This window comes from Halichoerus grypus, chromosome 10, assembly GCF_964656455.1.
Source record: "Halichoerus grypus chromosome 10, mHalGry1.hap1.1, whole genome shotgun sequence".
In the NCBI taxonomy this organism is placed as follows: Eukaryota; Metazoa; Chordata; class Mammalia; order Carnivora; family Phocidae; genus Halichoerus; species Halichoerus grypus.
The window spans coordinates 7520584-7642479 of record NC_135721.1 but is presented as its reverse complement, the minus strand read 5'-3'; the positions used below and the strand labels follow the sequence as shown (position 1 = coordinate 7642479).

Here is a 121896-nt window from a genome sequence, read left to right as displayed (position 1 = left end):
CAGAGCATGTGCTGTCCTGCTCCCTTGCTGATCAAATGGGGGCAGGGTGGGACGGGCGGGGAGGGAGGCAGGCAGAAGCCTGAGAGTCAAACCTGCCAGGGACGGTCACCTTTTATTTCCACGAGTATTTCTTGGCACGAGTGGGGCAGATATTGAAGAGCAGGCTGCACAAGATTTATAGACACAGGGACACGAGAGGGGCCGAGTTTACCGACAGCAACTGGCCCTGCTGAGTCTACCTTGACCCGAGGGTCCTGAGCAACCCGGGGGCTCTCACAGGCCAACACAAAACTCGGAGAATTCCATTTATTTGATCATTTTTAATACAGGAAATGCCAGACCAATCAACAAGGAGGACAGACCTTACACAGATGCCTGCGTTCACTACATGGACGGGACGGTCTCCACGGCACTGGGCACGCATGCATTTCCTTGGAAACGGGCAGATCGAGAGAGCGCATAAATACCACAAAATAACCGGGCTCGGGGGCGGATCACAGGCCACGGGGGAAACCACGCTTCACAGGCAACGGAGTCATGAAATACGGGACCTACACGGCACATTTCACTTCACCAGAGGCATAATTTATACATGAAAAGGAAGGAGGCCACGGTATCTATACGTGCAAGCAGCTTTGGTCAGAGAAAACCACGAGCGAGGTGGAGCCATGCACGGGGAGGGCTTGCCCGTCTACTCTCCCTCCAGTCTCGTCCCCACCTTGCCCACGGTCACCTGCCGTCACAACATACAACAGCTGGCCTTGTCTCCATCTTAGAAGCCCCATCCATGTCCTCAGCGGTGTTCTCGGGGCTCCCTGGGGCGGGGGGACGCCCCGGGAGCCAGAACTGTGAGGCCTGTGTGGAAACACCTCCCCGGGGGAGGGGCGCCCTGGGGGGGCCGGGTGGGGGCAGGAGGAGGCCAGGTGGAGGAGGGAGGCACAGCCACCGGGCCGGGCAGGTGCCGCGTGTCGCCTGGGCCCCGGCCGAGAGCAGGAATGGTGGAGGAGGCATCCACCTGTGCAAGCAAAGCTTAGACGGCGAGACGAGCCCGTGTTTCTCTGCCGCTGTCAGGACGCCCGGCCCCTCAGAACTGACTGGCACTGCTGGGGTCACACTGCAACAAGCGGACGATGGAGGGGTCGCTCTTGGCACCTTTAATGAATTCCTCCAGCGACAGTTTGCCTGTGCACGGGAGAGAGGAGAGGCGGGGCTCAGCCAGTGCTCCGCGGTCTTCGTGCGTCCAGAGGTCCCGTCCCTGTCGGGGGACACCCCCTTTGCTCTAAGTCTCGCACCTTCCCGAAGCTGGACCAAAGTGAGGCTCCACTCACTCTGCACACATTTCTGGAAAAATCCCTTTTCGCTTTCACGGCTCATGGCAAAGCATCGGGCAACTTAAAGGACACACCCCCCGTACGACGGGCTGTGGCTTGTGGGACAATGTAAATCCTTTTAGAAGCCACCCCAGGCTTTAGGTAACAAAGCTGTGACCCCATTACTGCTAGGGCCAAGAGTAGGAAAGCGGGTTTGAAAACTGAAGTGAGTTCCGGGGGAGCTGATGTTGGGGACACCCACGGGCCCTCCTCGGCGGTCCCTCTCCCAGGACCCCCCACCCCCGACAGGGAAGGACCTAGGTTTGAAGCTGGCTCTGTTCTGGCGGGCTCATGCCTTGGGGGAGTCTGCAGCTGTGAAGCCGTGGTGACATTGACCCCGCGGGACGGCAGTAAACAGGCTAAGGAGCTCGTGGCCTGCGCCACGCCACCACGGGCCACGCTGCCACGTGCAAGCTACCAATCTTCCACGGCTCAGGATCTTCAGCCGCAGCCTGGCCTGGAGGACGCGCCCAGCGGGCTGCTACCAGGGAGCCAGGAGAGGGATCCAGAGGCCCCCAGGCAGAGACCTCCGCCAGCCCACTGCCAGGGAGGGACACCCCCTCCTCCCGGCCCCCAGCAGGGGGCAGGTGGGCTGGCCCCAGCGGAGACTAAACAACACCGGGGCTCAAGGATGGTCTGGGAAGCAACCCCTTCAAAGGAGGAGAAATTCTCCGGGACCCTCTGCTTACACAGAGGGGCTACTGGGCTTTGCTTCTCTCCTATGGTTGGTGGCGACTTTTACCCGCCACTCCCCCGACTCTGACCACTCAGATCGAGAAGCTTCTGAAAGCACAGCCCCCTCCTCCTGGCAGACAGCGGGGCAGGTGAGGGGCCGACGGGGGGCAAGAGGGGCCCTGGGGGTTCTGGTCTGGGTCTGTCCGGCAGCGGTCAGCGTGTTCCTGGCAGTCGGCCAGTCTCCCATCATACGTACAGCCAGGAGGGGTGTGAACAGGAGAGGTTTGTGCTGGAGGAAACCCGCCAGGTACTCCCGACCCCTGGATGGAGGGGGCAGGGAAGGTGAGACAAAGTGCAGGGCCCTGCCCACTCCTGAGCAGCCCCCTCAAGAGGGGGTGCCCCTGAGCACCCCTGCCTTCACCCTCATCTCTCCAACATCGACCCTCCCTTCCCTCCCCGAGGCCCGGGGACAGATGCACACTGGGGCTCACAGAGGTGCCCTGCCCCACTGGGCACAGACTCAGGTTCCCCGACAAGCTGGGAAGACACGGCCCTGCTGGCCCTCCAAAGGGACGGGGTCGTGCAGGCTCAGGCAGGGGAGAGGGGTCGAGAGCGCAGCGCCCAGGACTCTGTGCTCACAGCTTTCTGGGCATGGTCTCATTGAATCCTCACAACCACATGAGCCTGAATTTGTGACACCCGTTTCACAGAGGAGGAAACCAAGGCTGAGGAGAGCCAAGACTCGGTGCAGGTCCGTCGGAACCCGAAACCTGCGCCCTGCTACCCTGGAGGGTGAAGGACAAGTTTTAAGTCAGCCCAAGGGCAATGCCAGGCACAAGGCTGTCTGATTTTACACGCGACCGTGTTTGGGAAACTGCTCCCGTGCTGTCTGGTGCGTCCAATGTACCTTCAGCCGCCGGTGCTCACACAGTAAACCCCATCCCTGGGCTGGCTCGGTCCTTAAACTCATTTGCCAAAAGCACTTCAGAGTTTACAGAGCATTTCCTCCTGCATTAGCTTATTTTTCGTCTCCAGCACAACCCAGGGGGTATTTCCTTTTCTATTCTAAATGTCCCATTTCTTTATTGTTCAAAAGCAAATCAGACCTGACTCTGGGACTGCACCTGACAAAGCCGGCAGGAGGCCTGGACCCACCAGGTCGTGGCTGCTTGCTCTTACGTGGATCCTGCAGAGCCTCACTGAGAAGGCGCCCCAACAGAGCCCCCGGGGGCCACTGGGGAGCCTGCTGTCTCAGGATGACAGCAAGGGCCCCACCATCCAGGACCCTTGATCCTTACCTTCCCCCCAACCCAAACAGGGCCCAGGTGCCATCAGCACCCCTGCCTCCCCCTCCCTGAGACACATCCATGAGGCTGACAGTCTCCCCTGCTTAAGAAGCAAGGACACTAGGGCTCAGGGGAGACAGGGTATGTCCTGAGGACAGAGTCAAGGTCTCCCTGACTCTGAATCCTGCCTCTTCCCTCAGGACAGCTGTCCTGGCTGCACAAATCCAGAGGGGAGCTGGGGGAGGCCTGAGGAGCTGCTGAGGGAAAGGGAAGTGTTCCAAACATACCTCTGCTCTCAGTAGCCCTGCGCGCGCACACACACACACACACACACACACTCTCCTTACCGTCATTGTTGGTGTCCATCTGCCTGAAGATCTTGTCCGTTCGTTTCTCTGGAGTGGACTCATCCTCGGGCATTTTCATCACAGAGGACACCATTTTGTATATAGCCTGCAAAGAGACACGTAGAAGCATGTGCTCAGAGATTCTGGGATGTTCCTGAGCAGATGGGGCAGGTGTGAGCTTCCACCCAGGTCACAGCAAGGCATGAAGAGGTCGAGATGCGAGCAGCCTTCAAGACCCTTCCTCAGCTTTCTAGAGGAACATTTCTAGAATGTTCCACGGTGGCTATCACAGATGGCACACTGGGCAAAGGCAGCCAGACCAATTTACGTAAAGCTCAAGAGCAGGCAAAACACCACCACAGTGACAGCGCTGAGACTGGGGGCTGTCTGGGGTGGCAGGCGGCATAGTGCCCGGGAAGGAACTTGAGGGAGCCTTCTGGGGGGCTGGGAATGTCTGTAACTCACCGAGGGTGGTGGTGGTCATACAGGGATATATGTACCTGATCCACCACACTGCACACAGCTGTGAGCATTTTACTCTGTGACTGTTAGACCTCCCTTTAGAACAAGAAAGATTTTGTCCCTGAAACCCACAGGGAGAACCACATCACAAGCCCCAGAAAGGACCGGCAGATAGCACAGGTCTCTCTAGGATGGAGAACCTCTTCAGAGCACCTCACAGCACAGGCAGTGTGCGTCTCCCTGGGACAGGACATCCTCTTGGGACTGGGCCACGCAGCACATCCAAGTGCAGAGCCAAAGGCAGCAGCGGCCCCTCCAAGGTCTTGACAGACTTCGGAAGTACCTAAAACACCATTCCATGCCAGGTGAGAATCCCACCCGGCAGGCTGAGAGGCCATGGGGAAGGGTCTCAGGGTCTGGGAACAGGTGTGGGCGCCTAGCAGCCAGATCCCATTTGGACAGGTATGGCGCCCACCCCTACCCCGTACATGCTGTTTTGAAGAATCCCACTGGCGTGTCCCAGTTTTGGCCAGGCCGGTCTTCTCAGCCAGTGATAGGCATGCCCGTTTGCGAAAGGGGCGACAGGAAGGTAGGATTCCAGGGAGACAGAATTCTTATTTCTATCACCTCTTATAGCTAAGAACCAGAAGTGACAATTGAACCACAGAGGTCCCCAAACCCGTGTTGATTTATTCTGTGTGAGAACCACCTATTAGGGAAATGGGCTGGTCACTCCTCGGGCCATCTGCAGCTGGTTTAGGAGTTCATGGGTTTGAAGCTCTTTGCTCAAGACTTAGCTCCTGAGCCGAGACGTGCCTTACATGTAGACAACGCCTCTTCTGAGGAATCCTAGAACCGAATCCCCCAGGCTCCAGGAGTAGGGGCACTGGGGGGCACCAGGGAGCAGGTCTGGGGTTCTTTACTCTCTCACAAACCCAGGCACCCAGTGAAGTGAAGAAAACTTGGTTTCTTTCTGGAAATCAGCCTCACCTGCCAGAGCTGTTGATAGGCATGAAGGTGAGAAAAAAGGTCTCACGAAGAGGTGGTCCTTCCGTGTCAGACCTTATTATTCCACGACCACTAATATTTCAGTTTTCCTTTACCACGGCATGCTCCTGGGGACGTGACATGCCGTGTGTCGCATTCTCAAATACGGGGACTCGAGAAGGTCTTAGTAGGTGCCTTCTGCAAGAATCAAGGGACCTCTCCATTATCATTTTCAGCTCTGTAAATTCTTAGGACATCACCTCTCTGAGCCTCGGAATTTGTGAAATGCAGAGAAGGAACCGCCCCTCGCCCCCCCCCCCACAGGGTTGTGAAGAACAAAACAGATCAAAGCCCTTAGCCCAGGCCTGATCCAGAAACACGGGTCTTCGCATTCCTACGGCGAGGACCCTCCAGGGCAGGTGACAGGCGGTCACTTTCACAAGCGGTGGCCGGGGAGTGGCTGGCGTCAGCGGGGACCGGGGTGCGGGGCCCTACCTGCACGATCTCCAGCATCTCGCTGCGGCTGATGTAGCCGTTGCCGTCCAGGTCGTACATGCTGAAGGCCCACTTGAGCTTCTGCTCCAGCTTGCCCCGGGACGTGACGCTCAGCGCGATGATGAACTCCCGGAAGTCGATGGTGCCGTCCCCGTTGGTGTCGAAGGTGCGGAAGACGTGCTCGGCGAACTTGGACGCGTCGCCGTAGGGGAAGAAGTTGGCATAGATCTTCTTGAACTCGTCCACGGTCAGGTGGCCGGTGGGGCAGTCCTTGAGGAAGCCCTTGTACCACTCCTGCAGCTCGTGGTCCGTGAACTCCGTGTTCTCACGCAGGTCCTGCAGCACCTCGGGCCGCAGCTTGCTGTTCTGCTTGCCCATCGCGGCGGCCGGTCACACCTGCAGGACGGGGGCGTCAGGGGGGGCGTGGCCGGAGAGACCGCCACCGGGCCCGGGACGGCTCAGCCCGCCTAGGACGCCCTGCGGGAAGGGGGACCGCTCGTGGGCACACTCTGACTTTGAGAGTGTGGAAATGGGGGGGGATGCAACTGCAGTCAGTGGAATGAGGTGTCCACCGGGGCTGTACAAGACTTGAGGATTCATCCTCACGCTCCTGAGCCTCACGCGCTCCAGGCAGAGTCCCTGCTGTGCTGAGTGCACCCCTGACCCTGTGGTTCGTAGGCACCTCATTCTGTTTTCAGAACAGGTGTCCAGAAACTTTGAAGGAGTCCCCTCTCTACAGGGCCTCTGAGAAACTCCCCGGGGCCAGGGCGTAGGGGTGGGGTGGCCCTAGAGTTAGCACCGGGCGGCCCACGATGTCTCGAATGTGACCAGTAAAATACCGCAGAACCTGCTCCCCACGGCAGGTCCCCGCACAGCCCGGACAGAGGAGCGATCCGCAGTGACGTCACTGCTAGACAGTAACCCAGCTGTCACCTCCCCTCCTCGTCTCCTGGCCCAGCTCTGACAGTAACATGATAGTCGTCGTCTTCTAAGCACACAGAAGACGAGACAACCAAAGTGAAATGTCCCCTGCCCCAGTCCCCAGGTGCCCACTTTGAACTGCTTCTGTATTTATAAACTCTGAACAGTACGCACTGCATCCCCATTAGGAAAGATAACAGATACAGCCCATCTCTTCTCCCTGGCACGTCCTCCTTTGCCCCCTCCTGGGTTTTATTAGCTTTATAATACATATCCCTGTTTTTACTTGTTATCCTTATGGCTTTTTTTTTTTTTTTAAGATTTTATTTATTTATTTGAGAGAGAGAGAGAGAGAGTGAGCATCCGCAAGCGGGGAGGGAGGGACAGAGGGAGTGAATCTCAAGCCAACTCCCCGCTGAGTGCAGAGCCTGACGTGGGGCTCGATCTCACGACCCTGAGATCATGACCTGCGCTGAAATCAAGAGTCAGACGCTTAACTGACTGAGACACACAGGCGCCCTTTTATGACTTTAAATTATATAAAGTTCCTTTCCTGACTTCTACGGAGGGCAGCCTGGCCATGTCTTTCAAAATTGCAAACGCCCAGTTCTCCCATTTGGAGGAGTAGCTAAAGATACTCCAGCTGTGCAAACCGAGAAGCAGTAACCAGGATGTACTTTCAAGTGAAAAGGGAAAGTGTAGAGCAGCACAAAGAGTCTGCTACCATTCGTGAAAAAGAGAGAAAACAATGTATATGTGCGTGTCTCTGTGTCTGGAAGGTCCTATTTGGACATGGCGTTGCCCAGAGAGAGGTGGCTGATGGACAAGGTTCGAACGGGGAGTTTTTACTGTAAATCCTTTGGCAACTTTAAAATGTTGAACTCTGTGCATGTATTTTCATAGAGGGAGCATCTGGGAGGCTCAGTCGTTAAGCATCTGCCTTCAGCTCAGGTCGTGATCCCAGGGTCCCTGCTCAGCGGGGAGTCTGCTTCTCCATCTCCGTCTGCCCCTCCCCCTGCTCATGCACTCACTCACACTCTCTCTCAAATAAATAAAATCTTTAAAGATAAATAAATAAATAATAAACAAAAATAAAAATAGCCCAACCTCTATTTCTTGATCAAGCAACTTTATTCTTGGTTCCCTCTCCATAAGATCAAGCCATGGATCCCCCCGCCTTCCTTCCTTATCAGCTTCTGTTGCGAGAACCACTCTTTTCACAGTGTCAGGGTTTACAATCTCTACTTTCTGCCCTTACCTATAGGCTGATCTTAAAATGTGGAAGCCAGCAAATGTCTAAGGACTGGGACAGCTGTCCTTGCGCACCCGAGGTCACCAGGAACCTGCGAGGACACACATGATCTCCATTCCACAGGAGCTGAGAGGTCACAGGAGGTCCAGGCCACCATGTACAGATCGGGGAACCCCACGCCTCCACCAGCCAGCTCTCTGACCCCCCCTGGGACTTGGGGTGGCACGCTCTGGGAGGCCCAAAAAAGTCCTGGCGTTCACACGTCGCTGATTCAACTTCTGGTCCCTTCAGAAACTCAGTTCATTAATAAGAGTTTTCTTTTTTTTATGACCATTTTGATTTCTACGTGAAAAATAAAGGTGAATGTGAAAATCAGTGTCTGATGGAAGAGGAAAAACAACCAAGGTGCAGATCAGACCTCTGTCCTGTGGAAAAAAGCTCCAGGCCAGATTTGGAGGTGTGGCTGCCTCTTGATTCTGCATTTTCTGCCATGCTCTCGGGGCCCCACCCAGACCAGCTCCCGGGTCCTTCTAGGTGTCCCCTTGGCAGACCTGATGGTGGGGCACTGGGATGGCTCCATGCCCAGACAGCCCCGCTGGGCGGGCAGGGCCATGTGCCCCAGGACTAGGGTGGTGCTGGGCGCCCAGGACAGCCCAGCATGGCAGGTCTGTCTCCTCAGGCACACTCAGGTTATGGTTGAACTGTGACCTCCCAACCAAAAAAAGATGCTGAGGTTTTAACCCCTAATGCCTGTGAACAGGACATTATTTGGAACTGGGGACTCTGAAAATGATCAAGTTAGGATGAGGTTACTGGGGTGTCCTTACAAAAAGAGGACATTTGGAAATAGTACAGAAGGAAGACATGTGAAGAGGTGGGGAGAAGACAGAGCCATCTACCAGCCAAGGAACACGGGAGGCCTCCAGAAGCTAGAATAGATGCTTCCCTACATCCCTCAGACGACCCTGCCCACACCTCCAGGACTGCGAGGGAAAACATTCCTGCTGTTTAAGCCGCCCGGTCTGTGGTACCTTGTTAGGGCAGCCGAGTACGACAGATCCCAGGGCTCAGCACCATAGCCAGAGCACCTTGCCCACCAAACCCAAGGACAGGAGCTGAGGGCACGGGGAGAAGCCACGTGGGTGTTGCCAGGGCCTTAGGCCAGGTGCCCATCCTTCTCTGCCCGTCCATCTGTCCATCCACAGGCTCTCCCACCCGAACTCCAAGGTGGGGACCAGATCCAGGCAGCCTCGGGCATGACCCCAAGACCCGCCCCCTGAGGCTGATTCCCCCACTGAGGCACCTCCTGCCCATGCCAGCCTCCTGAGGGCATGTTCTTGCGCGCACACGTCTACACCCACAGGGGGAGCAAGGAGTCCAGGAGGCCCCTGGTGCTGGGTGGGCCCCCCAAAGGTGACCCTGCAGAAGCCACTGATCGGGCAAGCCAGGTGGCAGAGAGAGCCCTCGGAGCTCAGGGCTACGGATGCCCTCCGCTCTCTCTGTCCCCAGGGAACTCTCCTCCGCCCCAACTCCCATGTGCTTTCTCTGCTCCCGTGAGGATCCCTCTATTAACCTGCTAGTCGCACCCCTGCTTCTGTCTGCTCTCTTTAAACAGCCTCCCGGCCTCCTCCAGGTCCTATCACGTAGGACTTTTGAACTGCAAATTTTGGACTGCAAAAGGTCAGCTGAGGGCGCCTGGGTGGCTCAGTCGTTAGGCGTCTGCCTTCGGCTCAGGTCATGATCCCAGGGTCCTGGGATCGAGTCCCACATCAGGCTCCCTCCTTGAAGGGAAGCCTGCTTCTTCCTCTCCCACTCCCCCTGCTTGTGTTCCCTCTCTCGCTATCTCTGTCTCTGTCAAATAAATAAATAAAATCTTAAAAAAAAAAAAAAAAAGGTCAGCTGACCCGGCAGGTGGCCCGAGACCCCCCCCCCCACGTGGGGTGACTCGCTGTGTGGCTTCTTGCCGGCAGACCCACCTCTGTGTCTGCAGAGCACTGGGCAGCACCCGCCCCGGGGCTCCCGGATGAGACCTAGGACAGCCTGAAGACTGAGCACTTCCAGGTCCGAGGCGCCTGGGCTTGAAACAGACTCATTTTCCAACCCTTTAATCAGTTTAGTTGCTCTCAAAGCCTTGATATTTGCCATGCTCCTCTCGAACTGTGGGCGTGTCCTAGCCAGCGTCCGGAGGGGGCAGAACACCCTCAGTTAGTCTGAGGTCTCTCCCGCGGGACCTCCCCGCCGAGGCTTCAAGGGCAGCAGAGCCACGCACGCAGTGGGCCCGAGCCTCGGATGCTACCTTCCGCACCTGCTCCTCCTCGTTCTTCACTTCGTCCGGACCTGGCGCTGTTCCCACCAGCAGCGTGTGTCCCCGTGTCCTCAAAGGGGGCGCGTCATACTGCACGGGGCACAGTGGGAGGGGCTCAGAGTGAGCAGGGCGGGCCAGCTGCCATTCTGGACTGAACCAGGGCCCCCAAATTCACCTCGGAATGTGACTCGATTTGGAGACGGGGCCTTTAAGAGGTAATTAAGGCAAAATAAGGTCACTGAAGTGGGTCCTAATTCAATGTGGCAGGTGCCTTACAGGACACAGAGGGCTGGGGCACCTGGGTGGCTCAGTCGGTTAAGCGGCTGCCTTCAGCTCAGGTCATGATCCCTGGGTCCTGGGATCGAGCCCCACGTCGGGCTCCCTGCTCAGCGGGGAGTCTGCCTCTCCCTCTGCTCATTCTCTCTCACTCTCTATCTCAAATAAATTTTTAAAAAAATCTTAAAAAAGAAAAAAGACACAGACGGAAGGCTACATGAGGTCACAGCAAGAAGACAGCCGTCTGCGAGCCAAGGAGAGGCCTCAGAAGGGACCAAACCTGCGACACCTTGATCTTAGACTTCTGGCCTCCGGAATTGTGAGAAAATAAATTCCTGTTTTTGAAGCTGCCCGGTCTGTGTTCCTTGGTTACGACAGCCCTGGGACGCTGACTCGGCTGCCCCTGGACAGTGACCCGATCAGCAAGTGCCATTAGTGTCTGTGGGGGGCCAGGCACCCGGAGGTCCCCACAGCCTCCCTCCCGACCCGCCACAGGCTCTGGGGGCACAGGCAGCACTGGGCCCGGGGCTGTCTGGCCCACATCCTGCTGCAGGCAGCCGGGGGGAGGCCGGTCCACGGGAGGGCCACGTGGTCACGAACAGCACCTTCCCCAGGCCATCTTGGATCATTAATGGCACATCCTTTACCCTGATTGGCATCCTATCTCCTTCACCATGGAAACAAGCGGCTTTCTGTCAAGTTCTAGGCTCTGAGGGCTCAGGATTTAGAATCCACTCCCCTCACTGAAGACCAAATCACCGCTCAGAATGCTGCTATCGGTTTGCCTCAGAATGTATCTGTGATTTATGTTCTTTCAGGTGCCACAGAAATTCCAAACCCCCAACACCTCCTCTGCCTGAGAGAACACATGTTTATGGAAAGGACAGTACCAGATTAGGGAGAGGGACCAGTACGGTCAACCCAAAGCTGGAAGGTCACAGGCAGAGGGCTCGGCGGTGTGCCCGGGTTTGCCAGCTCCTTTCCACGTGTGTCCCTGAAGCTGACCCGCAAGACTGAGATTCCCCCCTCCCAGCCCCTCCTTCTCAAAGTGCTTCCAAGTCGGGGGTGGAGGGCATTCCTGGGAGGGCTGTGTGCGGTGAGAGGGCCTCCTTCCCAGACTAGGGTCCCTTCCTGGTCTGACAGTCTAAGATCCCTGGGTCTGGAGGTCCCAGGCTGAAGATTCCCGTGTCTATATTCGAGGTGGGGGAGTCTCTCATCACAAGCAGCGACCCCTCCCAAGAAAGGCAAAGGAGTCCGGGAAGGGGGTACAGCATTCCCTGGAATATTCCGGAAATGTGTGGTCTACAAGTCTGTGTGCCTCACCACACCCGCACTGTGTCCTGAGTCTTGATGCTTGCCCGCACGTGTCCCCAAGCCGGTGCTCTGCTCCCCAAAAGCCCAAACCCAGAAGTGCAGGCACCCTTGCCCTCAGCACGTTCTCAGGGCCTGGCGCCAGGCTGGGCTCACAGTGGTTATGCATCTACTCGAGTCCATCGGGCCCTCTGAATGCCTAGGGATGCACCTCCTGGTTCTCAGTGCTCTGGGCTGCTTACGACACAGGTGCCTACGGATGGGGGTGGTGCTCCAGGGAGGAATCATTCATTCCCACAGGGGTGGGGGGACTAGGCAGTCTGCCTAGGAAGACAGCATGTGGAATCAAAACTGAACGATAGGGCGCCTGGGTGGCTCAGTTGGTTAAGCGACTGCCTTCGGCTCAGGTCATGATCCTGGAGTCCCTGGATCGAGTCCCGCATCGGGCTCCCTGCTCGGCAGGGAGTCTGCTTCTCCCTCTGACCCTCCCCCCTCTCATGTGCTTGCTCTCTCTCATTCTCTCTCTCTCAAATAAATAAATAAAAAATCTTTAAAAAAAAAAAAAACTGAACGATAAGGAGGACTTTAAAAGCCACTGGAGGTCGGGGCGCCTGGGCGGCTCCATTGGTTAAGCGTCCAACTCGATTTCAGCTCAGGTCTTGATCTCAGGGTTGTGAGTTCAAGCCCCACACTGGACTCCACCCTGGGCACGGAGCCTACTAAAACAAACAAAACAAAAACAAAAACCAAAAAGCCACTGGAGGTCGACCCCCACACGCCACTTCTAGGCAGATTCCAGGTGCTGGGAAGATGGGGGTCACGCTTGGCCAGGTTGGGAGGGTGCAATGTTATCTCCATTTAGAGACAAATGAGGTTTCCGTGGGGCACGTGCTTGTCTGCAACCTTCCCCGGGGCCCCTTCATTGCCCAGGTCCATGGGCAGTGATGGAGGCCACCACATTGCTCCCAGCTGGTATCCCCCCCCACCATGAAGTGGGGCCCGTGAAGACGAAATATAGCCCCTCATGCACTGCCAGTCCCTTCCTGGGCCAGCTCACATGTGCTTACCAAAGACACAAACGAAACAGTTAATACAGAGAGCCTCATTTTAGCTCTCTCCTGGAGGCTCTCAGCCCAAAGCACGCCTCTCAGGGACCCGGGACGATGGAATGCTGCATGCACAGTGACCCCTCTGTTACTAATTAAGCCAAGGAACCATTATTGACGACTGGCTGGCTGGGAAGATGGATGATAACAAGCCAGCCTTTCTGCAAAGACAAAGCAACCACCCCCGTTTCTCAGCAGAAATGGCCCCCCAGCCCCGGCGCCCAGGCACACACCCATCCTTCATCTGTAGACCAGAAAATCTTACTCTCCTCTCCGCTGACAGATGGGGTGAAGAATGGGCGTGCCAGGAAGGGTCATCAATTCGGGATCAGAGCCACCTCTCACTTGGCTTGAAAAGCTTCATGACCAAGCAGGGCTCGGATCAGACAGGCAACAGCCTTCTGAATGCATCAAAATCACATTTTAATTCCCAGTAATGGCAGAATGGGGAGACAGTTAATGTAGCGCTTACATCCATCCATCTCTCTGGCTCTCGGTTACTCCATTGTTCTAAATTGTTCACAAAAAAAAAGGGGGCAAACATGTAGCTGGGAGCGCTATGAAAATATTCAACCCAAAGTAGGCATCACCTGCAAATTAAAGCCTTTTTAATGGCACAGTTATACCAACTGCTCGGTGAGGCTCCGGGGAACCAAGTACCGAATGTGTCATTAATCACAGCTCCACACCGGCTGATGGCATGGGTTGACATTTCAGTGATTGCTTTAAAATGCTTTCATCAGGTTGGATCTCCACAGCTCGCTGGGCCAAGCCGACTTACAAACACTCGGAGGGAAAACGATGGGAAAGACGGGAGGAAGCAAGTCCTTATGAAAGGCCCCAGCTCAGGATGAGGCTGAAGGGGCATCCGCAGTGAATCTGAACTTCAAGGGACCAGACGGCTCTTTTGGCGACGAGCACTTATTCTGTCTGGGCTCGAACAGGAAAGTCGGGGCCGAAGGGACCAGCAGAAAACAGGCACTTTGTGCTGTTCCTCGTGCAGCACAAGACCCGAGCCGTTCTTTCTCCTGGTGACCCACTGAACAAATGGACAAATGCTGAGAATTTGTCCTTCTTTTCTCCAAGGAAGTGGGTGAGAGGCAAGCTGCAGGCAGCCTGGGCTTCTAGTGCAGCTGCTCTGAGGAGGGGTCAGTCCTGTCCCAGGGGGTCTGTGACACCTTCCAGAACCCCAGGAGGAACAGCACGCTTGGGGCGGCTCAGGCTGCAACACGGCTGGGCGGACGCTAGAGGGCGCAGGCAGGCTGACTCCTGGGGACCCGGCTGGAGACCCCGCCTTCCCGGCCCCGCCCCCCGCCACGCCTCCTCCACGTCGCGGGTGCCTCAGTTTCTCTGTCTATAAACTAGATTTGTCCAAGTCAGTAATCACCAGCCACATGTGGCGATTGAGCACATAAAATGTGGCCCGTCTGAATTCATATATGTGCCCCAAGAATAAACTACACACTGGCTTTTGAGGACTTACCACATAAAAATAATGTAAAATATCTCATGATGATTTTGCTATCCTGATTACATGTGGGATGACTAGTGACACCGTTTGCGATATCGTGGGTTAAATGAATCATGTTGGTGACACTATCTCATCTGTTTCATTTTACCTTCTTAATGTGGCTACTAGAAAAGCTACAATGACGTATGAACACGGTCGATATTCTATTTCTACTGGCTGCTCAGCCCTCGGTAGATCCTTGGGACACTGCAGATCTGGGGCTACCAAAAAGGGACTCTTGGAGCTCATCAGCACCCTATTTACAGGCCCATTGCTAACTGCGACCCAGCTGGGGGAGGCGCTCTTTATTTCTCTCCTCGGTGCCCAGGAATGAAAGATCATGGCATTTACATGAGTCCACAAGTTTCTATTTCCAGCAGCTTCAAGAACTTCCCTAGAGGCCAGCAGCAATGATGGCCCAGGTCAGGAGGGTAGAAAGTGTTCTCGAGGGAGAACAGCCGAAGCCCGAGCGAGATCTGGGGACAGAGGCGGTCCATGGCAGGCCCCTCTGGAGCCGATAGTGACAGGGTGTGCCCAGATCCAAACTCAGCTTGCTGACTTCCAGGAACCTGTTTTCAGAGGGCTTCCTGAAAACCTGCTGCATCCAGTTTTACCAGCTGGATGGGCTCCAGGCCAGCGACCTTTGGTTGAGAAATCCCACTGAAAACCCTCTCAACTTCTGCACCCATCCCCAGCAGCTTAAATCCTCATGACTCCCCAAAAGCTTAAAAAAATAAAAGGAGGGAGGGAGGGAGCGAGAGAGGGAGTTGGCCGAAACAGAACTCCCCTCCCTGTCTTGAGCTTTCCTCCACTCAGCACAGGTTGAAATGCCCTCAATGAGGCTGGGAGAAAGGAAAAGGTGGAGAAAAGGAGAGAGAAACCCTGAAGAGACCGCTCTTTCCCTCGAAGAAGCTGCTAATGCAATAGGAGGGAGAACTGTGCATGGCTCTCCCCACACACCTCATGCCTCTGAAAACACTGGTTCATCCATGTGGCTGCTCGCCTCGGCTGCCCAGCAAACTTCTACTCAACCTCCAAAGCCCAACTCACAAGTTACCTCTTCAGAGATGCACGTCGCAGCCCCCAACAATTACTCTTCCTTTTGCATCCCGATACCAATTTTTAACCTATTTCTATTATGACCTCAGCTTTTACAACATCATTTACTTGTATTTTTCCCTCAGACTGTGAGCTTATTGAGGAAAGGGAATACCTCATTCATGCCAAAGCATGTTCTAGCCTCAAGGCCTTTGCATTTGCTGTTCCCTCCACCTGGTCTCAAGGTGCATTCCCTCAACGTTCATGTCTTTGCTTGAGGCTTCTTGGGGGTGCCTCCTCCACGGAACCCATCTCAAATAGCATCGGCCCTCACGCCTAGTCCCCCATCCTGCCCCCTTGTCATAGGGTTCCCTACTACTTGGCACCATATTGTTACATTTATTGTCTCTGTCTCCTTTTGTTCACACTGTACCCCCACACTGCCCAGAACAGGGCTTGGCACACCATGGGTGCTCAGTAAATCTCTCTGATTTATGGCTGTGTGTTCCAAGGGCCTAGCACAGTGCCTGAATGGATGAGTAGATGGAGGAGTGAATGGGTTTCTTCTAGGACCCTCTTGCTTCAACATTCTGTGACTTCTCAGGAAGGAACATCATGGATCAGGATGGTAAAGCGCTTTCTTGCCCAGATTTGAAGCTCTAAGAAGGGACATTCTGTAATCCAGACTTGGTATTTTGGAAAAAGCTCCATTTGCTGGCCCAGAAACAGCCATAGCAGAGCAGGGGGCCTGCCTGGGGCATGTCAGACCCCGGGGTCCAATCACCAAACCCATGCCATCTCCTCCCTCCCTCCATGAACCCGCCCCCAGCTAGGTGGTTCTCGGCCAGGGTCCTCACTGCCCCCCTCCAGCTGGGATCTTTCACCCAGAGCAACTTCGCGGCTCTTGGAGTCTCCTAGGGAGGAGCACCCGGAGCTGCTTGCCCAGTGGAGGAAGGTAGCTTACTGGAATGGACATAAATGAGCCTCTGGGGAGAAAAGCCAGAGAGGAGAGGAAGAGAAAATGCCCAGTAGAATGATCCTCCCCCTTGTAGAATCTGCTAACACAACAGGAAGAGAACTCTAGGCAGGATTCAAAACAAGACCACAGGATTTTTTCTTAACACCAAAACTGCTGCGTAGGACCACCCATATGTGAGTTCCAGATTCTGGGGCTTCCGGTGGGAGTTCATCCCTGTCAGGCTGGAGTGGGCAACTGGAAGTTTCTGAATTTGCACCCTTGTGCCAGCAAACATTTCCAACAGTTCCATTTCCCTCTGTGCCAGTGTGGGAACAGCTGGATGAACAACAAAGACCCTCCGCAGGTACCTGGAGTCCCCTTTCCCCAAGCACGCCCCTGAGCCACAGGGTACTGTGCACCGTGAGGCTTACTTAAGAGGGACCGGGAGAGCGGGAGCAGAGCTAGCCTGTCCCCGAACAATGGTCATGAGGTCTGATCGGTGAGGTCTGAGCCAGGCTTAAAGGCTCCTGGGAGTCCTCCAGGTGGGCGGATGAAGGAAAGAGCGTGTGCCGGGGCGAGGGGGCCGGGAGAGAGTCCACCCTAGGGCACAGAGGCTGCGACATTCCCAGTGAGCATGACTGTGGAACAATGCAACATTGAGGAGAGGGTCCAGGACAGAAACAAGAGGGGACTGGAGAAGGCGAGGCTGGCCATGTCCCCTCACCATCCCCGGCAAAGGCCCAAGCCCTGTGAAGCACTCGGAATGAGACAACCAGCTGAGGTCTCAGACTTTATCACTGTTTGATCATCCACCCCTGGGAATCACCCTACATCGCCCTTGCAGGGATCCGGAGCCCACCAGGGCTAACTGCTCTTTCAACGGAAATCTAAGAGGCCCCAGTAGACCAGTCCATGGGGACTGAAGGCAGGAGCCAGTCTGAGATTTCAGAAGCCCCCTCCCCCATAGATCTGACCGGGCTTCAGTCCGCCCTGGGGGCACAGAGCTGGTGGAGGGCCCCCACCCGGCTCAGCTGCACGTATTATGTGTGGAGACGTGGGAGAGCAGCCCCCACACAGCTGCGTAAATGCCTCCAGGCTACCCGTGTCCGGCCGCAGAATGACTCCAGCACCGGCCAAGCCTGCGTGGGACAGATCCGCACGGCACGTGACAGAGCGAGTCCCCGATCTCGCGCTGATGCTCCTGGCCAGGATGTGAACCCCAGTCCTTCCACCCCCCGCAGGAGGGAAGCCCATCCTCGCCAGTAGTGCCTACACACCCTGGCCAGTGGGGCGCCTCTTGGGAGGCGGAGGGCGCACCGAGCCAGGCCCTGAGGTGCGGTGGTTCCCAGGCTCGGGGCCTCAGATCAGCGTCTGCTCGCTCCTCCGTCGTGGGACCAGAACGGCCGCTCGGTGGCAGCTGTGCACGGAAGGGGCCACACGGGGTAGCAGGTGCGCGGAAAATGGCCGGCCCGGCTCTTCCCGGGCTCCCCCGCCTCGCCTTATGGTCTTGGCTGTCTCATAACTTCTCTGGGCCTCGGCTTCCCGAACTGTAAATGGGAATAACAGTCCACGCCTGCTGATGTGACCGTGGAGCCATGCGGATAAAGGGAAATGAAGGGCGTAAAAGGACTGACGAATTTAAAACATCAGACTAATACCTGGAGGTAACATCACAGCTTTTAGGATAAAAGAAATGTGTGATGCACTTAATGAGCTTAATTGCAGTATCAAGCAGAGCCAGGCTGGAGGCTGAGGCTGGAGGCTGAGGCTGAGGCTGAAGCTAAGGCTGAGACTGGAGGCTGAGGCTGAGACTGGAGGCTGAAGCTGAGGCTGAGGCTGAGACTGGAGGCTGAGGCTGAGACTGGAGGCTGAGGCTGAGACTGAGACTGGCTGAGGCTGAGGTTGGAAGCTGAGGCTGAGGCTGAGAGGCTGAGGCTGAGACTGAGGCTGAGACTGGAGGCTGAGACTGAGACTGGAGGCTGAGGCTGGAAGCTGAGGCTGAGGCTGAGGCTGAGACTGAGACTGGAGGCTGAGGCTGAGACTGGAGGCTGAGGCTGAGGCTGGAGGCTGAGGCTGAGGCTGGAGGCTGAGACTGGAGGCTGAGGCTGAGGCTGGAGGCTGAGGCTGAGACTGGAGGCTGAAGCTGAGGCTGAGGCTGAGACTGGAGGCTGAGGCTGAGACTGGAGGCTGAGGCTGAGACTGAGACTGGCTGAGGCTGAGGCTGGAAGCTGAGGCTGAGGCTGAGAGGCTGAGGCTGAGACTGAGGCTGAGACTGGAGGCTGAGACTGAGACTGGAGGCTGAGGCTGGAAGCTGAGGCTGAGGCTGAGACTGAGACTGGAGGCTGAGGCTGAGACTGGAGGCTGAGGCTGAGGCTGGAGGCTGAGGCTGAGGCTGGAGGCTGAGACTGGAGGCTGAGGCTGAGGCTGGAGGCTGAGGCTGAGGCTGAGGCCGGCTAGAGCCTGTGGGCTGCCTGCACTTTTGCAGACACTTCTTGCCCACATGCCCAGCACAGAGCGTGAAAACCTGGGATCCCAGTGACCCAGGCACATCCAGTGCGTGTCAGTCAGTGAAACTCTAACTCCTGTTCTTCAGAGAAAATGAGAAAAACGGACAGAAGAAAAGGGCAGTCCTCCGGTGGCCGAGCAGAGCCTCCAGCCCGCTCACGCTGCCTGAGGTGCCAGTCCAGCAAAGCCGCCCGAGGCTCCGTGGGCACTGCTCGGCTCCTGCTGGCCATGGGACACTGTGACCCCCACCCCGGGTGGGGAGAGAGGAGGGGGAACCCCTCAGGGAGCGGGAGGGCTCTTCTCTAAGGGCATGATGTCTCCTGGGGAGTCTATCAGGTCCACTTAAACAGGTACACGTAGAGCCGGTTTCTGCACAGGACAGATCCCCGGAAGGACAGGGAGTTTCGCAGATACTGAAGGAGAGGTCTGGAATTTGCCCAGGGCGACCCCCAGCATTCCGAGGCGGCTGGGCTGCTGGGATCTGTGCAGGACGGGGGGCATGCACACACACAAACACCCCACGTCCTACCACACCACACACACCACTTGTATATATCACACATGCATACACCGCTGACTGTCCGAACGCCTCCATCTGTCCCCTGGCTCCTGGTGGAAGAGAACCCAGGCCTGGCTGGGCAGAGGTGGGGGTTGCTGCCAGGACAAAGACCTTTCCAACACATCAGTGCATGGGAGGGCTAGGATTTCACCCTGGGAATGTTCTTATCTTAGAGAAAATAGCATGGGCCATGTTTACCATTCATTCACTCATTCATCCCATGGCTATCTTGACCCTCACTAAACCTGCACAGATTCCTTATGCACCAGGACCTGAGGCTGTAAAAAGGGAACCACTGCGGGCCCGACATGATGAAGAACACACTGGAGCCTCTGCTGGGGCAGGTGGGGACAGGCCTCCAGAGCTGCCATCTGGGAAACCATTCTCCCAGTGGAGAAGGGTTAAACGTGGCATTCGAGGAGAAGTCCTCAGTGTTGGCAGAGGTGTGGGTGAAAGCGTGAAATAGCACAGTGTGGCTGCAGAAACCCTGGCACAGGGCACATGGCTGAGGGGTGGGCAGGGCTAGCCTTGGGACTTTATCCTGGGGGTGCTGGGAGAACGCCACCAGCACGTACCCAGCCCCCGCTACACAGCCCTGGGCCTGTTACCTCTTGAGGCACCTTCATGAGCAATGATTGGGCCAGCAATACAACAGTACTGAGCTGTACAGGACAATATGGAACAAATGGATAGATTAACAAATGTAGGGTGTGAGGAGGAGGGGCAGCTAGGGCACAGAAGAAAAAATACCATCAAATCCTAGGCATTCAGACTCATTAGTCAAAGGGTAGTTCAAATGTGTCAAGTCAAAGTCAAAAAAAATACCTAAAAAGGTGCCTCTGAGTTCTTTCTCAGGTAAAGGGTAAGGGCTGGACTGGCAGCTCTGTGAGGTAGATGAGTAGGCATGTGTAGTGAGGAGAGAAGTTAGCGGCTATTAGCACAGCTGTCATTCCCAACCTCAGAACAGAGTGGGGGGCCCGGGAAGTTCGGTGCCTCAAAGGGCTGCTTTCTTCATCCGTGAATTATGACTTTGGACTAGTGGACCCTGAAGCATGTATGAGCCCCGTGGAGGCTTCTACGGCACCTGACAAGTTCACTCCCTTGGCTGGAATGTATGTCCCTCTCGCCAGGATCTTTTTTTTTTAAAGATTTGATTTATTTATTTGAGAGATAGAGGGAGAGTGAGAGTGAGAGTGAGAAGCAGACTCCCCGCTGAGCAGGGAGCCCGATGCGGGGCTCAATCCCAGGACCCTGGGATCATGACCTGAGCTGAAGGCAGACGCTTAACCGACTGAGCCACCCAGGCGCCCCGCCCCAGGATCCATTCGCAGACCCATTCGCTTAGCTCTTCTCCTAGTAGATGGTGGAAAGCTACATTTCTGCCAGGCTCCTGCTTGAGTGACGCCTCAATTCACAACTCATGGGCCCCAAACGAACCGCTACCAAACTTTGAATTCACGTGCCCCAAATGAATGAGGTCTGGCCACATTCTAAGTCAGATACCTCGGATAGAAACTGTCTGTAAGAAATGTCATTACAGATACCAGATTTCAAAGATGTTTTCAAGACACTCATGGCCCGCTGGGGGTTTGTGGGCGCCGACAAGTGGCTCTGTCCCCAGGAAGGTCCACCCCACGAGGTGCGGCCCATGGCAGAGCTCTTGGGGGCCCGGCTGCCGCCAAAGGCCGGTGTGTAGCTTGCTCATGGCTCAGCTCCCTAATCCAGAAATTTTTTTCTTGTTTTTTTTTTATACTTGGAAGGAAACTTCCAGTGAATCATCTCATATGCTATTTGATTCATGTTTAATGTCTTTGGGAAGAAATAAAAACAGTAAGTCATTCTCAACACAAACGGCATCAGCCCGGCTAAAACGCTAGGCGCCCGAACGGGGATGCGCCATCTGCCCTCGGGGACCATAGCAGCTGCGGTCCTAGCTTGTCATTAGGGAGCGTGTTTATAATCCAGAGGGCAGACAGCTCATAAAAGCTGCTCTTTGCCCTTTTTACTTTTAAATCACAACACCAGGAGCCATAGATTCCACAGGGAGAGCGGAGACCGATGCGCAAACTCGCGCACAGTGTCGATCCACACACATTAACTGAGCTCGTACTGAGTGAAAAACAGCGTGCTAAGTGCTGGGGACACACAGAAGGACGGGAGGCCTCGGACTGCTTACAGTCCAGGTGGGGAAACAAGGCATGAATCCCTTCCTTCTTCTCTACGCCGAGGGAGCTCCTCTGCTAGCCAGGCACCCAGCTCCAGGGCTGGGGGCATAAGGGGGAGCGAAGGAAGGCGGCGTTCCAGGAGGAACGGACAGACTAGCTTTCAGGCTGGGGCCCACATCCTTTCCTGACTTTTTTCCCCAAGGACACAGAGCTGAGTTCCATTCACCCAGAGAGCAGCTGGGAGTAAGCCTGTAACCAATTAGCACCATGCCTGAAACACGGTAAGGCTGCAGCACTTGGCACTTGGTAAGAAGAAGGAAGTCAGGGAGGGAGGGAGGAAAGGTGGGGCTGACGACCCCCAGCTCCTCTATAGGCCCAGCCTTTGCGCAGTGAACTTGACCCGGCCCCGCGGAGCCCCTCTTGCTGGTGCTCCAGGTCTCTGAATTTCCCACCCGAGACTTTCCAACCGGGTCTTAAACTTCAGGGAAAGAGCCAGTCTCCTGGAGACCCTAGGAGGCCCCAGGTGCAGCGACCAGAGCAAACCTTCGTGAAGTATGCTCCCGGAGAGGACTTTTTAGCCATAAACCTGCACGTACGGTCTGATAGGTCCAAGAAGAGTCAAGGGGTCCACAGGACAGAAAACGTGAAATCCGGGCTGACCCGGAAATCTGGGCTTTGGGAAGTGAGAAGGATCAGTGCAGGCCACCCTGAGGGGCCTGTGTCATGGCAGGGGAGGGTCTGCGTGGACGCAGACCTGGGAGGGGGCCCCGGCCCAGGCGCCAACAAGCAGCAAGATCTTGGGCTTGATCATTCATTCGTTCATTCGTTGGATGCGGAGCTTCCATCTGTGTCCCGCCCTTTCGGCGCCGAGCAAGGGCTGACCGGCAGTTAAAGCACCTTCCTCCCCAACATGACACAGAAACCTACCCGGAGTGGACGCTCACGGACGCTGAGGGCAGTGATTCCCTTGCCTGGGGCTGGCAGTCCTGATTGGGGCCAGGACAACAGTCCTTCCGTGGATTCCCCAGCGGGTGAGAATGCCAAGCCGAGCTGTGCATGCCCATGGTGCGCGTGCACGGTGCCCACAATGCTTGCCGTGCAGGATCTGCCCCTGTGGTTGAGGCCTGAAGGAGACGCCCACAGGAAGCGATACTGCAAAGTCATCCCAAGTCACTATTAAAAATAACCCTCAACTTACAACACAGGAAGGATTTCCCCTTTCCAATGCCCTGCCTCAAAACTGGCGCCGTTTCTACTTCGCAGGCCACTTCAGAGCGGCCCGTGGACGGCTCCCTGGGACCTGCAGACGAGCAACACTTCCACGGGCTGCAAGTCCGGCGTCATGCTCTCCTATCCACTTCTGCAAAACCCCAAATCTCCATGCCCCTGTTCACCTAACATCTCCCAGCAGAACTGTGGCTAGACAAATCTCTGTAAGCAACAATTATGAGATTTTTGAGGAGGGGGTCACTATTTAAAGGACTGAGGAGGCGCCTTGTATGGTTTGATTTTGGCAGCCCTGAGATACCGCGGTATCACCCATATTCCTCATCGGGTTAGCGCTGCAGGTGTCCTGCCCCCGTGTATGACCTACACCCCCCCCCCCATCCCACCTGCCTGGCCATCTATCCCTGCACTTGCCCATCCCCATGCAGTGACAGTGATCTTGCTGCTCCTTAATGACTCGGGCGTACATCTGCCACAAGCCCTTTGCACTGGCTGTTCCTCAGATATAAAATTGCTCCCTCCCCTCCTTCAGGTCTTTCCTCAACACGCTTCCCAGCGAGGCCTTCCCTAGTACTATATGCAAGGAAACCCCAACACAAATTCTTTATTCTCCTGTCCTACTTGATTTTTTCTCTATATTTTATTGAGTTCATTGTCTCTCTCCCCCCAGAACTAGAATGCAAGGCCCCGGGGCCAGGCTTTATTCTGGTTTGTTCTCTATTGGAAGCCCAGAGCCTAGACGCTTCCTGGCACAGAGTGTGTGATCAATAAGTATCTGCTAAGTAAACAAACGCAGGGTTGCTGGGGGGAAGGCTGGAACCCATGGCCTCACACCCAGGGGCTTCTCCAGTACCTGGGAGCAAAGAGAAGGGGTCCTCCCATTTGCCATCCCCTGACCTAGGACCTCCACGGCTAAGGATACCAATGTGCCAGAAGTACCATCTGAGTTCCTTATCTCTTGGTGGTAGTGGTGGGGGTGGGGGTTAGCAGGCATTTGCTGTGGGCACCGGAACCCTGGGCTGGGAAGAGACACTCCTCGGCCCCCTTTGGGCCCCTGTGCCTGCTCCAGCATCCTGACATCTAGCTACGAGCCTCAGCAGGACCTGACCTGGCCACGAGCCTCCCCCAACCCCAACCCCGCCTCTAGTTGGGATGCGTGTACACGTACACCTCGGTTTTATTGTGCTTTGCTTTCTTACACCTCGCAGATAATGCTTTTTTTTTCTAAAGATTTTATTTATTGTCAGAGAGAGAGAGAGCACAAGCTGGGGGGGCAGCAGGCAGAGGGAGAAGGAGACTCCCCACTTGTGAGCAAGGAGCCCGATGTGGGACTCTGGGATCATGACCTGAGCCCAAGGCAGACGCTTAACTGACTGAGCCTCCCAGGTGCTCCATGGATAATGCATGGTTTACAGACTGAAGGTTTGTGGAAACTGTGTATCACGTACGTCTGTCAGTGGCATTGACCAAGAGCATTTGCTGACTTCGCGTCTCTGTGTCACATTTTGGTAATTCTTGCAATATTTCAAACAACTTCATTATGATTATATTTGTTACGGTGATTCTCTGATCAGGGATGATGAATCACTGAAAGCCCAGATGATGATTAGCATTTTTTAGCAATGAAGTAATTTTAAATGAAGGTACGTGCATTGTTTTTTTTTTTTTTTTGACATAATGCTATTTCACACTTAATAGACTACAGTATAGTATAAATATAACTTTTATATGCACTGGGAAACCAAACCATTCACTGACTCACTTTACTGGGACACTCGCCTTACGGCTGTGGTCCGGACCGGAGGCTGCAGCGTCTCTGAGCTGTGCCTACACGCAGACAAGGTCCAGGTGACACACGGCCCCATTTGCTCGTTTCCCAGCTCCCAAAGAGCTGGCGGAAGGAGATCGAACTAGTGAAAGCCGCACTTTCCACGCTCATCTATCCCCTGAGGCAGAGGCAAGCCCGGGAGCACTTTCACAAAGGTGAAGAGGACAGATGAGAGAAGGAAGGACATCCAAGCAAGAGATGGGGGGACCCCCCATACCCAAGGGATGCAGGCTCCCTGGGGGGGCAGGGAGCAGGGAGACGTACTGTGCTATCTGGGGGCTCTGCTGGGGGTCTGTTGGTCTGACCTGTGGGCACACACTCACATCTGCTGGGGGTACTCACATGAAACCAGCAGCTTGGCCTCTGCCCTCCCCAGGCTTGCAGCCCCCTCAGCCTCCTCAGGCCCCTCAGACCCCTCAGACCCCCTCAGGGCTATAGTGCTGGGCACCCAGCAACCCTAGGGTGGTTTATTAAGGTGGAAATTAAGGCAGGTTTTGGGTGCAAATCGTAGCCTCACAGCTGAGCCTTAAAGGTGATTCCTTCTGGGTGGAAGGTGAGAACTACACGCTTGGAGGGCCTAGAAAAGTCCAGACTTTCTGCGAGGGCTCTGAGGCGGGCTCTCCTGGGCTGGGCCTGACCCTGCAGGGCTGAGCCCCCAGTGGCCCTTCCCTGATGCTGCCTCATCCCGCCAGGTGGCCGCTGGCCACAGACCCCACACCCTGGCCTCGACGGGGGCTCACAGTACTGGGGTGGGCCGGGCAGAGCAGGGCAGGGCCGATGACTAATGACAGTCACTGTAATAATTACCAGAAGCCGGGTAGGGGGAGGAAGAGGAAGAAGGGCTGTAGGGCAGCTGAGGCTTCCCCACACCTCTACTCTTGCAACCACCCCAAGAGGGAGACGTGACTGACCCTCTTACAGATGAGGCGGGGAGGCTGTTAAGTGGGCCCAGCGGGATCCAGACTGCACAAACCCAAGGGCAGAGGCCTTTCTCCCACTCACCACCTCCTTCCTCACTTGGGAACAGAACCGAACCCTGAGCTCAGCAGGAGCGACAGACAGCAAAACAGAGGCGGGCCGGGTCCCGGGCCCCCCAGCGGGGGGGTTTGTTCAGTGCTCAGTCAGCACTTCCTGGTGGGGGAGCCACCTGGTGGCAAGAGAGCCCTACGGAGTGCCTCTAGAGGACAGAGGACAGGCAATGGGCTCAGCCCCGGGGTCAGGAAGGTTTTGAGAAAGGACGCCACCCCTGAGCTCAGCTGTATGGGATGGACAGGAGTGGGCCAAGAAAGGGGACAGTGGTCTAAGCAGAGGCGCCACTGAGCAAAGGCCTGGGGGCTGGGTGGCACTTTCGAACATTGCAGGCCCTCTGCTATCGCTAGAGCTTCCCCGGAACCCAAGCAGGCAGTGGGGAGAGACGGGGCCGGGAGGGTGCTGGATTCAAACAGACCAAGGGCTGGTAGGTCATGTTAATTTCTGTGGACTTGACCTCTTCCCTGAGAGGAAAGCAGCTGGCTCCAGGTTTGGGGGCCAGGCCTGGTGAGGGCCTCGCCACGCTGGAGGGCAGGAGGGGATGGGGCTGTGAGTGAGAAAGGGCGGTCAGTCTCTAGGGGAGGCAGGAAGGGCAGCAAAGCGGAGGGGCTGGGAGAAGTCCCGAGGAGCCAGAGAAAAGTCTGGGAGGACAGGGGTGGGGCCAGAGAAGAGGACGTTTGAACCCAAGGTTTCCGAGGCCCCAGGGAGGCCTGGGGGAGAAGGGAGGTGGGGGTGGGGAGGCTCAGCCCTGGGGCCCTGGGAAGGGAGCTCTTCCCCTCTGTGGGTAGGAGGTGGGCAGGGCCTGGGAGATAGAAGCTTTCAGGAATCCCAAGTCAAAGTACCCCAGGCCAAATGACCTACCAGAAAGACCTGGCCGGCTTCAGGCGGGAACCGAGATGATCATGGGACCTGGGTGGGTTCTTTGCATCCCAGAGTCTCAGTTTCCCGACCACTTCATGGGTGTGCCAGGCAGGCTGTCCCCAACTCCTGATCTCTTCCCACTGAGCTGGGTGAAATCCTCACATGCCAGCCACAGGCAGGACCCCACAGAGTGGCAGAACCCCCACCCCACCCACAGGTCCTCCCCTGCTTCCAGGCCCCTCTGGCCTCCCAAAGTGACTTACCCAAGGCCAAGTGGAGGTGGAGACAGTCAGGACCAGAAGCTCCGGGGGCAGGTTCCACAACCTTGTCGGGGCTGCTAGACCATGCCCTGGGAGAGAGGAACAACAGGTCACTTAGGGTGCGTACACCCCGGCCCAGAGCCCACTGCCTTTCTGGTTGCTTCTGTGTGCCTACTGGGGGGACCACAGCTTTTGTGAGCCCCACACGGAGTACAGGAAAGCCCTGGCTCCTGGGCCCAGGCAAGCCACCGAGCATATGGACCTGCTGCCCCGGGAGGGAGGAAAGCCCGCCGCAGTACTGATGGGAGAGGTCTCCCGGGGAGACCCAGGCCTCCCTGTGGGTGAGGGCACCAGCTATCATATGCTGGAGCAAAAGCCACACGGGCCAGTGGCCTCCGACCTCTTCAGTCCGCACACCCAGGACTTGGGCATTGGCAGCATCACTGAGTCACCGTGGTCTGTCCCAACGCTCTGACCCACAGGGTCACCATATAGGCCCCGGGATTGTGCACACCACGACCTGGCACAGGACGGGCTCACAGGGGCTCCCGCAGCCAAGCTCCCACCCCTGCACGCAGAAACAGCCAGAAGGCATCACCGACCTCGAGCCCCACGGCTCACAGTCATACGGTCGGTCACTATGAGAAGAGAAGTCCACACGTCGTGGGCATCCTGGGTGCCCCGACCACTCCCCCACCCCACCTTCAACCGTCACACCACCAGCTTCGGGCACATTCCACACACCCTGCATGGCTGGCGGATGGCTGACCTCCTCCTTCACCCCTTTCTGTGAGCGGGCTGCACCCTGTATGTGGTGTGTAGTTGTAACGTTCTCAGGGTTACCGTCCCTAGGCTGCGGGGCTGTGCTAAGAGCTTTCTGTGCGTTTATTCGCACTAGCCAATTCAATCCTCCATCAACCTTATGAGGTAGGCATAATGACTAACCCTGGTTTCCAGGTGGGGAAACTGAGGCTTAGAGAAGCTAACTACTCGCTCAAGGGCATGTGTCTTCCAAGTGGCAGAGCCAGAATGGAGCCCAGATCACAGCCCGGGGTACCCGCCTTCCCCTCTGGCTGGCTCCTGCTCAACCCCCAGTCCCCTGTCATGCGTCTCTTCACCTGAGACCCCATTTTTCTTCCTAATCTAAACACACTTCCCAGCTATTTGCTCCTAACGCGGGTTATCTCCTGCAATGATCACGGTTTATACGCACTCACTGGAGTGGTCCTGAGGACGGGAGCCAAGAAGCTCATTCACCCCAGAAAATACGGCCCCTGGACAGTGCAGGTGCTGGCGGGGCTCCCCTCGCGCCTTGGCTCGAGGGGCTGTATCTCCTCCAATTGCCTCTGAGCTCGGGGAGGGCGGGGGGGGGCCTGTCTCTGCTTCTGTGCGGCTGGGATGCAACGGCGCTCACTAAGTAATCAGCGGTGGACCATGAAGGCCCCCAAAGGCATCGCATGGACGTTCCCGGAAGCAGAGTGCACTTGGCTCAGAGTGAAAATTCCATCCGTTTCACCAATATGGAACTTCTATGCCGATTACGTTATTTAAACTCACTGCTGGGATCTAAGACCTTGAAAGAAAAGCCGTACATCTTCCCACCAGAAATTCTCACTGGAAGGTCACTGAGCTTTTAGACAGCACTGTACACACACACACACACACACACACACACACACACAAACACACACGTGTCTATAGACACACATATATATGTATATATGGGTATTTAAGATTTTATGTATATATTTTTTCATTATATAATGTATATTTTTAAAAAACAGACTTTTTTTAAAGATTTTATTTATTCATTTAAGAGAGAGAGAACACATGTGCACAAGCAGGGGGAGAGGCAGAGGGAGAGGGAGAAGCAGGCTCCCCGCTGAGCAAGGAGCCCGATGCGGGGCTCGATCCCAGGACCTGGAGATCGTGACCTGAGCCGAAGGCAGATGCCCAACCATCTGAGCCACCCAGGCGCCCCTAGACTTTATTCTGAGAGCAGTTTAATGCTCACAGCACACTTGAGCAGCCTTCCCCATGATCAACCAAAGACAGGCACATTTATTACAGTTGATGAACCTACATCGACAGACATCATCACCCCAAATCCATAGTTTGCATTAAGGCTCACTCTTGGTGGTGTACCTTCTGTGCATCTGGACAAGAGTATGATGATGTATGTCCACCGTGACAGTATCATACAGAGAAGTTTTACTGCCCTAAAAGTCCTCTGCGCTCCCCTTGTCCCATATATTTTAAAGGCACTTTAAGTCCATGATCTTAGCTGAGCCATCTCGCAGCTCCGTAAGCCCTGCTTTGACACTCAGGGAACTCAGGCCCAGATAGGGTCAAGGGCCCTCCCCAAGGTCGCCTTTGCAAAACCCAGTAACAGAGCCAGCAGCAGAATGTGCTAGACGCATGTGTCCAGTGGTAATTTTATCATCCATCCTATCAGCCCATCCTAACCCCCAGTTTACAGAGGGGCAAACATACTTGGGGACACTTGCCATGGTCACACGTGGCTAAGTGGGATGCCAAAAAATGCAAATTCCTAAACCCATTCCTGCTCTCTCCATCAATTACAGGAGCTTCCAGGAGGCTGTGGGAATGCAGTAAGCAAGCAGCCCCTTGGGTCAGGGGGGCTCTGACCCAGAGCAGGTGCTCCCCCAGCCCTCAGCCCTCTCAGGGAGACCTGCCCCCAGGACCCACTCAGCCACCACACTGCATGATTCATGCCGCTGGAGCGAGCTTGGATGAAGGTCAGTTGGCTGCCTGCTACAAAGGCCCTACCACTTGCAGCCTCCCGGGGGCAGCCCTCAACAATCAGTGTTCAGTGACCAGCTCAGGGCCCTGAGTGCCCGGTGAGAACACTTCCAGTCCACACAGACACCTTCCTCCACAGCTCTTCCTGTCCCACTGAGACACACACCAGCTCGTATGCGGCAAGTACTGAGTGGCAGAAGCAGACCGGGTGTGCCCCTGTCGCTAAGTGGCCCTGTGACTTGGGCACACGCTGTCATCTCTGTCATTCTCTTCCCCCACCCTTGACAAAGCCCGTGGGCTGCGTCCCCTCAGAGACGGGGCCGGCTCTGCCATCAGGCTTCCTCGCCGAAGGAGGGTCCATCATCCCAGAGGCCTTGGAGGCTCTGGCTCCCCAGCTGCCTGGGGACACTCCATTAACTCAAATTGCACATTTCCTCCTGGCTCTATCGCTGAGCCACAGGGGCTCCCCGGCCGCCAGCTTTCCTGTGACAGATAAAGATTACAGTCATTGCTCAAGACTGAATCAAGCAGCAGAAGTCATTATGCAGAAATAATTATGTTGAGTTATGTCTGGTGGCTCCTGATTTCTGTCTAGCAATTATCTTGCAAATGGTCTGCCTTTTCCTCTCCAGAAGAGCTAACTGCGGAGGCCTGGTGATTCAAACAGACATATGGGGCGCAACCCCACTGCTCCAAACCCCTGCCGGTGGGGAGAGGGCATCAGCATCCTACGGGAAGGTTCTCTGTGAGGCTCTTTTGCTAAGCACTTGGGAGAGACGAAGACATGGAAGACAAAAGCCCCGGAAGGTGCTCACTCACAACTCAGCCACATGTACCCCTGTACTGGACCCTCCTTCAAAGCTTGCTTCACACATCACTTGCTCCATGGGGCCCTTCCTGACACTCCAACTTCCCCAGCCCCTTGCTCATATCAGGCATAAGATACCTCTTTCTCTTAGGTTTGGGGTCTCTGGGGAGTGACTTGGGCAATGACCAGGTCTGACCTATTTTTATACTAGCACAAAGCAGGGCCTCAGGAGAGCAGGGAGGACAGCAGGGAGGACAGCAGAGAGGGCTGTGTGGCCAGACTGCCTACGCTCAAATCCCAGCTCTACTATTGCCTGGCTGTGTGGCCCTGACCCATTGTTCAACTTCTCTCCACCTCAGTGTCTAGGTATGTAAAATGGAGACAATAACTGCCCTACCTAGTTCATCAAGTTCTTGTAAAAACTAAATGAGCTAATGCACAAAAAGGTGCTTGGCACACAGGAAGAGCTCAATAAATGTCAACAATGACTGAAAGAGCAGAAAGAACATGCTTATAAGAATCTAAGACAGTAGAAAGGCACAAACTACCAAACCTTACTCAAGAAAAATAGACAATCTGAAATAAAGAAGGAGACGATCTGAAATGCCTATAACAAGGCAATAGATAGAATTAGCAAGCAAAATATTACTCATACACAAAAAAGCCCAGACCCAGATGGCTCCACTGCTGAATTCTACAAACATCTAAAGAATCAATACCCATTTTCATAAATTCTTCCCAAAAAAACAGAAGAGGAGGGAACACTTCCCAGCTTGTCCTATACGGCCAGTACTACCCTGATACCAAACCAGAGAGACTTCAGAGAGAGGATATAGACCAGTGTCATTATAACAGACATGGATGCAAAAACAAACAAACAAAAAAATCAACAAAATACTAGCATACCAAATCCAGCAACGTAAAGAATAGAAAGAATTACACACCACGACCAAGTGGGATTTATCTCAGGAATGCAAGGTTGGTTTACCATCCGAAAATCCATTCATGTAGTATATCATATCAATAAAAATAAAAAGCAAAAATCACATGCTTATCTCAATTGATGCAGAAAAAGTACTCGACAAAATCCAACACTTTCATAATAAAAACACTAAATAATCTAGGAGTAGAAGGGAATTTCTTCAACCTGACAAAGCTAACATCCTACTTAATGGTGAAAGACTAGATGCTTTCTACCTCAGATGAGGAATGAGACAAGGATGCCCGCTCTCACCACTTCTATCCAACAACATACTAGAGGTTCTAGCCAGGCCAATAAGGCAAGAAAAAGAAGTACAGGATTAGAAAAGAAGAAGTAAAACGATCTCTATTTGCAGATGACATTATCTTATATATAGAAAATTCTAAAGATTCCACTAAAAAAAAAAAAAACCAAAAAAAACTAACAGTTCAGCAAGGTTGCAAGATATAAGATCAATATGCAAAGATCAATTTTATTTCTATATACTTGCAATGAAAAATCCAAAAATGAAATTGAGAAAACAATTCCATTAGCAATAGCATCAAAAAGAATAGAATAGGAATGGATTTCACAGAAGAAGTGCAAAACTTATACTTTGAAACTATAAAATATTGTTGGAAAAAAAGAAGATCTAAATAATTGGGAAAATAGCCCATGTTCATGAATCAGAAGACTTAACATTATCAAGAAGGCAATACACCCCAAATTAATCTACAGATTCAATACATTCCCCTATCAAATTCCAGCTTACTTCTTTGCAGAAATTGACAAGATTCTAAAGTTTATATGGAATTGTGAGGACCCAGGACAGCCAGAACAATCCCGAAGAAGGAGAACAACATAGGACTCACACGTCTCAATTTCAAAACTTACTACAAAGCAATAATAATCAAGACAGCATGGTATTGGCCCAAGGACAGATATATAGATCAATGAAATAGAATTGAAAATCCATAATTAAACCCACACATCTTTGGTCAACTGATTTTGAACAAATGTGCCAAGACTAGCAGATCGGGAAAGAATATCTGGTAGACAAATGGTGCTGGGATGACTGCATAGCCACATGGAAAAGAATGAAGCTGGACCCTCACCTCACACCATATAAAAAATTAACTCAAAATGGATCAGAGAACTACATGTAAGAGCTAAAATTATAAAACTCTTAGGAAAAAAAAAACATAAATCTTCATAACCTTGGATCTGGCAAAGGATTCTTAGATATGACACCGGAAGGCCAAATAAATTGGAATTCATCAAGATTTAAGACTTATGCTTCAAGAGGACATAGACAAGAAAATGAAAAGACAACTCACAAAAATGGGTGAAAATATTTGCAAATCATATAACTGATAAAGGACTTGTATCTAGAATATATAAAGAACTCTTACAATTAACAGAAAGACTTATAACCCAATTAAAGCATGGGCAAAGGATGTGAATAGACATTCCTCTAAGAAGACATACAAAGATCAATAAAACACATGAAAGGATGCTCAACATCATTAGTTATTAGAGAGAAACAAATCAAAAGCACATTGAGATACCACTTCACACCCGCTAAGATTTCTAGAATCGAAAAATCAGATCAATACAAGCGTTGACAAGGATTTGGAAAGATCAGAACTCTCATACATTGCTGTTGGGAATTTAATGGTGCAGCTGCTTTGGAAAACAGTCTGGCAGTTCCTCAAATGATTAAACATATATATAGTTACAATGTAACCCAGAAACTCGGCTCCTGGGTAGATACCTAAGAGATGTGAAAACGCATGGCCACCCAAAGACTCATACACAGTGTTCACAGCAGCACTGTCCATAATAACCAAAAGGTGGAAACAACTCAAATGTCCATCAACAGATGAATGAGAACAAAACGTGGTATATTCATACGGTGGAATATTAATTAGCCCTAAAAAGAAATGAAATACCGACATATGTTACAACATAGAAGAACCTTGAAAAGATCACACTAAGTGAAGAAACCAGACACAGAAGGATAAATATGACATGATCCCATTATATAAAATGTCCAGAATAAGAAATCTATAGAGACAGTAAAAAGATTCATGGTTTCTTAGGGCCGGGGGATGGGGAGATAGAAGGTGACAGCTAAAGGGTATGGGGTTTCCTTTCAGGGTGATGGTAATATTTTAGAATTGACTGTAGGGATGGTTGCACGTACTTGTAAGTGTACTAAAACCCACTGCATTGTGTACTTTATTTATTTTTATTTATTTATTTTAAAGATTTTATTTATTTGTGCATCCTGTACTTTAAATGGGTGAATTATATGGCATGTGAGTTACGTCTCAACAAAGCTGTTGAAAAAGAAAAAAAGGACTCTAAGTCAAGGTCTTTGGACACAAGGGCAAAGAGCAGGCTCACAGGAGCAGGGAGGCAAAGTGCAGGGCTTCCCACCAGAGCCTGGCAGCCTCGAATGTGGGGACATGGCCCCTAGGAACGTGCTGCAGACCTGCCCCGGAGAGCCCCCCACCACAGACACAGTACACACTCCACACACATGCTGTCCGTGTGCGCAACATGTGTGTTAGGTGCAGGAACAAAAGCCCCACTTCTGAGGAGCCCACAGCCAGTGGGGTACGCTCAGGTGTGTGCCAGATGTCCGGGGTGGGCCCACAGACACAAGCTCGCTGGATCTCTCTGCAGTCAAGGGCGTGATCCAATGCACTGCAGGGAGCGGGGGGGGGGCAGTCCCTCAGGATACACACTCAGAGAGGGAGGTGCCACTGAACACTCCACTCAGCTCCTGAAATGGCCCAGGCAGCCCCCCCGCCCCAGGGCACCGTGGGCGCCACCTAAGGAGTTACCGTTCTGGGGGCCTTTCTGGGGCCAGTTCCTGGACCCAGGCAAGGAAGGACGCAGTTCCCACTGTCCTTGCTGGCCAGTCCTGAGGAAAACAGCTAGAAAAGCGTTTTCCTTCCATGCCCAATGAGCCTCCTCACACCCACAGACTTCCCGCCCTGCCTGGGATCTGCAGAAAACCGAACGGCCTCTCCTGCTGGTTCACACCAGGGGCGGATGTGTGCTCAAAAGCTGACAAATTATTTTAATATATCCTGAAATCTAACTTAATTAGAGAGCAAAGTCCCCAAGGGAGGAAAATATAGTGGGGTCTGAAGTCCAGATGGATGGGTTTTGGATTATGACTATGTCTGCGCTGACTGCAGTTTTAGGAATGACTAATTCCACCGCGGTCCCCAGGTATTAGGGCAGATGCTTACTGAATACTTTCACGCAGACATTTCCCACAACAGCCACTTGGGAGAGGCATTTTCCTCCACTGCTCAGTTCAAGAACCGAGAGGGGCTGCGTGCCCTCCAGAGGGTAAGACCACCCAGGCCGCAAGTCTCACAGAGGGGAGCAGGGCTGGAAAAGATGCCCAGAGTGACAATGAAGGAAACCCTGAGCATGGCACAGCCATGCACGTGGCCCAGCACCAGCTCCCTGGTCACCTGGACCACCGCGTGGTGGCCGATGGCACCCCTGACTTCCAGCGAGTGTGCCCACTGTTTGATGGTAGCCCCCACGGCCGTTCCAGGGGTTTGCGATCTTGTCACAAAACCAAAGGAGTCTACCTCGGACCGCTCCGAGAAACTGTTCCGAGTATTTACCAAACATGACCACACACCCCCATACACTAGGAACTCGACTTCTTGCTTTGTTCCCAACAGCAAGATTGGCACGTGTCCACCGAAAAGCAGGATTTGTAATGGCCCCCGCTGGAAAGTCCCCAAGTCCATCTGCAACAGACTGATGAATGAACTGCGGTGTGTTCAGACGACAGAGGACCACAAGCCATCAGAATGAACCTCAGTGACACAACACAGATGAATCTCCAGACAGAGCACTGCGTGAAGTGGCCAGACACAAAATACTTCATGCTGGAGGATTCCATTTACAAAAGGAATAAAAGCGGGCGCAGTGAACGCGTGGTGATGGAAATCAGGACCGGCTACGCTCGGTGGGGGCAACGATTAGAAAGTCGTGACGGGGCTTCTGGGTGCAGGTTACACGTCTTCTCTTGTGAAAATACGCACTTTAAGGCACACAAGTTAAACTTCAGTGAAAAGCCAAGCAGAAAGCGAAGCACCCACGGTCATCCCTGCATCCGTCCCTGGCCCACCCTGGGCAGGGCTGGCGGCTTCCCAGCACTCCCCTACCTGGCTGAGGCCAGAGCCCAGGGCTGTCTTCCACTGGGAAGAGAGCAGGCCAGTTCAGCCCTGACCTCCCCAAGGCTGCTAACCTCTCCGCACCCCAACTTCCTCACCTGAGCACGGCTGTCACATCTGTCGGGGGAGGCTCCCAGGGATGTGAATTTTCAGGAAGTAAGGGCCCTGTGTAACCAGCACCCAGCCTGCAAGCCCCGCATCAGCCATCCGCTTGCTAGACTGAAATTTATGAGGAGCTACTCTGTGCCAGGCACTGGGGATTCCTGGGTATTGTCAAGCACCCTGCCTGCAAAGGGCTGACTTTCCAGTAACAAGACATAAATGGGGGGGGGCAAGAAAAATGGGTGAAAGGGGTCAAAAGGTAAAAAAAAAAAAAATTAACACACACAGATTGCACTTGAATACCCATAAAGTACTGCCATGATGGTCATGGGTGGGGGGAAGGGAAATCGCTCAGACTACCACCTCGGATTGCAAGGGAAGTATCTCCCCTCTTTACAATAAATAATAATTTATGCCACCTGTCAGCGAGCACCAGCAATAAGGAGTGTCTCAGAACCAAGGCTCAGAGGCGAGGGGTTGTGTGTGATCATTTGCAAAGACAGAGATTCTCAGAGATCTGGAAGGAAAAGGAGGACCGGCAAAGTGAAGGGCTGGGGTAGCTCTCGGGGGCGCTCCTGCCAGGGCAAACTCCCAGGGTCACATTTCCAACCTAGGGGAGTTCAGCAGCCACACACGCTCTTTCTTCTAAGAGCCTCTGTCTTCCCTTCCCCCCACCAATGACAGGTCTCTCTCCAGTTTGTCCAGCGCAACAGGGGAACCGGTCAACACCCCCCCACTCCTCCTGTCGCCACCCAGACCTTTAGCGCATGTTCTAAGACTTGCCCCCCCCCACTCCCCCCACCGCCAGCCCCGCTAGCACAACAGAAAAAGGAACCAGGAAAATGGCATTTGGATGGTGTGCCCCCCGCCCCCTTGCATCCATTTCCTCTTATAATAATCCTCAGTGTCTCTTAAGGGTCCACACCACCCGCATTCCCAACTCACCGGACCCAAAGGGGGCTCCCTCACTTCCCCCCCCCAAAGACGGGGCTCTCTCCCATTGTGCTCCATCCCGACACCACGAATGACTGGACATCCTGCCCCATCAGCCACAGCAGGTGGGCTTGCAGACAGCACACGGGCTCGGAGAACAAGGGGAGCACAGCGGTGGAGGTCCCTGAGTCGGCAGTGTCCCCACCCAGTCCACCCTGGACTCCTCAGTGTTGTGAAATATTAAATTCCCTTGTTTGCTTTAACCCACTTGAGACCGTTTTTTCCATCGCTTTCAAAAGAGTCCGAACTGATGCAAGATGCCTTATATTCTTCAGAAGGTAGATACGACTGCATCTCATCTTCCTCCAGGCTTCACTGTTCTGCTGAAGGACATTTAAGTGTTGACATGTCTTCATCTTCCTGCTCTCATTTACAAAAAATATTCCCAAAAATGTCTTCCAAGGAAAATTAGTTTGAGGTGTTGCGCCTCACGGGATGTAAAAGGTAAGAGATGCTCCACGGTCATGTAAATGTGCAAATTACTTCCTGCCACAAAGTTAAATTGGTTTCTTTATTGCAGGACTTCTCAGACCCTTTAATGTATGACTGGTTTGTTTGTTTTTAAAGATTTTATTTATTTATTTGTCAGAGAGAGAGAGAGAGAGCACAAGCAGGGGGGAATAGCAGGCAGGAAGAAGCAGTCTCCCCGCTGAGCAAGGAGCCCCGACTCGGGACTCGATCCCAAGACCCTGGGATCATGACCCGAGCCGAAGGCAGACGCTTAACCGACTGAGCCACCCAGGTGTCCCTGACCAGTTTATTTTACTTCAATCTTTGTGACTAAGATTTATGTGCTCAATTTTTAAGGGGGTGTAACGGCATGCCTGACTCCCTGCCGTGTGTTTGGCTGTGGAAATCTTATTTTCATGGAGTAACTATAGGACAAAATGACATGAAATACATTTCAGAAAATGGATCCAGCTGGAATTCCAGATTTTTTCTATTCCAAACTGCTTAGCCTTTAGGGATCTTTTGATTTTCCCACCTGAGCCTTTTGGTTAAAAAAAAAAAAAATTTTTTTTTTTTTTTTTTTAATTTTAAGCACAGTTGTGGCAGAAGAATTTTGAAAACCAGAGAGTGCTACTAAAATACCAGGCACTGGGGAAGGGATTCTAAGAGTCCCTGGACTGAGGGGCAGCAAGGAAGTGAGGTCTCTTCACAAGCTGCCATTTTCTTGAGCCATAAAATTCAACTTTGTTGACTCTCAACTCTCCAGGAAAGAAAGGAAAATGGCTCAATGCCCACTAACGGGATTCTTGGAACCTCCTGCGTCCCGGCCGCTGCCGCCCCCACCCCCACAGCCCCCCGAGGCCACCGACCCCTGGACCAGAGGCCAGAGAAAGGCCACTCTGGTGTTCTTCTCGGGCCGTGTCAGAGAAAGAAAAAAGCGAGCGTTTGCCAACATCACAACAGTGAGGCGGCTGCAGGGGAGACACGAGTGGGGCCCCGGGAGGTGGAGAGCAAGAAACCCAAACCTGATCCACGGTTTCTATCTGGGGGCCCGTTCTGCCCACAGACACGTCGCTGTCTGCTGTGTATCCACCGGAGAACAAGCCTCGCGCATCTCAAGGCCTGGGCTGCAGGGACCCGGGCCAGCAGCCGGGCGTCCCTCCACCCTGTAGGGCCACCTCGTGTGCCCTGTACATGGACCTCCGTCTGTGAGTTCACTTGGAGGGAAAAGGTTCAGCTGCAAAGAAGAAGAAGAGAGAAGCCGCGTGTGTGGTCCAGCCCCTTCATTCTGCAGTTGAGCAAGAAGGGTCTCGCCCGAGAGCACAGAGCAGGGACGAGCGGGCCCAAACTCCGGGAGGGACGCAGGCACTTGGGTTTGCTGGGCACATGCAGACTCCAGGTGCCCCGTGGGCCGGGCCACAGGCCTCTCCCTTAAACGTCCTGAGAGTTTTGTCAATCATGATGTCGGAGGAGAGCAAAGGTTTGGGCCAGGCCGTCAAGACCGCCCTGTCCCGTGAAAGCCCGTGGTGCAGGGGAGACAGGAATTCCACAGCGGGCGAATGGCAGCCACGGGTCCACGCGCATGAGCCCAGCCGGGGCGGGCACGGCAGTCAGTCCCACTTCAGGCACGAGGCCACCGAGGCCCAGACAAGTTCAGGGTCTTGCCTGGAGCCACAGGGCCAGGAAGAGGAGGGGAGCGTGGGCTCCGGACTCCAGCTCAGGGAAGCGGGCTGAGGCCATGCCACGGCCACAGGAGGTTACCTGGTGTCCGACCGGTGTTGCCCACTCAAGGCGGCCGCTCCTTCCAGGAGGAGTCTAATCCCAGACTTGAGGTGGGAGCTGCCTCTGGCCAGTCGGCCTGCCACTCTGCCAGGCATTCCTCCATGCACTCACCCAGTGGCCACGCGGGCGCAGAGAGCTCACAGCCCCCGTGCGTGGCTCATACCCCTTGTTGCAGGTGCTGTGGGCTGAGGGGAAGAGGGCATGTCATTCTAAGCAGGATCCCCCAAGGAAGGTGTCACCAGGTGACAGGGGGCCAAGCCTTGCAGCATGGGTACGCCCTGGCTCTCTGCTCTCTAGATGCAGGCCCCAATGGGGAGAGGGGGCGTGAGGGGCATCCTTACTGCACCTGCCATCCCAAAGACCCCTCCTCTCCTAACCACGGTGGTGGCCAGGTGGCAGAGGACAGGAGACCTACTCCCTGACAGGCTGTCCCTGGACCCGCCTGGATGCCTCTGGGACAGCAGGTACTCAGAGCACCGGGAGCGCTGGAGTGTAGGGGTACCAAGCACCCCTTCCCGTGCACGGGGCCCAAAGAGTGTCAGATTTGGACTCTGATGTACTGCCGTGTGGCCCTAGGCAAGTCACCTCTCCTTCTGGGGCTGCTTCCTGCTCTTGAGTGCCCGGAAGTAGCTTCGAGGACCACGGGAAGCAATGAGTCACAGGGACGCTCTTCCGGCCCCGACGCCTAACCCTGGAGTCTAAATGCAGCATTTAAAGCTCTACCTCAGGACCTCTGGGCACATTCACACCCCGTCCCACTCTTGGGGTCACCACCACCCACTACAGATGAGGAAACCAAGGCTCAGAAACAGGAAGCCACTTTCTCGAGGCCACACAGCCAAGCAGTACTGCGCCCACGGAGACTAGCCGGCCTGTAGGCCATGCTTCCCCCACTGGCCACAGGGACACCAGAGACACAACTCTGCCCTCAGGATCGACGAAGGAGCGAGGAAAGAGGCTCAGTGAAGTATATACGTGTAATTAAGCAGTGAAAGCAGAAGGCAGTGCAGAGGGGAGGCCTGAGGTGGGGTCTGTGCAGAGGCGGGAAGGATGGGTGGACGGAGGGGCTCTGGGCCAGGCTGCCCACAGAGCAGGCCCCTCAGGCCAGGCTCCAGGTGCCGGCCTCTCAACCCCACTGAAGCCCCTGGTGGTCCCATGCCCCCTCCAACCCCGGTGGTTCAGCACCGGAGGCCCTGGGCCCGCCAAGTGTGGCAGGTTAAAGATGCCAACAATTCTGAGACTCCCTCCCATGAAGCCTCCCTGCTCCCCACCGTCCCCAGGGCCCTGAGGGTCTGTGAGGCCTGCCCGTAACCCATCTGCTGGGGCTCCCCACCCCTCTGGATGGAAGGCTCAGAGGGCAGGGTCTCGCTCCCACGTCGCCCAGCAACCCCCCCGCATGTCGCTTGGGCGTGGGGGCCTCTCGATCAACGTTTAACGAATGACTCAGGGAGCTGGCAGCTCAGAGAAGAGATGTGAGGTGGAGCCGCAGAGGAACGACAGAGCCGGATCATGGGGGGCTTGCAACACTGGGCTTCACGTCGATTTTGGCAACAGGGTGCCATGGTGGGCTCTCGGGCGTGGGCTTGGAGGAAGGTGGGCTTGGCGGGCTGGACAGGAAGGCTGGTGTCGGGGGCCGGGGGGGTAAGCAACCCGGGTGCAGGCAAACGGGACATTTTCAAGGGCGACTGTGAGCACACACAGCTTGGACTCTTAAAGACCCCCAGGCCAGCTAGTACTTGGCGGGGCGGGGGGGGGGGGGGGCTGTGCACGCTTCCTGAAGCAGGCGACCAGCAGAGAAAGCACAATCACCCCCACAGACAGAAAGGAAAGCGCCCAGAGGGGGCAGATCTGGCTCCCCTGAAATGCAGCCTGCAACCAAGGGGCGGGAAACAGGCGCCCAGGGCTGTGGGGATTAAGGCCAGTGCTCCTGCTACAGCCACTTAGCCGGTGCGGCGTGCCGAGCTCGGCCACCGTATCTATGACGAAGGCATAAGTCATCTGAAAACACAAATAAATTATTCACTCCCCAGAAATGAGCAGCCCCTCGGTTCCTGCAACAGCCACCACACCACAAACACCCCAAAGGCTCAGCGAGTCCTATTAGTGACACTGCTAGGCGGAGCACACACCGGATTCCGCCATCAGCCCATGTAGACAGCTCTCGCCCGAGACCTGCCCACACGGCTTTCCATTCTGCAGCCACGAGTGACATCAGCCCAGCATCAAATGGAAAATCACAGCCCAGCCCGGCCCGGCTTGGGAGACGTGGGCTTCTGTGCAGAGCACGTCTGCACTGAAGGACTGGTCTTTTCCCCACCGCCTCCTGACACTGACCGCTCCCCCCAGGGGCCAAGTCACCATGCGGGCCAGGGACACAGCTAGCATGCGGATTTCTGGGCCCGGACACCTCCAGGGTTCAGCCCGGGGGTGGGGGGACACTGCATTTCCCAGCGGGGGCCACCAGGAGGAATCACCTGGATCAATCACAGCACGGCTAGCCTCGCACCGCTGGGCAGTCCTGGGTCAGGTTCTCGCCTCCTGGCGCCCCAGGTGCCCTGACGGGTTTTTGGGGGATGGCAAGAAAGAACATTTGCAAAGCACTTTCATGCACTGGTGCTCAGCGGAGGTCACTCACAGCTGGGTCTTTGCATAGCCTCACACCTCCAATTTTAGATCTTTGATTCCTGTCTGCTCAGCTTGGGTCACAGTTGGGAAGGAGAGCCTGGGAGGTTTTTCTGAGTGCTTGCCTAGAACACCCCCAAGTGCCCAGAGAACCCCGCCCTCCCTTCAGACCCCAGCTCTCGGCCCCTCCTACTGGGAGGTCCCCAAACTCCGGGTGGGCGCTCGCTTCTACAGCGCTACACTTTGCTGGGATTTGCTCACCTGCATCCAGAGCCCCGCAAGCAAAGGGACAGTAGAAGGACTGAGGTCTTACCCCTGGGGCCCAGCACACCGCCGGGCCCAAAGCTGCAGGGTCAGCGTGGGCAATGAAAACTAACCACTTTCTCTTTGCAGAGTTAGTTGTCCCATGTGATGTGAGCAGAGGGGCTTCGTCCCTCTGTCCCTGCCCCTCCATGCCAAGTCTGCGCAAGAACAACCCTTGTTGTGAGGGGTTTCCAGCCCCTCCCCGGCTCCTTGGAGGAAGAAGTGGCTTTCTGACCTGACTGAAGAAATGAATGACCTTCCAGCCTGGGGGCCCCCACCTCCTCCACGCTGCCCCCCCAGGGTGGAGATCAGTAGCTGCTCCGCTGTCTATGAAAGGGAAATTTGTTTTAAGAGTAAGGGCAAGTAACAGGAAGCTGATTCTGGCCAGAGAGCAAGCTTGCCCATTTGCAACTACCTGCAAAAAGGAGCGCATGTGTATGTGTGCACGTACACACACACACACACACGCGCGCGCGCACACACACAATTTAGTGGTTCTCAACTGTGGGTGATTTTGCCCCCCTGGAGCTTTTGGAAGTGTCTGCAGACATTTTTGGTTATTACAACTGGGGCATGGGGTCACCCCCTGGCATCTAGTAGGCGGAGGCCAAGGATGCCCCTGAACCTCCTCCAGGGAACCGGAGCCCTCCCCAGCCCAGCAAAGAATGATGCAGCCAGACCCTCAGCAGTGCAGAGGGCGAGAGCCCCTGACGCAGATACATTCCCGTGTCTTTGTTTGCCCCTCATCCGGTGACAGAATCTTGCCCTGAGCGAGGACTTCCCTGACGGAAGCGCGCCCCTCCTTCCCAAATAAAGCACCAATGGTCCTGCAGGACGCAGAGCCACCCCACACGCCCACTGCTTGAGAGCGTCTTGCACAAGCAAGCCCACACTCCCCACGCTTCTCTTCAACAGGGAGGGGCTCTCGGAAGCTGAGTTTCGATGGTTGAGGACTCGCGTCGATTGTGGGGGGGCCTGTTGTGTGGCCGGCTGGGAACAGGAAGATGTGCAGCCTTTGTGGCTGTTTGTGGCCACGACACTCGGCGGTGACAGCAGGCACACGCCCCTGACACCCCTCCCACGCGGGCCAGGGTGTGCGGCCGGGGCTCGGCTCTAGCTGACACGGGTTAGGAAGCCCGGCCCGGACTGCAGGACTTGGCATGTGGCCATTTCCTTCTGAGCCCTGTTTTTTGTTTTTTTTTTAAGATTTATGTATTTAGGGGTGCTGACCCCTCTCCCCTCTCATGCTGTTTCTCTCTCTCTCTCAAGTAAATAAATAAATAAAATCTTAAAAAAAAAAAAAGATTTTATGTATTTATTTGAGAGAGAGAGAGAAAGAAAGATCGAGCAAGAGCAGGGAAGGGCAGAGGGAGAGGGAGAAGCAGGCTCCCCGCTGAGCAGGGAGCCCGATGTGGGGCTCGATCCCAGGACCCTGAGATCATGACCTGAGCCGGAAGCAGATGCTTAACTGACTGAGCCCCCCAGGCAAACCTCCTCCCTTTTATTTTTTAAGATCACACAAGATGGGGTCTTTCCTGCACACCAAAGTCTCAAACATTCCATCAGAGAGCTCTACGGACATGAGGTTTTGGTGGCACAGGGAACCTGGGCAGGGAGTTTATACAAAAAGTGTCAACTCCCACCCCAGTTCTTTGGAGGAAAGGGAGGCTGACAAACGCAGTCCCTTACGTAGAGGCTGCCTGGAGGCAAACAGGCTTGAGCTACGGAAGGTAGAAGGGCCCGCGGTGACCACCTGGCTGAATACAGACAGGCCCATCGGGTGACCCACCCCAAAATACCCATAGGCCCTGAGGCGCCTGGCTGGCTCAGTCAGTTGAGCGTCAGACTCTTGATTTCGGCCCGGGTCATGATCTTAGGGTCGTGGGATCGAGTCCCGCATCGGGCTCTGCGCTGGACATGGAATCTGCTTAAGAGTCTCTCTCTCCCTCTGCCTCTGCCCGCCCCCCAAAAAATCCATAGGCCCTAACTGACCCATGGGCTACTTACAACCAGGAACAGTTACCAATAAAGGGAGAATTCCAGACTTTGCCATACGGCCTCATCTTCCCCCTTTAAAAACAGGCCCCACCCACTGCCCCACTGGCAGAAGGCCTCTCCTGGGCGCTCCCGCCCGCGCTCCCGCCCGCGCTCCCGGCGCTGTATTCAGTAGACTTCTAGCTCCTTTGTTCTGCCTCAGGTGGATGCTTCCAACTGCCCACGCCACCGGCTTCCACCCGCTCATCCCCCCACATTTGGGGGCCCTCATCTGATCGGGAGAGACACCCCATTCAAACACCACACCTTAGTCCTGCACGATGTGTAGAGTCGACACCCGGTGTCAAACCGTGAGGGGGACGGAACAATCCGCTCCACGCCGCGTGCATTACAGTCCAGAGAGAACGTCACTTAACCCTCCCGACCTGGAAGCCTGGGCCGGAGAAGGTGGGAGGCTGGCATTGGTCTGAGTGCGAAGGGAGATTCGAGGTCCCCGGGCAAGACTTCTCCCGGGGCTCCGCGGACAGAGGCCTGCACTGTTGTTCAAAGCACCACCTTCAATCTTAAAGGAGCCGTAGGTGGCTTCTTGCTTGGCTCAAGGGCCTATCTGGTATTTCATAGTTAGGTGCACCTCCCCGGTGGGCCCTATCAGGGGCACCCGGACACCTCAGACGGACGGCAGCAGGCCCCCTGCCGGGAGATTCTGGGGCAATGTGACATGTGCCATGAGGAGGGCAAGTGCAGGATGCTGGCGGCCGTGGGCACTGAGAGACCTACAGCCCTACCTAAGGATCTGGGAAGGCTTCTTAGAGGAGGTGACATTTAAACAGAGACCTAAAGGATGAATCAGAGTTAGCCATGCACAGAGAGAGAGACAGAGAGGAAACGCAGAGGGGTGGGCTAGAGGGAGCGGCCTTGCCAGGGACTTCCCAAGAAGCTCCCTCCGCCAGGCAGGGGCAACGCAGGCCCTCGGGGCCCAGGCACCGCACGGACAGACTAGTCAGTGGGCCGCCGCGGTCAGGGCCCCTGGCTCCCGTGTGCGAGGCGCCTGGGTGGATCACAGTCAGGGTGCCCGCAGGCTTGTTCCGGCACGGCTGGCCTGGCTGGAAAAAGCGTAGGGGCTGGGCGTACTCGAGACGCAAACAGCAAACACCCCTCCACCCCCGCCCTGCCGACAGCAGCACCCCTGCCCAGATCCTCTCTGGTTCTCACGGGCCACTGTGCCCACGAAGAGGGCAGGCTGAGACCCGGGGCTTTGCCACGACGCACCTGCCCACACACCTTCCTGCCAGGCCCAGAGCGAAGGAGCCTGGTGTCTCCAGACCCAAGCGCACCTCGAGCACTTCCTCACTGAGAGCTGGATCCTTCTTCGTAATTGCAAGTGTACTGTGGCCAAGGGGAGCAGCACCAGCAGCTTCCACGGACCCCTCCGGCGTGCGGGGGCAGGGGCGCAGTTAAAATTGTGCAGTCTGCGGGGATTACAGTTCCCATCTGGACCTCCAGGTGGCCCCGGGGCAGGGAGTCCACCTTCCCTTCCAAGAGACGTTGCCCAGAAGTCGGGCCCGCTCCTGACTGCAGCGCCGGGGCTGCGACGCACCCTGTCCAGACCGACGGGCAGGAGCTGCTGACTCCGGGGCGCGCACCCGCCTCCCACAGCTTTTCATGTTTTTCTCAAACCTGTACACTCGTGCATGAACGAATCTATACTTAAACCAAAGGGCAAAGCCTGCCTTTAACCCTGTTACATTTCAGCTCCTCCTTTCCACCTCGCAGAGCTTCTGGTATTCCATGGCCCCCCCGGCTTTCAGCCACTGTGACGTAGGTACCACGTCATACGCAGCAGCGGGTGAAGATGCTGACGTAGTCAGGGCAGAGCCCCACGGCACCTGTCGAGAGCCGTCCGGGGCCACCGTGGGCCCACCGCTCAAGGCCTGCAGGGAGGGTTATGCCACCATCCCTGGGGCCTCTGGCCACCACTGCTCAGCCCCCACCACCAGAGCCTCCGCTGCGCCCTGCTGAAGTCCGAGGGCAAGGTCACAGCCCCGCTGCCCAAGCAAGGAGCCCGGTTTGTGTGTCCTCACGGGTGGCTGCCCTCAGACTCCCTCCCGGGGCCGCGCCCCATCACAGTAACCCCCACAACTAACACCTCGCCCATCTCCAGTTTTTCTAGAAACACACAGTGAAGGATATTTTGCAAATGGAAAGGAGGCCGGACTTGGGGAAGCAGCGGGGTCGGACTTCAAATCTCATCTCTGGAATTGCTGACCTGTGCAGGTGGACAGGCGCGGCCTGTGTGCTGGAGACTCGAACGTCCTCCCCGAGGCAGGGAGGGTGGGTGGGGAGTTCACACGGTGGCTCCAGGCTCACACCCCGCTCTCCCCTGACCTCCCCAGGAGGGCGCCAGGGGCGCAAGGCTTGCCTCCCGTGGAACGAGAGGCTGGACTGAATCATGTCCACATCCAGAACCTTCTGTGATTTGCCATCAAAAGTTAAGTTTATAAATACTTGTTAACGACACGGGGAAATGGGCTATGGCACTAACTGGAAAGGGGGGATATGAAGGGGATTCGTGGTATGTGTTCCTTCACCACCCTACCTGTAAATAACACTGACTAGAAGAAACGGCCCACCTGTTAGCTGTGATTTCGCTGAATTGCAGGACGGGGGGTTAGATTTGCTTTCTTTTTTTCTGCATTTTTCACCTTCTTCATAATGAGCACTGAACATATATAACCAGACCAAAAATACTTTGAAGGACAGGCTTCTCCAGCAACAGGTGCCTAGAGGACCGCAGCCTCACCCCAGCCGCTGGGTCCTGGACCAGGCAGCCCCCTACTTTGGGGGCAGGGGGTAAAACACAGCTGCAACCAAATTTCCCCAGCCCTGAGCACCTTGGAAATGTTGATTATTCACACAAAGGAGTCCCACAACTCCCTTCAAAGCCGTCTTTAAAAAAAAACAAAACAACCCAATTGAAATTACATCTTCCTGCACTTTGCTGTGGGCAAGGCAGGTGCAGACCTGATACTGGAAAATGCCAGGGGATTCAGGCAGTTGCATCCATCCTCAGGATCCCACCATGTCACAAATCCCACCGAGAGCCCTGAAACCGAGCAAGTTACCCCAAAGAGCCAGTGTCATCCTGGCCTCCAGCATCCACGCTGACAGGAGGCCACAGGCCTGGAAATGACCACTTGGCTCAATGAAGGCCTTCAGCCCCAAGTGAGGAAGAGGCTCCTCTCCAGCAGCCCCCTTCTCTGTAGCTGCTCAGACACCCTCTCCTCTGTGTGCCCCCTGCCCCCCGCTCAGAGGGCAGCTTGCTGCGCCTAGGAGGACTTCGGATGTTCTTATGTGTGTATCCATTTACCTTCCACACTGTGCTGACAGGTCCTCAGAACAGAACTCCCTAATAACCACTTTTGCATTTCAGTGCCAAACCCAGTGCCGGGGCTGAATGGAAGGGAGAGAGGCGAGCAGGCCTGGTTCGTGTGTTAATGGTGAATAACTTGGCCCTGGCCCCACCTTGAAGTTGCTAATCTGCTGGATACTCTCCAAGTACAACGTTCCAGTAGGTGGAGGCATGATGTGAGCCAAGATGAAGGGAACCTTCCAGGAGGTGGGCTTGGATGTGGGCCAGGAGAAGTGAAGTGCACAAGACAGGACGGGAAGGGGATGTGCCCCCAGGGGGTCAGGAGAGGGGTCCAGCTTGGCCAGGCACTCGGGCGCCAGAGTCCAAACTCACCTGTGAACAGTAGGGCAGTGACATTCTCAAGTCCTATCCATACACCTCTCCAGGTGAAGCGCTAAAGCGGTGGAAAAAACAGAATAAATCCCTAGTGCCCAGCAGGTCTGGACATACAGGGTACCGTGCTTTCGCTGTGATTCAGCTCGGCCACCTCCCACCGGCCATCCACGGTGGGCAGGTGCAGCCCGTGCTGTCCGGCCCCCCCATCTCTCCACAGTGCCTTCTAGAAAGACCAAGTGCAGAACGGCAGGGTGTTTGTTAAATAAGTAATGCATGCCCAGGAATGAAATACGGCCAAAGCCTGCAAAATCGGGCCACAAAGGATGATTTTAATAAAATGGAAGAATGTTTTCAGTAAGTTATGTTAAACAGGTTACGACGCAGTATGTAAAAAGTAGAGTCTCATTACAGCGAACTTTAATGAGACATGCATTTTCTGACATTCATGAGACTAGAAACTATAAGGCAGTGTGATCCGGGGCTCCCCTGCCAGGCTAGGCAGGTTTATTTCCAAAACTGCTCTCCCAGCCCCTCTGTGAGCCTGCCAGGCCCACTCCCACCTTGGGTCTGGCACTGGCCCTGCCTGGACCATCCTCCCCCGCAGCGGTCCCCACATTTGGTCAAATATCACCTCCTTTTTTTTTTTTTAAGTCTTTATTTATTTGGGAGAGAGAGCATGAGTGAGGCGAGGGGCAGAGGGAGAGGGGGAGGGACAAGCAGAGTCCCCTCTGAGCGCAGAGCCCAACTCGGGGTTTGATCCCACGACCCTGAGATCATGACCTGAGCCAAAACCAAGAGTCAGATGCTCAACCGACCACACCACCCAGGTGCCCCTCAAATATCACCTTCTTAATGAGGTCTGCCACCACTGACTTATCTCAAATTGCAAGCCCCCCCGTCCAAAGCCCCCACTCCCCATTACCCTGCTCAACTCCTTCCCAACATGATGGAATTTGCTCGATTATCATGTTGGTCCCCCACTAAATGCCTCGTCCTCGAGGCAGGAGCTTTGTTACTTTATGTTTCAGGAGTATCCTCGGAGCCTAAAACAGTGCCTGGCACATAGTACGCATTCAATAGACACCTGTTGAATTCACATGTCTATCTTTTGTAATAAGAGAAGAAATAACAATAGCAAAATATTTAAATGTCAAAAAAAAATTTGAATGTTGGGTTTTTTTTTTCTTCCTCTAGATCAGGCACATTTCCCCTTAATGCGAGACCTGGGTATTTTCACATGCTTTATCAGCATTAAGAATGGGATCTTTTTTTGTAAAGGCAAGTTCTTTAAGATATAATTTACATATACTAAAATTCATCCCTTTTAGGTACACAGTTCAGTGAGTTTTGACAAATGTACACAGTTGTATGACCCCCAACATAACATTTTCAGCACAAGAATGGGATCTTTGCAAATTATATATTAAGAAGCAGTTATGGCTAATAGGAATATTTATCTTCTCTCCAACTACTCTCCTAATTATTTCACTAATTGATAGTTTTGCAACTGATTCTCCTTTTTCTCCCCAGATACAAAAGAAGGGCAGAAAGGAAGCCGACGTTTGCTGAGCACCTGGCACACATAGACGCTGGCATGGAGATTATCTTCCTGGGTCTCATTTCCTCCTGGAACCCTCCGAGGGGGGTGCTGCGTCCGGGGCACAAGGGAGGAAACCACAGTCGGAGAGTTAAGCACCCTGCCCAAGATCACAGAGCTGTGAAGAGGACAACTGGGGGCTTCCATCCGTCAGGTGGATTCTGACTTCAGAACTCATGTTTGTCCCAGCAAACAACAACAGAGTCATTGTCATAACCGTGAATGACGATGGGGTGGTTACAATCCGTGTTCTTCTTTCTGCATCTAGTGAGACAGCCTTGCCTTGAGCTTCCAGCACGCTATGAAATACGGTGGTCATTGATCCCATGCCCTCTGCCCAGTTTGCTTGTGTACTTCCTTCTTCACCCCGACGCCTCTGACACACAGCTCCAGGGACAAGAAAAGTCCCCAAGACCCCCAGCCCCAGGACGAGCAGCAGAATGCCCAAGCAGGAGAGGCTCCTTGTTGATACCATCCAGCGTGGTGAATTCTACAGAGAACAAAGCGTCGCTGAATGAAAAAAAGTAGGTTTTGAAACAGTACCTAAGGAATGATCTCATGTACGAGATTCCATCTATAGGACTATGTACCTGCAGGGGCGTCCTCCTGGGGGTAGGACAGGCACCACAATGTTGTCTCTTGTGCTGGGATTACGGGTAGGACTTCTCTACCCCCTGCCCCCACCTCTTTGTTCTTGTAGGATTTTCTTCCCTAAAGACAGCTAACTAGGGAAGATCCCCACCCCCCACAAAGACCTCTGGGCCCAGATCCCTCCAGATCCTCCCAAAGACCCTCTAGGCCCAGATGTCCCAAAGACCACCCCTGTGTGGCCAGCGCATGGACACAGACCCCTGCCTGTCTGCCCACCCTTCCATTCAACCCTTCAAGGCAACCGGTTCTGGGTGATGATTTGACCAACGAAGACCTGTCCCATGGAGCGTCCACTCTGGTGGGGGGAGGCAGGGTCAGGACGCCACCCCTATGCCATCGGGCAGAATGGTCTGCCCACCTCCCCTTTGTCCGGATCCTTCCGCTGTGGACACTCAGCTCAGTTCCCAGGCCCTCCCAAGAGGCTCTTCCAAGAAGCCTTCTCAGATGCATAGAGTCCAAAACATTCTTTCCCTTTCCTCCCAACACCCACTTGCCTCAATACTCTGCTCCCGCCTCTACCTAAACTCTTGTCCCATGCATTGTCTTTGAATTAAATACCCGTGTCTGTCTCCCTGAGCGATCCTATGGGGCAGGTCTGGTTCGAAGCCGTACTTCAGTCAGCTCCAGCACAGGCCTGCCCAGCAGCCGTGCCCCAGAGCCTTGCTCAACTCAAACTGGGCCTCCGGTCTGGATGGGCGGCTCCCGGAGGGCAGGGCAGGCTTCTGTCTCCACATCCTGCGCTCCATAGAACTGTGAGGAGCAACAGCTCCCCGTGATGACTGTACGGACCGCGAGAACGGTCAGGTCAGGGGTCAACAGGCAACCCTGCAAGGCAGGGGCCACCATCGTGATGAAGACAAACAAGGCCAGAGGGGAACACATGGGGCGGGGGGGGGAGGGGTGCCTGTGTTAGAAGGCCACGATCAGTGGTTTTTTTTTTTTTGTCCTATATCCCGCCAACTTTCTGATGTATGTTATGTACTGTATTACATAACTTTTCTAATTAAAGGAAGAGTTTTATGCAGTCCAGCATCTCCTGGGCTCTGGTGTTCTGCCCCAGTGACCTCAAGGACGTGGCCCAGTGAGTAAGGGGGACGATCTAAGACACCCTGAAGGAGGGAGGAAGGGAAGGAAGGAAGGAGCACTCCAAGGTCCTAGGGCCCCAGGGCGGCAGAGGCTCACCCAAGAAGCAACACTGTGGTGGCAGAGGCCCCGAGCTGGTACACGAGGTGGCAAAGACCAAGGGACTCCCACCATCTCCGAAACCAAGAGACCTTACCCATTTCCTTGGCTTAAAAAACTCTGAAATATTAAAACCCCACCAACTGCAGGGGGTTTTGTGATGATATCATCTACACTGAGATCTGCTCCGGCACCCAATCTCCGGTTTCTAGAAACGCTCCTGTCACTTGTCACTTTAGATCACTTTAAATTTTAATTTTTCTATTATCAGTCAGATGATAACAATGATACTTCCAGGCCTCCACCCTCCACATGTCTTATTCATAGAGAGGCGGCTCAGCGTGGAGGCTCGGAGGCCCCGTACTGCCCCTTTCTGGACGAGCCCCTCCGCCCCGGGCCTCAGTTTCCTCTCCTGCCTCCATTCCAGCCAAGGAATCCTGACTGTCTCCCACCCCAGGCCCAAGGCCCCACTGGCCCACAGGCTGCTCTCCTTCTCCTGCTGTTCTCACAGGCCTGGCCCGTGGCTATGCTCTGGGGCGCCCAAAGCCCTTCTTACTGGAGGGTAAGGTCAACTTGGAGGAGAGCAAGGCAGCGCTCCCTTTCTGGGGGGCCCTGTAGCACTATTCTCCTCACTGGGGAGGGCACTGAAAGGATGGAGGGCAGGGAGAGGGGGCCCCAGGGGGCTTCCAGAGGCGGGGGGGGCAGGGGGAACCCTGAAGCTGGCCACCTTCTCCAGGACCAGCCTTGGCTTCCGGGCCAGGGAGCTGTGGGGGCCCCTGCTGCCCCAGGGACCTGTCTCCCCGCCACCCAGGTGGAGGCTCCCAGGCATCAGGCCTTACTCATCATGTATCCCCTCCATGGAACAGTGTCTGGAACACAACAGGTGCTTAATAATTGATGGAGGCCATAGAGTGGATGCTCCACGCACTCAAGCGGAATCCAACTGCGCCCCGATGAAGTGCCTCTCACGCCATTTCTCCCCCTCTCCTCAGCCAGCACACCCCACGGCGCACTCGGCTCTCTGGTGTGGCTCACGCCAAGGAAACGCAGGGTTTCTGCTCTTTAGCCCCAGAGGGGGATGATCAGAAACACAGATAAAGCAAATGTGAAATCGGGACTCTGGTGACACTAGACGGAGACCGTCCGCTGTACCCCCCACATTTCAGCAGCACATTGGTGTGCTTTAATGTTAGAGAAAGACCCCCACGGGGTATTCCTTCATCTTCGAAGCTCATTGGGCAGAAGAAAGAAGAAGGTGAAATGGGCCTCTGAGGGAGAGAGAAAAGTCCCAAGCGCCGGCAGACCCAGTTGTGACCCGAGGAGGGTGCGGCTGGCCTGTGCCCTGAGGTCTCCGTGTCGCCCAGGAGTAGCTGTGTGGAAGTTTCTCAAACAAACCCGGGCACGGCGCCACAGGGGCAGCAAAGGACCATGGCTGGAAGCCAGGTCCCCGTCCTCCATGGCACCCTGCCCCCCGTGGGGGTGAGACGGCCCAGGCCCGGCAGAGGGGACTTCCTGGGCACCTCACCTGGCCGCTCAGGGGGTGTCTCTAGATGAATGGAGCAGCCCTATGGGGAAAATGGGGAGGATGGGGTGAGGAGGCCACTCGGAAATGAAGGTTAGTGTCCACGGGCCATGGGAAGAAGGACGCGGTCCCTCCACCATCCCCTCTCCCTGCTGTGGACCCCGGGGCTGGGGCTGAGGGCAGTGGGTGGGGCCGGCACCCCAGGACTGCCTTCCCGGGCAGGGCCATTCAGCTCAGGTGAAACTGCATTCAGGGGACACTGAGTCACAAAGTGAGCAAGGTGAACAGTTTGCTAAGGAAAGCTCTTCCCAGAGGAGAAGCATCGAACGGGTGAGCCACAGGGCAGACGTGGATGTCCGCTCTGCCTGTCTGCCCGGCTCCAGGGGCTGATGGCTATTCAGCCTGGTTCTCCCTTGCAGCCCAGTAGCCGGCCCCACCGACAAACCCCCAAACTGCAAACAGCAGGGCCGCACACACCTCATGCCTTTGCCTAAACCTGCCTTACCAGTTCCCACGGGCCACCAGCGCCACTCCAGGGCCCCGGGTCACGCCCCCTCTCCCTGCCCAGTAGGCCCTGCGTCCCCTGCTCTTCTTGTCGGCTCACCACCGGGTCCCGGATCCTAGAGGCACCAGCTCGGGCCCCCACAGGCAAAGGGGTCAGCCCCTTAACATGTCCAATTCGGTAACAGCCTCAGATGGGTCCTTGGTCTTACAGGTGGGGAGACTGAGGACCACAGGGAGGGGAGGGCAGAGGCTTGTGGGAGGTCAGGATTGGAACCCGATCCTCCTTCAATGTGGCCGCCACCTGCAAGCCCGTCACAACCCCAGGAGCAGGGTGCCACGCGACAGAGGAATGCACCCTCGGGATCTTCCAGCCGCTGAGGGGGCTCTGGTGGTGTCTTTGTGGGTGGCCCTGGATCACGCCGCTGGGCAGGCTCCCATGGCCCGCAAGAGGCCAGTGTCAGTGGTCACCTCATGTCCGGAGCCTGACCCCAGTGTCCAGGCACCACAGGGCAGCCTGTCCCAGGGCCAGCTCACTGTCACCCCTCAGTCCTCCATGGGGGACCCTGCTTGGGGTGAGACACAGCAACCCACTCTGAGGCCAGCAGCTCCCACACTCCTCGGAGCCTCTTCCTGTCAGCATCGAACTAACTGTTCGTCACAGAGACAGTCCAGTTCTGCACGGGGCCCTAGAGCTTCCACGGTTGGGGACAAATACACTAAACAGGCCAGAAACCCGCCAGGCCGAAATCCTCACCCCCAAGACCACCCCCATCCAATTCCATGCATGCACCTGTTGGGCGCACACACATGCTGCCCCCCTTTCTTCCGCCGCACACCCCACCGGGCCCCAGCACTGCTGGGAACTGGGAAAGTCGTCACCTCTAAGGGGAAGGAGAAATTCAGGAATGCAAGCAGCAGAGGGCTCCTAGAGATCTCCAGCAAGGCCCCACACACAAGTGTTTAGCTCTACTTGGGCACAATGCCAAATCCAATACCTGCGTCCCCACCACCCCCCCGGAGCCCAACCCAGTCGTTTGCTGAAGATAAGAGGACCAGGTATGCGTCTGCACGTCCAGATAAGGGCCATATATAGAAGGAGAACGTTGTTTTTTCCAGAATGTTAAGAAGCACATTTCAAGGAGGGAAAAGGTTTCAAGGACACACAGGGGGTGGCCTAATGAGGCCAGAGCCTTTTTCTTTTTCAAAACCATAAGCTGAACTTCTCAAAGTCTAAGTAAATCTGACCTGCTTGAGTTCACATTGCCTTTTAGCTCACTTTCCGCTTCCCCTGGGGGATCCAAACATGGCATATTCATTATTATTTGATTAACAAGGAACAGTTTCCAACGGACAAAATTGGCTTGCTTAGCCGCCCCCTCCTCCAATAAGGCCTCAGGGACTCCTCCGAGGGTTCCGGCCACACCGGGGGCCCTATCTCCACCCCCCACCTGCCGTAGGCCCTGGCGGGGGGCGGGGGGAGCAGGGGCGGGGCCTGCAGTTCTAGAACTTGCTTCGGCACCAGGTGGTGCTTACCGATGCCTGTCAGACGGAGCTGAACGAGAGAGCGACCAGGAGGCCCACGGGTACATGCATCTAGAACTATCCACACGCACGCGCATCTAGAACCACCTGTTAAAACCACCACACACAAAAGCATGTTTTTATCAACTATCTGACTTCTGTACTGACCTGATTCTCATTTCCTAGGGCGAAGCCTGCTTGTACTCATGCAGCCTCGTGCCCAACACCAGGCGGGGACCCGAGTGGGAGATGAAATCGGAGGCCTGGCCATCAGCCCAGATCTCCCAGAGATTGACCCAATGCATAAATCGCCCCAGAGCAAGACGGGCCAGGCTGACTTCCTCAAGCCAACAGCAAGGGCGGGAGTATAGAGAAGGAGCACACTAGGCAAGCTGGGAAGAGCTGGCCAAGGGCGGACAGTCGGCTTTCTGGAAGACAGCTCTCTCCTCGGAAGTTCCTTAGGAAAGCTCACTTCTCTCTGGAAGTAGCCCGGGAAGTAGACAACACTGGGGTTGAAACCTGCTTCCTGCCCACTGTTCCCACCGCTCTCCAGCAGCAGGCGGCTCCGGATTCATACCCTGGGCCCGGGCCCGGCTCCACGGAGAACCCAAATGGGAGCACAGGGCAAGTGGCTCCCCTCACGCAGCCCCCCGCCTCCTGGCCCTGCAACCACCAAGCACCTGGGCAGCAGGAAGGCAGATGCCCTACAGGGTCGGGAAGGGCATCCTGAGGTTTCTGCAGATCCTCCCGAGACCGTGAGGCTGGGAAAACCCAGAGAGAACTTCCCAGGGGGTCGAGAGAAGACCAAAGTGAGCCCCCGAGGAAACGCACCCCTACAAGGCCAGATGGGGCACAGAAATCAGGCACAGGCATTCCATGACTTTCCCAGGCAGAAGAGATGGCTCCCTCCCCCGGCCCCACAGAGCTGGAGGGAGCTCCCTCGCTGCGGCCACCCCGAAGCGGCATCGTCAGCAGGACTGGGCTGGCCTCGCGTCGGGCAGATCCGACCACTGGGACAGGCGTGGCGGCCTCCGGTGCAGCCATCCCCCGGTCTGGAGGGAAACCTGGGCCGCCGCCAGCTGGGGAGACAGGCTTTTGGGAAAATCCGGTCATGATGGCATTCCTCTGCCATGTCTCCGCACTCGGGACAGACGCTGGCTAAGAAAATGGGGCCGGCTATGGCAAGGACCATATCAGCAGATACAATCAAATGATCTATTCCTGGATTCTGCGAGTCCTGAAATGTAATTCAATTCCTGAAATGTCATTGGGAGCTGCTGGTGCAGGTGCAGGGCGGCTCAGTGAACACAGCCTCGCTCAAGCCCAAACACACCCGCTGACCTTGAGCCCCGGTGCACAGCGTTGTGCCGGGGCCCGCACCCGAGGACGCCCCGGCCCGCGGGGCCCGAGAAGAGCAGTCCGAGGGGAGGAAGCCGCGGCCGCGAGTAAAAGCACTGACAAAGCCACGGGAGGTGTGCTGCTGCAGAAACCCCGAGGAACCACGCTGAGCTCGAACAAAGGGGCTCGCTGCACCTGGGGCAGTCGGGAGGCTCCTGAGCGAGGCGACGGGTGTCACCGAAGCTCCACTGGCCACTTGAGAGGAGGAAAACCGCCCTCAGGGGGCTCCAGTCTAGTCCATGTGGACGCATGTCTGTCATCCACCCCCACACACACACTGACACAGATGTGTGCACACAGACATGCATGCACGCGCACACACATGCCCCCACGAGCATGCACACACACATATACATGCCCCCATGTGCATGGACACATACACACACTGCATGCATGCTTGAGACGCAGACACACACACATGCACACATGCATGCACACACATATGCACGCCCCCACATAATGGGCAAATACTGACATGCATGTCTGAGATGCAGACACACGCACATGCACACATATATGCACGCCCCCACATACATGGGCAAATACATACACAGACACACGTGTGTGACATGCAGACACACATGCACGCACATATGCACGCCCCCGTGTACATGGGCACATACATATACACACTGACATGCATGTGTGATATGCAGACAAGCATGAGCACACATGCACACACAAGCATGAGCACTCATGCACACACAAGCATGCACACATATGCACATGCCCTCACATACATGGGCACATACGTACACACACTGGCGTGCATGTTGACACGCATGAGCATGCTTGCACACACACATATATGCATGCCCTCACATACATGGGCACATACACACACACTGACATGCATGTGTGATATGCAGACAAGCATGAGCACACATACACACACAAGCACGAGCACTCGTGCACACAAGCATGCACACGCCCTCACATACATGGGCACATACGTACACACACTGACATGCATGTTGACACGCATGAGCATGGTTGCATACACACATATATGTATGCTCCCACGTACATGGGCACACACGTACACACTGACACGCATGAGCACGCTTGCATACACACATATATGCATGCCCCATGTACATGGGCACACATGTACACACTGACATGCATGTTGACACACACACATGAGCAAACTTGCATGCACACACATATACGCATGCCCCATGTACATGGGCACATAGGGACACACATTGGCATGCATGTTGACACACATGAGCACACACACAAGCATGCACATAAACACATGCATGCCCACTGGCAAACACAAAGAGAAATGCACGTGTGCACGCACACACGCGCACCCGTGCACACAGATGCCCATTTAAACACGTGTGCGCACACAATGCACACACACACAGGCCGACGGCAGAGAGGGCAAGGATCAGATGAGGCATGAGGATCCCACACAGCACAGACTCCAGTGTGAGTGGCACAGGGCTGCCCCTACTCCAGCGCGGTGTGTCCACACCCCCCACCCAGCACAGGGTTCCTTGTGACAGCTCCACAGTTTTCTGCGGGAGCTTTAGTCAGGGGGCTGCGGTATGGGACGGGGCTTTTCCGGCACTTTGATGCATTTATGCTAGAAAGCCAAAAACTGACATCAGAACTGACATGTGGGATTATGGTGATTATTATTTTGCTTTACTGGTTTCTTTCTAAAGTTTATGAATTTTCCATAAGAGAGAGATTAAAATTTTAGTTTAAATTATGACAACAAAGTGCCCCCCTGAGAACAACACCGGTCTCTGCCCGCCCTCCCTGGATTAAATATCTCATATAATAACTGCCTCACGTGCAGGGACGAAGTTCTCCTTAAGTCCCCAGCAGATGACAATAAACAGAGAAACAACTGGAACTCGCTAGACAGACTCATCTCCTTTGGACTCCCCATGGCGACACGGCGGCCTCTCAGCAGAGGTGGGACCAGAACCACTCTGTGCGGCTCCAGGCACCCCTTGCCCGGCCGAACACCCCATCCTCACACACGGAGGGAGCCGGTGTCTGCCCTGCAGCTGGCTGTCCCCCTGGAAAGTCCCAGGCTGATGCAGCCCCCCAAAACAAGGGCACTGTACGAGATACACTTGGGGCCCCCACGGCCTCCAGCATCCCCGTCTGACAGCCAAACCACGGTGCTTTCTCGGCGTGCTGAGGGCTCCCTGTGCCGCTGTTGGGGGCTGAGATGCATACGTGGTGTCCACATCAGGGAGTGGAAACCAGGACAGCGGCCCATGTGGGGAGCCCGCGGCAGGTGGGGAGGGCATCAGAGGCTTCCAGAGGCGACACCTGAGCCCTGAGGTGACAGAATGGGGCTGCGGGTGGGCTGGGGAGGAGCACACCAGGACGGGCCAATGCCACGAGCTTGGCACGGGTGCTTCTCCTGGTCCTGGACAGATGTGCTCTCGGAAAACTAGCTCTTAAAGCGAACTGGGAGATTGTGGTATTTATGGGAGCCGAGCGGAGAGCTCCTCTGGTACACAAAGCGTCCCTCCCCGGTCCACATTCCAGTCTGACTTGAGCTCAGGGGGAGGCCTGTGGGACACAGGGTGGGGATGCACATCCAGAGCAGGGGAGGTCCTTCTACAGGGGGACTGCTTTTCCAGAAACCAGAAGACCTGGGGCTGGTCCAGACCGACAGCTCAGTATTCTCATACTCCACCTTCTGCGAGCCTGTTTGTGAGGTGAGGACAAGAGGCCACTCGGATGAGTGGCAGCCTGAGTGAGGGTGGGTATGACCTGCAAAGCCTGGCGCCTGTTAGCTGTTGTTACGACTTACTCTCCGCAGCAGGGGAGGGAGGTGAAGACTACGGGGCCGGGTGGGGCACACTGTGATGTCAAAGGGATGAAGAACCATCCAGAACAGGTGGGAAGAGAAGCAATGGCTCCCAGTTGCAACCCCCAGAAATAGGCATCTGTGAGGAAGACCTGCCTGTCCCTCCCCAGGCCAGCATCAGCACCACCCCATCTCCCGCGTGGACTATGGACTGTCTGTTCACAGAGCAGACACCCCATCCATGCACCTTGGTGCCGGAGGGCACATTTATTTCCAAGCACATCCCCAGAGTCGGGGCTCAGTCGCTCACAAATACCACTGCCCCCCCACGCACACACTCGGGCCTGGAGCAGGTGCATAGAAGGTGGGGTCGCCCTGGTTATCCTGAGCGTTATCCTGAGATAACCAGGATCCTACTGTCCCAGAATACCATCTGAGAGGAACAAGAGCAGGGTTAGGGAACCTGAGTTCTAGTTCCAAAACATCCATTTCCTCACCTATAAACCATGTGGGTGACCAAGCTCCAGAGGATGGGGACAGCCCTGCCCATGACTGCCTCCGGGCGCTGCGCCTACGTGTGTGCGTTGGGGGTGGGGGGGTGCGAGCACGTGCAGAGAAAGGAGCCACAAATCCCTTGCATCCAGCTCCCTGGGACTCCCTGCATTTTCAGGCTGGTGGTCAGAGGGGCCAGGACGCACATGCCCAATGACACATGGGTGACCTCACATGGGAGCACGTGGCTCAGGATATGGCCGGCTTTCGTGTGCCCAGGCCCCAGCTACAAAAGGACAAGCACTGGGAAGTCGTGAGGGACTGTTTCCTTAAAGGGGGGGCTGCACCTGCTGGGGGGACGGCAGCGACAGGGGAGGGAGAACTGACTGGGCAGGAGGAGACTCCTCGGCAAGAACTCAGGGGAGGGAAGAGAAGTTCCTCGAAAACCAGCCAACAGGAAAGGGAACATTTCCTTCCGATAATCGGTGGCCGGCCCTGAGGGTGCCTCCCATGGGACTTATCAGATCTGTCTCCCCGGAGTCCCCCGCCCCCGGCCCTTGCACACACAGCCTCCCAGCTTCTGTCTCCCTGGCAACCCCAGGTCAGGTCCCAGCCCCTCCTCCCCTGCATCCGCAGCCACACCCGGAGGGCTGAGCAGGTCCCGCATCCCTGTGCTCGGCGCGCTGGGCCCCCCTCACCGCTCAGGAAAATCGCCACAGGCCCCCAGGGGAGCCCATGACCTAAAACGGGAGGTGTGGTATCCCCACCTTTCAGACCAGAAACCCAAGGCTCAGGGATGGGAAGCAGCTCACTGGAGGTCGGACAGCCCATGGAGGCTGGCTCCAGATCTGAGCCATGTCCGGGCTCCGGGCCAGGGGGTTCACACCGGGGCTGACCTCAGAGCCTGGTTAACGTGCAGATGCCTGGTCCCGCCCTGGAGATCCTGATCAGTAGGCCTGGGAGGACCCAGGAGTCCGCATCACAGCCCACCAGCTGCCTGGGGGTTCCGATGGAAGGTGGGCCACACCTTTCAGAAACAGAAGGACGCCCGTGCACCTGTCGTTGAACTGGAATGCCACAAGGAGAGGTCGGACACCTGCCTGTGTGCCGGGACATTCTAAAAGGCCCCTTCTAGGAGCTCCTACAAACAGCCAAAAAAGTCCCAGGGGTCTCTCTAGCACCACTCAAGTTTTGGGGGAGCAGGAACGGGGCTGCTGGGGCACAAACCTCCAGCCCCCCACACTGCGAGGGCGCATGGCTTGCTTCACGTGGCAGAATTCTCCAGAGTCAGAAATATTCCCTGCCATGGTGTCACAGTGACCTCAGAAGAACAGCTTTAGGAGAAATCCATTTCTCTGCAGCTCTGCTCTGCCCTGCCTTTATAAAAAATTTAAAAATCTTCTCTTCTTCCAGTCTATTTCAGAAAAAAAATAAATAAAATTAGACACAGCATGTGATAGAGTGAGACTGGGGCTGTGTGACGCTGGGAAAACCGCTTTCCCCCTCTGAGCCTGAGATTCTCTGTTCCAGAATAATCTGACCGTATCTTTTCTAACGCCGGCCGTGGTGGTGCGAAAGCCACCGCTGAAACCAGTCCCGTTTTTGGGCACTTCTTTCTGGCACAGGACCACGAGGGGCTGCAGCCTTACCCCTTCAGGGTCCCTCCGTACACAGCGTGCAGTGTGCACGGCCTCCGGGCCTGCCTCCCTCCTCTCCCACCACCCCAGAAATGGGATCCGTATCTGCAGATAAGCGCCCGGGGCTGCTATGTCCCCCGCCTGGCTGCCCACCGGCAGAATGTTACAGCAGGTCGCGGTGAAGGCCTCGGCCGCCCTCCATCCCCGCGGCCCACCTCTCTTTCCTGAAGGAACAAGGCCTCATCTAAATAAGGAAACAGAGGGACAAGCAGAAGCGGTCCTTCCCTGTTCTCTCCACTGCTGGATGCTTCATCCCTCACACTCCCCAGAACGTCCCTCCGCAGCCGTTAACCCCCGAGAACTCCGGCCTGACCTCTCTGGGAAGCAGGACCAGAGCCGTTCGAAGCTCGGCCTCCCAAGGATGCCACCCTCGCTTCCTCACTTGACAGCCTGACTTGCCCGCCACACACCTGCCAAGGGCTGCCCCCCACCTGCCTGGGTCCCAACCCCCAGCTGCCACCCTCTGTCCCCACCGCCTCCCGAGCACCGCGTGCTCCTGCCTACCCCACGTAGCAGCAAGTGCTCAATGAAGACTCATCGGCTGAGCAACTCAAATTCAACGAGGCAGAGTCGAGTCGAACCAGCCGTAGGGCCCTTCTCTGCCACTCACAGCTGTGTGACCTTGAGCACATTCCTTACCCTCTCTGAGCCTCCGTGTCCTTGTTATGGGAGAGACGGTAACCCCAGTTCATAGGACTATCATGAGACTCAAGTTAGCTAAAGTATATGAAGGCAGTCGGCAAGCCTTCAAGAGCTACGGAAATGTTATCGATGTTGTTATGAGAAGACAGGATCACCATAAGAGAGATCCTAACCTTCCGATGTACTGGAGTAATCGTTGCAAAATGGAAAGAGCTCTCATCACAATGGTAAGCACTGTGTACACAGCTTAGGGAGTCAGTTTAAAATAATCGGTGACTCGTTCATCTCCAGTTCCCAAACACGATGGTTTCGCAGTGCCAACGAGGAGGCAGGACAAACATCCAGAGAGCTGGGACTGGTCGAGGACTTTGGTTAGAGATTCCGTCTTCTGATAATTTGAAGCCAAGTAGGGTAACTGATTCAAATTTCAGAGAGACGTGACAGTGTCCAGGGGTGGCCCTACACACAGGGTTTTCCAGGGGAGCCTCACCCATCCTCAGTTAGTATTCTAGAAATAGGGTCCCCCGGCCAACAGGCTGGACGGTGAGCTCCGTGAGAGCGGGGCCCATGTCTGGCCACCGCGCTCCCACATATCCCCAGCGCTCAGCAAATGTGTGGTACATGCCAGCATCCCAGACATCTCTACTGAAGGGATGCTGATGGACAAGGGATGAAAATGCAATTAAGAAAGTTCAAAGGGAGAGAGAGAGAGAGAGAGAGAGAGAGAAGGAACAAAGGAGGGAAGAGAGGAGAGGAGAGGATAAATGGATAAATGAAAGGTGGCGCTGATCAGCCCACAAGGCAAACTCGCAGGCGATGAGGAAGCGGGTAAGAGGCAAGTTTAGGGGCTTCTGGGCTGGGTGAAGACAGCAGAGTTAACCCAGCCTTCTTTGAAAAGTGTGCATTAATGCATCAATAAATATGAAGATAAAATCGCCCACCACTGCTGGCGGTGCTGGCCTCCAGGAAAGGGGGCACCTTACTAAGAGTGGAGAGGAGCTGGCTTGACCGCCCGCCCACCAGGCAGTGAGGTGAAGGTCAGGGTCAGGGTCATGGGAGGCAGGGAAGCGAGGGCTGAGGTTTGTCTGGGCTGGGAGGGTGAGGCCCCAGCCACCCAGCAGGCCTGGAAGGTGGGGTCAGGGTTCATGGTCTAGAACCTTCCTTCCACGGCCCCCAGGCCGTAGGTGGGAGGCTCTACCTGGGCAGAGGGCCAGAGAGACATGGCCCCATGGCTTGGTGGCTCCCCAAGAAGCAGAGGGCAGAAGAAAAGCCCCCCATGCCAACTCGGGGACTCACTGCTGCCACGCAGGCCATCAGGACGGGGGGAGGAGAGACCAGCAACCAAGGCGCCTGGTTTCACTTCTCAGTCACTACTCTACAATACCTCGCTAGCAGGGGCTACAAAGGAAAACGGATGTGGGCGCAGCCAGGTAAGAACAGCCCCACCGAGTCTTCGAAAGTCCTAGGCCGGGGGCGCCAGATGGCCTTGCAGGCTGGACTCCATCCTGAGGGCTGCCTGGAGCCCCTCATGGGCCAGTCTGCACCTCTGCCACTATCCGGCCACCACCTCAGTCACCCAGAATTTCCAAAGACCCTATTTCCAAAGGCTCTCTAGATGGTTACTGTCCCGCTTTACCCCTGCTTCTCTCTTCGTACTTTAAAAAAAATGGGGCTCAACCCAGTGATCCCGACACCCGGACATCACATCTGTCCCCAGCTTGTAAAGTGGGACCAGAGGCATTGCGATCGGGGCCACATGTAGCCAGAAACTGGAGCCAAACACTCTTCTTTCTTGCAGCGAATCCCCGCGGCCCAGCAGAAAGGCTCCGTTCATCAGGGCTGCACACAGCAAAGCCGTGTCTGAAACATGAAAGGAAGCGGGTTTGGGGGGAGAGGATGGGCAGGGGCTGCAGCCCCAAATCACAGCCACATTTCCCCCAGAGGGGCAGAAGCTCGGGGGGTGCAGACCTGGGGGGGCCTGGCCATGCCCCCTTCTACCTCTAGCTGCTCCTTCCACGGCCTCGCTCCTGGCAAACACAACAACACGCTTCCTCTGCCTAAAGACGAGACACCGCTTCGTAACGGGAAGACAGATCTGTCGTTATCCCCGGTGGGGATGGGACTGCGTGGAGGAGAAAAACATGGTTTCTTGATTTCCTTCTCTCCGCTGCAGGCGGGGAAAGAACAGGAGTAAGTATCATTGTTCTGCAGACACCTGGTGGGGAGGGAAGGTCGCGATGTTTAAAAGAACCTGCTGGTCCCGTGGTGGATCTCATTCTAGGGCGATCTAATCTAATAAGGATGCAAGAGACTCTTCCTAATATACTCCTTGGAGGAAACGCACTGCGAGCAATGGTGTGAAACCAATCAGGGCAGAACCGTGCAGCGCGGGGCCTCCCTCCTGCATCCATCCGCACTAGTGGCAGCTTCCCGGCCACGGCAGCACCACAGAAGGTACGAGACTCTGGCCTCACGGCACAGCTCACGCCGCAGAGAAAGAAGTAAGATAAGCAAGCGCTGCAACATCAAGAAAATGCACGATGAGGAGAAGCCAAGCCTAAGACAGTGCACGGGCCTCGGCTAGCCCGGGAGTCGTGAACTCCTTCACGTGGCCATCACCTGCCGAGGCTCTCCCTCCTCTCCCCTCCCCCCGGCTGCCTGGACTCCTGGGTCCCCAGCACACCGCCTCCGGCCCCCTCTGCCACGCTGGACCTCAGGACGCAGTTCCCTGAATGGATGGCATGGGAACGTCGGAGCAGGTGCCTACCCCACGAGTCGAGAGATCACTATTGTAAACAGCTTTGCAGCTGACGACATCCAGCTAGGGTTTGTGGGATGGTAGCCAGTGCAGGTGGGAGCCCCTGAACGTGGCCAGGCGGGAGGAGTGTGCAGGGACAGGCCCACATCCGTGCAGGGCAGACCTGGGGGAAGGCCGGAGCTGGGCCCAGAACCCCGTGGGAGACCTTAGAGAACAAAGGTGAGGGTTTTACCATACACCCACCGCTCACTTTGTGCCACCACCACTGGGGGGCCCTGGCCTGCTGGCCAAGCCCTGGGTGGTGTGGCATACAGGGCACAGACTTGCTATGGCGCCAGACAGAGTGGGTCCCCATCCTACCTTTACACCCCGGACCAGTTACTTAGCCTTTCCAGCTGGCTGCAGGACAAAGGGGACTGTGTGTGATGCTCCCCTGCCCCCCACTGTTCCGGCCTGCCCCTCCCTACTCAAGCTTCTCTTCGGCTGTCCTCTGAGGCCCCCCCAGGCTAGAAGGGGTATCCCACCATGAACTTAGGCACTGTGTGTCTTTAGGGAAGTTACCTAACCTTGCTGGGCATCAATTGATGTATAAAACAAAGACAATAATTCCTGCCTCTGCGGGTTGTTGCTGGAGTCAGAAGAGCAAATGAGGGAATGAATAAGCAAACGAGTGAAGAAAAGGGCCTGGCGCGGAGCGAGCACGTGAGAGGTGTCGGCGGCATCAGGACCGAGCCCCTCGCGGGCCGGGACATGCTGCAGGCACGAGGTGCATTGGCTTCCACAGCTCCTGCCACAGTGTTTGGTGCAGGACGAATGCTCGGCGACACGGATGGCGGGGGGCGGGGGGTGGGGCAGGGGGCAGCTCTCCACGCACGTGATGTGAACGCCCCTGCCAGGGGGTGGAAAGCTGGCTTCCCGACCCCGAGGAAGCCCAGGACGTCGGAGGTGGCCCCTCTGTCTGGCCAGGGAGCCCCACGCAGGAGAGAGGGCGGTGGAAGGCAGCCCCTCCTCAGAGACAGGGAGAGCCCACCCCTGCAGCTGGGAGGCGCTGTCCCTTCCCAGATGTGAGGCAGGGGCCCTCAGGATCCCAGGCCAGGGGGCCCCACCCCGAAGGGTGCTTCCCAGCGAGAAAGGCCAGGTGGGGGTAAACTCAGGGCACTGGCCAAGCCTCCCCTCTCTCCTCCTGTTCCCTCCTCACCTTCCTTCTCTCTCTCTCTGCATCTCCCGCACCCCCCCTCCATCGCATCCGGCTCTGCTCCTCTCTCCCCACCCCCACCCGGATCCGGAGAGCAGACCTCCTCTGTGACCATGCAGTCAGGCGTTGCGCAGAACGTCTTCAGGCTGCCTCTCTCACCAGTTATAAACAGGCGCATTTTGCCAAAAGGCCCACAAATCAATACCATCCCACTCTGTGCAGTTCCTGAGGTAAATTACTGTTTCGTGACTAACGTTCCTGGGGAAGAGAACGCACTCTCCAAGACGGCCCAGCACCTCAGCCAGGGGCTCCTGTCTCCAAATAAGAGAAAATAGATACCGATTTCCAAGACCCTCAGAGCAATGTCCTGTGGGCCGCCCCCCCACACACACACGGAGCCAAAAGAAACCTTCATAAGGTCATTATTTATCTACTTAGACAAAACGTGTACATCTAACGTGGAGTTTAATGTTCCCAGGCCTTCGCAAAACTAGCTTCTCCATCTCCTTGAGCCCCGGGCGGTAAGCAGATAACAAAGGAAGTCAATCAAACCCTTAGTGATTTTCCCAGCTATTCGTCGGGTGTTTCTGTACAAACTAACACAGTCACAGTCTCCAGGAAAAGTTGTCATGACTAACACCCAATGTTGCTCCCTACTTACTTTTTAGTGATCAGTTAATTGTGTGACTGTCCCACAAACTTCTATGCACCCTTCAATGCCCAACCCAAATGCCCTCTCTCTTTGCTGCCACCACCCACCTCAGGAAGGTGTCCCACCACTTGCTCCCTCAGAAGGCTGGGTGCACAGGCCCGTCTGTCTACTGACCTCCCACTAGCCTGTGAGCTTCTGGGGCACAAGGACACCGTCTTCCCCACCGTGTGCTCTGGAGCACCTAATGTCATGCCTGGTTCATAGAGGAGACTCGGTGGGCTTGTCAGGTGAAGGAAATAGGAGGAGGTAACAGAAGTTGGCAAAACTAAGGTCACATCACAAGTTTTCACACGAGGCCCATGCACGGGGCTGCACATTTAGGATCAGAAGCTCTTGGTAAATCTAGGTCACTGGTACAATAAGCCCCCATCCACATTCCCATCCCCGGAGCTATGCAAGAACCCAGAGAGAGGCAGAAAGGAGGTCTGAGTAGTCAGAAGCCCGTCTCAGCCTTGACAGTACGGGGCCTCGGAAAGAGTGTGAGGCTCGTGGCCAAGACCTGGCTTAGAGTTGTGGCGCCTCAGCCTCCAGCTGTGCGGTGAGCGGGAAGCCTCAGTTTACTCCTCTGTGCCAGGAGGATACTGATGCCTCCAGGCCACCTTGGCAAGGGAACCTGTAAGGCACCTGACCCTGACCCGGCCTTAACCTGGCAAGGTTGGCCTCGGTTTGTACCCAGAATTTCTGAGAAGCCTGGAGGTTCTGTCCGAGGGAGCAGGGGAGTGGTGTGGAGGGGCCACTTACAGTGAAGGGGAGAATGAAGGCACTGGGAGGCTCCCAAGAGGTCTTTACCTGCCTGGCAGTAGGAGGTACTCAGCATCTGTGGGATGAAGGGGGCAAAGGAGTGCAGGGGACCTGCCTTGCCATGGGATGCCACCCTGACCTCACGATCCCATACTCAACACACGCACAGACCTTTGTTGGTTTGCAAGCAAACCTTTGAAGCTAGCGAGGCAGAAAATTGAGGTAGAGAAAGGCCAAGTGACCTTTCCATGGTCCTCCAACAAACCAACTGCAGGCAGAGAAGTGTATCCTCACTGACTGCCTAACAGCCCAGGGCGGTGGGGAGTACCTCTGCCTTCATCTTAACCTATTCAACCACACATCCAACCACCCTCTGTCGGCAGGACTGACAAAGCATCGTCTTCTCGAAGTCTTTGTTTTCAGTGACCAGTTCAAATAAAAAAGTGGTAAGTGTCGAACCTGCTCACTATTTTTTTGTTTTAATGTCAAGAATGATACCTGCCTTTAAAGAACTTACTAGCTGGTCAGAAAGACTAGAAGATTCTTTTCATTCTGCTCCAGAGAGTGCAGAGAGCTGGAACGTTCCCCATCTGGAACGTTCCAGAAGGCCTGGCAGAGCAGGGAGACTCCAATAGTGCTCCTGCTGGGAGCGCCAGGCCCTGAGCTCCTTCCCCACCTCTCTGTGGAGGCCTGAGCTCTCATGACCCCCCAATATTGAGACCAAATCCCCAAAAAACTAGACAGGAAGGGACATGCCTGGGTCTTGCCCCAGCATGCATGACCTGTGCCAATGGAACCAGCTGCCGATGGGGGAGGAAGTCAATTGCTTCCAGGATAATTAATTCAAAATCAGACACAAACCTACTGGGAAATCAGTCCATTAAGAAAGAGACTCAAGACCAGTATGGGAAAGTTTCAGCAATATGTGGGTGGGGATCAAGGTATATTCTACGTCCTAAGGGGTTTAAGGGATCAGGGAGGGAAAAAAGGAGGGTCCCAAACACTTCAAGGGGAACTCGATGCAGAACCTCCCTCTCCCAGAAATCTGAATGGGGAAAGGGGAGGGGGTCGGAGGGGGAGGTTGGGGGCATAGTGTGGATAGGCAGCAGGGCTCCTGGTGTTTTGTTTTTAAAATAGTAGCTTTCTTGAGATGTAATTCACAATGCACACAACTCACAAATCTCAAGTATGTAACTCAGTAATTGCACAGAGTTGTGCAACCATCACCACAACCAATTTCAGGACATTTTCATCTCCCCCAAAAGACACCCACACCTATTAACAGTCACTCCCATTCCCCTCCAAGCCCTCAGCCCCAGCTGGGCAGCCCCGAATCTACTTCCTGTCTCTATAGATTTGCCATTCTGGACACTGCATATACATGAAATCACACAATCCATGGTCTTTCGTGGCTTACTTCCTTCACTCAACATATTGTTTTCAAGCTTCTTCTACAGTATAGCATGTGAACAGGACTTCCTGTTCATTGCCAAATAATATTCCACCGTATGGATCTAACACATCTTGTTTACTCACTCATCAGCTGATGGACATCTGGGTTGTCTCCACATGTATATGCACGTTCCATGTGGATGTGAGTTTTCCTCTCCCTGGGGCGTTCACCTGGGAGTGGAACTGCGGTGTCACGTGGGAACTCTCTGTCTAACCTTGGGAGGACCCACCAAGGCTATTTTCCACGGCAGCCGCACCCGTTACATTCCTACCAGCAGTGTTGAAGGATTCCGATTTCTCCGAGTCCTCGCCAACACTTGCATTTATTGGACTTGATTCTAGAAACCTCAGTGGGTGTGAAGTGGTAACTTGTGGTTTTGATTTGCATCTCCCTGATGACTAATGATGCTGAGCATCTTTTCATGGGCTTGTACATCTTTGGAGAATGCCTATTCAAGGCCTTTGCCCTACTTTTAATGGATTTTTTTTTAAAATACTAAGTTCTAAGTTCTTTATCTATTCTAGGTACAAAGGTAGAATACATGTGACTTGCAAATATTGTGTTCCATTTTATGGGCTGTCTTTTCACTTTCTTGATGGTGTCCTAAGAAACACATTTTGATGAAGTCCAATTTGCCTATTTTGTCCTTTGGTCATTTATCCTTTTGTTATTACATTCAAGAAACAATTGCCTAATTCAGAAGATTTCACCTATTTTTCTTCTAAGAGTTTTATGGTTTTAGCTCTTACATTTAGGTCTTTGATCCATTTTGAGTTAATATTTATAAATGGTGTGAGGTAGGGTCCAACTTCATTCTTTTACATGGGACTATTGAGTTGTACCAGTATCATTTGTTTAAAAGGCTATTCTTTCTCTACTGAATTATTTGCTACCTTTGGAAATCAACTGACTGTAAATATGAGGGTTTATTTCTGGAGTTTGAATTCTATTCCACTGATCTGTATGTCTCTCTTTGTGCCAGCACCACACTGTATAGATTACTATTGCTCTGTAATAAGTTTTGAAATCAGGAAACATAAACCCTCCTACTTAGTTTTTCTTTTTCAAGACTGTTTGGCTATTCTGGGTTCCTTGAACTTCCATATGAATTTTAGAATCAGCTTGTTGATTTCTGCAAAGAATTCAGCTGGAATTTTCATAGGGAGTTGTGTTGAATTTATAAATTAACTTGGGAGCAATGCCATCTTCATAATATTAAGCCTTCTGCTCCATGAACATGGGATGTCTTTCCATTTACTGAGGTTGTTAATTTCTTTCAAAGTACGTTGTCAGTTTCAGAGTAAGTCTTGCACTTCTTTTGTTAAATTTATGCCTGAGCATTCTATTCTTTTTGATGCTACTGCAAATGGATTTATTTTTTCATTTAATTTTCAGGTTCTTCATTGCAAGTGTACAGAAATGCAATTCATGTTTTATATTGGTCTTATATCCCACAACCTTACGGAACTTGTTTATAAGCTCTGATAGTGTTTTTAGTGGATTTCTTAGGATCTTCTATATGTAAAATCATCTCGTCTGCAAACAGCTTTAATTCTTACTTCCCAATCTAGATGTCTTTATTTATTTACAGTTTTGTGTGTTTTTTGTTTGGTTGGTTTTGGTTTTTTGTTTGTTTGTTTGTTTGCCTAACTGCTGTCAATGGCTAGAACTTCCAGTACAATGCTGAGTCGAAGTGGCAATGGTGGCCATCCTTATCTCATTCCTGGTCATAGAGAGAAAGCTTTTAGTATTTCACCATTAAGTATGACATTAGCTGTTATGTGTTTAAGTGTAAAAATCTCAGCCTGGAATTGATAACATTATGAGACTTCTCTCAAGTAGTTAAAAGAAGGAATCACACAAAATGTTCTATATGTAAAATAGCATAGATGCCTCCCCTGAACTGCCCTTGGACTATGGGATGCTCAGCATTCCCCGTGAGGTGCCCCTGCCAGACACTTGGGGTGGGCTGCTCTCTGAATTCACCAAGACTCAGCCGTGCTTGTCCTCAAACCTGCCTACACAGGTTGGACTTACATAATTACATAACTTAATTAAATTTTATGTAAACCACTGGAATAGGAGTTAAAAGGGAACTGTTTTTATGAAACAAGTGTTAGATATTTGGGGAAGATCACTGCTAAATTAGGCATGGACAAAAATCACTGTATGATATTGGGGGAGTGTATGAAAATCTGCAAGTAGTAGGTTCTCAGTCCCTATTTCACTTGACAGAAACAGAAACAGAATCAGAAAAAGTAGAGGGGGCATTAAAGGGAAATACAAAAAAGATAATATGGACATCATCCAGTAGACCCATAATGCAAGAAGGCTTTGGTCTTAAATCAGGGGACAGGCGGAATGAATGCATGTTTTATGTTAAAATAAAATGTTCAAGGTATGTCTGCATCATTTTGTGGATCCTTTCTTTACTAATCTTTTTCAACCAAGCAACTCACTGCCAGGGCTGATGGTACCAGAAGAGAGTTTCTTGTGAGACACAAATACAATGGTGGTTACCTGGGCAGGTGTGACAAGATGTCACTTTTTTTCCATTTGGTTTTTGAGTATGTATTGCTTTTCCAGCAAAGAAAATGTGTAATAAAATACCGTGTTTAAGATTGAGATTCTAAAAAAAAAAAAAAAAAAAAAAAAAAAAGATTGAGATTCTATTACTTCCTGCTAACAATGGGAAGGAATCCAGAAATGCCACCTTGTCCTGGCCAGCATTGTCCCTGGAGCCAATGAAGGGACCCAACGCCACAAAGGTCAACAAGAAATATGGAAAAGGAACAATACAGAACACCAAACTAATCAGGACTCCCTGGCTCGAGTGCACTGCCATTTTCTTTGAGAGTTAATTAACACTGAAACTGACTCCTTAATTTGGCTGAAGCTGAGACAGGCCCCTTCACGGAGCTCTTTGGTTCACCTGCTGAAAGGCAGGCTTGCTTTCAGAAGAAGGTTCAAGTAATACCACACCAGGCAAATCTTGGTTTCCTGGGAGAAGACCAGAATTCAGAGTTATTTTTGCAGAAACGCAGTGTTTCTTCTTCACTCTGTGCAGGATGAGGATGAGACAGGTGCATCTCACTGGACCTAAATTCCTCCACCACCACCCTGGCTTCTTCATCCCAGCACTTGCTAGGTTTACAGTAGGCATCTAATAACAGAATGAATGAATGCTGCACTTGAGAGTAGTTTATCAGGACGCTGGGCCTTCTCTTACAGCCCTGGGCTTCTGGAATGGCAGAGGCTGCTGAATCATGCACACACACACACACACACACACACACACACACACCATGCCCACAGCCTCACATTCTCATAATTACTCGCTCTTGCAAGCTGTTTTTAAACCTGCAGGGGAACGAGGACTGGCAGGACCCAGAGAGTCTGAGCTGGGCTGGGACACATACGTGCGCAAGCCACGGCAGAAATCTTCCCAAATGTGGTCAAATGTTCTCAGTGGTCACCCCTTTGCGGGAGGGGGTATTGTACATAATCAATTCATTTCCTACTTTATTTTTAAAATATTCTACTGTGAACAGGCATATATCACATTTCTGTTCAGAAAAAGTTCAAGCGCACAATTTTTAGAAGTCTTTCTAAGACAAGTAGTATGGACAACCTCCTAGTAGGACAGCCTCCTAGTAGAACACACTATTAACCTCACCTCATTCCCCTAACAGCACTGAGCACGAGGGCCTCCACGTTACAAAGGAACAGACCAAGGATGAGAGAGCCGACAGAGCGGCCCAAGGTCGCCTGGCCAGCCCACAGCCAAAGCTGAGAAAAGTGGTGTTCTCATGCCTGGGAAAAGGCTTCTCTGGTGTTTCCCGAAGACAGCAGAGAGCTCGCAATAGGAGGAGGGAAGGGGGGAGCCGCATACGTATGGCAAGCCAGATGCCTGTCCGTCTTACTCATTTGATTATAAAATATTTCTGAGCCACCAGATGGTATAAAAGCGGCTGTGGATGCCCTGATACTTTTCTTCATTTCTTTGCATAGGGCTCCATTTCAGGGACCTGAAGAGTGATATTCAAGAAGCTATTCTGGAGTTCCATAAAGACAATAACTGTAGAATTGAAGAAACGCTATGCGGTGCACCTGCTTCCCAGATGTGCGTTTGTTCGTGCTTCCCAGACCAGCAGGCCTGAGGCTAACCCCAAGGCACCTGGGGGCACTTGGGCAGAGCCTGCCAGGGCCCCTTCCCGGTGTGGCCGGCCTCCCAGGGATCGAAGCTCTGTTACGTAATTAATCCCTGGCTCGGAGACACAGCACTCCGCCGGCTGGCACGGGGACGGGCCGTGGAGGGAGCGAACATCAAAGACCACGTCTTCCTTGTCCTCCAAGATCAAAGCCGCGAGGCTGATGAGTTCACCGTAGCACTCTGTCTTCTGCTTGGCTTGCCCTGCCTTTTTTGTTTCTTGTTTAGTTTTTAATAAGAGACCCTTCATCCCTGGTCCTTCAACAGCTCAATAACCTAGTTAAAAACACAGCAGGTCAGGGCTCTTCGCAGATGCGCTAGCCGGGCTCGGGCTGGAGTGCGGATGCACTTCAAAGAACTGGTGCACTAATGTTCTCGATAACCCAGAGAGGAGCGCGGGTCTTTCTAAGCCGGAGGCTGGCTCTCAAATTACTTGCTTAGGAAGAGTATGGCCACTGGCCATTTGTCCAGCCCTGCCCAAGTGCTGCAGAGAGACTGAAGACTGACCCTTTTTCTCCCTTCTCTGAATCACTCTGAGCCAGGAGTGGCCTCACTCAGTTCAGGGTCTACAGTCAAAGGCAGCTGCAGCTTGCAAACACGTTCACCAGGTCCCCTACCCAAAGCCACCGCTCACCCTGAAAATGCTACAGACTTCAAGAAACCTCCAAATCCAGAAGCAAAAGATAGAACAACCCTGGGAACAGCACGAATAGCTTATGTGGAAGTCAGCGGGCAGATACTAGGCTGGCTCCCCTGCCTGCCTGGTGGCTCACGATCCAAACATTCTCCGCCCCCATCCTCCCAGGAGTCCTGGGGGATAGATAGGGTGCCGTCAGTCCTTCACACACTAGTGAGAATTACCAGCGGGTTGCATTCATCTTGCTCCAGAAGAGAGCCACTCTCTCAGTGGAGGAGCAGGGAAAGGGGGTAAGTAATGAGTGTGCTATGTTTTAGGGAGTGGGACAGGCCTCCGGGGGTTGTTGGAGTGGGCACCTTGGGGAAGAACAGTCTTTGGCAGGATGGACACACTAAGGGAGGGGGTGTAAAGAGGAATAAAAAGGAACAAATGTTCCTCTTGTCCTAAAATTCTGCCATTCTCAACCCCGACCTTAGGTAGGGAGAAGAAAATAGTTCCTCCTTCTCCCTCCTGTCCCACATGGGGTCCTGACCAGGAGCTGACCATTACTAGGTCCGTGTTTCTGCTGCGTGGCTCAGCCACGCCCCAGCTTGAGCATCAGCCCGCCCATAAGGGGGATGGAGGACGTCGAGAGGAAAAACAAAACGGCCACGAACACGCCACAGCCTTGGATTCAGGCCCCAGGACAGACAGAGAGAATCCTCAGAGGCCGGGCCAGAATGTTCTGGCCCAGCCCCTGGAGGGCAGACAGCCCAGCCCGGGGACATACTGTGCCTCTCCTTGACCAGGGACAAAACAAAACTCAACTAGAGAAAGAATAAGAACCACAGACAGGAGCTTATGGAGTGGCTTCAGCATATCTGGCTCTTTACAGCCCAGACACCTTAGCACATGCTGTTCCTTATGCCTGGAATGCGCTCGCCCCAACTTCTTCCCACGCCAGAAGTCTAGCATCCTTAAAAGCCCAGGCAAGTGTCCCTCCCTGGGAGGCCTCCCTCACCCCTCCCAGGCTGGGTCCATTACTTCCTCCTGGAGCTCTCTGGGCACTTGTCCCCGTGTGCAGTATTATCTATGTACCCCTCCCTGATCGGGCTGGAGGCCAGGGGCTGGAGCTCCTTATCGCCCCAGGCCGGGACCCAGAAATGTCCGGCCTGGCACATGGGATGCAGGGCCGTGGCCTTGGAGAATGCGGTGAGCACCCCTGGGGAAAAGGAGCACAGCCCCCGCCTCCCACGCTCATTCAGTGTGGAGTCAGGGTTTCTGTTCTAAATCGTACCCTAATCCCAACCCCCATCTAAATGAAACAGACAGCACCACTGTGAAATGAAGGACCCCTTCCTTCAAGTTCAAACTTGGGGATCTTTGCGAAATACTTGCATCTTCTCCAGGGTACTCCAGAGGGTGCTGCATCTAAGACCCTGGCATCGTCGGGAAGCCCTGCGCCCCACCCCCACCCCCACCCCCCCACCCCCCGCCAGCCCCATCCTCCCTCGGAGGTTACAACACAACCAAGCATCACAGAATCACTTCCCGAATTTAACAAAGCCAACAGCTCCCATTTAGGTTTCTGGGTCTCTGGGCAGCTACCAATGTATCTGGGGGAGTTTCTGCTTAAAGACCCCAGACCCCACAAGCCCTCACCTGGGGTCACCACCAAGCCTGACAGAGAGGGCCTGAGGACACCCATGTAGCTCCGTCTCTGCCACGACCTGCCTTATGGATCTGGACCCCTGAGTCATCAACCCAGACCATCAGAAAAATTGCCCCAGACAGGCCAGTTAAAGCATAACCCTGCTGAAATCCTGCCTCCGGATGCATTAGAGTGTAGCGAGCCATCACATGTAATTTATTCGGAGTTTAAGACAGATCCAATACAACATCTAGAATTCCTAACAGATGTTTTGGGGGGGGATGATTTAGCCCCGAGAACAGAAGTCTAAGGGTCAATTTAGTAAAATCATCATGATTCTAAAAGCTCTTTCTTACCCGGAGGACAGTAAACCAGGACAAGCACACAGGTACTGGGGAGGAAAGGAGCCACAGGCACTGGGGCTGGGGGGTGGGGGGAGGTGCTGGGCCAGGAGGAAATTTGCAGGGCCTTGCAGGATGCAGTTTCTTCTCAAATCATCCAAGTCCCAAAGGAGCCTCCCCTGGCATCTGGAGTGAGAGCCTAAAGGCAAAGCTTTGGGAGCAAAAGCATGGGCCCAGCAAGCTCAGTCCCCTCTGAGCCTGCATCTCGGGGGGACGGGGGCACGCTGTGCCCCCCTACAGCTGGGCTCTCAAGTTCACCTCCCTTCTCTTGTAAGCGGTATTCTGAGTCATCCAACAGGAAAGACACACTAATAACCAGAACATCTCTCCGCCAACCTCTGGAAAACATTATCCTTTACCGAGATCGTGCGCTTTTTAGCAACAGGCCCTACAATGTAACAGCTCTTCTTTACATGGTCAGAACAGTCTGGAGGCCCACACTGAGGAGCTCCAGGAATCAGCAAAGGAAGCGTTAATACTTAATACCTTTCTGTTCAAGGGAGGAAACTGGGCTCAGAGAGGCTAGACGACTTCTCCAAAGCCACACAGCTGGTGAGGGACGAAATTTCACACGGAGGTATGTCTCACTTCTGCTCTGCGGGGAAGGGGATGGTGGGGGAGAAAGTGCAGATACGCACCCACCCCCCACTTGATTCTCACATTTTTGAAAAGTCACAGGATGAGAAACCAAGTGATGTCACATGCCCACAGATTCTACCAGATCGACATAATCTAGCAAATGAACCCCCGATATCATGAAGGCCAGAACAACCAAGAATCCCCAAATTTCGGCATTTCGGCTCTCCAGCCCCTCCCACACATCTCTCAAGCCTAGATCTCTTGCGATAGGCAAAGAGGGGAGAGTATCAGCCATGGCTGGGGACACAGGAACCCTGGCTCCTCAAGGCCTCTGGCAGGAGGAAGAACTGGTCTCAAGTAACCCCAAGGGGACCCCTGGCCCAGGGGACCTGCCCCGCCAGCCCGGTTGCTAAGCCTCCCCATCCAGAAGAGGGTAGCAAGCTCCCTGAGTCTTGCCGTGTAACCTTGCACGTGCTCTGTACCTCGACTTGCCCTTCTGTAAAATGAAGAGCATAGCGTCTTACCTCACCACGTCACTGTTTAAAACCTTTTCTTATAAAAAATTGCCAATACGTACAAAACAGAAAGACTAGTATCGTGAGTGACGGGTACCCGCGACCCAGCTGCAGAGGCCAGGACATGGTGCATCTTGTTCCCTCCGGGCCACACTCCCTGCACCGCAACCTCCCCCCCCCCCCCCCCGGGCTTTGAGAATTAAAGACACGCACAAGTAAAGCACTCAGATCCCGGTAGCTGACGTGTAGCTCGTAGTCAATACTAGCAGCCTGCCTTCCTTGCTCTTACTAAAGAAGTGAGCCAACACGAGCATCGCGCGACCACGGCCACACTCCAGGCGGCCTCGGCTACTACCACCACTGTGCATCGCTGTTCTGTCCATCGGGTGGCGCCACTGTCACCTGCCTCAGCCACCTCGCGGGTATGTTTCAAAGCTCTACGGAATACAGATGGTCCCGACGGACGATGGCCCCGCGAACAGTTTCTGACTCGACGGCGGTGCGAAAGCGCAAAGCATTCAGTAGAACCCGGACTTCGATCTTGAATTTGGGTCTTTCCCGGGGCCGGTGACGGGCAGCATGACGCTCTGGCGGGGCTTGCGGGGCGGCGGCCGCAGCTCCCAGGCCGCCCCGTGATCACGAGATAACCACGCTGATAACCACGCTGCACCCACACCGCCGTTCTGTTTCTCACGTTCAGGACAGTGTTCAATAAACTACACGAGCTGTTCGACCCTCTACTGTAACACAGGCTTCGGCTGAGCTGATTTGGCCAGCAGTCAGCTAACGGAAGCTAATGGAAGTGTTCGGAGCGTGTTTAAGGGAGGCCAGGCTAAGCTACGATGTCTGGTAGGTTACGTGCATTAAATGCATTTTCGACTCACAATATTTTCAACTTGCAATGGGTCTACCGGGGGCATCACCTTACTGTCAGCAGAGGAAGATCGGTACAGGGCTGGGCTCTCCGGACGGGACCCTCCAGCACCTGGCGTCAGGGGGTCTTGCCAAGTCGACTCAGGGCCTGGGTGTGCCCACAGGGGGGGGCTGTGCCTCTCTGTCTTCATGCACCTGCTGCCCCCACAGAGCGGAGCACAGAGAAGGTGGCCGAAAAATCACAGCTACGGTTCTGCGAGCACCTGCTAGTGCCGAGCCAGGTAAACATCACCTTGCCGAGTGCGTACTCCACCCCGAAGTGGCAACTCCCCACCTTTACCAATGGGGAGACCGAGGCTCGAAAGGACGAAAATCACACAACTAATATCCAGGCCTGCTGGATTCCAAAGTTCACACTCTGTCCCCTCGTGTTGCCCCCAATAACTTAACAATAACTTATTGTCCATTATCATTCCCTTTGCTTTGTTTTGAAAGGATACAGTTCCGCGGTTCCCAGCGTATCCACAAGGTTGGGCAGCGATCACCACCAGTCTAATTCAGGGCGTCCTCGCCACCCCCAAAGACAGCCCACACCCTGTAGCAGCCGCTCCCCATCCCCCCTCACTTCCGGCCCTGGCAACCACTAACCGCTGTCTGTCTTTTAGACTTGCCTATTCTGGATGTTTCATATCAATGAAATCATACGAGATGTGGCCTTTCGCGTTTGGCGTCTTTCACGCAGCATCCTGTTTTCCAGGCTCATCCATGTTGAAGCATGAGTCGGCACCTCACGCCTGTTTACGGCTCGCTAACATTCCATTGCATGGATAGACCACATTTTGTTTATCCATCACCAGCGCAGGGACACGTATGTTGTTCCCACTCTCGGCTCTTAGGAATAATGCTGCTATGAACATTCATGTACAGGTTCATGTGGACATGTGTTTTCTTGGGCACATAGCTGCGAACGGAGACATGAGTCACATAGTAACTCTATATTTAATTGTTTGAGGAACGCCGCCAATTGTCTCTCCAAAGTGGCTGCCCCAGTGTCCATCCCCACCACCAATGAGAGTTCTGATTTCTCCCCATCTTCACCAACACTTGTTACTGTCCATCTTTTGGGTTCTGGCCATCCCAGCAGGTGTATCCATTTATAGTCTAGGCATTCACAGCTCACACCACACCTCTGTGAAATCTCACGGGCTCCCACAGTAAGCACAGAAAAGAGGCAGGGAAGAATTTCACATTTTTTTTTAAAGATTTTATTTCTTCATTTGAGAGAGAGAGCACAAACAGCGGATGGGGGCGCAGAGGGAGAAGGAGAATCAGGCTCCCCGCCGAGCCAGGAGCTCCACATGCAGGCTCTATCCCAGGACCCAGAGATCCTGACCTGAGCCAAAGGCAGACGCTTAACCATCCGAGAAACCCAGGTGCCCAAATTTTACATTTGACAGATGAGCAAACTGCAGGCCCAGAGACAATGAACAACCTGACTCGAAGATGATGGCACGTCACTTCAATCTCAAAGCAATCAAGGGCACAGGGCACCATTCCGAGCTCAGCTTCTCCTCTGGTCTAGAGACCAAGTGGGCACTTGAGGTTCCATGAGGGACCAGGAAGGAATCGGTCATTTAGTTCGGCCCCACTGTGAGGTTTACTTAGATTTCAGCACTTACCCATCATGCACACCAGTCCACCGGTCTAAAATGTGCCACTCCTATGAAAGAGCCATCCTCCTCGATAAACAAGCATACGTCTTCAGTTCCACCAGCTAACAGGATTTATAATGCTCTCTTATGTTTTTCTAAAAATAGCAAATCCCCTCCCCAAGTCCAGAGATGGTCAGCGATACCTTAATGCAGATTAAGCCAATGCCGCCATGGCTGGCTCATCCTCAGAGGACAGGCTCTGACGGGCTTCCTCAGCGCGGGGCCCGGGCCTGGCACCTCTCTGAGGACCACACAACCAGCCACAGGGCACGTCTGGAAACGGAGCAGGGGCTGGGTGGTGGGAACAAGGGGGTTGCGGGGATTTTAGTCACAGACTCCAAAGGCCAGAGTGGCAGAGAAAAAGCCCAGCACTGAGTAGAAGTCAGGGCCTCTCCTTGTTACCTGCCGTGCAATCCTGGGCAAATTTCTCAACCTCTCTGAGCCTCAGGCTTCTCACTTATACAAGAGTGATAAAACACCCTTACCACCAAACCTCACAAAGCAGCTACAAGAAGTAAATAAAGTTGTTATAGTCATGGGGGGCGGTGTAGGGGAGTATTTCCATGTAATAGTATTTTTTTCCTTTAAAAATGAGTCATCGGGACTAATAATTATTTATAATTTCACAGCAGGAATGCAGTAAAAGTTAAAACCTAACATAATAAAGAGCAAAAGCTTTACAAACGGGCAGGTTCCTAACCTAGCAATTCTACTTCTAAGAATTAATCCCGAGGCGTAATGATACAAACTAGTGAGGGTGAGGGGTATAGAAATGTTCATCACAGCATATGGAAAACCTTATTGCTCAAAATCATCATTGTCCCTTCCCATGGGGGAACGATACTTTTTACCCCAACAACATCAGGCCCTGCCATATGGTTGGCTTTAGCCAATGAAATGTGAGGGGGAAGAGAACTACCCTGCGATCCAGCAATTGCACAACTAGGCATTTACCCAAAGGATAGAAAATACTGATTCAAAGGGATACATGTTTATAGCAGCATTATCTACAACAACCAAACTACGGAGAGAGCCCAGATGTCCATCAACTGATGAATGATTAAGAAGATGTGGTATATATATTACTCATCCATCAAAAAAAGTGAAATCTTGCCATTTGCAACGACATGGAGGGAGCTAGAGTGTATTATGCTAAGTGAAGTAAGTCAGTCAAGAGAAAGACAAATACCATACAATCTCACTCATATGTGGAATTTAAGAAAGAAAACAGATGAACATATGGGAAGGGGGAAAAGAAAAAAGGAGAGCGGGAAACAAGCCATAAGAGACTCTTAACGATAGAGAACAAACTGAGGGATGCTGGAGGGAGGGGGGTGGGGGATGGGCTAGATGGGGGATGGGGATTAAGGAGGACACTTGTGATGAGCTCTGGGTGTTGTATGTAAGTGATGAATCCCTGAATTCTACTCCAGAAACCAATATTGCACAGTATGTTAACTACCTAAAATAGGAAGGAAGGAAGGAAGGAAGGAAGGAAGGAAGGAAGGATGGATGGTGAGGGCGATTGACAAGTGGTACAGGCAGTTTCCACTTCTGAGCAGAAGCTTAACCATCATGTTGTTTCATCATCTTTTCTCTCTCCATCATGAGACCAGCAATGTCCCGCACAGGCTGCTCTGTCAGCCTGGGTCCCAGGGGGACGAGGGTAGAGAGCAGAGCCATAGCCAACACTCGATGGTCATGTAACTTGAGCAAGAGAAAACTTACATTATTGCAAGCCAAAAGATTTAGGGGGCCATTTGTTACCAGAGCATAGCCTAGCTGACTGATACACAGCCATGTTCCTACTAATGTAAAGTGGCAAACAACCTAAACGACCAGCGAAATGACATAATATGTATATATACTAACAAATAACACACTATATGTTATAAGATATATACAATGTTTATGTTATATGTGTGCTATATACAACATGTATTTATATATAAATATGTGTATATCTTATTAGATATGTGTGTGTGTATATATGTATCTCTATAATACGATGCCAATAAAATGTTCACATTTAGTGCATAGCTAAAAAAATGTTCACCAGCATAGAAAAACATTCTCAACATGCTATTAATTTAAAAAAGCGGAGTACAAAATAGTATTACTGACCAAGGATTAGTCTCCAAAATATAAAAATATCTATAAATCAATAGGAAAAAGATAATCTACCCCCAAAAAAGGAACTGGACAAAGGAAACGGACATGCCAGTCACAACGGAGGAAACCAGAAAGGACAATAAATATGTTGGAAAGGTGTTCAACCTCACTAGAATTCAGGAACATACAAATTAAAAGCCTATGAGATACTGTTTTACACGCATCAGATACATGGGTTAACACACTAACATCTGAGAACACAAGTGCTGGAGAGGCGTGGGGGAAAGGAACCTCTTACCCTCGTGGGGGGTGGAGCTCTGTTCCCGGGCTCACTCACATGGGTGTTGGCATTCTCCCCACAGGGCGCCCTCACCATGCGGCAGCTGGCTTTCTCCAGGGCAAGAGACCCAAGAGAGGGAAAGAGAGAACCCCCAAGTTGGCTGCCGCAGTCCTTTTATAACCTAAGAAGGTGATTTCGCACTGTGCTGCTCTTTTCCATCTTGGAATCAAACCAGTAAGTCCAGTCCACACCCAAGGGCAGGGGATCACACAGGACGCAGGGATCACGGGGCACCGTGTCCGAGGCTGCCTTCCAAGGCACTCAAGAAAAACAATGCTCGTTACAGCATTCTCTGTAATGGTAAGAAAAAACAGAAATGACCTAACTGGACATAACTTGGGAAATGGGGAAATGTGGTTTATTGAAACAAGGGAACCCTACATAGCAGTTAATAAGAGGGGGCAAAGAAGACCGTGAACCATATCTACATATCACTGGGATTAACCTCAAAGACAGCGTTGGACACGTTGTCAAAGGCCAAACTACAAAACGATATGAATAATAAGTAGATTTATGAGTATTTCTAACACATAAAAACTAATGTTTGTTTAAAGCTCTTACCACACATGTGGCAAGAACCCAAAACATGATGGACACAACCCTACTCCCTCGGCAGAGGGGCGCCCTTGGGAAGGGGCAGGCAGAGAGAAGGAGAGGGGGCTTTGGCTGGTCTGTCATGTTTACAGGTCTTTACAGAACAATTAGTCAAAATGAAATGAAACTATGATCTTATTTTTTGCTAAAATATATACAATTTTTATTATATGTATGTACACAACATCTACAAAGTCTGGACACAGAGGACATTCTTTTATTCTTCTACAGATTAAAGATGATGTCATATCTATCTGCCTACGCTTCCACACACCACGGACACCTCTTTGTAGACAGAAAGGAGGCTCGAGGGCTACACAACGGAATGCTAACAAGGGTTATATGGGGGGGGTGGGTGCTTACAATTTTATAAAGATTTTTTTTTTCCCTTCGTTTTTCCGTGTTAGCCTATCTTACCAAAGTGATGCAGAATTTTGTGTGGGAAAAGGAATAATTTCGTCAAAGATTAAGTCAAGCACAAAAGCAAAATGGCCACAGTTGAATACCAGAGCACATGAGTTTTGAGAGCACAACGGAATTCCAGTTTACAGGGGAAGGTTTGGGGAGAAAACACCTGCCTCTTCGGAAGACAAGACACAGGGCCCCTGGAAGCTCAGCCTAGGTGGTGGCCTGCCCCGGGGTGGCCCGGGGAAGTGGCACCTGACGTCAGGACCCCGGGGAGCTGTGTGGCAGGCTGCAGGCTGCTCCCATCCCTGGAGGGAAGGGCTTCCTGCTGCCGGTGCTGGAGGTGAGAGGCTGCTGACACCAACGTGCGGGCTCCTGGGCCCCTAGCACCGGACTGAATGTCCCCCCTGAGGGCTCACAGATTAGCAGGAGTCAAAAGGAGAACCGCCAAACCAATTCCCGGAACACAGGCTCCGGCAGCTACAATTAGTTATGACCACCTGATTTATGCCCCTCTCCACTTCCTGAGTCTACAGTGAAAACACATTACTTTTATCACAGGGGAACAAGTAACTTTAAAAAGAGAAAGATCTTTGGGGCGCCTGGGTGGCTCAGTCGTTAAGCGTCTGCCTTCGGCTCAGGTCATGATCCCAGGGTGCTGGGATCGAGTCCCACATCGGGCTCCCTGCTCAGCGGGAAGCCTGCTTCTCCCTCTCCTGCTTCCCGTGCTTGTGTTCCCTCTCTTGCTGTGTCTCTGTCAAATAAATAAATAAAATCTTAAAAAAAAAAAGAGAGAAATATCTTTGTCTACATCCACAATGCCCAAGAGGCTGATGAAAGACCGAGCCCGGGGTGACCCAGTTCACGCAGGGACTCCGCGCCCCACGTGCCAGTCAGCACTCGCCCCCCCCCCCGAGCCCCTCCCGGCTGCCACCTGGCCGTGTCGGCCAGGTTAGTGAGAGTCCCCCATCCTCGACATCTGACCACCCGCAGCCCCTAACCGCGTTCCTCATCCCTGACCTTGGATGTATTATTAGTCCTTGGCCTGTGTGAGCAATGAGCCAACAAGATTCCTCCAACGCTTGAGGTCCCGATGAGTGATGTGCCATCCGCTGACCCCCAGCTCCTTGGCTGTCCTCCCCACTCGTCCATGCTGTGTTCTCCCCTCTGCTGCCACAGAGGCCACCCTCCTGCCCCCCATCCTGAGTCTAGTCCCCCCACCGCTTAACACGGGTCAGGACGGTTCCTTCCTCAACAGCCCGCAGCCTGGCTGGGGAGCCCGGGGCCCCTCCCTGCACGCGACCCCCACGCCGCCACCTGCCCGGGGAGGGGTGGGGGGTCACAGAGGCAGTTCCCAAGAGACACTGGGGGTGGGGAGCAGGCAGCACAGTGGCTGGAGCAGGGAGGGCAGGCCAGGCCGAGGGACCTTAAACACACAGCTGGGAAAAGGTCAGAGAACACGGCGACCCTCGTGCTGCCGTGAAGCCTTCCATGGAGTACACGGTCAATGCGGAGGGGACCCGGAAGGAGAGAGAAGGTAAAAGGCGGTCAGCTAGGGGAGGCGTGGGGAAAAGTGGTGACAGGACAGGGCTTGGATCCCAGCGCGGCCTCAACTCTGTGTGACCTTGGGCAAGTCACTTCCCCCAGAATCGTCCTCTGTATCTTCCACGGAAGTAGGAAGGGAGAGGACACGAGATAAGGAACCACTGTCCTGGCGAAACAAGCCCTTCTGTTCTCCTGTCTGTCCATCCATCCGTCCGTCCGTCTGGCGAGAGGGACACACGTCTGCCTGGGAGGAGGGACACTCAGGACGCTCACCACGTGACATGGGAAGTCCACATACAGCAGCCTGTCTCCACGCACCGCCGGGCAAATCAACACTCAGAACTGAACTTTTGAGTTCAACGGGCTTTAGGAGACTTAAAACACTTTTAGAAAGCCCGTCACAGCTCCCTGGCAGCCTGCGATCTCTCAGGCTCGGTCAGCAGGATGACCGGGCGCCGTCACCGACCGACCCCAGAAGCCCAGGGTGCTCAGCCTTCGGCACCTGCCACCACCTGTCGGCTGGGGACTGGACCCCCACACGTCACCCTGCTCCCCAAAGCTGTGGTCCCACCAGGCCGCGGCCCCAAGCTCAGCCGTCTGGCCCAGAGCAAGCTCCCTGCCTGCCACCTCGCTCTGCCAAGTGACCGGTGGGGGGATGCTGTGGACACCCAAGGTCAGGACAAATGGCAGCCCCCCCACCACACCCCACACTGCCTTCCCTCTCAGCCAGGCTCACCTGCCCTTTCTGGCGGCCACAACAGCCCTTAGGGACAGCCGGGATAGACCGACCTGACCTCAGTGACCTCCAGTGAATCCACCGACAGGGATTTGTTCTATGAGCCAAAGAAGGTTAGCACTAGACCTTAGAGATTGCCTGGGTTAGTGTTTTCAGACACTTTGGCTACAGATATGAAAATGAAACTTCCCCCAGAACCTCACTAAAATGCATCCCTGGGGAGTCGGGGGGGCCGGGAGAGCTGCTCGCCCCTCACTTCCACTCAGTTACTCCCCAGGGGCTGCTCCGCAGAGCGGTGACCTACAGACCCCACACCCGCCCGGAGCGGGACTCACGCTGGGGCTCGGGGCCAGCAGCCATGTGTGCGGCTGCTTACCGCACAGCCAGAAGCCAAGGGTGTGAAACGACAACAGGTGTCACAGGGCTACCTCCTGAGAGGACACAGGTGACACGGAGCTCCCTGGTGACTTGACAACAGGTGACACGGAGCTCCCTGGTGAATCGACAACAGGTGACACGGAGCTCCCTCACCAAGCGGGCACTTCACCAGCACAGGCAACAAGCTCAGCCAGGGGCCACCACGACGTGGCCAGTGCGGCCAGGCAAGTCCGCAGAGGATCAGATGGGGAGGAAGAAGTGGCTGGAGACACCACGAGAGCCGTGAACAAAGAAGGAGACAGAAACGGTACAAAACGGTGAACTCACCAAAGTCTGGGGACGTTCGGTGAAAGGCAAGCACAGCCTGGCCTGCAGAACACGCCTAAGAACACAGGATGTCCATCCCAGCTTGGCCGCTGGCCGTGACACAACCTCAAAAAAGTTACTGGGAGTTCATTTCCTACCCTAGAACATCACTTCTTACATCCACTCGGCCGGCAGACATTTCCTGAGTGTCTCCGGGTTCGGAAATGGTGCTCGGGGCCACAGAGGACACGAAGGAGCCCCGTGCTTGAGGACACAGGCGGGAGGAAACGCGGGAGGAGGGGTGCCAGGGAGGGTCCTCGGGTGGGGGGGGGCATGTGCGAAGCTGAGGGGGCAGGACAGGCACCCGGCTCAGCAGATGGCACATGGCTCTCAATGGCACACAGTGGTGAAGAGTTGGGCAGGAGGCCAGGCAAGACCCACCTGGACACCAGGCAGTCCCCTGAGCTCAAGCTGTCCTCTGCAGACTGCTGGCAAGCCCTCGGAGCATGGGGCAGAGGGCATGTGGCTCAGTGAAGTCACTCTTGCAGCCGGAAGAACAGACGGATGCGTGAGATGGAAAGGGAGCCACCCGGGGAAGGGGGACAGCCCGGTCCACAGGAGAGTGGCAAGCATGGACCAAGATAATGACAAGACAGCAGGCCAGGGGGCCGTGGATGGGAGTCTGGTTCTCAAACTGCAGTTAATGTGCTTGGGAATACTTACTTAAAATGCAAATTCCCAGGCCCTGGCCCAGCAGCATCTAACTCCAAAAGCCTGGCGTGGGGCCCAGGTATCTACAGTCTTGGGTAGAAGATCAGGATCCACATTTTGAGAAACACAACATGGACAGCAACCGCTAGTGCGTGAAGCAAGTTAATGTCTAGCGAGAACCTAGACCTGGCATGCAAGCGGCACTCGAGAAAAATCCCTCCAAATTTTCCACAGCTAGTCCTGGCTTGCCACCTCTTGAGTGTGCTAAGCACTTAAATACATCAGCACTCAAATTAATCCCTTACCGACCTGATTTAGGTGAGCACTGTAATTCCCATGTGAATGGGAACTCAGCTATGGGCTGAGGTGTGTGTATCCCCCCCACATCCGTACGTTGACGCCCCAACCCCAGGACCTCAGAATGTGACTGCACTTGGGGACGGGTTCTTCACAGAAGTGACTGAAATGACCGGGTCCAATCTGACTGGCGTTCTCGCCCGAAGAGGAAATCAGGACACAGACACACATAGAGAGACGACCACGTGAGGACAGAGTCAGAAGGCAGCTGCCCACAAGCCAAGGAGAGAGGCCTCAGCAGGAAGGCTCAGAACGCTCAGAAGGCCTCCAGACTTTAGCCTCCAGGACTGTGAGAAAACACTTCTGACGTGTAAGCCCCCCGTCAGAGAGAGGCACAGTTAAGGGACTTACCAGTAAGGGGCAGGGAGGGACAACACGGGACCCAAGTCCCCCACGCCTCTTCACAGCTAACGCTCCCAAGCACTATCCCTAACGGACTATGACTATTTCCTGTGAGAGCATTCTATGCCCGGTAAACATCCGCCCAAAGGTTCAAGATGGATCATCTTTCCTCCTCATCAGAGGTGTCTACACGGGGAGCACCAAGCGGGCCTCACGGACCCCCGTTACAAGGCCCTCCTCACACACTCAGAGATCACCGGGCCGCTCGGAAAAAGAAAACATGTCTGGCTCACCGCAAAACCGTACAAAGTCAAGTCTCTAGTTTAAAAGGGAAAAAAAAATCAAAAGGACCAAGATTTAAATAACAGGAAATGTTCTGAGGGCCGCAGACCAGGTGTGCAGGTGGAAGGAGAGAGCGAGCGACAGAGAAGGAGCCCAGGTCCGGGAACCCTGCACCGCCTGACGTGGCCATGGGCTGCACCCCCTCAGACAGTTAGACCACGTCGTTTAGGAAAAATGCGACAAGGCCAAGGCCAAGAGGACAGGACCGGCACCACTTCAAAGGCGCTTGGTTAGCTGGATCTTTAACTCGGAGCTCCTGGGCGTGGGCAGGGGTGGGGCCAAGGCGGCAGGGTGGTGGGAAGGGGGAATGTTCTGGAGGGAGAGCATGAAATGATGAGGAAGAGATTGGCCTCACTGGGACAGCGGGGCCAGAGGGCTGCATCTGTTCTGAAGGCTCCGAGGGAGACTCCGTTTCCCTGCCTTTCCCAGCTTCGAACGGCCGCCTACATCTCTTGGCTGGTGGCCCCATCCTCCTCCGCAAAGCCAGCCGCAGCGCTGCCCTGCATCTCTCGGCCTGTTCTTAGTCACCTCGCCATCAGACTGACTGCAGCTGGGGGAGGCTCCTCCCTCTCAAGGACTCCCGGGTCCACCTGGAGAATCTGGATACAGGCCCTGAGCCAAGGTTCCCAATCTTAATCGCAATGCAAAGCCCTTTACCACGTAAGGTAGCAGAGTCTGTGACTGTGCTAGCTTACATGGGATCAGGGATGTGGACCCCTTTTGGGGGGGGGGGGTAGGCCACTATCCTGCCCGCCATGAGACCATTAAGGGAAGGGATTCCATAAAGCTGGAGCTGTGGTTTCTAACTTCTGGGTGCACAGAAACCCCCAGAACAGCTCAAAGGCATTCGGAGGCTCACCCCTATTGTCCCTGATGCCGGAGAGGTGGGCTGGGGCCAGGAAGCTACATTTTAATCACCTTCCTCAACAGCCCCCCCACCCCAACAGGCCTGAACGTCTGGGGTATAGAGTGTTCAGGTGGGCAAGTCAACCAGATCTTGGACAACAAATTTCACTGAGCGCCTGCTCCAAGCTAGACACTGTTCCAGGCTGGAGCCAGACACACCTGAGTTCCAATGCATATTGTCACTTCCGAGCAGTGAACCCTCAGAGAAGTCGCTTGAGCTCTCTGGGCCTGAGTGTCCTCGCTGTCCAACGGGATCCTTGCCATCACCTGCCTACTGCGAAGAGTGCCTGAGCCCACACACACAGCCAAGTGCACGGGGCGGCCCCTCGGCCACCCCTCTCCATGCCTCATGGGGCCACTGTTCTAGAGGTACACGAACAGCTGTGGACAGAAATGGCCTCAACTTACGTCTTTTTACGCTTACTAAATCTTACAGGCCACTACAAATGCAGCTTCTGATACATCAGTCAGGAAATGAAAAGTGACGGGTCTGGTGTTAACCATAAATCACCCACTTGTGAATACATATATAGTAAGTCATTAGCGTTACCGCCATCTGCAGAGAATGCTACCCAGAGAATTCAGTCCCGTACAACTGGGCTCTGAATAACACCATTCTCTAGAGGAACAAGACAAGGCTCTTGGCCAAAATTAGGTCGTGGCTGAAGGTGAGAGTACTTACACCCACAGATGACTGGCAAATTGGTTCCTGTTTGGTCTTAAAAGTACTTCAGAAGAAAAACCAGTGGAGCCCTGACATTAAGAAACTAACATGAACACAGCACTCTAATACAAAGTAGCTCATATAATCCTCATGACAGCCTTACCACGTCAGCACAACTTACACGTGTGGAAACTGAGGCTCGGAGCAGCTAAGTGACTTGTGTGGGGCTCACGGGGCCAAGAAACGGGGCCGAGGTCTACCCCCTCCACTAGCCATCGCAAGAGATCGAGAGAAGCAGCGGCACGGTCCGTCCAATAGCAGGCCCACAACAGCTACCTGGGGAGCTGCTTTATACGTTCTGGGGTTACAGAACCAATATCCACGAAGTGCACATCTTGAAATTCTAACATAATCTAGAATACCGCCAAGTATTTCTCCAACTCTTAGCCGTGGCTGCAAGTCACAGAGTAATGGGAAGGTGAAGCTGGATTCCAGGTAGACTCAGATGACAGGAGCCCTTCCACACGCTGGATGGGGTGCTGGGGCCCCAGGGAAGATGAGCCCCAGCGCGTGCCCCGGACGGGCTCCCCTCCTCGGGGACGCCGCAGCACAGAGCCTCTGGCACCATTTCCCTCTGAGATATGGGGTCCACAGGTCAAAGTAGGGAGCAGCCCCATGTGCTCTGGCCACCCGGACAGAAAGCTCACTCTAGCTTGGCCAAAGGGAAGGACAGCAAAGACAAAGAGCCGGAGGCCAGAAGGACACGCCGATGTGTTTGCCGGATGGCGACAGTCCAAGCCAGCTGGAACGTGGGGTGGATCCGGGGGGGGTTCACGGTGGCCGGTGGCCCAGGCTGAGAGCCCGGAGCATCGTTAGCAAGCACCAGCCAACTTCAAAGTGCACGGGAGGGGGAGGGGGGGGGGCAGCGTTCTCTAAAAGACAGAATATGTGTCAAGTGACAGTGCCCCAATTCTCCCCAAAGGGAGAAACGCCATGTCTCATATATTTATCAGTGCTGCTGCTGAGAAGGGAAGAGAATCCCTCACGCAGCGCACCACGGGCTTCAAGCCAGCCTCGCACTGTCCCCTTGAGTCACAGAAGGCGGGCTAACACACAGGTGAGGGCACTGAGGCTTGGGGCGGAGGCGAAGGTAGACCCCCAGGTCGGCTCACTCCTGGCCCGGGTGTCCAGCCAACACGACCGGACCCCAACCCCCCACCCCCAGAGAGTGGCCTGCCAAGGTTTTGGAGGTCAAGGAAAAGAGTGTCAAAGGTCAAGGTGTCGAAAGCAGGATCAACCAGAGGGTTCCCACCACCTGCTTTAAGAGCCTGAGGATGACGAAGATGACACACCAGCCTCCTTCAACACACACTGAAAGCAACCTCCCACCTTCCCCACGACAACTGGGGCTGGCCAGGCAGCATCTGCTCGTGGCCCCGTGGCCAGTGGCCCATGAGGCAGGGAGACCCCCTCCATGTTTACTTTGAGAAGCAACTCCAAGAAAACATGGCTAAGTTAATTAAACTTTATACCCCCAGGCCAGACTGGGAGTGCACCTGTCCCTCCCTTCTGGAATTATTCCCCCCCCCCCCCCGCCTTCCGATGCACTCAGCGGGCACCTAGCGGGCATCACGCCGACGGGGACACGTGGCGGCCCACGGCACACCTGAGCCCTCAAGGTCACGGCCCTCCGCCTCCTCCGGGGCCTCAGGGTCTGCCAAATAGTCAGACCACCGCTCTGTTTTGGGTGTGAACAGTCAGACTGCTCTGTGGAGGGTAAAACAACCTAGTTCCTACAGAGTTTAAAAATCCGCAAGTGCCGCATCATCTCCCAACCATCGCCCCCCACGGAGCAGAAAGAGGCCAGTCCGGGTCTCATTCCGCAAGGCCCTGGATCGCAGCCCCACGGAGCCACTAATTAGCCCGATGGAGAGCAGAAGCATGGGGCAGGGACAGTGAGCCAGCCAGGTGGCACCTAGCAGAGGCTTCCGGGCCCTCCTCCCGGCTAAGAGAGCAGAGGCTGAATATGCACCAGCAGTTTTGGATCCTGACATCCTAAAAGCACGTACCGTGTTAGGAAGCTTCTCTGCAGGGACACCCCAAAAGAGACATCACGGCGGCTCTGGGCCCAGCGTTAGGAACTGAGAGGCCTGGGCAGCTGGAGTCTGGAGGAGGAGGGGTGCTGGGACCAGCTCTGAGCGGGCCTCTGTGGAAGCGGGTGCAGGAAAAGGCCGGGAGGCGTGGGTCCCGGGGGCCTCCCTGGGACACGGCACCATCTCTGCCCGGCAGTCAGGAGCCCACGGCAATCCTGGCACTGCTATCCTAGGGCCCTGAGACCTGAATCCCAACGTCTATAAATCTCGCCCCTGTAAAATAATTATGGCCCCGGAGGCTGGGGCTCCAGAGTAAGCAAAATTAAAGGAGGCTGGAGAGCATGTCTGTGAACTGAAAGCCCTAAGAAGATGTGATGATGGCAGCTGGTGGGTTCAATCCCAACAACCCCCCACCCCCCGACCCCCACCCAAAACAGAGCAACGGAGCAACAGAGCAGGTAGGTCCTCGCTGGCCAGGAGCCAAGACGACAAAGAACAGCACCTTCACCGAAGGTCAGTGAAGACAGACAAAGCAGAACCAGGAGCAGCTCCTTCACCTGTCCTCGGCTCTCTTATTCTGGTTTCCCCAAAAGGCAGCCTGAAACCCAGCAAGGTCTATCAGGAATCCCCAAAATTAATGCGGTGATTTCTGAGAAGTGCTGCAGGGCTATGTTACCCCCAGAGCCCCAGAGCCCCAGAGCGGCTGTCCCTGAAGAGAGGAAACTGAGGCACAGGGGACATGGTTTCCTTCCCAAGGTCATGAAACAGGTAGCCTGGCTGGACTGGGCCCTCCCTCCAGAGAGCTCCGCCCCTGCCCCAGAGATGCAGTCACTCCGGGAGCCAGGCCCCAGAAGAATTCCCCAGAAACAGACCACTCAAGACAGAGCACCGCTGTCATGGCAACCAAAGTCTTCACAACTTTGGCATTTCCACAACCTTTGATTGATCCAGTTCTCGAAATTTACATTACAATGAAACAGTATTTGCATTTAATTTATTTTAATTGGCTTTTACATAACTAAATGTCTGGGTTTCACCCTTAATAACAACAGGGTGAGTGAGTTTTTCATAGGGGGACCTTTAAGACAGCACAAAGAAAGCTAGTAATTTAGCGTTTTCCTGTTTGGAAAAATTCTTCACTGACTTTCTAGAAGTGCATTTTTGCTTAATTCTCCTTTTTTTTTTTTTCCTGAGAAGACAGTAGGACTTTTGGCAGGTTGGAGTTCATCCTTTAGACTATGCCGGCATCACATTGAGAGGTTAATCTGATTAGAATGCTTTGCTTGGTAGTTCAAGGCGTGTGGAGCAGTAAGGATGGAAGCACAGGCGAGTTCCTCTCATCCCTGCCATAGAGCAGACACGGTGGGAACTGTGTGTTGAATGAATGAATCAGGGCTAATTCTCATGGCCTGATTATAAAGTGCCACTTAGGATGGTGCCCGTCACTTGAGCTTTTACTATTTTCATTCTAAGTGAGGTGTGGTTCGAGCCCGGAGAAGGTGGTACGTTTCTGGGGCTGTAAGAATAAGGGGTGCAAGTGTGGGGGGCTCACCCGGGAGCCTTCACCTGCAGCTACCTCAGTCACTCCCCACCAATTCCACTGAACAGTCGTCCATGGCAAGGGGCAGTCACAGCCCCAACGCGAAGCCTAACAGGGAATAGAGAGATGAACGGGAACGTGTTTGGTCTCCATTCTCCAGGGGATTCTGTCTGCTGGGAAGAAAGACTTACTTTTTCATGCCATTCCCTCTAAAAGACGCTCTGATAATGACCGTAGAGTACAGGTGCGCAGGGCACAGGCAGGGGAAAAGGCATCTACTGGCGCAAGAAGCCCTGCTTGCTTCTCGAAGCTTCTTGAAGGATGTGTGGGTGCTCGCCAAGTTGTAGGGGGAGGCTTCCTCTCATCAAATGATGAGAGTCAAGGTGAGTGTTCTCTTTCCCATAACCCAAGAGCCGAGACCCAAGACAGGGAGCGCCCTGCAGCCCAGGACCAGTTCCACTTAGCAGGCAAACGTCAGACATGAAAAAAATCCCTTGAGAGTCTTCTACCCCCAGTCCCTGCCCCACCTGCTCCCACCCCTCTGGTCCCAACAAAGGTGACCAGACAGCTGGCTGTAAGCGGGGAGTACGTTTAAGGGGAGCTGCTTGCTAAACACATACTCTGATTTGAGCCAAGCTTGACTGTCTGTATTTGAACAAGTGTTTTTAATCTGACCAGTAAGTTTCCAGGCTGCCCGACACACAATCAGCCAGTGATTCCCCTGCCTGCAGACTTAGAAAGATGGAGCAGATCCGACAGTCCCAGAGATGGGTGAGCAGATACAAATTTCCATTTCTTTTGTGAGTCTTGGACAATATGGTTCTCCGGGCCTCTTCTGTGGGCTGACACCTTGCAGGAGGGAAACGAGAACCACAGGTTGACCCCAGACTGGGAGAAGAAAAAGAGCAGAAGACTCAGAATTCAGTTTCCATGGCAGGGGCGGGGGGGGAGGGGGAGCATAAAGACCCAGCAAGGAGACCTGCCGTGTTAGACCACTATGTGTCAGAGGCTGCAGGATGTGACTATAAAAAGATTGATGATGATGATGATGACGGTAATAGTCTTTCCACGAATACAGCACTTTAGAGTTTATAAGAGGTCTAATGGCTATTTCTTATGACGATCCAGGGAGGGAGGGTTTTATAATTCCCATTTCAGATGAAGAATGGGATGCTCCAGCGCAGTGCTCCAGGAGACCCAAGGGACCTGCATGGGGAAGCGATGATGGGTGCTGTTTACACCTCGGGAAGGGGAGCAAGATAGGGACCAAGTCCATGCAGGTACCTTTTTTCCTTTTGAAAAGAATAGTCGGTTCACTATCCATTAGAACGGAAGAGACATCAAGAAGAGACATCTCTAGGGGCACCCGGGTGGCTCAGTCGGTAAAGCATCCGACTCTTGATTTCAGCTCAGGTCTTGATCTCAGGGGTGTGAGTTCAAGCCCCGTGTTGGGCTCCATGCTGGGCGCAGAGCCTACTTTAAAAAAAAACAAAACAAAACAAGAAGAGACATCTCCAGTCTGGGGTCACCCTCTGCAGCTCAATGAGGCAGGAAGTCTCCTCGAGGCCCAGAACACTGGGGGCCTGAGGGTTGTTTTCTTATTCAGATGACAGCATCCTCTGCGGCCATGACCGCTGGTCTGATCACCGCGTACGCAAAGGCTTGAGTCTGCTGCTTCCTCGACATCACCAACATCTAGTGTGGCCACCAGCTCTGCCCTGTGCCCACTGGCAGCCTATTCAGGCTGTGACAAGCCCACTTGAAGTCCCCGCCAGATAACAAGCTTGTGCAAAGCGGGCCATCCAGTGGTGAGGTTGCAGTAGCTCTTTGCTTACTACAAACCTGCAGAAGGCAGGACAAAGAGGCCGTGCCTTTCTCTGCAGAAGTGACCACAAGGAAGCATTTGGCAGGAGACAGAGAGAGGCAGGGATGCCCGCCACAAGCCTCCAGCTGCTGATCCTGTGGGAGGCTGTCTGTGGCTCCGTGGCTGCTGGTGGGAGCCAGGAGCTGGGAGCAGATCGGCCCGGGGCCCCTCCTTGGCTTCACGCTGTCTCGTTATGGGTCACAACCATAACATCAGCTCGGCAAGGGCGGGGCCCCCAACATCCCACTCACTGTTGGTCCCCAGGGCCCAGAGCCCAGCCTGGCGTACAATACATAAGGGTTGAATTAATTTGCCGAATTGTACAGAGTAATCATCATTCACACTAAAGAGAGCATCCCTAGCTTTATTAAAAGATTTTGTTCTAGTTGTTGTTTCGGGTAGGTGTTCCCTTGATGCATTTTTTTTGTGTTTTTTTTTAGTGTTTCTGGCAAGAAAGGCAGGGGCACACAGCATTAATAATTAGACAAACAGAAAGGAGGGCAAAATTATGTCAGAAATCACCTGTCTAAGTCCATAAAACATATGACCTTTGTTGAGAAAAATTTAATTCACACGCACAATTTCAGAAATAGAAGTCAGGCTTATTCCTTTTCCAGGACAACTGGGATACCCAGGAAACCACAGGGACACACCCAGTCTCCATGGAAACCGACCTGTTTCCAGTGATTGGAGGGCTTCCTTCCTGCCTCCATGTGGAATCCTACAATAAACTGAGGACCCAGCTTTCAAAAATAATAATTTCTGAACACTGTAGCCATACTAATTTTTTTTTAAATATGGGTTCCTTATGGTTAAGATCCTGAAATAGTTTACCAGATGTGTGCGGAATTTTGCTGACAATTATTTTCTTGCTCAGGATCAGAAATATGGACCGCAGACTATAAAGCTGTGATTTTTTTTTTTAAATTTCAAATCCAAGAAACTATAAGCAGACACTGAGCTAGTAGTAAAGGGAACCTCTGGTTTTTCACATTATATAGCTCAGCCACCAATATCTCTCCCTCATTCACCCTGAAATTAATCCTTCCTATTAGCCAAGTTCTCTGATGATTGGCCTCAACCTCATAACCTTCCACTGCTGACTCAGTATCCTGGACTCAGACAGATCGAACCTCTGAAAAAAAAAACAGCCTAAGAAGCCTCTGGAGCAATGCCACCAAAAGTCAGGCATGGCCCTAACAAGGGCTGAGAGGGTCCTGCTTCCCAGCCAGTAAATAAAGACAGTCAACCCAATGTCAACCCAACACCAACCCAACGTCAACCCAATGTCAACCCAACACCAACCCAACATGAACCCGACTCCAACCCACCATGAACCCAAGTCAACGCAACATGAACCCAAGTCAACGCAAGGCCCACCAAGGCAGGAGCAGCACAGGGAGTGGGGAAGGATCACCTCCAACTGGAAGGTGATGGAAGACCAGCAGTTTTACTCTTGGGCCGGCATGAAGCAAGGTCAGGGATGGGGAAATAGAAAAAGTTATTTTCAAAAAGGGAGCTGAAAAGCAGCCTGACCAACAAACAGCAAGGAGATTATCCCTGGAAGAAGGCCACTGTGCTCAACACCTGGTGATGAGAAAAGCAAAGGAAAAGCAATAGAAGCCGAGACCAGGCAACGGGTGGCGCAAGGACACCGACCACCTCATTCAAATACGCCAGATAAACCCAGGGGGAGCCACAAAGGCTCTTCTAGGTCAAGAAACAAAGTGAACACCCAAATTTAAACAAGTAAAAAATAAGAAACATATTCTCGACCATAAACAGACTCTACCCTTGCCATGTTGAAATGGTGAATTTCTAGGAAGGCTTAGAACATTTTTCTTCATATCCAGTTAATAAAGTTACTCAGGATTGAATTTAGATGAGATTAGCAAATTCTAATGATGCATTATGATAAATTTCCATTAATTCAAATCATCACAACTATGGAAATCATGGGTTCCAGACAGTCTGACTATAAAAATAAGTTTGCTAAGCAAATAATAGGGTAAACAAGGTTATCAGAGGAATGTGTCCTTGGGGTTCCTTTTAAAACCTTTTTTTTTTTTCCTAATTACAAGAATAATACATACCCATTGGTGAAAATTCAGAGTGTAGAGAAATATGAAAAAGCAGGAAGGAGAAACCACTCATGATCCCATCAGACTCAACCACTGTTAAAAGTTCAGTGTATGCCCTTCTCATCTATTTTCTCTGGCTTTTTTCCCCTCGCAAACATAACTGGAATGAAACTGTCCATATAGTTCTATACCTTGCTCCCCAGCCCCATATTTAGGAGAAATGCTTAAATTGCTTATTTTCAACCCCTTTAGCAAAAATCTAGCAGCCTATGACCATAAATGTGCTCATTTCAAAGAATTCTCTAAGATTTTTTAAATTAATTAATTAATTTATTTATTGAGAGGGGGACAGAGAGAGAGAGAGAGAGAAAGCACTGGGGGAGGGGCAGAGAGACAGGGAGAGAATCTGCCCTGAACACAGAGCCCAAAGCAGGGCTCGATCTCAGGACCCTGGGAGCATGACCCGAGCCAAAACCAAGAGCTGGGCACTTAACCAACTGAGCCGCTCAGGTGCCCCTCAAAGAATTCTTAATAATTCATTAACTCAATTAATTCAGGAGTTTGCATTAATACATACTTTTGTCCAAAAATAACACAATTCCTTGTCTTCTATAATACTCCCTAACTGTCCCTAATTCACAGTTAGTCAAAACAAAAAGTTCAGTCTATCAGTTTCGTGATAATCAGCGGTAAGGGCCTCCCAGAAAGAACAGAGTTGCACCATTACAAAGATGAGGGCTGTATCCTCTGCACTGGTTTTCCCTGGGCGTGTCCTCTGAAAGGGATAGTCAACAGCTTCTAAATCAGGCACCGCATCTAGAGCCTAAGAACTTAGCTATACTATCAGCCTTCTGTGCTCCCACTGACATCGCTCACCTCCTTTGTACCAGGACCCAATTCATCTCAGCTTCCTTCACACACAGCACCGGTCCTGGGACAGGAAGTTACAGGAACGTGCTGAATGGATGGAGGGGTGGATGAAACGCACAGAGCTCACCTCCCCAACTTCAGTATCCTCTGACACTTCCCCTGCCTTCTCATCTGTGCTCCACAGATTTGTCCCTCCACAGGACCAGCTTCTTCTGAATTAGGGTGCCGGCTCCTGAGATGGCACTTGCTAAGGTGTCTGTGCTTTCTAAGACGTTCCTTTCTTCTTTTTTTTTTTTTGCAGTCAGTTTAGCTAGGAAAATTCTCTCTGTGCTTTATGTTGGGTATGCCCTACGACTCAAGTTTACATTTTTTTTTTAAAGATTTTATTTATTTATTTGACAGAAAGAGACACAGCGAGAGATGAAGGAGAAGCAGGCTCCCCGCTGAGCAGGGAGCCCGATGTGGGGCTCGATCCCAGGACCCTGGGATCAAGACCTGAGCCAAAGGCAGACGCTTAACCGACTGAGCCACCCAGGTGCCCCTACATTTTTTTTTAAGATTTTATTTTTAAGGGGCACCTGGGTGGCTCAGATGGTTAAGCGTCTGCCTTCGGCTCAGGTCATGATCTTCAGGTCCTGGGATCGAGCCCCACATCAGGCTCCCTGCTCAGCGGGGAGTCTGATTCTCCCTCTCCCTCTTCCCCCTGCTCATGCTCTCTCTCTCTCTCTCAAATGAATAAATAAAATCTTTAAAGAAAAAAGATTTTATTTTTAAGTAATCTCTACACCCAACATGGGGCTCAAACTCACAACCCCGAGATCAAGAGTCGCATGCTCCACGGACTGAGCCAGCCAGGTACCCCTCAGGTTTACATTTTTAAACATTTCTCCTGAACTGTAGAACTGACAGAGAATGTAGAGGTTACTTAGTCCTGAGCTCCATATGACAAACAAGGAAACTGAGATCTGGAGAGGAAAAACCACTCACGCCAAGTTAAAGCCAGACTTTGATAATCAGCCGAGGATAATTCCGCCGGCCGAGAAAGCCCTGATGGCTTCTTTAGCACCGTGCTGAAATTTTAGCGAATGGGTAGAACACTTGCCAATCAGTGATAAGCACGGAAAACAGTGCTGACCTGCCAATCATATATTCAGCCTGCAAAGCAAGCCCCTTTGGCAAAGGTGTTAAGGTTAAACACTTCAATTCCCCCACCATCCTACAGCCCAGGGAAGGGAGTGGTGGTTTAGCCACACATCTGGGCACCCACTGCGTTCCAGGTTCTGTGCCAGGAATGGGGGGCCATGGAGGAGAAATCTACAAGGTCCTACGTGCCAAGAGGCCCACTGCCCTGGGAGAGGCAGACAAGCACAGTGCCCAACCAGCAAGGTCAGACTCCCACCAGCACTAATGAAGAGTGGTGGCAAAGGGCCGGGAGAATACAACAGGGGGCCAAAACTGTCCTCCCCGGAAGGGCCATGGGGAACTCAACGGAATAGGTACCACTGGCTCTCTCTGGGCCTGCAAAACAGGTGGTTTATCAGTCAAGGTTCTCCAGAAAAACAGAACCAGTAGGAGATATATGTATGTGGAGACTTACCAGAATTGGCTCATGCAACTTTGGAGGCTGAGGAGTCCCACAACCTGCCATCTGCAAGCTAGAAACCCAGGAAAGCTGGTGTTATTCAGTCCAAGTCCAAAAGCCCGAAAATCAAGGGAGCCAATGGTGTAAGTCCCAGTCCGGGTCCAAAGGCCTGAGAACCAGGAGCATGGATGTCCAAGGACAAGGGAAGACAGACATCCCAGCTCAAGCAGACAAAGTAAATTCCACCTTCCACCACCTTTTTGTTCTATTCAGGCCCTCAGTGGACTGAATGATGTCTGCACACATTGGTGAAGGGGGTCTTCTTTACTCAGTCTGCCAATTCAAATGCTAATCTCTTCCAGAAACACCCTCACAGACACACCCAGAAATAAAGTTTTACTAGTTATCTGGGCATCCCTTAGGCAAGTCAAACTGACACATAAAATTAACCATCACAGGTGGGATTTTCCAAGAATATTTCAGATCAATGAGTCTCATGAGGCCTCTTTTAGAGTAAAATTCCATCACCCACCCATTTGGGTTCTCTATGCCTACCATCATCTTGTACTAACTCCCTTCATTACCCTCCTAACAGTAGGTGTCCCCCCACAACCTGCCAGCAAAGAACAGCTAACTCAACAGAAATGGGCCATGTGAAGCAGTGACCCCAAGGTTGGGAAGCAATGTGAGACTGGATGGTGGCATTGATGATGGTGGTAAAGGTGATGATGATTACAGTGACGATGATGATGATGGTGATGGTGGTGATAGGTGTGATGGTGATGATGATGGTGATGATGGTGATGATGGTGATGATAAGTGTGATGGTGGTGATAGTGATCATAACGATGGTAATGACGGTGATGAGGAGGAGGAGGAGGATGGTGATGGTAATGATAGTGATGGTGGTGATGATGGTGAGGAGGATGATGATGGTGGTGTTGATGGGGAGGATGGTGGCAATGATGGGGAGGATGGTGGTGATGATAGTGATGATGGTGAGAAGGAGGGGGATGGTGATGGTGGTGATGATTGGGAGGATGGTGGCGATGATGGGGAGGATGGTGGTGATGATGGGGAGGATGGTGGTGATGATAGTGATAATGGTGAGGAGGAGGGGGAGGAGGATGGTGATGATAGTGATGATGGTGAGGAGGAGGGGGATGGTGATGGTGGTGATGATGGGGAGGAGGAGGGGGATGGTGACGGTGGTGATGATGGGGAGGATGGTGGTGATGACAGTGATGGTGGTGATGACGGGGACAGTGATGATCAGAATAATAATGTAGGAAGCCAGCATGTGGCCCAGGACAAAGCACAGGGGAAAGGAGCAATGGGCCGCAGTGAGATCTTCACGCTGCTTGCAGTGCCCCGGCCGAGAAGACCTGGAATTCCTCACCTGTGCTATAACTCCCCTCCGCCTACTTCCTCCAATGATAGCGAAAATCATTCCCAAATGCATAAACTTTCACTTTATAGCTAGCTCTGAAAACAATCAGCCAGGCCATTTTGTTTTGAGGGCAGATAATAGCATACCACCAAGAACATATGCTAATAAAAGCAGCAATTCTTTATCCCATCTTCAGAGAGAAAGAAGAGGGACAAAAACTCCCCAGAGAATAAGAATGGATCATAAGTGCCAAAGGTCCAGCATGAAAGAAGGCCAAGCCTCAACATCTGTCCGAGGCCTCTTCGTACCTTCACTTACTGAAACGAAAGACACCCAAAGAAGGCAAAGCAACCACCACATTTTGTCTCCCATCCTTGGAAGCTGAGCCAGACTGTCCAGGCTGCGTCACCAAGCATGGGATTGGCACTGCATGACTGAGGATTTTTAATAAAGCCTTATTCCTGCCACTGCCGCCCCACGCTTTGGAGAGGGCTGAGAGAGAGAGAGAGAGAGAGCGCACCACCAGTCCTGCCCACCCACAGCCCTGCCTTGGGCCCACGGTTGGGGCATAGGCTTTTCTAGACATCCCACGCTCATTCTGGCAGGAGTGACTCTCCAGCCCCACATGTAAATACAGAAAATTGTACGATGTTGGAAATGATTCATTTTTAAACCCAGGTGATAGATTTTGAGAGGTTCTCACTTCCCTCCAAAAATGGATTGTAGCACAGCAAAGAGAAAGGATGGGAGTGACAGGGAAGGGTGGGGAGCTGTCGTCAATTCTGCTTTCTGGAAATGTCTGTTAAATGCACAGGAAGGAAGCAGAGACTTGAGCATTTTGCTGCTGGAGGGGGAAAACAGTGCTATGATCCATCCACACCGCCGCAGAGAATCGTAATCCTGCCGGTGCTCCCCAGAGTCCCCGGGCCCATTGGCACACTAGCACGCTCACAAGCCAACTCAATAAAGGCTTCCGGGCCCCCTGGGAGACAGGGGATCAAGAGGTCAGGGCCTCACTGAGTCTGAGAAATAACCTACCTAGATCTGAGGAATGACCTAACCTAGATCTCTTTGTCACCACGGCTGTGTCAGCGACCCTCACAGAGGCTTCTGAGAAGACATGAGCTGGGCAATCCAAAATGGCAGCTCCCTAACCTCCAAGTCATGGCCCCCAGCAGCTCCCTTCTAGGAGCCTTCACACACATTCACAGGCTCTCACATCAAATGCTTCACTACTGCAGGGTGGGTCAAAAGATGCCTAATAAACCTGAATATGAAAAGAAATCCTTAGCGGCAGAGGAGGCACGCCACCCAAGAACGTTTAAATAGCAACAACGGCCACCACTTAGCACAGACATGTGACCAGCCCAAGACTCCACGGTTCTAGGTCCACGTTCCATGTGATAGTCCAACGTGGCCCCGGAACCCCTTCATAAACGTGAGCAAACTCGGGCTCAGAAAGTGTCACCCAGCTAATAAATGACAGAGCAGAGCCTGACTCAAACCCAGGTCTGCTGGACCCCAACATCTGCGATCTTCCGAAAGAAACAAGACACTCTTGCTGTCTACCAAGAAAGTTCTCCGCCTCGGTGGGAGACAGAGACCATTTGTGTTTTCTGTTTGGTTTTGTTTTTTACCTCTACAGGAGTGTTTCTTTTTTGTTGTTCTTGTTTTTTTTTTTTTAATTTTATTAGTTAACAGACAGTGGAGAGAGACCATTTGTGACCTGGTGGTCAGACCCAGATCTACCTGCCTATGCTGCGTATACAATTTCTGTGACTCAATTTGCAATCTGTAAAATGGGGTCTCCTCCTCTGTATTTCCTTGAAGAACAAAAATAACCCAAGAAGGGAAGTTCTGAAATGCACAAGCCAGGCAAGTGCACTCCCCTCCCGGGGCCTCTGTCTGTCTACCTCCCAGGAGACCTCTCTGCTCCCACGCACACTTACGTCACTCCTACATGGTCAGCTGTGGGCCAAGTACTGGGGCAAATGAAGACGCGCCATATTCCGCCCGTGCCCTACAAGGAATTTCCATGGCTCGGAGGCCATACAAGAAAAACTGAACATTACTCTGAGAAAAGCCCCAGAAGGGCAGATCCCGACTACCAAACGGGTAGGAGAGAACGAAACCTGGCTTAATTCTTAAAAGGTTCTTCTACTTCTTGCCCACTGCTTGGCTGAGTTGGTGTGCTCTGGGCATCCTGGATTTTTTCGTTTAAAAAATTAGTTTGACCCCTTTTGCCTCACTCTGTACTTTAAATTCGAACCCCCTGCTGGATACTCAGGAGCTGACTGACGAGAGAAATGGGGGGAAGCAACTTCACTGAGCGCAGCCAACAGGCCCTCTAGGTACCCCAGGCGCCCAGCGCTGCGCTAGGGGAGGGATGGGGGCCAGAAGGATGCAGTCACCGCGTCAAAGAGCTGGCCAGCCCTCAGGCAGGCAAGCACCCAGCCTTTGATCAGCCTGAGGGAGCAATCAATTCTCACTGGAAAACTCCAGGAAAGCCTCAAGGAGGAGGCCCTGGAGCCAAATCTACAAATGAGAGTCGGGAAGAAAAGGCAAATCTAGAGACAGAAAGCCCATTGGTGGTTGCCTGGGGGTGGGGGCGGGGACAAAGAGTGACAATAAATGGGCCGGAGGGAGCTTTCTGGGGTGATGCAAAGGTTCTAAAACTGGATTGTGGTGACAGTTGCACAATTCTGTAAATTTACTGAAAAGTACTGGATTGTGCATTTGAAATGGGTACACTCCACGGTATATAAATAATATCTCAATAAAGCTGTTAGTTAAAAAGATTTTTTTTCCAAGGATGAGTAGGAGTTTAGCAGATAAAGAAGTCTGGATGGGAAAGAAGAAAGGCAGGTGCTGTGGCAACCCGGCTACCCTGACCCTCCTAGTCCCACCTCCCCCCAGACACCTGCACCCCTCCCAGCACAGCTGAGAAGGTTAGTTCCCAGAGCCGCCCCCTCCCCCTGCCCACCCTAGCCCAGGGGGAGGAGCCTCCCTGGAGCACTTGTCAAGCTCTGAGGGCTCCTCTGAGGGTCTCCCCAATCCCCAGCCCAAGCTGGGCTCCGGCAGGGAGGAAGCCTGTGTCGGGCTTTCAGAGTCCTGCTTGGAGCAAGGCGCCCAGCAGGTGTTCAGAAGAACACTTACTGGGCAAGAACATGAACTTGGGGCCGGGGGTGGCTGGGGGGCCAGAGTGCAGAGTGAGAGGACAAAATCTGTTTTCCATAGTAACCTGACGACAGCAATGACTCAAGTGGAAGCGGGGCTCCAGGATAAGGGATGAGAAAGCTCTGCTGTGTGGGAACAGGAGCCTTGGGGTCGTCGGAGAGGAGGGGCTAGGGCAACAGAGGACTGACTGATTCCGGATTTCCGGACAGATGAAGAAAGGGAAAGAGTCCAGAAACACTCCTGAGGTTTCTAGCTGGAATGAACGAGTAGGTGAGAGGCATTCACTACAACAGGTAGAGGGACCCGCTTGGGGGTGGAAGGAAGTTCTGGGCTCTGCTTTGATGTGGAGCAGCGTGGAGCCTGCACGCTGGGTCTGAGCATGGGGAGAGCTCAGGTTTGCTCACCTGCCAATGCACAGACGTGAGCCCAGGTGAAAGGAGAGCACTTAGGATGTGCCTGACTAAGGGACCTCCCTGGCCGAAAGGGGCACGGGGAAGATTTGAGGCAGGAACTGAGGCCATCAAGGGAGACTTCCACGAGAACCGCGCAGCCCCCCGAAGACTTCTTCCTGTCTGCAGAATCATGGCAGCTTTATCCACGGAGTACAAATTGAACTATCCTGAGTGTTTCTCAGCCAAGAGTCACAGACCCATCACTCGCTCCTCAGAAACTTCTCGTCGAGTGAGGCAGGTGGGACCGACGCCAGCACCCCGACCCGTCCCCTGGCTTGCTGCCAACCTGAGCCGCACCTCAAGAGCTGAAAAGCAACAGATATCCGGAAAACACAGCTGCTGGATTAGCAGGTGTGGGGGTGCGCTTGGCTTATAAAGGTAAATGAAGGGGCGCCTGGGTGGCTCAGTCGGTTAAGCTTCTGCCTTCGGCTCAGGTCGTGATCTCGGGGTCCTGGGATCCAGCCCCGCATCGGGCTCCCTGCTCAGCGGGTGTCTGCTTCTCCCTCTCCCTCTGCTCCTCACCCCCGCTCATGCGCACTCTCACTCTCTCAAATAAATAAGTAAAATCTTTAAAAAAAAAAAAAAGGTAAATGAAAAGAGCCCCAAGAAGACATGTTTGCGCACCTGCAGCCAGCGGGGGAGGGCTGCAACAGGAGCCTGGGATCTCCGAAAGTGTCTTTAGTTAGTCATGCCTCATAAATGCAGAGATATGAAGCTCTGCCTCTGAAATTCAATTATACTTGAAAGGACATGGCCAAGGCAGGGCTCTCTTAAAGGATTTACTGTGCTTTCCTGATGATAAAAAAAAAAAATTTCTTTAGACTTGCACCTTGCTCATCAGTGCCTAAGAAATGTTCACCTGTCAAACCGTATTGATTAACGGAAGTTACATTAAAACCCAGGCCACTAGATTCCAACCTTTTTTTTTTTTTTTTTGGTGGAAAGTGATTTGAAAGAAATATTTTTCCCCATGGTGCGAGAGTCACCGAGACAGCCCCTACCTAAGCCTGCTTTGCCATCTCCATATTCCATTACCTGTCATTCCCTGATTAGAAACTCAACCCAAAGGGAAGAGGACAAGAGCCACATGAGATGCACAGCCTTACGTGTGGGCATGAAAACACCAAAGAAACCCAATGAGACCGTGGGAGAATGGTGAATCCCACAGTAGCGAGAGCGCGATTAAGGTTTATAACTGCCCTCCTTCCACAAACATAATGACATCTGACAAACTAGCAAAATACACATAATCCCCCATCAAGCCCGGGCTGGCGACTCACAAATTGGAAGCATTATCCCATAACAAACAAGCTTGGTTTAGGGCTTGCTGGCATGCTAAATTCTAACACAAACCTGATCCTGATCTAGATAAAATTTCAGCTGCAAAATAGCTTACTGTGTTGCCAAATAACTCTGGGGCTCCTTAGTAGTCTCCAGGATTAACACTGGTCCCTAAGTGACCTGGGCACTTTACCACTTATGAGTGGCTGGCTATACAAGGTCCCATTATAAGTTGGGGGAAAGGACCATAGGCATAAGGGGGAGACAGACTGCCTAATACACAAACGCTTAATAGGGTATTTTTATGGGAACAGGCAACCCTTGGAACTGTGCACATGGAGCCCCAAAGGCAGTGGGTCTGAGGCTCCTGGAAAGCACTACTGCTTTACCAGATCAAAGTCCAGAGCAGCCCCAGGTAGAGAGAGAGCTCAGTAAGGAGGAGGCCCCGGATGGGGACTGTGCATGAAGGCGAGTCCACTCCTTGTCACTCAACAGCTTGTATTTCTAATTCTGCACAGCCCAGTGGCCAAAAAGGGGCATTAAGATAAAATTCTGAAGGAATTAGTCCAAGCTGCTTTATATCTCTTAAGAGTTTCCCTCTAGAGGGCTTATTGGAAATGAATGGATCACCGGCTAGGGTTTGGGTAAATCTCTTCTTCTGGCGGTCTGACCTATTGTTTCTCCATAAGTCTGCACTTCCAGGCATCTGATTCCCAATGCCAGGTGTCCCGAATTATTATCGCACGTTGACGTCTATTTTTCACCTTACAAAAAGCATCCAAGTGGAACCCAAAGGGAGCAGGCAAGGCTAAAAACGCACCACATCCCACGGCAAGTGAGAGGCAGAGCCCCTGGGCCTTCCCTCCGGCACATTATCCAATAAAGCCTCAAGAGCTCAGTAATTACAGGCGCTCTCAAAAGTGAAACAGAAATAGATCTAGGGCCGAAACACTGGTTTGCTTGAGACAAAGGGCTGGTTTTAAGCAGGAAAATACAAAACAGCCACCCCAACAACAAACAGCCCAGCTTTTGGTCTGTCTTCTGAGCTGAGAAAGCCAGTCTGATTTTTTTTTTTTTTCTTCAGTATTATTCAATCTGATTATGGGGAAGAGAGTAGGATTCAGATGAAAAGCCCTTTTCTCCTCCAGGATATAAAATCATTTTATGCAACAGAAAAAGCAGGTTGCATTCTAAGTGTGCCCCTGACACCAAATCAGATGAAAACTTAGCTCATCCAAGTCGCCTGGCCTGCCATCACCACTGAGACCTCAGCATTCAGGGCTGGCAGAAGACAGACCAAGCAAGAGCTTTCTGCTCCCGTTTCACAAAAGCCTGCAAAGGATTCCAGCTTCCCTGAGCACACCCACCGGGAGCAGGTGATCCCGGGAGACACATCCCATACCTACGCACAGCCCAGCTGATGATCCCCGTGGCCCCCCAGCCCATTCCCTGCGGATGCTCCATTTTGAGAGCGTCATGCACCATGAGGTCGGCTGCTCCCTTCGTGAAAGGTTATTTGTTTTTCCGACTGGGAAGGGTCCTGAGAGGAAGAAAGAAAGCACAGCGATGGAGGGAAGGAATCACCAGCTCTGGCAGAAGGCAGCAGGGCAGCCGGGGCCAGCTGGCCCTGCCGGGTCTAGCAACCGCTATGCTGCGGTCGGCAGGACTCTCCCCGAGAGTGAATCGTGGTTAGAGGGTGTGCACGTTCACTGCAGTTCAATGTTACGTAGTAGTAGGCTTCAAACTAAATATTTTAAAAATTAAGGGGCAGGACTAGGAGGAAGGATCCCACGCGCCCTCGGCCTCCTGCGTAAGGCTGATCCAAGAGAGACGCGGTTGGATGGTGGGGGGAGGGGTCGGAGGGTGTCCAACGCCGAGGCCCAAGGCAGCACTTGCGGTCCTGGCAAACACCCTCCTCTAGGGGGACTCGGTGTCGTCCGGGAGTAAACGAGATGGCCTTCAGCCTGACCAGGCCCGGCCGGGATGCCCTGGGAGCCCGAGGTCCGTCTCTGCGGGGAGCGCCACTTTCACGCCCTGGCCGTCAGACTCTGCAAGCCGCAAGCCCCGGGGACTAGGCACTTGTTGAACAAAAAGGCTCCCGACTCCAGCAGCCGCCGCAGTTGGCCAGGAGAGGGACCCCCAGCTCGGGCGCGGGAGCCTCGGCGGCTGGGCGCTGCGCGCTCCTGCACACTCGCGGCGGCGCCGCCCGGGAGGTGCGGCGAGCAGGCAGCGCACCGGCAGCCTAAACTTTCTCGAATCTCGGTGCTTCGCAGTGAAGTTAGCGCGTGAGAGAGGCACAAAACACGCGCGGGGGGGGGGGGAGGCAGGGGATGTAATAGCCCCACCACGACAAAGGGAAAAAAAGCATTAAAAAATGAGAGACACTAATTGACACTAATTCAATTAACTTAGCACCTACTATGTGCCAAGCACCGGGCCAAGAGCTATCTTTAGTGCGTTCTCATTTTAAATGTCACGGCAGACCCCTAGGGAGGAACTGTCCCCATTTGATAGAGAAGCAAACCTCAACCAGAGAAGGTGGCGTGTCTGGCCCAGGTCGCAGTGCGGGTCACGGCGAGGCCAGGGCTCCTAACTCCGGAGCAGGGCTCTGTCCGTCGCCCCTCGGCCTAGTAAGGAGGGAGCAGATGGCCGCCGCGCCAGCCCCCAACCCTGGAGGGAGCGCACCTGCCACCCACGTGGGCCTCGCGGACCTGCCCCCCAGCGGGGCTAGCCCAGGCTGCCCCAGAGGCCCGCGCTAGCTCCTTTGGATCCCAGCTGTCCCCGGAGCCCCTGGAGCTCCGCACTGCGCCGGCCGGCGGGAGACAGAGGGCTCCGCACACAGGGCTGGACCGCCCACGCCCACCCGCCACCCGCCACCCGCCCCGCCACCCGTCCCCACCAGCAACTGCGCCCGGACACACAATTCCACAAACGCAACCCCAAAATGTGCACACCCACTGTACACACGGATCCCCACGAGGACACGCCATTCCAGGGACACACCACCGTCCTCGGTCACCCACAACTCCACCACGCAAACACGGGCACCCCCAACACACACACACACGCGCGCGCGCGCGCACACACACACACACACGCAGAGAGCCCGGTCGCAGCTCACACCGGTGCACACGCCCGCACTCTCCGCAGACAGCAGCCCCCCGGTTGCCCTACCTGCTCCGGCGCAGGACGCGGTCCGCCGGCTTCCCGAGCCCAAGTTCGGCGCGGCTGGCGCTGGGGCGGGAGCGGGCCGCTGCCCGGGACGAGCGCGCCGAGGCCGGGAAGGGTGGCTAGGAGCGCGGGCCTCCGTGCGCCCGCAGCCTCCGCGCCGGCCCTGCGCTCATCGCCTCCCAGAAAAACAAAAGGAAGCCGGCAGCGAGGGAGGGAGCGAGCTGGAGGCGCCCGCCCGTCCGCCGGTCCGCCCGTCCGCCGCCTGCAGTCGCCGCGGCCCGCCTGCCAGCGCCGGGAAGGAAGGGACTCGAAGGCGGGACCCGGAGGCGGGGGCCGGGGGCGGGGCGTGCGGCCGGGGCTGGCGCTCAAGTTTCCTGCGGACCCGCCCCCGCAGGGCCACGCCCCCACACTTAGCCCCGCCCGCCCACCCTGCTTGGGTCGCGCCCCTGTCCCTAGCCACGCCCCTTGCTGGCCCTTGGGTGCCGGGCCTCCGAGCCTTCCAAGCCGGGCCCCTCACTTGCTCTGTAGCGCACTCTCCGCCCAGTCTGGGCCCTGACCCGGTCCCAGTCCCGGGTGGGTTTCGGCGCAGGAGCGAAGCCGAGCACCGGTTCCGCCTCCCTAACCCTTGGCCTCTGGCCTGCGGGTGTGGGAGAGGCGGGGAGGCGGCACCGGGAGGGGCCAGCTCCGCGCCCACTCCCCCGCCTCCCCAGTCCTCTGCAGGAAGTGAGGCCCGGGTGGCCCAGAAAGGGAAGAGGCCGGAGTCGCCCCAGGCCGTCTCCCAGGGCCCTCTGGCACCCTCACCGCCAGTCCCCTGAGCAGATGCCACAGGCCTTCCCGCGCCTCCTGGGAAGGAGCCGAGGACCGGGAGAAAGGACACCTGAGTTCCAGTTCTGGTTGCCTTTGCCAGTTCTGGGCGATTTGGGCAAGTCCCTGAGACTCCCGCGGGCTTGGTTTCCCCACCTATAAGATGGACGGGAGGAGGGGCAGGCTTCTTCGGGCCCCTCCCTCCCTGACATGCTGTGGGTCTTTAGTCTCTGCTGAGGAAGGGACTTGGTGGACATCTCGGTCCCGGGGACAGGCGGCCTGGGAGTCAGGGAGAGACAAACCTGTGTTTCCCATAGACTTCCTCTGTCCCCCTCCGAACGCACCTGCCTGAGAGGGAAGGAAAAAGGGACTGTGCTTCCCAGAGCCCCTCACCCCAGTAGCTCCTGAAAATCTGGGCCCCGGAAAAAGCAAATATATACACACACCCACCACTACCACCACCACCCACCCCAAACATCCCCGAAGAAAGGTAACCACAGAAACAGCCCTGATTGTGGAGCTGGGCGATAGCGTTAGCCTGAGACAGACTGTCTTTCTGGCGTCTCTAGGGGAAAACTCAAATCTTCCTGCAAATCCTCCTCCACAAAAACACCGGGAGTGAACTCCCACTACACAGGAGGCTGCTGAGAGGAATGCTGGTGGGCGGCTTGGGGGGGAATAGCTGGGCTGGCAGGCCAGGTGGTCTGAGAGCCCAGACCCCTCTCTCAGCAAGCAAATGGCAAAACCAACCCCGGAGGGAGTTAGTCTCCTAGGCAGCCCTGCTGTGGGGATTAAACGCAATAATGACTGTGAGCGTCAGCGGTATGGGGCTGAGGTGATGTCACACGGAGCGGCTCTGGTACCCAGGCCCACGTCTTTCCTTCTCAGCGGACCAGGGGCCAGGTCACTGAGCAGCTTCCCTGTCGTCTGTCTGCACAGAGGGCGGGGTTACAGGGGAGAAGCCCCAGCCACGTGTCAAGCCCAGGCCCCTCGGCCTGGGTGACCGCAGATACTGGGCTAACTGGCGTAGGTTATGTTCTGCTGTGGTCACACGTAAGACCCACCTCTCACTCAGGCTGCGGTCCGGTGCTAGGTCGGAGGGCACAGGGAAGACTCCTCACAGGCGCTCAGGAACTCCAGCCTCTTCCATCTCGAGATTCTTCCTTCAGGGCTTCCCAGGACATCGCTGGCCCCTTGACTTCCAGCCAGCAACAAGGGAGGAGATAGTGCTGGGGGAGGAGGGAGCGGGGTCAAAGAGCAGGGGAAAGGGGTCATTGGGAGCCAGGCCTGGAGGAGGCACACATCACATGGGTCCATATTTAGGGACCAGAATTAGTCACGTGGTGCTACCTGGCTGCAAGGGGTCCAGGAATTACAGCCTTCCTCTGGGCCCAGGGGAAAACCATCGTGTTGGTGAGCACGTCACGATGTCTCTGCCACGGATTCAGAGCACAGGTCTCCCCAGCTCAGTCACAGGACAACAGATAGACATCCACATAGAGCATGATAATCACCGTCATCGAGGACTGAGCTCTAGCTAGCTGTGACCCCCTGCAAAATCAGCTTGTGGGGAGAGGAACGGCTCACAGAGCAGATGACGGTGTCACTGGGCTTTGAAAGATGAGGAGGAGGGGAAAGTACGGGAGACCCAGGGTGAGGCTGGTGGAGGGTAAGGAAGCTCAGGGAGAGTACAGAGGCGGACTGAGGCAGTCCTGGACCCCGCCTACCAGTGGACCTCAGGGCCTTTGCCTGCGCAGTCCTCTCCCACCCATCTGGAACCTACCAACCCTCAGGGAGGGCTCAGTTCCGATTTCACCTCGCCCTCTGACATCTCAGCTCTTGGGCGCTTCTCCCTTCCCTGAACTTCTAAAGGAGGAGTGTCTCCCTCAGGTGAGATACAACCTGATCTCTTCCTTTTGTTCTTGCAGGGCATGTAGTAGTTACTCAATAAGTACTCTTGAATTTAATAACCTAGAGCAAAGCAAAAAGCAAATTCAGGGTAGGGTGTTCTGTTAGTTTCCTGGGGCCGCCGTAACAAAGTACCACAGGCAGGCTGGCTCAAACCAAGACATTTATTGTCTCAGAGTTCTGGAGGCTGGGAAGTCCAAGATCAACGTGTCAGCAAGTTTGGTTCCTTCTGAGGGACCTGAGGGGGAATCTGTTCAGGTTTCGACCCCTGCTTTCTGTCAGGTGCTTCTTGGCTTATAGATGGCTGTCTTCTCCCTATGTCTTCCTTCATCTTTCCTCTGTGTGTGTCTGCCTCTGTGTCCAAATTTCCCCTTTGCATAAGGACACCAGTCATATTGGATTAGAGCCCATTCTAATGACCTTGATCATGTGTGAAGACACTGTTTCCAAATAGGGTCATCTTCACAGGTACCAGAGATTAGGACTTCAACATCTTTATGGGGCAACAATTCAGCACATAACAGTGGCCTGCTGCATATACAATTTGTCTTCCATACCGTGGCTGTAAACACTTTAAGTCAGGAATGAGTCTCATTATTCTTAATAATAACTGACTTAGGGCACCTGGGTGGCTCAGTCGGTGAAGCATCTGCCTTCGGCTCAGGTCACGATCTCAGGGTCCTGGGATCGAGCCCCGCATCAGGCTTCCTGCTCAGCGGGGAATCTGCTTCTCCCTCTCCCACTCCCCCTGCTTGTGTTCTCTCTCTCTGTCTCACTCTCTCTCTCTCAAAATAAATAAATAAAATCTTTTAAAAAATAATAATAATCATATCTGACTTCGTTTTATGACCTTACTGTTTCTGAAACAGTTGTACATATGCTATTTCCAATGAGATTATCCCCATGTCTTACAGACGAGAACACTTACACCTGGAGAAAGGAAGTGACCAAGGACATGTATTAGCATCAGTGACAGCCAGGTCGAAAAAACCGGATTCAATATCACTGCGCTGGGCCCACACAGGCTTTGGAAAAAGTCCTATTTAAAAAAACAATTATTTGTAGTCCTTTGATGAACTTGAGTGTGTATCCTACTGAGGAGGTTCTTTGCAATAAACCTGGTTCTAGCTCACAGACCCCTGCTCCTGAATGCTTGAGGAAGTGAAAGCCCACTTGTCTCCAGGTCCTCTTTTGACTCTGGTCCTCTGTGTTATTGTAACTACAGAAGGGAGAAGTGTGGCGGCTGGGAATGGAGTGGGCCATGCTCCCTTAGGCTGGATGCAGCACGTCTGGCTGCCCACCCTCCCCCTGACCCCAGAAGCTCAAATCAGAGGAAACAGAGAACTTGCTGGTGACGCCAATAGCAAGACTCGCTGGGATCGCTGGATCCTGCCTCGGGTCAGTATGGATCAGAGGTGGGGAAATTGGATGATGAGGCCACCTTGCCTCTCCCTGAGGTCCAGCAGTGTTCATGAAGGCCCCTGAAGCAGATGCTATGACCCAGGGCTCACCGAGGGAGTGTGACTCAGAGGCACGTTCGGATAGATCTCCCTTCCCCCTTCCCCCTTGCAAGCTCCGAGGGATCAAGATTAAACTAGAGTGTCCCTTCTCCTAGAGCAACCCCCCTGCTATGGACTGAATCGTGTCCCTCCAAAAGTCATACATTGCAGCCCTAACACACCCAGTGTGCCTGGATTTGAGAGAGGGCCTTTAGGAAGTAATTAAGGTTAACGGGGTCATAAGGGTGGGATCCTCAACCAATAGGATTGGTGCCTTTATAAGAAGAGGAAGAGGAAATGAGATCTCTTCCTCTCTCCACAGAGGCCATGTGAGGACACAGCGAGAAGGCAGCCATGTGCAAGCTGGGAAAGGAGCCCTCACCAGATTCTGAATCTGCCAACACCTTGGTCTTGGACTTCCAGCCTCCGGAGCTGTGAGAGATAAATGTCTGCTATAAGCCTCTCAGTCTCAGGATTTTGTGATGGCAGTGCAAGCTAAGACATGCCAATATATCTTCTCATCTGTTTCCCACCCCATCTGCCCAGGTGCCCCCCTCGAGTCTCAAGGCTGGGCCCGAGGACCCAGTCCTCAGGACCAGGGGCTTTCAGGACCTTGTTTTGTTCCTTGAGCAGTGCATCGCCCACTTGCCCCTGCTGCCCGAGGAAGAGGGTGAGGGTGTGGAGGGGAGCCTGGCTTGCCGGTGAGGGCTCAGGAGCTGGGCTGTCTCTCAACAACACCCAAGGCACACTGCTGAGGTGCAGGGGAAAGTGAGTGGGGTTCCGGGGCAGGCAGGCCTAGAGGCAGGTCTGGCTCCAGCAGTCACGGGCATGGGGATCTTGGGAATAATTCCCTTCCTCCTTCCCTCACCCCTCCTCCCTCCTTCTCCTTTAGTGGGTCCAGAACATTCCCTTCAGCAATCCCAACTGAGCCCTAATCCAGGGTTCCGATTTCCTAATTTGTAAAATGTGGATATTTGTGTCTCCCTTGGACGAAAAGGGGCAGTGCATGTAAAGGGCCTATGGCATGATAGATACTGGATAAGTGATTCGGACATTACCTTCAGCATCATTAGCAGCATTACCAAAGGCTGACCGACTCAGTACAAACGTAGAGAGGAAAGCATCCCGTTGAATCTCAGGAGAGCCAGGTTCTAGTCCAAGTTCTGACAAGTTCTAGCTGTGTCACCTGAACAAGACACCTAACCTCTGGGAGCTTGTTTCCTCAGGACAGCGCTGCCCACAGGTGACCAGGGCGAGGGGAGAGGGTCAGGTGCACCAAGGATTTGAGAAGTAGCTTGGGTCCCTGTTGAAGCACCTGCTGGGGGCTTCTAGTGCTGATCTTGAAGTTGCGGCTCCATAAGGAGCGCTCATGGTGCATTGGACTGGAGCCCCTGGGACAGGTGTACCTTGCTGGTTTGCACAGCTGGATGGACGGGGGCCTGTGTCCATATCCTGCACGATGACCCAGGGTAGGCGGGGCACACCGCAGCAGCAACCTGCCAGGCCCCCGTATGTCAAGCCAAGCCCCCAGCCTGGGGAGCTGCACAGCCAGCCCAACATCCTTTCCATGCTGGTGAACCATAGGGAGCAGCCAAGAGTCTGTTTGGCTGCATCACACTCCTGCTCAAGCACAAAACCCAAAGCCAAACACAAACAGTGGCTTTGACCGCTTTTCCCAACCAGTCTGAACCGGAAAAGGCGGCTTGCCTTTCTAGCTCTGCTCCCGATGGCTTCTCTTCTGGAAAATAGAGCTCCTGGAGCCTGAGAAATTGGTATATTCCCTGAGCAGGACAGTAGGTGAGTGTCTGCCCGAAACAGTTCAGCGGCTAATGTGGAGTAGAAGTCTCTCATTTCACCTTCTAGCCAACTGTCCACATTCCAACAGAAAGAAAATGTGACCCACATATGCAGGCACATTTTTAAGTGTAAAAAGACACAGGCAAAATTCATTTTAATGATACATGTTTTAATTCAACATAGAGGAAATGTTCTTACTTCAACATATAATCACTCTAAAAATTACGAATAAGGTATTTTGCATTCTTTTTTTCATATTAAGTCTTTGACATTCAGTGTGTGCTCTATATTTATAGCACATCTCAGTTCGGGCTAGCACAATTCAAGCGCTTAACAGCCGTATGTGACCAGTGGCTGTCATCTAGATGGTGCAATGGATCCCCATCTACAGTGTACATAGGAATCCCCCGAAGAGCTTGCAAAAACACAGATCGCTAAGCCCCACCCCCAGAGTGAATGATTCACAAAGTCTGGGGTGTTGCCTGAGAGTTTGCATTTCTAACAAATTACCAGTGATGATGCTGCTGCTGGTCAGGAGTCCACACTTTGAGAACCGCTGGCCTAGGCAGTCTTCTGAGGCAGATGAAATGTGCTTTATAATTTACATCTGGGAAAGCTATACCATTACAACAAAGCTACAGTAATCAAGAGAGTATGGTACTGGCATAAGGATATATATATATATATATATATATATATATATATATATATATGGAATAAAACTGAAAGTCCAGAAAAAAACCCTGACATTTGTAATCAATTGCTTTTTGACAAGTGTGCCAAAACAATTCAGTGGGAGAAAGAATAGTCTTTCCAACAAGTGATGTTGGAAACAACTGGATGGTCAGAGATGGTCACCTGTAGAAGAATGAAGTTGGACCCCTACCTCACACCATTTACAAAAGTTTAACTCCAAATGGACTAAAGCTATAAAGCCCTAGAAGAAAACACAAGCATAAATCTTTGGGACCTGGGGTCAGGTAATGGCTTCTGAGGTATGACAGCAAATGCAGGGCAATCAAAGGAAAAGTTGACAAAATTTAAAACTTTGGTGCTTCAAAGGGCATCATCAAGAACATGAAAAGACAACCCACAGAAAGGGAGAAAATATTTGCAAACTGTATATCTAATAAGGAACGTCTATGGCATGTATATACTGAACTCTTACAACTCAACAATAAAAAGACAAATGACCCAATTTAAAAATGGAAAGGGATTTGGATAGACATCTCTCTAAGGAAGATATACACGGGCCAAAAAGCACATGAAAAGATGACCGACATTATTAGTTATCAGGGAAATACAAAGCAAAAACTCTATGAGATTACTTCACACACACTAGCGTTTTTATAATCAAAAAGAGGAACAGTAAGTGTCGGTGGGGATTTGGAGAAGCTGGAACCCACCCACGTTCATTGCCAGTGGTAATACAAAATGGTGTGCTAGCTGTGGAGAAGTCTGGCAGTTCTTCCAAAAGTTAAACATAGAGTTTACCATATGACTGGGCAGTTCGACTCCCAGGTGTATACCCGAGAGAACGGAAAATATATATCCACCCCACAACTTGGGCATGGACATTGATAGCAGCACTCCTCATAATTGCTACAAAGTAATGAAGGGGATGTGGGGAAAGAGACATCGCAGCCACTGAGGGGAGAGCGTAAATGGCAACAGTCCCTTTGGAGAACAATTTGCCAATATCTGGCAAAGATTGAGAGACAAATACCCTTCAACCCAGCAATCGCCCCTCCAGTTACCCACCCCAAGAAAACTTCTGTGCATATATAAGCCAAAAAGCCATGTGGGAGAACACATAGCAACATAGGAGGAGTGAAAAGCAGCCTCAATGTCCTACACGGGGGGAAGGAGTGAACAAAGCACCTTATATTCATACGACAGTTTACTATAAATGGTAGTAAAATCCATCAACTAGATATGTCTGAATCAACATGGAGAGATCTTCAAAAAAAGCATTGAATTCAGAAAAAGGAATGGAAACAGAATGGTATGTGTATGCGACAATACAATGTACATTCGTATAAATGTATACAAATATAGCAAAAGTATCAACATGGACTGAAAGACAGCCCACGGATTGCTGTTAGTGATTGCTTCTGGAACAGGGCGAGATGAGAAAGAGAGCACAGCGCTGATCGACTGTACCTGACATGCATTATTTCTAAAAATATGAAGCCAATCTGTTCAGATAGCAACTCCGTTGCAGGAATGTATGTGTATGATATATTAGTCTCTATATTTATCTGTGTTTTACAATATTTCTCATAAAAAGAAAAGTAATACGAAGAGTATCCCTTGTCCCTCGTTTTGTCTGTTGCGAAGTCTGGATTCTAATTTATGGTAATGCCCAGCGAATGTAAAAGGCAGAGTGCCAGGAACCCCAACCTTTGGGAACATAGCCCTCAAACCAAGTAGAGGGAAGAGCTCTTGCCATGGAGGAGAAGGTTGCTGCGCAGCCCAGGTCCTGAATTCCGTAGAAGCCTCAGCCTTAGTTGGTAAAATGAGGCAGAGGCATGGAAACCAGTGAGCCGTCCTCAGAGCGGAGAAATGCCGGTAGCTCAGAAGGATGTTAAATTTCACATCTTTGGAGCAGGGTCAGTGAGGTCACCGTGAAACTCACAATAAGGAAGGGTCAGGACACAGGGGGGCATTGCCGAAGTCACTGTGTGGAAAGACAGCCCACCAAGGGTCAGCTGGAGGGACGGGTAGACAACGCATCTGACACCACAGCTTCCCAGGTGGGCGGGGACCCTGTACAGAAGGAAAGCAGGAGGGACAGAACTTCAGGACCCACAGAGCCGGGCATCTGCCCCGTCAACGGCACGAGGCTTCCAGGCAGGTACAGGCTGCTCCCACACAGCTAAGTAACCCCTGAGGACATGGTGTCACCGCTGCGGTGACATGCTTCCCGGATTCCCCATCAGAGCCGAGACACGTACCCCTCAGCTGCTGGGAGTGGTGGCTGCTCGTGGCTCTTGGCTGATTCCTCCCTGGAAATTGCCATTGAGTGAAAAGAGCTGCCTGACCTCAGGTTCCCTGCTCCCCAGGTCCAGTCCCCATCCAATAACTGGTAACTTGGGGACCTAGCCCAGGACATGTCTGAAGGTCTACCTTGGCCTCAGAGCTCCCTGTGGGGACGGCTGAGCCTCTGGGGCCGTTGCCCTTACCCTGTGGTCCTTCCTTCCTGCAGAGGTGTGTGCCCAAGGGCACTGCCTAATAAACCTCTGGTTCGAAAATCTCATTTCCAAATCTGTTTCCTAGGGAACAATCTAAGATATGGGATATCTAACAACAGTTAAGACAATATTACAGTGTGTTTAGGAGCCTCTCTTTGAGGCTGCATGTAATATATCTATAGTCACTTCTGCATTAGAATCAGCTGCAAATCATAAAGGCCCCAAAAATATTGGCTTCAGCAAGACAGACATTTAGTTCTTTCTCGTTTTAAGAGCAGCCCAGGGCAAAACTATTCTATAGGACAAAATGCAGGAAGGTGGTACCTGAGGCAGATGTATGGAGGGTCAGGGGAGGAGGGATGGAATGTAGAGGGGTGCAGAAAACTTTGGGGAGTGATGGAAATATTCTACATCTTGATTTGGATGGTGGTTGCACGGGCATACATTTGTCAAGCCCCAATGAACGGTACACTTAAAATGGGTGCATTTTAAGTAAATTGTAACTCAATAAACTTGATTTAAAAAAAATTTTTTTTAAGTAGTCCAGAGACAGGAAGTCTGGGATTAAAATGGTCCCAGATGACAGGGACCCAGTCTTCTTTTCTTGTGTTCCTCCTCCTTCCATGATCTTTGGTCTCAAGGTCACCTCATGGCTCAGAATGACTGCAAAAGTGCCAGCATTTATAACCTTGTTCAAGCAGAAGAAAAAAGAAAAGGGAAAAGGGCCATCCCCTCCTTCTAAAGAGAAGGCAACTGCCCCGCAGTGCTTCTGCTCACGTCTCATTGGCCAGAACTTAGTCGTATGGCTACACCTTTCAATAAGGAAGCTGGAAAACGTGTAGTCCTTAAATGGGGTCTTTGCAGTTCCAAATAAATTGGAGATCCTGTTGTTAAGGAACAGGATGAGAATCACTATTGGGCTGATTTTCACAATATCTTAGATTTCCATGATGAAGTGGCTGAAATAAAAAAATACATATTTTGCATGCTTAAAAGGGAAAGGATCAAGCTAGAAAACTGACCATGTGGAGGTGTCGGGGCTCTCCCAGGGAAGGCGCGAGATCCAAATGTCAGCATGGATCTGAATCTCTACCACGGAGACAGGTTTAGGATCTGCAAAGATCAAACATCCAAAGTAAAAATCACTTTATTTTCTTAGTAAACTCATGGTTTCCTAGGGCTGGAGGCAGTGATCAGAGTACAATGCGGGGTTATCTGCTAAAGGCGATGGGTTTCTTTTTGGGGTGATGAACGTGTTCTAAAATTGGTCGTGGTGATGGCTGCACAGCTCTGTGAACATACAGAAACCATTGAATTGTGCACTCACATGGGTGAATTGCACACTCTGTGAATTATATCTCAATAAAGCTGTTATTAAAAAAAAGATTTCATTTTCCTGTGTCCTCTTGGCGGTCACCTGAATAGCTTTCCTGCCTCCAGGCCTTCGCCCACGCTGTGCCCTCTGCCCGAGGCACTCCCCACCCCTCCTCCACCGAGAAACACATTTAGCCTTTAGAAGCTCCTCAGGCTTCCTGAGCCACAGCACAGCCTTGGGCTGAAGGGAAGTGTGCACCCCTCCGTACACTTACCCAGTTCCTCCCATTTCTGAACCCAAATGGGAAGAGAGGCTCTACACTCCAAAGCCATGGCTACGTGGAAAGCCCCGAGTCGCCCAGTTTGTACACAGGCCATTATCAATTCTCTCGGCCACTGTTAAATCTGTCCAGGGGACAAGAAGGCCACATGGCCATGACCTTGGGTAGATTAGACACACTTGTTCCCATTGCTCAAGAATGCAGGTTCGTTCAAGAAGCAACAGCCTGTCTCTGTTTAAGTTTTTGATATTTTGTTCATCAGGGATTTTTTTTTTTTACATCAATGCTGAGTTTTAAAAAACATGACATTAAAATGGAATTGTCTTGAGGACTGAGTTTTTGGTACCCGTTTACATTTTGAGTGTAAGGTGAGGGCCTCACTCTCCTCGCCCTGATCCTTGCTCTGTGGAAGCCTACCCTCTGCTTGTCCTGCTTCTCTGGAAGTCTGTCCCACAGCTGTCACAAGCTCAGTATCTGCCTGTCTCCACCACCAAACTGTGAGCTCCCTGGGGGCAGGACTTTTCTTATATATTCATTTCTATACGCAGGGCCTGGACAGGCTATGCGAGAGGCAGGCTGTCACCAATTGGCTGAATTCACAAACTCAGGACCCAGTATTGGTCACTCCTTCTCCCTTCTGCACTAGAAGAACAGAGCCAGAGAGCCCAGTCTCCCTGCCTGCCCTCCGCACCTCCTGGAAAGTAAAACAAAGAAGTAACCTAAGTTCATTTATCTCCTGGGGAAAGCTGCTTGGAGCTGGAGAGGCTTGGTGGGCCAGGCTTTATATTTAGGCCCAACCTGGGCTGGCGGAGCAATCCTGCGTTTTGGCTTGGGGAGTAGATGGCCCCTTCTAGGCCCACTGTCCCTGGATTCAGACCGGGTGCCAAGAGAACTCCCAGCTCTGAGATACTAGCAGGAACATCTCAGGCAGCCATCCTGGGCAGATGGTCTAGAAGCTCACAGGAGGCGGCTCCAGGGAGTCTGGTTCTGGAATATTCCGCCCACATCAGTTACAGGTGGAGGAAGACAAGAGTACCCAGGCCCCTCTCTATGCCAGTGACAGTTCCAGCTGAGAAACCGGGGCTCTGGACCCCACCCAACCCACGGTTGGTCCTACCCACACTGTGCCCCTCCTTCCTTTGCTTTGCCCCAAAGCCCAGGGCAGAAGCTTTCCCCCATCACTGTCTTCAAGTAGGGGTGGGCAAGACACCAGCAAGAAAAGGAACTCGAAAGCTTTGCAGGCAGTAAAGCACCTCGTCTTGTTTCTCTTTTCAGGGCTTCGGGCTACCCGTGTGCTGGGTCAGCTGGAAGGGTGCCAGGCTCTGCTCAGGGTGGGTGGGTGAGGGGTGATTTGTTGGTTTGGATTCAGGGGCTGTTCCGGCTTCTACCACCTTCCCAGCCGACCCGGTTTGTCAGAGAGAATGCCCCAGCTCAGAGGGAGCGGGGCCCTGTGCTCACTGACCCTCTGCAGCCCCAGGCCTCACTGCCCCGGCTGACAGCAGACGAAGGTGAAGCCCAGGGCCTGGCCGTGGGGAGGCAGGTGACGCCTGGCATCTCCCTGCCCTGGTAGGCCTACTCTCCAGAAAGAACTCCCCCATCAGAGCTTTACACTCAGGGAAGACTGTATGGGGGTAGGAACCCTCCCATGGGATTGGCACCCAAGGCCTTCTGTCTTCTGAGCTCAGTAAAGACAATAAAACATTGCAGACTTTTCCAGCTCTGGATCCTGCCCAGAGCCCCACCAGCCTTCCTTGCTCAGAGCCCACCCAGAAGTTGGTAAGAGTGGAGTCAGCTGAGAATTCAGGGCCCACCACAGGCTGGAAGGCCCTGAGAGCCAGAAAATGGGCCTCCTCTCTCCCTTGCTCCCCTGAAGGCCAGTCGGCACAGGCCCTCCCTGGAATTCTTTCTGCCTGGCATATGCCAGCCTTACCCACACCTCCGGGCCGGGAAAGCGGTCCCCCCACATTCTCTCCTTATCAAGCACCTTTCACCCTTCAGAATTTGTCTCAAAGCTCAATGTCACTTCCCTAAGCACCTCTCCGGCAGCCAGCGCAAGTGGCCCCCAGATCCTCCAGCCTGTGCCTCCAGTTCCTGGGTGCCCCTCTGCAGGAACTGATTACCTGCGTGTACCCCCCCATCCTGAGAGCACGCTGAGGGGGGCTCCCTGAGCGGCACGCAGCAGCCCTCGCCCAGCAAACACGCAGCAGTTGAGGCCGGGGCGGGCCTCCCCAGGCCCCGCAGTGGTGAGTGGGTTGGCTTGTACACAGCTGGACAGGACCCATGGGGCGGCCGGGCAGCCACCTTCCTCCTGCCCCATACCAGCCAGGGGCCAGAGTGACTCAGCACGGCAGGCTGGCTTCCTGCTGAGAGCCTGGCCACTTCCTCCAGCCAGCCAGCCAGTGGGGAGCTCATGTGCCTTCTAGGGCCTGGGGCCTGTGTTTCGGGGATGCGAGCCCTGGACCAGGGGTCAGACTTCAGCTTCCAATAAACCATTTGCAGCTGGGTAGCCTCGGGCATGTTGCACAACCTCTCTGAGTCTGGGTTTGCTATTTCTGGGAAGTAGGGATTAGGTCTCAGCATTACTCCCGAGCTGATTCAGGAACTAAGTAACTGTGACCTCCGCCCTGAACGTCCCGTCCCTCGTCTGCAGGTGCCTTGCTCTCTTACCTCTGCAGAGTCACTCCTGCTGTGGCCGATCCAGGCAGCCCCTCCTGCCCCGGTCCCTGAGAACCGTCCTCCTGGGCGCCTGGGTCCCCGCAGGGGCGTGTGTGGCTCCCAGCACTTTGCACCCCCTCCTTACAGCCCTTCAGTACCCCGTGGTGCCTCTCTGTGTGTCTGTTCCATTCCTGCCCAGGGAAAGCACTCCCCGAGTTTCTCTTCTTGCAAGAGGGGAGGCACGGTGGTGGCAGAGGAAAAGCCATGGACTGCAGGTCACTGACTGAAGTTCAAATTCAAATATAAATTCCTGCTTCTGCCACG

The 121896-nt window shown here is 53.5% G+C and overlaps 1 protein-coding gene and 1 long non-coding RNA gene across 10 annotated transcripts in view; both read right to left on the bottom strand.

Annotated features, from left to right (window-relative positions):
- Nucleotides 1-305: 305 nt before the first annotated feature.
- HPCAL1 (hippocalcin like 1) lies at nucleotides 306-108424 on the bottom strand. 3 transcript variants are annotated; one of them, XM_036097553.2, is made up of 5 exons: nucleotides 108124-108423; nucleotides 26737-26822; nucleotides 5623-6018; nucleotides 3679-3784; nucleotides 306-1182 (listed from the first exon to the last, which is right to left on the bottom strand). In XM_036097553.2, the coding sequence occupies exons 3-5, from the start codon at nucleotides 5998-6000 to the stop codon at nucleotides 1085-1087; spliced, it is 582 nt and encodes a 193-aa protein (XP_035953446.1). In that variant the 5' UTR covers nucleotides 6001-6018; nucleotides 26737-26822; nucleotides 108124-108423; the 3' UTR covers nucleotides 306-1084. The 3 variants fall into 3 exon arrangements, with proteins under 3 accessions (XP_035953446.1, XP_035953447.1, XP_077912092.1); XM_036097554.2 differs by lacking the exon at nucleotides 26737-26822 and having other exon boundaries at nucleotides 108124-108424; XM_078055966.1 differs by lacking the exons at nucleotides 26737-26822; nucleotides 108124-108423 and adding an exon at nucleotides 22456-22573.
- Nucleotides 108425-114276: 5852 nt separating this feature from the next.
- Nucleotides 114277-121896, bottom strand: part of LOC118539181 (uncharacterized) — a 12071-nt gene continuing 4451 nt past the window's right edge. For 2 of the 7 annotated variants that reach the window (XR_004919021.2, XR_004919020.2), the window contains exons 2-3: nucleotides 121585-121896; nucleotides 114277-118435 (exon numbers count right to left, since the gene is read on the bottom strand). The exon at nucleotides 121585-121896 is cut by the window's right edge and continues 109 nt beyond it. This is a non-coding gene — a long non-coding RNA (uncharacterized LOC118539181). The other 5 variants (XR_013441582.1, XR_004919023.2, XR_013441579.1 and 2 more) reach the window with 4 other exon arrangements.

Excerpts from the sequence above, each read along its gene's own strand:
- HPCAL1 (XM_036097554.2), bottom strand. The coding sequence starts at position 6,000 with ATGGGCAAGCAGAACAGCAAGCTGCGGCCCGAGGTGCTGCAGGACCTG. Across the intron at positions 3,785-5,622 it reads AGATGCTGGAGATCGTGCAG|GCTATATACAAAATGGTGTC; the intron begins GTAGGGCCCCGC and ends GTCTCTTTGCAG. Across the intron at positions 1,183-3,678 it reads GATGGACACCAACAATGACG|GCAAACTGTCGCTGGAGGAA; the intron begins GTAAGGAGAGTG and ends TCCCGTGCACAG.